Below are 128,592 nucleotides of genomic sequence, written 5' to 3'. Positions count from 1 at the left end.
GGGGCTGACCCAGTGGCACAGCCATAAATTTCATGTGCTCCACTTCGGTGGCCCAGGATCTTGCTGGTTTGGATCTTGTGTGCGGTTGTACATACCACTTATCAAGCCGTGTTGTGGCAGGCATCCCACATATAAAATAGAGGAAGATGGGCACAGATGTTAGCTCAGGGCCAATCTTTCTCAGCAAAAAGAAAAAAGAAAAAAGATGAAGATTGGGGGTGAATGTAAGCTCAGAGCTAATCTTCCTCAAAAATAAAAAAAAGAAATCGAAGATCTTCTATATGTAAAATAAGCAGTTAAAATATGTAAGTGGGAAATCTCGTTCCTAATAACATTAATAAAGATAAGGAACTTAGAACTAAATGGAACAAAAAATGTTCAAAATCTATATAAAGGAATTTAAAAGCCTATGGAGGCACACAGAAGACCTGAATGAGTGGAAAGGAACCACCTGTACCTGAATAGAAAGGTAATGTTAACAACAAGTTAATAAAGATAGCATTAATAACACATGTACTGAACTCTCGTTATTTGTCCTGTTCTAAGCACTTTGCCTCCACTGACTCACTTAATCCTCACAGAACCCTGTGAGACAGGCAGAGGAAGAAACAGGCACAACGAGTTTAAGTGACAAGGTCATACTGTTAGTAAGTGCCAGAAACCCTATAATTTAACCTCTGTGCAATTTAACCTCTATTGCCTGAATGTTCTGTTAATTAACTTGAAAAAGTTGATGTAATTCACATACCATAAAATTAACCATATTAAAATTAACAACTTAATGGTTTAATGGTTTTTTAGTATATTCAGAAACTTGTGCAACCACTACCACTAATTCCAGAATATTTTTATCACCCGAAAAAGCAATCCTGTGCCAGATAACAATCATTCCCCATTCCCCCATCCCCCATTCCCTGGCAACCACTGATCTACTTTCTGTCTCCAAGGATTTGTCTCTTCTGGACATTTCATATAAGTGGAATTGTATATGTGGCCTTTTGTGACTGGCTTCTTTCATGTAAGATATTGTCTTTAAAGTTCATTCATGTTACAGCATATGTCACAGCTTCATTCCTTTTTTCGGTTTAATAATATACCATTGTATGAACAAACAATATTTTGTTTATCTATTCATCAGTTGATGGGCATTTGGGTTATTTCCATTATTTGGCTACTATGAATAATGCTGCTATGAACATTTGTGTACAAGTTTTTGTATGAACATATGTTTTCATTTCTGTTGGGTAGATGTCTAGGAGTGGATTTGCTGGGTCATATGACAATGTTATGTTTAACTTTCTGAGGAAGTGACAGACTATTTTTCAAAGTGGCCACACCATTTTACATTCCCACCAGCAATGTATGAGGGCTCCAGTTTCTCCATATCCTTAACAACACTTGTTCTTTTCTGGGTTTTTTCTTTTCTTTTTGTTATAGTCCTCCTAGGTCGTTTGAATTGGTGTATCATTGTGGTTTTGATTGACATTTCCTTAATCTCTAAGGTATCTTCTTATGTGCTTATTAGATATTCATTTATCTTTTTTAGGGTAATGTCTACTCAAGTCTGTGGCCCTTTGAATTGGGTTGTTTGTCTTTTTGTTGTTGAGTTGTAGGAGTTCTGTATGTGTTCTCTATATTGAACCATTATCAGATAGGATTTACAAATATTTTCTTTCATTCTGTAGATTGTCTGTTCACTTTCTTGGTAAAGCTCTTGGTTGCACAAAGTTTTTGATTTTGATGAAGTCCAATATATCTATTTTTTCTCTTCTTAACTTTTGAAAGATAAATTTGCCAGATTAAAAAAACATCATTGTTTGACAGGTTTTTTGGGGGGCGGCACACTGAATATATTCTATTGCCTTCTTGTCTCCTTGGTTTTGGATGAGAAATCAGCTGTTAATCTACTGAGGATAGCTTGTATGTGATGAGTTACTTCTCTCTTGCTGCTTTTAAGATTTTCTCTTTGTTTTTGGCTTCTATCAGTTTGATCATGATCTGTCTAGGTGTGGATCTCTAAGAGCCTATCCTACGTGGAGTTCATTGAGCTTCTTGAAGGTGTAGATTAATATTTTTAATCAATTTTTTTGTTTTTGTTTTTTAAAGATTTTATTTTTTCCTTTTTCACCCCAAAGCCCCCTGGTACTAGTTGTATATTCTTCATTGTGGGTCCTTCTAGCTGTGGCACGTGGGACGCTGCCTCAGCGTGGCTTGATGAGTAGTGCCATGTCCATGGCCAGGATTTGAACCAACAAAACACTGTGCCGCCTGCAGAGGAGAATGTGAACTTAACCACTCAGCCACAGGGCCAGCCCCTTTAATCAAATTTTTGACGTTTTTGGATATTATTTCTTGAAACATCCTTCCTGCCCCTTTATCTTTCTCTTCTCCTGTGTCCCACAGATCTCCGAAACTCTGCTCATTTTTCTTCATTCTTTTTTTTCTCTATTCCTCAGGCTGGATAATCTAAATCAACCTATCTTCAATTTTGTTAATTCTTTCTTTTGTCTGTTCAAGTCTACTACTGAATCACCCTAGTGAAATTTTCATTTCAGTTGCACTTTACAACTCCAGATTTCTATTTTGTGCCTTTTTACAATTTCTATCTCTTTAGTGATATTCTCTATTTGATGAGACATCATTCTTATACTTCCCTTTCGGTCTTTACTCATGGTTTCCTTTAGCTCTTTGAACATATTTAAAATAATTAAAGTTTTTGTCTAACAAGTCCAATGTCTGGGCTTCTCAGGAACAGTGCCTATTGGTTGTTTTTTTTGCTATGTATGGATTGCACTTTCATATTTCTTTGTGTGTCCCATAGTTTATTGTTGAAAACTAAGCATTTCAAGTAATACTATGTAGCAACTCTGGAAATCATATTTTTCCTGCCTCCCAGTGTTTATTGGTTGTTGGTACCTGTTGTAGTAGTCATTTCTTTGCTTAGTAACTTTTTTGAACTTGTTCTGTGAAGTCTTTATCTTTGTTGCTGTGGCCACTGAAGTCACTACATGGTTAGCTTGATGATCAGCTAATGATTGAAAAGACGTTTCCTTGAACACTTGGAGCCAGCCTGTCTCCTGGTCTTTGCCAAGGGCTTCTATGTGCATATTATGGAACTCTTTCAGCAGTCACCCATGTAGTTTACAACTCTGCGTTAACCTCACTTGCTACTTGTGCAGGCCTCAAGGTCAATCAGAGGTGAGAGCTCAGGATATTTCCAGGTCTTCTTTTGGGCATGTTTATGGCCTTATGCATGTGCATGGCTGTCTAGATTCCCAGAAATATATCTGAGATTTTCAAAGCCCCTGTGGGCATCTCATTCCTCATCTTTCTTTTTCAGCTTTTTGGTTAGTCTATTGTTTGTTCCACCTGTAATCTATTGCCTCAGGCCACTGAACTTTTAAAAGAGTAAAAAAGATCCTCCCTCTGCACAAACTTTTACCACTGGGTAAGTTTGAGTGAGGTGGAATAAAGACAAGCTTCATGAGTGAAGTCTTCCAAGGGAACCACCAAACAGGTAAAATAATGACTTCTCTTTGAGAAGAAGGCTTTTAAAGAGTTCCAGCCCTTTTTTTCTACCTCCAGTCCTGAATGTGGGCTGTAACCTTTCAAGGCCATGGAGCACTGGAAAGTGGCAGATGGGAGTAGGGTAAGTTAAAATGCCAAAAAGCTTGTTTCCCTTACTGAGGTTCAGCCATTTTCTTGCCTAAATGCTCCCCACATTATTGCAAGCCTTTGGTTATATCCAGAGTTCTGAAATACTTGATTCTGAAATGTTTTTTGCCTATTTTTTTCTTTGCTTTCATAGAGGGGTGAACTCTTGGAGGTCCTCCTTCTCCCATTTCACTCTCTTAATTAATTTTTAAATTTAAGAATATTTCTAAAATTTGGAAAGGAGTCTCTTATCAGTTTGTTTCAAAGTTCACATGAACAAATGAACAATCAAAAGCAATTTGAAAGTCCTCAAAACGTATAACAATATAAGTATAGTGCCACCAGTATTAAGACATATTTTTAAAATACAATTACTGAAACAGTGTAGTACTGGCAATAGATAGATCAATGGAAAGAGTCAAGAGTCCAGAAGAAGAAACTATATATATGATAATTTAATATATAATGCCAATGGCAATTCATGTCAGGGAGAAAGAGATATTTAGTAAATTTACCAACACCTGGAAAAAATTTAATTGGGTTCTTATCTAATAACTTAAAACAAAATAATCTATAGATGTATCAAATATTTAAACATAAAATAGAAAATCACTAAAATAATGGGAAAATAATCTCTGCGTGGGCAGAATACCCTGGAAGCAACCAAATATCCATCAAAGTAAAATAGGTAAACACATGTGGTATATGCTTACATGACAACAATATACAACACTGAACATAAATGAACCCTAGCTATACACCACAACATACTTCAGCCTCAGAAACCTAATGATAAGTGAAAGAAGCAAGACATTAAAGAATATCCTAAAAATCATAGATTATGACTCCTTTCATATGGAATTAAAGATGGGAAAAATAAACTATATTTTTAGGGATGCATACAAATCTGGTAAAACTGTAAAGAAACAAAAGGAAATGATTATTAAAACAATCAAGATGATGGTTACTTCAGGGGTGATGGTGGTACTCTGAACATGGGAGGCTTCTGGGTTCATGACAATGATCTATTTCTTGATTTGTATAGTGACTCTATGGGTGTTTATTTGATAGTTATTCATTAAACTATTCACAAGATTTATGAACTTTCCTTTATGACTGTTATATCACACCACAAAAGAAGAAAAATTATAAAGATGATATAGTTTGATGCCTAGTATTTAGCATTATATCTTGGGCAAAGTTTTATTTTGAAGCTATTTATATCTTTTAAGACTATCTTCCTAGATTCTTGTAGATTCATAGTTCCTAATATTTAGAGGAATCTCATTTTTCTCAAGGGATTCTGCAGTCCACTTTCTAGGCTTCACAGATAATTCTGAGCTACAGGTAGATAAAGAAGTACTGGGGAAAAGCTCTTGCCCTGTGCCTGGTGTGGCTGCTATTTTTAATTCTAAGCTTGATGCTAACAGTTCAGATAATCACAGAGCCATGGAAACACCAGAGTTATTTGTCTGGAATCTGTATAATACCAGAGTTTATTTTGTTACTCCCCTCCTTCTCCTATCCACACCTTCCATAAATCATAGCCAAGGTCATTGCTCCTGGGAAGGTAGGGTGAGCAATTACTCATGTGGTGAAATTTCAGGACTGTCCCATCACCTGGGGAGTGCCAGGAAGTGCAGGGGTTTAGGACCTTTCCTCTGAAGGTCTAGCCTAAAGCTGTCCCAACTCCCACCTCTCTCCCAATGACCCTACCTGGGATGGGAGTACGGAAGAGTTAACTAAAGTCTCACTGGAAGTAAAAGGGTAATATACCAATTTTTATCAAGCTTTAAATGAGAATTTCAGGCCCAGATCTCATCAAGAGGGCAGCAGAGGCAGACTCTGAACTTATCTCTTCCCACAAACTCAACCAGGTTACAACTATTTCTGGAAAAATTAACCTGGATAAAAAACTGAAAACTGTATAAAAAGAACCCCCACAACAAGGGACAGTCCTAAGGTGGAAGAGCCAGAAATTCCTTCTGGAGAGAAAAAAGCCACCTTCAGGAGCCGTGGAGTTTCACAGCCAGCCAGGCAGGAGCCAGCCTAAGGTACACAGCACTCCCTGTAGGAGTGAGATCCTCATCATGGGCTCGATGCTGCTATAAGCTTCCTTCAGACTCAGCACAACTGAGACGAGGGTCTTACTATCTGGCTTTGCTGGCTATTAACTGCAGTGGGGAATACCCCCAGAAAAGCTATCGAACAAAAGCCTAAAACACTGGGTCTTAAAGGGGTATGCACAAACTCACCCATCTTAAAGAGCAACTTAAAATCACCAGAAAGAAGGCTGACAGCCCTTTGGTGAAAAGAGACTCAACTGGGAGGGTCTGGGTGCATCTTGGTGAAAGGAGAGACCTCTCCAGAGTCTGAGACATGGATCGTGGCAATTGTTGTCATGTAGTCCAGGTGTGCTGACACAGGTCCTAGCAGACACCATTGAAGTTCTTTCCCTGGCCTATGAGCCCAGGGGTCTGCCACACCCACTAGAGTGCAGATTTAATATAGTTTAGCCAGGGCAGGCAGCCCACCCTAGGGGCCCGCCCCACCTAACAGCAAGCCCTCGGGCTACTTTCCAGTCTGCATTGACTGGGTGCCTTGATCCTCTACGGGCAGGTGCATGTGTCCACCTCTGTGGGGCAGGGCCTGAGTGAGAACCAGGTGAACTGTGGGGAGCACTGGTGGAGAGGTGGGGGCCTCTGCAGTGGGGAATCGGGGTATGCCCCAGGATGTTGGGAAGCATTCACAGACCAGGACTGTGTTGATGGTGTGTTTGGACTTCTGAGGGGTGGGGCTTATCAGCAGCAGAAGACCTGTGCTTCACAAATAGCCATAAAAAGGATCAAAAAGCCTGAAACAAATGAGTGCTCCCATGCCTAGGGCCAGCCCCACTCAGCTGCACTCCTAAGAGAACTGACAACAGCCTTGTAAGCCTGAGAGTGATAACAACTGTAAGTCCCTGAGTCTAGCAACAAGCTACACTGGATACCTACGAAATTAACAGGAAAACTGCAACCAAAGTGTGCTGTTAGACCTTGTAGCCAATGGTGCTGAGTCTCCCCAAATCAGATTTACAAACAGCTGGCCAGAGAAGGAAAGACTGGACTCCCTGGGTACCTGCATTAAGAGCAAGCAGGCCACAGCAGAAGGACACAAGTAGCCCACAAAGGGGTCACTCCTGGATCATTTGGACTGGTGATGAGAGGGAAGCACACTGCTTGGCCTCATAAGGCATCGCTTACATAAGGCCACTTCTCCAAGATCAGGAGACATAGCTGACACAGCTAATACATAGATATAAGCACAGAGAAAGAGGCGTAATGAGGAGACAAAGGAATACATTCCAAACAAGGAAACAGGACAAAACCCCAGTAAAGGACTAAAAGAAACAGAAATAAGCAACCTAATGACAAAGAGTTCAAACAAAAACTCATAAGGATGCTCACAGATATTGGGATAAGACTGGATGAACACAGTGAGCTCGTCAATAAAGACTTGGAAAATATGAAGAAGAACCAATCAGAAATGAAGAATACAATACTGGAAATGAAAAATTCGCTAGAGAGACTCAATAGCAGAGTAGATGATACAGAACAGATCAGTGAACTAGATGAAAGACTAGAGGAAATCACCCAAGCTGAACAGATAAAAGAAAAAAGAATTAGACAGAAAGAAAACACTCTAAGGGAACTCTGGGACAATATCAAGCCCATTAACATTCGTATTATAGGTGTCCCAGAAGGAGAAGAGACAGACAAAGGGTCAGAAAATTTATTGAAGAAATGATAGCTGAAAACTCTCCTAACCTAAAGAAGGAAACAGACATCCAAGTACAGGAAACACAGAGAGCTCCAGACAAGATAAGCCCAAAGAGGCCCACACCAAGACACGTTATAATTAAAAAGTCCAAAATTAAAGATAAACAGAGAACCCTAAAAGTGGCAAGAGAAAGGCAACAAGTGACATACAAAGGAAATCCCATAACGCTATCAGTGGACTTCTCAGCCAAAACTCTACAGGCGAGAAGAGAATGGCATGACATATTTAAAGTGCTGAAAGGGAAAAAACCTACAGCCAAGAATACTCTATCTATCAAGGTTGTCATTCAGAATGGAAGGAGAGATAATGATCTTCCCAGACAAGCAAAAATTAAAGGAGTTTATCACCAAGAAACCCATTCTACAAGAAATGCTGAAGGGACTTATTTAAGTGGGAGACTGATGACCACAAACACGGATAAAAACATTGTCAAAAAAAAAACCCAAAAACCAGGCAATAAAATCACTGGCAAAGGTAAAAATATAGTAAAGGTAGCAGATCAACTACCTATGAAGATAATATGAAGGTTAAAAGACAAAATACTAAAATTACCTATTTCGTTGATAAGAGGGTAATGGATAGACACACACAAAACAAGAGATTAGATATGTTTTCAAATAAAATGTGGGAGGAGGGGAGTGGAAAAGTAGAGCTTTTAGAAAGAGGTCAAGCTAAAGAGTTTATCAACTCAATATAGATGTCTATATACATAGAATATTATATAGGATCCTCATGGTAATCACAAACCAGAAACCTATAATAAATAAGCAAATAAGTAAGATGGAAGAAATCAAACGTATTACTAAAGAAAGTGATCAAACAAAGGAAGAGAGCAAGAAAAAAAGAAAGGAACAAAGAAGAACTACTAAAACACCTAGAAAAAAAGAGTAACAAAATGGCAATAAATACATATTTATCAAAAGCTACTTTAAATGTCAATAGACTAAATGCTCCAATCAAAAGGCATACGGTGGCCAATTGGATAAGAAAACAAGACCCATATATATGCTGCATACAAGAGACATGCTTCAGACCTAAAGACACTCACAAACTAAAAGTGAAAGGATGGAAAAAGATATTCCATGCAAATGGCAAAGAAAAGAAAGTGAGGCTATCAATACTTATATCAGACAAAATAGACTTTAAAACAAAAACTGTAACAAGAGACAAAGACAGGCACTACATAATGATAAAGGGAACAATCCAACAAGAGGATATAACACTTGTAAATACCTATGCACCCAATATAGGAGCACCTAAATATATAAAGCAATTATTAACAGACATTAAAGGAGAAATAGACAGTAACACAATAATAGTAGGGGACTTTAAAACTCCACTTACACCAATGGATAGATCATCCAAACAGAAGACCAATAAGGAAACACTGTCCTAAAATGACACATTTGACCAGATAGACTTAGAGATACATATATATATATATATATATATACACAAAACATTCCAACCAAAAACCACAGAATACACATTCTTTTCAAATGCACACAGAACATTCTCTAGGATTGATCACATATTAGGCCACAAAACAAGTCTCGATAAATTTAAGATCAAAATAATACCATGCATCTTTTCTGACCACAAAGGTATGAAACTAGAAATCAACTACAGGAAAAAATCAGAAAAGTCACAAAAATGTGGAGATTAAAAAAATGCTACTGAACAACAACTGGATCAATGAAGAAATCAAAGGAGAAATCAAAAAAATTCCTGGAGACAAATGAAAATTAAAATATGACATGCCAAAATCTATGGGATACAGCAAAACAGTTATAAGAGGGAAGTTTATAGCAATTCAGGCCTACCACAACAAAGAAGAAAAATTCCAAATAAACAATCTAACAGTGCATCTAAAGGAACTGGAAAAAGAAGAACAAACAAAGCCAAAATCAGCAGAAGGAAGGAAATAATAAAAATCAGAGCAGAAATAAACGAAATAGAGACAAAAAAATAATAGAAACATAATAGAAAAAATTAATGAAACCAAGAGCTGGTTCTTTGAAAACATAAACAAAATTGTCAAACCCTTAGCTAGACTCACCAAGAAAAAAAGAGAAGGCTCAAATAAATAAAATCAGAAATGAAAGAGGAGACATTACAACGGACACCTCAGAAATACAAAAGATAATAAGAGAATACTATGAAAAGCTATATGCCAACAAATTGGATAATCTAGAAGGAGTGGATAAATTCTTAGAAACATACAACCTTCCAAAACTGGATTAAGAAGACATAGAGAATTTGAATAGATCAATCACCAGTAAGGAGATCAAAACAGCAATCAAAAACCTCCCAAGAAATAAAAGTCCAGGACCAGATGGCTTCCCTGGTGAATTCTACCAAACATTCAAAGAAGGCTTAACACCTACCCTCCTCAAACTCTTCCAAAAAATTGAAGAGGAGGGGAGGCTTCCTAACTCATTCTAAGAAGCCAACATTATCCTGATACCAAAACCAGAAGAGAACACAAAAAAAGAAAATTACAGGGCAATATCACTGATGAACATCAGTGCAAAAATCCTCAACAAAATACTAGCAAATCGAATACAACAATACATTAAACAGATCATACACCATGATCAAGTGGGTTTCATCCCAGGGATGCAGGGCTGGTTCAACATCTGCAAATCTATCAACGTGATACACCACATTAACAAAATGAAGAATTAAATCACGTGATCATCTCAATAGATGCAGATAAAGCATTTGAGAAGATACAGCATCCATTTATGATAAAAACTCTAAATAAAATTGGTATGGAAGGAAAATACCTCAACATAATAAAGGCCATATATGACAAACCCACAGCAAATGTCATTCTCAATGGAGAAAAACTGAAAGCTATCCCTCTAAGAACATGAAACAGACAACGATGCCCACTTTCCCCACTCTTATTTAACATTGTATTCGAAGTCCTAGCCAGAGCAATGAGGCAAGAAAAAGAAATAAAAGGGATCGAAATTGGACAAAAGGAAGTGAAACTGTCACTCTTTGCAGATGACATGATTTTACACATAGGAAACCCTAAAGAATCCACTAAGAAACTTTTAGAAATAATAAATGAATACAGTCAAGTCGTGGGATACAAAATCAACATACAAAGATCGGTTGCATTTATATACACTAACAACAAAGTAGCAGAAAGAGAAGTTAAGAATACAATCCCATTTACAATTGAAACAAAAAGAATAAAATACCTCAGAATAAACTTAACCAAAGAGTGGAAAGATATGTACACCAAAAACTATAAAACATTGTTGAAAAAAATTGAAGAAGACACAAAGAAATGGGAAGATATTCCATGCTCTTGGATTGGGAGAATTAACATAGTTAAAATGTCCATACTTCCTAAAGCAACCTATAGATGCAATGCAATCCCTATCAAAGTTGCAACAACATTTTTCACAGAAATAGAACAAAGAATCCTAAAATTTATTTGGAATAGCAAAAGACCCCAAATAGCAAGAGGAATCCTGAGGAAAAAGAACAAAGCTGGAGGTATCACACTCCCTCACTTCAAAATATACTACAAAGTCATAGTAACCAAAACAGCATGGTACTGGCACAAAAGCAGACACACAGATCAATGAAACAGAATCAAGAGGCCAGAAATAAACCCACACATTTATGGACAGCTAATATTCACCAAGGGAGCCAAGAGCATACAATGGAGAAAGGAGAGTCTCTTCAATAAATGGTGTTGGGAAAACTGGTCAGCCACATGCAAAAGAATGAAAGTAGACCATTATCTTACACCATGCACAAAATCCAACTCAAAATGGATTAACGACTTGAATGTAAGACTGGAAACCGTGAAACTTCTAGAAGAAAATATAGACAGTACGCTCTTGACATGGGTCTTAGCAGCATATTTTCAAGTACCATGTCTGACCGGGCAAGAGAAACAAAAGAAAAAATGAACAAATGGGATTACATCAAACTAAAAATCTTCTCCATAGCAAAGGAAACCATCAATAAAGCAAAAAGACAACCTAACATACATCAGATAAGGGGTTAATATCCAAAATATACAGAGAACTCATACGTCTCAACAACAAAACAACCCAATTAAAAAAATGGGCGATAGATCTGAACAGAGATTTCTCCAAAGAAGATATACGGATGGCAAACAGGCACATGAAAGATGCTCAACATCATTAGCTATCAGGGAAATGCAAATCAAAACTACAATGAGATATCACCTCACTCTGGTCAGAATGGTTTTAATAAACAAGACAAGAACAACAAGTGTTGGAGAGGATGTGGAGAGATGGGAACCCTCATACACTGCTGGTGGGAGTGCAAACTGGTGCAGCCACTATGGGAAGCAGTATGGAGTATCCTCAGAAAATTAAGAATAGACCTGCCATATGATCCAGCTATTCCACTGCTGGGTATTTATCCAAATAACTTGAAAACATGAATGCATAAAGATACATGTAGCCCTATGTTCATTGCAGCATTATTCACAATAGCCAAGACTTGGAAGCAATCTAGATGCCCATCAAGGGACAAATGGATAAAGAAGATGTGGTATATATACATAGTGGAATACTGCTCAGCCACAAGAAATGATGAAATCTGGCCATTTGTGACAACATGGATGGACCTTGAGGGTATTATGCTAAGTGAAATAACTCAGAGGGAGAAAGTCAAATACCATATGATCTCACTCATAAGAAGAATATAAGAACAATGACAAACAAACACACAGTGACACAGATTGCATTGGTGGTTACCATAGGGAAAGGGGAGGAGGGCAAATGGTGGTATTAGGCATACATGTGTGCTGACAGACTATAATTAGGTTTTGGGTGATGAACATGATGTAATCTACACAGAATTCAAAATATATTACAACATACATCTGAAAGCCGTATAATTTTATAATCCAATGTTACTGCAATAAAAAAATAAAATAAATAAATGAGAATTTCAGATCCTTTCTCTAAAATGTCTTGTGTGGCTGGAGGAAAGAGAAAATCTGTGATTACTGGAGAAAAAGAGAAAGAGAGACTATCACAAAGGGGAATGGGTTTGGAACCAGGACTGAAAGGAGCCCCGTAAGCTCCTGCATATGGATTTTACTCTAGCTAATGATTAATTTCGTAGCTTTGAAGCTTAAACTAAGCATGAGTTCCTTTCCTCAGAGTGGATGGAATTTACACTGAGACCTGTCAGAAATGAAAGAAGCAACAGCTCTGCTCATGAGCTATTCCTGCTACCTCCTGGACTTGGAGGCAAACGGCAGCAGAGGGTCCCCAGCCTGTAGGAGAGTCAGCGTATGACATTTCTCCCCATGTCAGGCAGGGTCTGTTGCCCACCAGAGGCAGAGTGAGCATGGGGGAGGAGAGGGCATCAGACAGCAGTTGGAGGGGCACTGAGAAATGAGGACTCAATTGGGCTTGGTCAGGGGAGAGACAGAAATTCCACCAGAGCGTTCTAGCTGGAGCAACAACAAAATCCAAACTGAGGCCCTATCCTGTATGTCAGGCTGCTCCAGAGGGAGGGCCTGAGGGCGTCTTTCTCTAGGGCTACCTGGGCCTTGTGGGAGGCAGCTCAGCAGACCCCTCAAATCACAGCACAGAAATCACCAGCCACCTCTTGTAATATGTTATTACTATTTGTCCCCAGTTCAAATTAAGGTGCTTTAACAGAGTGTGTCATCTTGATTAGAACTGGAGAGCTACCAGCTTCAACGAGTTAAGAGGACAGCCTGGTCACTTAAGGAGAAAGCCTTTTACCAAGATGTATTAGTCTTCCAGAGCTGCTGAAACAGATGACCACAAGCTGAGTGGCTTAAAACAACACAAATTTACCCCCTTACAGTTCTGGGGCAGGAGTCTGAAACCAAGCTGTGGGCAGGGCCGTGCTCTCTCAAGGCTCCGGGGAAGACTCCTTCCTTGCCTCCTCCGAGCTTCTGGGGGTGGCTGGCAATCCTTCGTGTCCATGGCTTGTAGCTGCATCACTCCATCTCTGCGTCTGTCTTCACAGGTTCTTCTCCCCTACATGCCTCTTAGCAAATTATATCCACAGTGACCCTGTTTCCAAAATAAGGTCGCATTCTTAGGTACTGGGGTTATGACTTCAGCATCTATTTTGGGAGGACACAATTCAACCCCTAATACAAGGTGAAGTCTTCTTGGCATTCCCAGGCTCATAGGGGATATTTTCCTGGGAACATTGCCAGTTCTTTTGGGTTAACCTTGCCCATGGTCTTTGGGGTCTCTGGCTCAGTGTATTTCTCAACTGAATCCATTGAGTACTTCTTTCTGCATATTTTTTTATTATGGTAAAATACTCACTACACAAAATTTAGCATTTTAATCAGTTTACATAATTCAGTAGAATTAGGGTCATTCATACTGTTGTGTAACCAAGATCACTACCCTCTGACTATTACCTTTTATTTTCCAACGCAAGAAGCTTCAACATTGATACGAGACGGGATGCAGGAGGGGGAGAAGATGGACAGATGGCCGTCTGGAAGAGTCAGGCCCTGGAGAACTGCAGGTTGATTTGTAACAGGGATTTCAGACCCAGCAAACGTCAACTGTTGACCACTGCTTGATTATATTCATAACTATTCCTTTCTTGTCTTTTAGGTTCTACCTCAAGATGTTTGAGGACTACCCCAAATCTCAGAAAGCCCTCATTCCATTCATCTTTTAAATAAATTAAGTAAAAAAAGAACAGCTCTCACAATACTGTTGAAAACCATCAAGCTGCTGAACTTCTAACTTTTAAGAGTCTCTTGCTCTGCTGACTGAGCTAGCTCAGTGCCCTCGAACTTGTAACTTTTAAGGTTCCACTGTGTGTATAGAACAGTAGGCCTCTTGTGACCTGACAGCTGGCCTGGGGATTCTGAGTGGTGCCCACTTAGTGTTTACTCCCAGCCTCCCAGGGGTCTCCATCCTGATCTCCCATTGAAGCTACAACAAGACCTTTTCCTCAAAGGGACATTTGCTACTTACCTATTCCTCCTAGAAAGTGCAAAACTTCCCTACTACGTATTTTTCCTTTGGGAGATCTAAGTATATGTGGCTTTATACCTGCTGTATATCAATGTAAGACAGCTCCATAGTTTAGAAAACTTAGGATTTAGGGCAGCGCTTATAGAATTTATTAAATGTATACATTTTACATTTATACAAATGAGTAGAGATTTAAATTCTGAAGCTGCACAGACCCAGAGCAAATCCTTCCAAATGAAGCCCCAGTCACATCTTCCTTTTCCTTAGTTAATTATGAAGTATGTGAAATGATTAAGCAGACTTTTAGTAAAGGAGCCCTCTCCTCATATTGCTGAAAATGCAACAATGCACTGGGCCCATTTCAAATTCATGCATTGTCTTAGTGCCCCTAAAGATTTCAGAATCCATGCTAGAGAGATCAAATAAGGGAGACTGGTGAGTAAGAGCATGTGCCTCTTGCCTTAACGAGGCATCACTGACAGTGACAGTGAAGCACATCAGAAGCACCCAGCAGCTCTTCTCTTCCGGATTTCTTCATTACGGTCCTCAGGATCTGGTCAGGAAGGCATCTCCCAGGGTGACTGGAACCTCAGTCCTCAATGATCCCAAGGGCACAGGCCAAAACCTGAGACCAAAGGGATGCATTTGGCTCAGACAGTGTTTACTCATAGTTTGATCTTTTTATTTTACACTCAAAGTTTCCAAAATTTAAAAATTAGGAGGTTTCTACATTCCAGTGTCCTTTAGAAAGTTGGAGGATCTGGGCCCACAGAGCCTGCTAAGAATGGAGCCTGGTCAGCTAGTATGCATTAGTCTGCAGCCTCTGTGGAGGGGTCACCCTGGCATGGGTGCTGGGACGTCAAGCTCTCTAAAGATGGAGCGGAACACTCGTGATCAGAATGTGCGAAAATATTCGTCTCCTCAGGCCTCGGTTTGTGGCAAATGTTGGTAATACTTGGCAAGCCCTTTTGAGAAATGGGCGCCAGTTTCCTCAGATGAGATGCTCAGTACAGGAATTCACTACATAAGACACATAGGACACTCGAAAGATCTGAGGAGGATGTAGATCACTGACGAAGGCAACTTGTAATCATATAAAAAAGTGTTTTGCTGTTTATTAAATGCCTCTCAAATCATGTCTGTTAGGTAATTTTGTTTGAATTAAAAGATCCTTGGACTTATGAAAATTGTTATAAGGTGCTGGGCTGTATCTTTCCCTTTTCGTTTTTTTAATATTGCTTGCTTTTTTCTCTTCTTTCTTCATTTTGACAAATGGAAATTAGGGACTCTGAGCCGAAAATAAAAGAGAAATATGACATATAGAGCATTTCCACCACAGCTCAGGACTCCAAGAAGGAAGCATAAAGGTGCAGGAGAATGTGCTGAGGCTGGACGCCACCCCAGTGTCCAGGAAGACAGCGTGGAAACGCAGTCAGTGAAATAAATCTTAAGGTATAGCCTGGGCTCTTTGAAATAAAAGGCTACCAATTCTCTCCATGGCATTGAAAAGTGCCTTTATGAAGTCCTTTATCTTATTACCATATGAAACATCTGTGCCAGTCCTTGAAATGGAATAAGTGCTCAATAAATGGCAGCTACTCTTTGCCCAGTCTGTGCAATTACAGGACAAAATTGCTATTCAGCTATTGCCTTCTTTGCCGCTAGAGGGTGCTCTCTAGAATTTTACTTAGGCCAACTGTGATTTAACAAGGGAACTTATATATTTGGAAATTTTAAAAACCCTATTGTCATTTCAAGTTAACATGATCATGGACCTTCTTAATTTAAATATAGCGTAGAATAAACTTTGTGTAATCTTAAATCTTCTGTTGATAGCTGAGGTATTCTCAGTGCTCTGGGGCCTTTGTTTTCAACCTGTTTTCTCTGTGTAGGGTTAGATTGTGTATGCAGATTGAATAGGACAAAGGTCTGAAGGCCTGCTCATCGCTAAACATATTTCCCTTTTATTATAAAATTAGAAGGCAATATGTACATATATGGTTCATTTAGGTCTCCGTGGAGTGGTTTTTTAGATTTGGGGCTAAAATGCGACAGTGGCTTAGCTAACAAGATATTCTGTCTTGCTCTTGCTATGACTTTCACAGAGGGAATGTTTTCCCCCTGATCTTCTGGAAGATGTTGTAATGTTCTGTTTGTTTTCAGAATTTAAAAGCCGAAGCACATCTAAGACATCAGCCAGTCCTGCTCCTTCATGTTATAGTTGGAGACACTGAGACCCACAGTGTTAAAATGCCTCCCAAGGTCACATGGCTGGTCAGGCAGCCACCTTATCTTGTGCTTTAGTCTTTTCTTCTTTTTAAGGCACAGCAGGCTTTTATAAGAGAGATCCAGCTGAGCCTACACAGATGGGTGTGAATTTAAGGCCTGAACACACTCATTCACTCCATAATCATTTATTAAGTATTAATGATATGGAAAACAGTAAGGAGTAGGAAGACACTGTTAAATTAGTCGTGATTCTTACACTTTAGGGGCTGCCATTTAGCGATTTGAAAAACTCATGCAGGGAGAAAAATAGCCAGAGCTTAAGTGTTGAGCCACAATTCAGATGGCCACCGATTATCATGCCCGCTGCATGGAATCTGTTTCTCTCATTATTTGGGGAGGATCAGGTTGATGCCCTTATCATGAACCTATTTGATGAAATGAAGGAGTAGCAGAGAACTCTGCGTAGTAGAGAAAACATTTGTGTTCAATATGGAAAATCTTGCAAGTCACAAATTCCCCTTATCCCCAACACTTACCTTCACAAGGAGTGACAATGGCTCTGCTGCATCCTGAATGAGAAAAGATCTCCAACAAGAAGTTTGCAATTAAGCACTGATTTAGGTGTTTTAAACCCTTTCAGGAATGAATAAATAAACCTATGATTTTACTGCCCTGTAGTTTTGCAATAGCTGTTTTGATCATTTGTGGTAAACTCATGGCAATCTCAGCAAAAAGCAAGGGAGGAAGCTCTTGGCAGGTGAAGGAATGAACTCATGAAGACTCTTTTTGTGTCTTAGCTGGCCTTCGGATTCTCGAACAGGTTGTGGGCTGAGGTCCAGCCATGGCAGATAAGCAGGGTGACAATAAATGTAAAGCAAAACCTTCTAGAGAAGGCTGCTGATTGTTTTACGGAATCTACACTATCCCATGATAAAAAAGAGGTGTGGAAGGGGTCACCCGGTGGCATAGTGGTTAAGTTCATGCACTCCGCTTTGGTGGCCCAGGGTTCACAGGTTTGAATCCCAGGCACAAACTTACACACTGCTCATCAAGCCATGCTGTGGTGGCATCCCACATACAAAATAGAGGAAGGTTGGCACAGATGTTACCTCAGGGACAATCTTCCTCAGCAAAAAGAGGAAGATTGACAACAGATCTTAGTTCAGGGCCAATCTTCCTCAACAGCAAAATAAATAAGAGATCTGGCATGGTGCCAGACAGTAATGTGGATACTTGGAAGATTCAATAGCTATTGCCATTGAGTGGATTTAATTTCTAGGTAAGAGATTTGCTCGTTTTCTTGGTAAGTCCACTGAGCTGTGATCTTAAAGGTTCTTTGCTATTTGTATTGTATTGTGTCTCATTTCTTCCCACCAACCATAGCTTGCAATTTGAATGAATGAAATACATTGTTGATGAAGGTTAAATTATCTACTAAGCTGTATTAGTTCCTTTTGTTCTAACTTTTTTGGGTTCAGGGTTTGGCTTTGCTCTGTGTAGTCAGAGTCTTGGTGAAGCATATCCAATATCCTCTCCCACATAGCAGGCTGGCTGGGAAGAGGAGAAGAGAGAGAGAAGGTGGAGGAAAGTTGGGAGTTATGTGGGAGAAGCAGGGGTGGAGTCAGGGAGGGCTGACAATGAAGTGAGGCAAAGGACCTCTTCCTGGCAGAGAAGGCTCCTTCCCTTTTCCTTGTGTCCAGGTTGCATAGCCTGCTCCTTTCCTTATCCTCCCAGGGAGAGAAGTCCCTCTGAGAGAAGAGAATAAGCTCTTCCTAGAGCTCCTTTTTCATAAGGGATGAAGCTTAGTTTCTTTAAACATAAGCCATATGGCTGTGCCTCACAATAAATAACTTAATTGTATTTGTGTCCACTCACCCCATAAAGATGGTTTTAAGTCCGTGCAGCAATGACACTTGTGAGAAGGAGGTGGAGGAATTGTTCTGAGAAGCATGTGGCAGAATCCCAGTTCTGTGAGGCCCATGGGGAGACGAGAGCATCCAGAGGAATGAGCCAACATCAGGGTCATCCCTTTTCATGGGGTTTGTTATCCTTTAGGCAGAGGCCCCAAAGACAAGGATCTTTCTTTATAGAGATGCATTTTTTTCAGTATTGACTAGAAAGCAAATGTCATAAGATCAATTAAATTTTATTAATTCATTCATTAATGAATTAATTTATTTTGGTAATTAATTCATTAACCTATATGCCAAAGAAGAAATCACAAGATAATTTAGAAAATATTTTGGGTCAAATAAAAGTTAAAAATATGGCATATCAAAATTTGTGACATAGGACTTCCAAAACTGGTCATAACATAGTAATCAGGACTGTATTTACAGCTAAAATATCAGAAAAACATATGAAACAATGCTGAGATGTTGAACAACAGATAGTGCATGACAGTGGTTCCTGAGCAAAGGAAAACAACCAAGGTGAGCCCACGACTTCCTCAGCTAACTGACTAGAGAAAGTTTCCAAGTGCAGCACAGGGAAGGCTCACCTAAACAGAGGCTGATGGTCTCTCTGAGCTGATAAGCCAGAGCTGAGGATTTGGGAAAGCCAGGGTAGCCAGACTTCTGAGGGCAAAGGTGTCTGGAGGCGTCTGGAAAGAGTTCACAGAGGCAGTCACGTAAACTGGGCTCTTGTTCTGTCCATTATTAAACTACAGATGAATTTTAAAGATGAGCAAAACTCTCAATATATTTACAGCTCTTTCTTGACTTCAATGGAATTACATCCTGATAAACTCGTTAGTTGAAAATATCCTAAGTTGAAAATGCATTTAATACACCTAACATACTGAACATCGTAGCTTAGCCTAGCCTAGCTTAAACACGCTCAGAACACTTACACTACTCTACAGTTGGACAAAATCATCTAACGCAAAGCCTATCTTATAATAAAGTGTTGAATATCCCATGTAATTTATTGAATACTCTGCTGAAAGTGAATAACACGACAATCATGTGGGTACAGAATGAGTGTAAGCGTGTCCACTCACGATTGTGGCTGACTGGGAGCTGCAGCCCTTTGCTGCTGTCCAGAGTCATGGGAGAGTACTGTTCCTTGTATCACCAGCCCAGGAAAAGATCAAAATTCAAAATGTGAGGAGGATTTCTACTGAATACTCATTACTTTTGTACCAACATACAGTCGAAAATTGTAACTCAAACCATTGTAAGTTAGGGTAGAAAAATTTAAAAGTCAACAACAAGCCCTGTAGCCTCTATACAGTAGTCATTTGGACTGTGGGGGCTTTCTCTGGTCTTCTCAATACACCTGAAGCTTACTCTTCCCCCAAGAAGGAGACATTTCTCTCCCCAAATTTACAGGTGGTAGGAATACTCTAACTCTCCCTGTTCCCCCAGTTGGCTACTAGCAGAATTATTAGCAGAGCCTAATATGGCTGAAATGCCATCACGCTTTGTCAACAGTTCTAATGCACTCACTTTTCCTTTCTGTGTTAGGTAAAAGCAAATTTTCTCTGTCCTGTACCAGTTTAATAGATTCACTCTTTTGCTTTAGCCTATAAGAACTGTAGGAAAAACCTAGCTGCCTGGTGATCTCTGAAGACAGGTGATTGCAAACTTTTCATTCAATAAACAAAACTGTATTGAAACAATTGGATATCCACATACAAGAGAATGGATTTTTATCCCCCATCTCACAGAATAAACAAAAATTAACCGAAAGTGGATCATAAAGCTCAAATATAAGAGCTGAAACTATAAAACTAGTAAAAGCAAACAGAGGAATAAATCTTTGTGATGTTGGGTTAGGCAATCATTTCTTAGATATGACGCCAAAAGCACAGGCAATAAAATAGAAGATAGGTAAGCCGGAATTTATCATGTTTTAAAACATTTTTACTTCAAAGGGCACCAGCAAGAAAGTAAAATGGGAACCCACTGATTGGAAGAGAATTTTTGCAAATCATACATATGATAAAGGACTTACGTCCAGAATATATAAATAAGTCTTACAATTGAATAATAAAAAGACAAGTAACCAAACTAAAAATGAACAAAGGATTTGAATAGACATTTTTTCAAAGAAAATATGCAAATGTCCAATAAGGACCTAAGAAGATACTCAACATCCTTAATCATCAGGATAAACACAAATCAAAACCACAGTGAAGTACCACTTCACACCCACCAGAATGACTATAATCAAAAAAAGGGCAATAACAAGGATTGATGAGGATGTGAAGAAATCAGAACCCTCATACATTGCTGGTGGGAATATAAAATCGTGCAGCATCTTTGGGAAACAATTTGGCAGTTCCTGAAAATGTTAAATCTAGGGTTACCATATAACGCAGAAATTCTACTCCAGACAACTATCTGCTTTTAGTTGTTCTAAAGCACCAAGTGCTTTGAAATGACAATTAAATATCTCTTGGCAGGGATTAGGTTGTTTGGTTGACATCACAGGGCAGAGAGCAGGGCAAAGAAATAGAAAAGGATATGCCTACAGAGGGGCGACACTGTGCTTGGAGTGTCCTCTGGTGGAAACTGCCTAGATGTGAAGAAGGGGCTGTAGGCAATTAGGGTTTAAAATGAGAACTCTGGGTACCCCGTAGACTAGGGAGAGAAGCCAGAAAGGAGTAAACTTCAAGGATTGATCAACCATAAGGAAGACAATAACCTGGCTGTGAGTTCTCCATCATGGAGAGCTCAAGAAGGTGGAAGCTGACTTATTGGGGAAGGTCAGGTTGAATGGAAGCCAGGGTTTGGACCAGTCAGTGTTATTTAAGCCTCTTTCCAAGTTTGTGACTCTAATTGCCAGGCATTGGGGGCAAAATTCCTGGTTGACAAGTTTTCCTGGGCCATACCGGCCTATAGTTGCAGGTGGTTTATGGGAATCAGAACTACCTAGGATCTCCCAAGGAGTCAATAATCCAGTTGCATTGAGCTCTGAGCCTGAGCCTGAGCCTGAGCCTGGATATGAGTGAATGGAAAAATACAGAATTCAAAAAGTTTAGCTCAATTTAAGGGTAAACTGTATCTCCTCGAACACCAAATTCGGGGTACTACCTACAGCACTTCTGTCTGCAGAAGTGGGGCTAGTGCTCCAAAACGCTTATACTATATGCTTTCAAGGGAGCTGGTGAAGGAAAACAGATGGAAAAACTGTGATAAGTGAGAAGAGACTCTAGGAAGATGATATATTAGTGACTCGATTACGCAAATCATTTTATTAGACAAATTGTTTTTGTGTTATTCATTTTTAGGAGAAATAAGAACATCTTAATAAAGTAAAATGATGTTAGAGATGTCTTTTCCTTAACAACTTGATAAGAAATAATTTATTTACAATAAACTGCATCTGTTTCATGAGTTTGACAGTTATATACACTGGTGAAACTAACACTCCAAACATGATGCTGACTATTTCCTTATCCTCAAAAGATTCCTTAGGCCTCTTTGCTGTCCATTCTTCCCTCCACCCTTGGTCACAGCAGCCACTGATTTGCTTTTCTTCACTGCAGGTTAGTTTGTATTTTGTCTGGGTGGAATCATACAGTACGCGCTCTGCTGTGTATGGATTCCTTCACTCAGCATAACAGTCCTGGGAGTCATCTGGGTAATTTTGTGTATCAGTAGTCCTCTCCATATTACGGCCAAGAAATATTGCACTAAATTTGCCAAAGTTTATCACATTTTATTCAACTTTTCACATGTTGTTGGATATTTGGGCTGTTTCTGGTTTTCAAGAAATTATAAATAAAGCTTCTATCAACATTCGTGTACAATTTTTGTGTGAAGCTAGGTTTCCTTCTTCTTGGGTCAATACACAGGAGTGGGGTTGCTGGATTACGGTGTGCATACCTTTATAAAAAACTGCCAAACCGTTTTTCCAAAGTTTTCATAATTTTGTATTCCTTTCAACAACATATGAGAATTTCAGTTCTGCATCTTTACCAGCACTTGGTATTGTTAATTTTTAAAAAATAATCCTAATAGGTATATAGTAGTAATTATTTTAATGTTTTAAATTTGCATTTCCTTCAGGATTTATGATGGTGAGCATCCTCCCATATGCTTGCTTGCCATCCATATTTCCTTATTGGTAAAGTGTTTGAATCTTTTGCATTTTAAAAGAATTGGGTTGTTTTCTTATTGTTGATTTTTGAGAGTTAGTTATGTATTTTGAATACAAGTGCTTTGTCAAATATAGGTATTGAAAATCCCAGTCTGTGGCTTGTCTTTCATTCTCTTTAGACTGTCTTTAACAAATAAAAAAAGTTAATTTTGATGGAGTCTAGCTTACTTTTTTCTTTTATGGATCATACCTCTGGTATCATATCTAAGAATTCTTTCCTTAACCCAAGGTTACAAAGATTTTTTTTCATATGATTTTTTCTAGATGTTTTATAGCTTTATGCTTTCTGTTTAGGTTTATAACCCACTTTGAGTTAATTTTTTGTAAGATATGAGGTATGGATTGAGGTTAACTTTTTTGCATATTAATATCCAATTGTTCCAGCATGATTTGGTGAAAAGAGTATGTCTTCTCCATTGATTTGCTTTGGCACATTCACCAAAAACCCGTTTACTATATTTACAGGAATTTCTGCTCTCTCTATTGTTTCACTGCTCTGTGTGTCTTTCTTTTTATCAACGCCCCACTGTCTTGATGATTTTAGATTGATACATTTTTGTATCAAGTAATGTGGGTGCTTTTTTTGGCTATTGTAATTCCTTTGACTTTCCATATGAATTTTAGAATCATAAATTTATTATTTTCTACTAAAGAAACATTTTAAGATTTTGTGTTGTATTGCATTATAACTGCAGCTCAGTCTAGAGAAAACTATCTTAATAAGATTGAGTCATCCAATCCATATTTCATGTTTCTCCATTTACTTAGATCTTACTGGATTTCTTTTTTTTTCTTTTCTGAGGAAGATTCACCCTGAGCTATCATCTGTCCAATCTTCCTCTGTTTTGTATGTGGGTCACTGCCACAGAATGGCTGATGAGTGGTGCTGGTCTGCACCCAGGATCCAAACCCACAAACCTGGGCCACTGAAGCAGAGTGTGCCCAACTTAACCACTAGGCCGTGGGCCTCGCACCCCTTACAGGATTTCTGTGTCAGTGTATTGTAGTTTTCTGCATATAGATCCTGTACATATTTTGTAGGACATATTCCTAAGTAGTCCATTTTTGGATGTTATTTTAAATGGCACTGTTTTATAAATTTTTAACTCTGTTTATTTTAAACTCTATTTTACTTTTCTAATTTTTAAAAGTGGAACCTTTGATTACTTATATGAAACTTATCTCTTCTAAGTACTTAAGGCTATAAATTTCCCTTTAAGCAGTGTTTTAACTGCATCTCACAAATTTTTATATGTTGTATATTCATTATCATTCAGTTCACATATTTTATTTCCCTTCTGTTTTCTTCTTTGACCTCTGGACTATGTAGAAGTATTTTATATAGTTAGCCAATATTCAGAACATTTCCATATATCTTTCTGTTATTGATTTCTAATTTGTTTCCTTTGTGGTAAGAGAACATACTTTGTACGGATTGAATCCTTTTAAATTTATTAAGACTGTTGTTATGACCTAACATACGGTCTGTGCTTTTAAATGGTCCATGCGTACTTGAAAAAATCATGTATTCTGCCATCGCTCACTATAGTGTTTTAGAAGTAGAAATTAAATGAAGATGATTGATAACATACCCTCTATTTTTACTAAATATTTTTGGTCTAGTTGAGACTCTTAGGTATATACATAATTTTTACTGTTAGATCTTCTCAATTAATTGAGCTAAAAAGCCAATAGATGACATTAACATCATGAAATGACTCTCTTTGTCTTTGGCAATACTCTTCTTTATCTGAGAGTCTGTTTTATCTGATATTAATATAGCCATTACAGCCTTCTCGTGCTGACTATTTACATGGTTTGTCTTTTATCCTGTATTTACTTTGAATCCTTCTGTGTCTTTATATTTAAAATACGTCTGTGGTAAACAACAAGAGTTTAATCTTGTCATCTTAGAAAATCCATTCTGATAATCATAGGCATGGTTAGTCCATTAGCATTTAATTAGATTTAGGTCTACCAATTTTTATTTATTTGGTTTGTTCCATCTGTACACTGTTCCTCTATTATCTCCTTTAGTCTTTCTTTTGCCCTATTTATATACATTTTAGAATTCCATTTTAATATTACATATTGGATTTTTTGCTATACTTCTTTGTGCTATATTTTGAGTTAATGATATAGAAACTACAATATACAGCCTTAGCTTTTCATAGTCTTGGAGTTAATCTTAGAGTTAATAACTTTGAGTTAATCTTATACCACTTCACACGTGTATAATCCTTACAATTGTGTGGATCCCCCCTTTTGTGCCCCCACCATGCTGTATGTTGCAGGTATATGTATTACATCTACACGCATAGTAAACTTATAAGATGATGTTAAAAGTTCGTCTTTAAACAGCATTATAGAGAAATTGAAAGAAGAAACAGTCTTGTATGTATATCTCTATATTTACTCTTTCCTAAGTTTTCCTGTGGTATCATTTCCCTTCAGCCTAAAGAACTCACTGTAACATTTCTTTTAGTGCAAGTGTGGTGGCAATGAATACCCTTTTTCCATTGTTTGGAAATATTTATATTTCATCTTCATTCTTGAAAGATACATTGTGGGATACAAAATCCAAGTTAAAAGCATTGTTTTGTTTTGTTTGCTGTTGGTGCTTTAAATGTGTTGTTTCCCTGTATGCTGGCCTCCTTAGTTTCTGATAAGAAGTTGTGATCATTCAAATAGTTGTTGAATGTAATGTCTTTTTCTCAGAAATCATGATTTTTTGATTTTCTCTTCAGCTTTGGTTTCTGAGTGTTTGAGCGTGATGTGCCTAGGTCTGGTTCTCTTCAAGTCTGTGCTGTTTCAGGTTCATGGAACTAAGGAATTTGTAAAGTTAAGTCATTAGCCAAATTTGGGAAGTTTCTGGCCATTATTTCTTCAAATACTTTGCCTTCTTCCCATTCTCTTCTCTTTCTTTAACTACACTGACACGTGTTAGACCTTTTGAACTGTTCCATTAATCCATGAGGCTCTGTTGACTTTTTTCCTGTCGGATCTTTCTTTTGATCCATCTTCAAGTTATTGCTTTCTGAGGAAAGCCACAAAAATGAGAACTCTGTGTGTCTTCCACTGTGTTCCTTGGTGCAGATTTCAACTCTCCTCCAAAAATTGCCTGCTTTTTTTCTGTTTCCAGTGTCTTAGATAGTTGTTACTGTATTTTGTCCAGATTTTATATGTCTTATTTACAGCAATAACAGGTTTTTAGGTGTTCATTTCCTCATACAGTCAGCAGAAACTAAGAGTATTATTTTACCCCGATGTCAGCACAGATGTAACCCAATTCCTTACAATTTATACAATCATATTCACAGACAGTCCTTGGTGAATTAATAATCAAAATGACCTGAAATCTGTAAAAATAATGAAATAAAGGTTAAAAACTGTTTATTATATCCCCTTGTTAATGAAGAAAAGAGCTCAAACATTTACAACATTTTTCATCGATTTACTCTTAGTAAACTAGAAAGATCTTGCTGACTTTCAATGCCTTGGTTTCTTTATCAGTCAAAAAAAGCTAGACTATATTAGCTTCTCCTTAAGAATATTCTACAGTTACATGCGATATTGCTTGAGTAAAGCTTATGTGGTTGAATACATCTGGGATCTGTAGAATTAAATAAAGTTGAATAGGGATCTTTTCTGCAGTACTTTTCAAAGCCTTTAATATGCTACTATGTGTCAACAGTTTCCAAAAACAGGACAAGATTGATATTAATTATTTTTGCTTTTGTCTCAGGCTTTAATGTGGCTCAGCATGCCACTGTTACTACTGATCCTCGATATTTTGCTCACCATGAATTTTTCACATTAATTTGTCTTTCAGTTGTGGCATTAGAATATTGTTTATCTTGATTACTGAGATTTTAAGGTGCCTTCTTAAATTTTGCACTGGAGGCAATTGCCTCTGTAGCCTCACTTGCCTCTCTCTAGTCCCAGAGTGCCAGTGTCAGTGACAATGGTCAAACTGATAGATTTCCTTATAAAGCTAAAACATGAAATCAAACACGTCATCAGCTTATAAGACCCTCTCTGGCTTGGCTCTTATCTTACGAACCCCATCTCCACTCTTTCTCTACTTCCTTCTTGTCCCAAGAACGTGCTGACCTCAAATTCTCCTCCAAGCTTTTGTTCCTCTTCTGCTCAAACCAGGAATGTCTTCCTCTCCCCATTTCTTCTCCTCAGCTGATACAAATTCTTCTTCAGGATCCTGCTCAGGTCTCACTCCCTTCCTCCAAGCTCCCCTGACCTCTGCAGGAAGGCCACAGACTCACTCCTTTTGATGATTTGTTGTTCATGCATTTCCCAGTGGTCCCACACAACTTGGCCCCAAATTATGTGCAGCCTAGGATGTTTCTTGACCACCTTATGGCTGTGTGTCTTGGCCCCTTTGTGGTCCAGGCCCACATCTCACACTTCTGAATACTTTCAGCACAAAGCATTGTGTTAAGCACACAGGGCTCAGTAACTGCTGCTGATTTGATAGATTTCTCAGCATTCCCTCAACTTCCTCTTGTGCCCTGGACTCTATGCTCTTCTCTTTTTCTTAACAAATCTGTGAAGATCCATAATCTCAGGTTCAGTTGGATTCAGGCTAAAGCTATACCTATCAGCTTTGAACTCAATTCTAAATTCTAGGTGTCAACATGAGGCTCATTGTTGAAGGAGTTCCCTCTAAGAAGGTGCAAATTCATGAACACTTTCCTGCAAACACTCCTCAGGTCACCATGTGTAGATCTAATGCCTGTGATAAAGGGGTCTCAGTCTGCCTCCCACAGGTGTAAACTGCAGAACTTCTCTTTCCTGGAAATGTGGGTATCTAACAAAGGATATGTCTGATGGAGTAGTGGATAGGGTGGTGTGTGTTCTCTCAACACATTGTCTGTATTCTATAAGCTATCATTTGTTTCATCTCCTCCTTCACTGAGAACCTGAATCCATCCTGGCCTCCTGCTTCTCAAGATTCTTTCTTTACCGAGTAACCTGCCTGCCTCAACTGCTTAGAATGTTGCCACCAGGAGACAGTGGATGTTTAAGGGCCCTTCATGGCTTACTGAAAGCTTTCTCCTTCAGCAAACAAACATCTGAAGTTTAGATGGAAAGCAAAGGGCTCTTGAACCAAGGGCTCTAACAAAGGGAAATCCAGCATCATCTCTTTCAGTCTTCTTTATATTAAGGTGGTCTTCAATGCCAGTAACAGAGCCCATACTTTGTGCAAAGAAAATCATAAGCAATAGGGCAGCTAATCGATTCTCCAAGTCCTTTCTTTGACTCATCCATTTTATTAAAGGATATTTAATTTGACTTTAACCACTTTATTAATGAGTGCCTCATGCTGCTGCAGCCTGGAATAAAGGAGAATACTCTAATGCTGGTTTGCTAGTTGATCCTCTTCAGAAGAGTCAGTTTAGGGCCTTTTGAAAGGGCAGGAGGCTGCTTAGGCCGATGTCTCCTTGGAGGGACAAAAGAAAGAAAGATCTTCGGGAGGAAGAGGACTGCTGTCAGACGTTTGTCATGCCATTTTTGTCCTTATGGTGCCCGTATTGCTGTGAAAGTGAACAGGATTCCCGGAGAACGAGCATCAATTCCCATGCCAGCTGTTTGTTCAACTGAGATAACCTTTTGCTGGCTCCCAGGAAGGGTTTTCATGCTGACGTTAGGCTCAGAGGTCATCAAGTCAATTTGTATGTATGTGCTTTCTTACCTGGTGTCCAGACTTCCCAGCAGGTCAGGGGACAGGGTAGAGGCTTTCCAAATGAGAGGAAACTCCAGAATGACCTTACAAGCCAGCCAAAACTTAGGCTCACAAGATAATGAATACCACAACCCAGGAGAGATGGGTAGAAATAGACGGCTGGTATCCAAGGCTGCTGAACGTGTGACTAACTAGTGGAACCCTGCTAACACAGACGCACACAGGATACAGACATACCTACAGATTCATCCATGGTCTTGTCTGTATCAGTTATTCATTATTCTTTTAATGAGCAGTATTTCATTGTATAAATATACCACAATTTATTGATCTATCTCCTTTCACTTGTTGATGGACATTTGCATTGTTTCCATTTTTGGCTATTGTGAGAAAAGCTGCTATGGACATTTTTGGAAAAGATTTTTTTGTGAATATATTTGCACTTCTCTGAGGTATTTACATAGAAATAGAATTGCTAGGTAATAAGATAGGTGTATGTTTATCTTTATCAGAAACTGCCAAAGAGTTTTCCAAAGTGAATGTACCATTTTACATGCACACAACAGAGTATGAGAGTTCTAGCTGCTGCACATCCTCACAGCATTTGTATTGTCAGTCTTTTTAATATTAACCATTCCAGTGGGTTAGTAATGATATCTCTAGTATTTTTGAAAATAAGCTTATGAAGGTATAATTTACACTCAATAAAATATACCCATTTTTAACTGTACTGTTTGATGTTTTAAAAATTTATGCATCTATGTAACTACCACCACAACCCAGATGTAGAATATACAGCATGGTATATAGTATATTTCCATCACTCTTTAACCCTTTTCCAGTTCATAATAATGCCATTCTCATCTCAAATTCACACAACCACTGATGTATTTTTGTCACTGTTGATTAGTTTATCTTTTCTAAAATTTTACATGAATAGAACTCTTTTTTTTCACTCAAAATGATGCTTCTGTGTTATAGCCATGCTGCTGTGTATATTAATGAAATGTACTAATGCTGTATGTATTTCATGGAATGAATGTACCATGATACATGAAAATTGTTATTCATTCACTTATTAATAAACATTTGGATTATTTCCAGATTTTGGCTACTACAAATAAGGTCAATTTGTTAATATTTGTGTATACATCTTTGTGTGGACATAGAAGTAAGGAAATAATAAAGACAGAGTGTAGCAAATTATGAAAATAAACAAAAGTTAGACAGGCTCAGCACACTAAAAATCAGTTCTTTGAAGAGAAAAACTAAACAAACCTTAAGCAAGAGGGATTGTGGGGAAAAAAAGGCATATACAATTTTTTAATGAGAAAAAGAGACATAATTACAGTTAGAAAAAGGAATATGGCAAATAATAACAAAATGTATATATCAATAAATACAAAAATTTTGTCTCAAGAAGAAAGAAGACTGGATGGATTAATAATAATATTGACCCTATGGAGCTGGCCCCATGGTGCAGTGTTTAAGTTTGGTGCACTCTGCTTCAGCAGCCTGGGTTCTCAGATTCAGATCCCAGGTGTGCACATATACCACTCATCAGCCATGCTGTGGCAGCAACCCACATACAAAATAGAGGAGGATTGGCACAGATGTTAGCTCAAGGCTGGTCTTCCTCAGCAAAATTAAAAAAAAAAAAAATAACAGTAATAACATTGACCATAGAAGTAGATACAGATAATGAAAACTGAGACTTTAGATGAAAAAGCTTACATTGTTTGTAACGGTCAGAGTCTATAAACCAGTAATGACCATTATTAAAATGAATCACTAGGGGCCGGTCCTGTTGCCGAGTGGTTGAGTTTACGTGCTCCACTTCGTCTGCCTGGAGTGTCTCTGGTTCAGATCCTGGATGTGGACATGGCACCGCTCATCAAGCCATGCTGAGGTGGTATCCCTCATAGCACAACCAGAAGGACCTATAACTAGAATATACAACTATGTACTAGGGGGTTTTGGGGAGACGAAGAAGGAAAAAAAAAGAAGATTGAAAACAAATGTTAGCTCAGGTGCCAATCTTTAAAAAAAAATAAATGAATTACTGGTTAAAAATTGCCACACTCAAAAGATACCATACTCAGAAAGATTTACAGGCAGGTTTTACTGAACCTTTCAGGGACAGATGATTCTTATCTGATGCAAAGTTTTTCAAATGGAAAGCTACACAGCTCATATTCTGCAGCTGGATTAACCTTGATATTGAAATTGTAAATAGTCAACTTAAAAGTATAGGTACAAAAATCTCAAATAAAATGCATATCATATATTTGTATACAACATACATTACAACATGAGGGATTAGTTTAGAAATGCAAGGATGGTTCAGCATCCAAAAATCTATGTAGTTATTCACATTAACAGTCTAAAGGAAATGCTATATGATGATTGGAGTAGGTGTGTAAAATCATTTGAGAAATTTCAATACTCATTCATGATTAAAAACAAACTCTTTAACAAACTAAGAATAAAAGGAATAATTCTCTCAACTCAACAAATAATGTCCTTCAAATACTACAGCAAGCATCATAGTCAATTGCTAAAACTCAGGAATAAGAATAATATGTCTACCTTTATATTTCTATATTGTATTAGAGGTCATAGTCAATAAAATAAGATAAGGAAAAATGTAAGGTATATGAACTGAAATGGAAAACACAAAACCATCCTTATTTACAGATATAGTATTATTCACATAGAAAAAACGAAAGCATTTAAAAGCTAATGAGTAGAAATAAAAAGAGAATTAAGCAATTTGTTGGTTAAAAGATTTGCATATAGTAATTAATAGACTGCCTTTACCAGCAATAATCAGTATGTCTTTGAAAAATATGCCCTTCAAATTAGCAACAATCCTAAAAAGTATTTAGTGATAAATCTCATTTCAAATGAAAGATGTACAAGCCCTTTATACAGAACATTACAAAACATATTGAAGGCCAATCTATACCTGAATACACAGTGAGATATACTTTTTCTTAGATGAGAAGACTAAAAAGTACAAGTAACTGTCCATGTATCACTTCATAAATTCAGTGCATTGCTCATAAAATCTCAACAGGATATTCTATGGAACTTTACAAGGTGATTCCAAAATTCCTAGGAAACAAATGTAAAAAGGTCAATAAGAACAAAGACAAATTTGAACAATTTTAACAGCCTTTCCTAAGCAGAAGTAAAACTTATCACGAAGGTACAAATACCAAGGTAAGCATGCTACTGACTTGAGGAGAAAAGATTAGGCTACTAGAATAGAATGCAGACCAGGAAGAAATATCAAATTCATGAAAATGATAATAATGATGATGTGTATGTGACTGTCTATCTATTTTATATACATGTAAATATATATATATACACATATATGTATGTACATATGTATATATAGTAAATGGCAGTTCTTATAAATAGGGGAAACATGAATTCTTCACAATGCTTTTTGGGCACAATTAACTAGTTCTCTATTTGGGGAAAATATTAGATTCCTAACTTACTTCATAGAAAAAAATTACAGATAGATTAAAGGCACAAATGTGTGAAAGGTAATTTTTAGAAGAAATTATGGAAGAATATATTTATGTGTTTGAGATAGGAAAGAATTTCTTTAAAAAAATCACCAAAAAAAAGTGCATGAAAGAAAACAATTGATAACACTGGGTATCTTAACTTAAAAAAAGTGCTTCTGTAGGAAAAAAGATACCATAGAGAAGGTAAAAAGATAAGCCATATATTGAAAGAACATATTTTCAATAAATATATCCAATCTGGAACAGTAATCAAGAATTCATACAAAACTTCCACAAATCAATAATCTTCAGATGGCAAAGAATTTGAAATAGGCAATTCATGGAAGAGGAAACTTGAATGGACAATTAACATGTGGTGAGAGGCTCAACCTTACTCTTAATCAGGGAAAAAGAAAACAAAAATGAGATATTTCACATCCAAGAAATTTCCAAAAATTAAAGTATCTTCCAAGACTGAATTGTTGGCAAGGATGTGAATAAATGGAAACTTTCATACATTCCTATTGGGAATGAAACTGGGACAATCACCTTGAAGAGTAATTTTGCAATACTTGGTAAAGTCACTTTGCTACATTACAATTCAACAATTCTACTTTGGGGTATGTAGCCTACAGCTACACTGTCTGTTATGGTAACCTCTAGCTACATTTAGCTATTTGAGGACTTGGATTGTCAAGATGTAATGTAAGTGTAAAATGAGCATCAGATTTAAAAGACCTAGTACAAGAAAAAGAATGTACAATATATGATTCATAATTTTGTATTGATTACTTATGGAATGGTAATAGTTTGTGTATATTGGGTTAAGTAAAATATAGTATTATAATTAAATTTTTACCTATTTCTTTTCATTTTTTAATATGATACTAGAAAATTTTAAATTACTTATATAGCTAGTATATTTCTATTGAACAGTGTGCCAGTCTAGAGAAACTCACACATCTACTCAATAAGATGTGTACATAGAGCAAGCAGGCATGAAAAAGAAATTAAAGTTATCAGAATTGGAAGGGAAGAAATAAAACAGTCTCTACTTGCAGAGGGCATGATTTTATACACAGAAAACCCTAAATACTCAACCAAAAAACCGTTAAGTCTGATCAATGAATTCAGTGAAGTTTCAGGATATAAAATTAACAGACAAAAATCAGTAGTGTTTCTATACATTAACAACAAAATTTCTTAAAAAAGAATAAAGAAAGTGATCCCATTTACAATAGCATCAAAACCAATAAAATACTTAGTGATAAATTTAACTATGGAGGTGAAATATCTCTACGCTGAAAACGACAAGACATTGATGAAAGAAATCAAAGAAGACACAAATAAATGGAAAGGTATCCCATGTTCATGGATTGGCAGAATTAATGTTGTTAAAATGTCAATACTGCCAAAGCATCTAGACTTCCAATGCAATCCCTATCAAGATTCCAATGGCATGTTTTGCGGAAGTAGAAAAAACACTTCTAAAATTTAAATGGAACCACAAAAGACCCTGAATAGCCAAAGAAATCCTGAGAAAGAAGAACAAAGCAGGAGGTATCACGTTTCCTTATTTCAAGTTACATTATAAAGTGATAGTTATCAAAGCAGAATGGTACTGGCATAAAAACAGACAAATAGACCAATGGAACAGAATTGAGAGTACAGAAATAAACCCGAGCATATATGGTCAGTTAATATTTGACAAGGGAGCCAAGAATACTCAATGGTGAAAAGATAGTCTCTTCAATAAATGGTGCTGGGATAATTGTATATTCACATGTAAAAGAATGAAACTAGACCTCTATCTTACACCACTCACAAAAATTAACTTGAAATGGATTAAAGTTTCAACGTAAGACATGAAACCACGAAATTCATGCAAGAAAACAGGAACAAAGCTCTTTGACATGGGTCTTGGTAATGATTTTTTGGATATGACACCTAAAGCACAAGTAACAAAATCAAAAATAAAGAAATGGCACTACATCAAACTAAAAAGCTTCTGCACAGCAAAAGAAAACACCAACAAAGTGAAAAGACAACCTATGGAATGGGAAAGAATATTTGCAAACCATATATCTGATAGGGAGTTAATGTCTAAAACATATAAATAATTCAATAGCAAAATAACAACCCAATTTAAAAAATGGCCAAAAGACCTACAAAGACATTTCTACAAAGAAGATATATGAAGGGAGATATATGAAAAGATGCCTAGCATTGCTAGTTATTAGGGAAATGCAAATTAAAACCACAATGAGATATCACCTCTTGCCTGTTGGAATGGCCATCTTCAAAAAGACAAGAGATAACAAATGCTAGCCTGGATGCAGAGAAAAGGGGTCTCTTGTGCATTGCTGGTGGGCTTGTACAGCTACTATGGAAAAGATGGAATGTCCTCAAAAAATTAAAAATAGAACTACCATATGATCCAGCAATTCTATTTCTGGGTATCTATCCAAAGGAAACAAAAACACTAATTCAAAAAGATATATGCACACACACATTCACGGCAGCATTATTTACAATAGCCAAGTCATGGAAACAACCTACGAGTCCACTGATGGACGAATGGATGTATATCCACGCACAGTGGAATATTGTTCAGCCATAAAAATAAGGAAATCCTACGATTTGTGACAGCATGGATGGAGATTGAAGGCATTATGCTAAGTGCAGTAAATCAGACAGAAAGACAAATACCATAAGATCTCACTTATACGTGGAAGCTAAAAACAAAACAAAACAAAACAAGAAAACTCCAAACTCATAGAAAAAGAGATCAGACTTGTGGCTACCAGAGACAGGGGGTTGCAGGAGAGGGAGAATTGGAGGAAGGTGGTCAAAAGGTACAAACTTCCAGTTATAAGATACATGAGTACTGGGAATGTAATGTATAACGTATTGATTACAGTTAATACTGCTGTTTGATACGTAGGAAAGGTATTGTGAGAGTAAATCCTAAGAGTTCTCATCATAAGAAGAAAGTTTTTTATTTCTTTATTCTCTTCAAAAAAAAAAAGAAGAAGAAGACATGTACAAGAGTGCTTGTGGTAGCATTGTTTGCAGTCACAAAATTTAGAAACAACCTCTATGTTAATCAACAGGATAACTAATAACTTGTTTCTGTGCAAAGAAATTATACAGAGAGTTAAAATAAATAAATTATAGCTGCATATGCAAACAGGGAGAAATCTCACCTACATAGGCTGTGGAATATTGTGCAGGGCAGATTAAGCAAAAATATAGGTTGTAGAATATTATATAAAGTATGAGACCATTTAATCAAAAAACTCCACAGAAAATACCAAGTGTTGTTTATGAATATATATATGTATATGCATATATATACGCAATAAAAGAACAAAAACACAGGAATGATAGAAACCAATTTCAGAAAAATTATTGCCTCTTGGAATTGAAGGAGAAAAATGAAATTAGGAAGAGATATATTTGAGGTTTGAACTGTACTAATAATGGTTCATTTTTTTTAAATAAAACATTGGGGACAAAAATGGCAAATTGTCAGAACCTATTAAAACTGGGTACAGATATGTATCTTGGTTTATTATTCTCTGTAGTTTTCTCTACAGTAAAATTCATTCATTATAAAAAGTAAATGAGAAAACTACATTCTGTGAGACAGTTTTTTAGAAGACTAAATTCCAAAGACTTGGTGAGGATACAGCAATCTAGTAAAAGTACAGAGAAAGAGATTCTATTTACACTCATGAGCTGGAAAAACAGCTAAAGCTTTGGAAAAAGATGACCTGGGTCCAAACCCTGACTGGGTTTCTTTTTAGCTCTGGAACCTTGAACAACATCATTAAGTTTCTGTTTTCACTTCTATGAAGTAAGGTTCACAATATTTGCCTTACAGGATTGTTATGAGGGTCAACGGGACATAGGTGTCAAGCGTCTGGCACAGTTGGCCTTCCATAAACTGTAGGCCTATGTATGTTAGTGTGTACTTTCATTCCCTTTCTTTACACCTGAACTCTTCCATGTACCCCTGATTTTTCCCTCACTTCAAAGCCAAGAGAAGACGAGCTCTGCTCAAATAAGAATAAAACCACAAATACACGAGTCTGTGTCCCTGAGAAAAGTGAAAGGCTACTTACATAATCAACATACTTTATTTGGCAGAATTGAATTTAATCAGAGCTTTATCATATAATGGAATTAACATTTGCCCAACTCTCACAGAGTAGCTATGAAAACTAACCCTGTGATAAGAGAGTTCTTATCTTTTTGGAACTCTGATTCTTGCCTCTTCTGCAATAGTCGGTTTGTGGGAATTGTCCCCGTTTTGGCAGCTTTGAAGTGGAAAACACACAGCCACAGGGGTCTTTGAAACCAAGAACAGGAACTGCAGAGGTGTTGGATGTTTATTACCAGGATGACCTTAAACTAGTTCCCAATGAATGACACCTGGCTGTTAGACTTGAAAATGATCTTCAATGTGATTGCCTCAGTGTTCTCTACAGATATGCAAAATGGAAGTAAGATATTCCTAAGGTACACAGAATTCTGCTTTCTGGGGTGCTCCAAGGACAGACAAAGCGGTCAGAGTTCCTTCCTTTCTTGGTCAGTCCACACATCTATTTATCCACCCAGATAGTCATCCTTCCATCGAGTCCAAAGGGAAGGCAAACCATGACAGGGAATCTGCTATGTTTCAAGAACTGTTAGACGTGTTTTATACAGTCTCTTGTGTAACCAGATTATTATGTGCTAGTTGTTGTACTTAAGAACATTGAGGTGAATGTGCTATAGTCTCTGAATCAGAGGTGTTGAGGGAGTAACTGGGGTGACATTATCACAATACAAACAGCTAACATAAGGCACCGTACAAAAAATACAAGGCACAAAAAATGCTGTAGGAATCAGAGGAAGAGATGTCAAAACCAGGGGCCAGCAGTAGGAAAGAAAGTGTGAAGCCTTGAACTGGTTACAAGTGATCAGGCAGAGCCCGGGCACAGGGTGAGGTAAAGAGTGTACCAGGTGGAGCAAAACAGTGAACAAAGCGTGAAAGAGGGGAAGTTCAGGCTGGGAGAGAATTATTGTAAAATCTAAACTGGTGGGATTGGAATCATGGACCCATTGCTTTTATTGAATGACTTCATCATAGGCCAGCGAGGATCCTTCAATCTTCAGTATCAAACCACTCCAACCAGTGTGTCTCCTATACTCTTAGACACTGCTAGCTCTGATCATACCAAATAATATGCCTAGAGCAAAACTGAAATTCTTCGTATTGTGAATGTATTCCTTTCTTACAGTTTGCTATTCAGGGCCCCTAATTTTCTTCTTGGGAGGAGAGTTGTGAGCCCATACAAGTTCTTGGAACCTGACAGACTGGGCAGCTTAGAGACAGAACACTTAGAGCAGTGGCCTAGAACCAGCAACAGGTAGAGTCAAACATGCTGGAGCTGTAGGATGTGGCTTCTTCCCTCCCACTGCTTCAGTTATCTGCGCTACGTCCTCACTGTCCTCCTGTCACTGTGAGAGCATGTCCCCATTTCATCTGCGTCCACAAGGACCTTGATGCACCAGCATCCCCATGTGATCTTTATCATCATACTCTTGTTCTCTATTGGCTTTCTCTCTCAAAATTAAAACATGGAGAAGCCTCTCTCATTAAAGTATAAAAAAAATCAAATGCTTTCTTGATGTCAAATTCTTGCTATTTTTGTCAATCACCCATCAATTCCTTACAATCAAGTTCTTGAAAGTATTAATCTACATTTCCTTTTTCCATTTCCTCCTGTCTACATCACTATTTAGCCTAATGTGTTTTGTATTCCACTGATCACTCCACTGAAATGGGTCTCACAGTATTAGTTATCTATTGCTGTGTAACAAATTATTCCAATACGTAGCAGTTTATAACAAACATTTGCATTCTCACATATTTTCTGAGGATCAGGAATTTCAAAGTGGCTTAGTGGGATAGCTCTGGCTCAGGGTTAGTCACTAGCTTGCAGTAAAGCTGCCAGTCAAACTACACTCATCTCAAGGTTCAACTGAAGCTGGAGCAGACTTCTACATTCCCTCATGTGGTTGGTGGGAGGTCTCGGTTCTTGCTGACTGTTGTTCAGAACTTCCAGTTCTCTCCATGGGGGCCTTCTCCGTGGGGCTTCTTACAACATGGAAGCTTGCTTCTCCTAGACCAAGAGACTAGAGAGAGAAAAAGAGATAGAGAGACAAAAAGAGAGAGTGCCAAAGTCCTCTATTACCCAAAATTACAAGAGACACACTATCACCTCCCTCACATGCTATTGGTCACACAGACCAACCCTAGCATGATGTGAGAGGGACCACACAGGGTGTGAAAACCAGCAAGTGGGCTCAGTTGGGTCCATCTTTCAGTCCATCCACCATGTCTACTAAGGTCACCACTAAGGACCTCTTAATGGTCAAATCTAGCAGACACCTTCCTGTCCTCGCCAAGTGTTATGGACTGCATGTTTTGCCTCCCCTAAATTCATATGTTGAAGCCCTAATCCCCAGTGTGAGGACATTCAGAGGTAAGGCCTTTGTCAGGTGGTTAGATCATGAGGGTAGAGTTCTCATGATGAGATTAGTGCCCTTGTATGGAGAAACACAAAAGAGCTTGTTTCCTCTCTTTCTCTTAATCTCTACACCATGTGAGGACACAGGAAGAAGGTCCTCACTGGAACGGAATCAGCTGGCACCTTATTCTTGGACTTTCCAGTCTGCAGGACTGTAAGAAATAAATTTCTGTTGTTTAAGCTGCTCAGACTATGGTATTTATGTTATAGTAGCCCAAATTGACTAAAACATCAAGTAAGGGATTTTACCCACCTGTAGGATTTCACTCACCTGAACGCCCACTCCTTAACGCCATCTTCTCTCTTGGTGTTTGCGATTTTCCCCTCTCGGTTTTCTTTCTACTTCTATGGCTGTTAATTTTCAGTCTCCACACTTCCACATTTTTCCTCCTAAGTATTGGTGTACTCCTCAGGACAATGTCCTCAGGTCCCTGATTTCGTCTCCCAAACTTGGTGGCCCTAAACCGAACTCATAATCTTCTTTTCATACCTTGTCCTCCTGTGGTCACCATGTCAGTGACTAATCTGGGACCTCAACTGCACCCCAACATCAAGGGTCTCAGTAATGTCAGAGTGATTGGCTGAATCAGGGTTTGCAAACTATGGAGCTTCAGCAATATTTTGCTTGTTGAAACTAAATAGCATTTACAATAAATAAAAACCCATAGTTCCATCTGCTCTTAAAAACTGAATTTGTACATGACAACAGTAAGTAGGAGCCGAGTGGCAGCTACCCTCTTTATTCTAGGCATGTGCCAGCCAATCTACCGTGCAGTTTGCCATGGTCTCCACTACTGCATATTGATCTCCCATACGACACATGGCATGCTTTGCTATTTTTTTTTACCTGCATAAAATTTGTAGTAAAGTGTGTCATAGATTTGTCTGGAAACATGCTGGTGCTTTTTAAAAGATGTTTCAGAATTATTCATTGCACATGCAAAAAATACAAATACTATTGCAATTCTACAGGAAATGTGGGCTTTACATTGCTCCAGCACAACCTCTAAATAAAGGAAAATGAAGTCAAGTTCCCTAGGAGTGAAGACTGGCTCCTTGAGTATCTCTAGTAGCTGCTCTCTGCCCCTGCTGTGGTTAAATATAAACATGGAAGATAAGCTACCTGATTAGTTTATAGCTTATATATCTATATAACTACTATCATTTATAGTCATAGCTCGTCCAGCATTTAGAGACCATTTTGTCCAAGGACCATGATAAGACTCCACCTGAGTTCAATGATCAACTTGCCCTAATTTGCTCAGTGATTTCAGCTCTCTTGGTTGGACCCATTTATTTCAGCTGGTTGAGTTGTTGCTGAGTACGGTTCTTCAGGTCATCAGTTTTGATAGGAGCCATGTGTCACTTCTATACACCACAGACTTATTCCAGTGGGGTTGGAATCAGCCCCCATAAACTGGTCAGTCATTCACCTTTTTTGGAGATTCAGCTCTTTCCTAAGCTGTGTCTCCAGGTAAGAGATGGCGTTAGGCTTTGGAAACATCAGGTTATGGTTTGGTAGCCTCAGCTCCAAAGAGATACGAAGGGCCCCCCCGCAGCCTGAACAACTGCTTTATAAACAACACAGAAAATGATGTTTTTGAAAACACAAAACACAAATTTATTATATTATTAAATCAGGGATAAATAATATGTGAGAATAAGTTATAAATGAAGAAAACTACTAAGTGATAGATGGTCTATTTAATCCATTTCAGTTCCCTGATCACATTTTACATGTGTAACCAGGGTTCTGCTTTGCTAAAGCTGGGCCACAAGTCACCTTGTCTGCCAGCAGTTTGCTGGTTGTATTTATGATCATATTTTCCACATATAAAGAACTCCAGGAACCTATTTTTTCAGGAGTCTTCATTCCCTTACAAAAGTTTACATACTGCTCCCCACTTTCCTCTCATGAAACAGGAGCATATGTTAATAATAGGTTGCTTTTAAACGTCAGCATATAACATTTTTTTCTCTTTTTCTCTAGATTAAGCTATATTACATGAATAAAAATGTGGTACAAGCCAAATACATTCATATTTCAACAAAACGGAGTTTCTCTGCAGGCACTGAGATTTAAGTATACTATCAAGTGAGACAAGCTCCACACTGAATTCCCCTCTGTAAGCCACCAGGTTTATGAGATCTTATTACTTTTGGCAACAGAAGAAACCAGTAACTCTTACAGTAATTCTGGCTGGACGGGCAGGGGATGAATCCTGGTTTCCTCAACTCATGCACAGCCAGCGAACTGAGTTAGTCTCCAGTGGCCCAATTTGCTGCTTTAACCCGAGAGTCTTACTTCATGTTGTTAGAGTGGGGTTTGAGCGTCAGGACAACTTGGCCATCTGTATCCATTTCCATTTTATTTTGAAGGAATCTCCTTTGACTGAGTGGATACAAAATTGTTCTTTATTCAAGAAGAAAGGGAGATTAAAAACAGAAGAAAGGGAGAGTAAGTTGATATTGGGAGAAGAGAGTGGGCATGGAAACATTTACTGAGAACTGACTGGAGCCAGACATTTTGTATATTTTATCCCATTTAATGTCAAAAAATCTGATAAGTTGGTATTGTGTCCACACTATTGATGAATATATGAGGCTTTGAGAGACTGACTGGCTAACTCCCAGATCCATGATATTTCTATTACTCTGTACTACTTGGAGAATAAGGAAAAGTGAGAAGAAACAAGTTTGAAGTATTAAGACCCATTTGCTTCAGAGATTTGTTGAGAAATTGGTACAAAGGAAGAGCAGGGCTTGAGGGACTAAGGTGAGGATGGCAGGCTAAGAAGTATCATTTGAAAAGGCTGCCAGTCAAATTTGAGGCCCAAGGAGATCTTGCAAACCCCCTGAAGGCCTAGGCTAATGTTCTGATGGTTTTGGAGTGTTTGGAAGGCTTTTGTGGTTCTTAATTTAGTCTGATATTAATGGTGAGTGATGGAGAAGGCAGTATGCTCTCCCCATTAAGAATCAAGGAATGGAGTGGTGCCAGACATGATCTGATGTAAGTGTTAAAAGAATGACTCTGCTTACTTTGTGGAGAATAGACAATCAAGGCTTAAATATAGAACTAACCAAATCAGCCAATGGTTTAGGGCAGTGGTCTAGGCGGGCTAAGATGGTGTCAAGAACCAGAGTAGTCGTGATGAGAAGTGGTTGGATTTACACTGTATTTCGAGGGTGGAGCTAATGGCATGGCTGTTGGATTGGGTGTAAGGTGTGAGACAAAGAAAGCAGTCAAGGATAATGCCAAGATATTTCTGGCCTGAGCGATGGATTGAAACTATGATAGCGGAATATCAGAAGAGAAACATTTAGAAAAGTTAGAAGCAGAATTAAGACCAGTTTGGGATGTAATATCTTTGTTACATCTATTAGGTGTTTAAGTGAAATTTTTTGGAAGACAATTGGATATACAAGTCTGAAGATACTATATATGAGTTGGATATCAAGCCTGGGGGTATATGGCATTTAAATCCATGAGATTGAGTGAGATCACTCTGGGAGTGAGTATAGAGAAGAAGAGAAGAAGGCCATGGATCAAGGGCCACTCTGGCTTCTGTGTTGAGAATCACCACTGAGCCATCTTGGCGCCATCCACAATGTCCCTCTCTTACACCCCACATCCAATTCATTAACGAATCTTCTTCTAACCACTTCCATAACTATCACCCTGATCACAGCTCCCATTATCGTTCCCCTTGATGATTGCTGTAGCTTTCTAACCTTGTCATGGCAGCCAAAGCTGACTAATACAGATGGTAGTGACTTCTTGCAGTGCCTGATCTCTGGTCAACAGTACCTCTCACCACTCTCCCCACTTTGGTCCTCTAGTCCTTTTAACACTTTTAAACAATATCTCCTATATGAATTCCTTTTGTGCTGAAAACAGCTAAGATGATTTCCATTTTCTGACTAAATCTTGACTGACACAGTATTTCCTACCAAGACTGATGGCCCATCATGTTGGATCAAACTGCATTTAGATGTTGGTGCAATTGCGAGAAATTTCAAGTCTCAGTGTTATCTTGGAGCAGCTGGAGTGGCTACCATGAGTTTTCTTGTTTAATTGACTAAAACCTGAACTCACCAGTGGCCTAATTCAATGAAGTTGAGGTGCCATAGCTTCGTTGGTGAAATAGAAAGGAAGGAATCCAAAGGCTTAGGGAGAGGAAGGTTGGAATAAATTTTTCAGGTGTGACTCTGCCACATTCCACTACATCCCCGGTAAGGTACAAAGCTTCGAGAAATGCATTGATGAGGGAAACATCATCATTCCATAAAGCTCAGTGCTGTCTGTCTGCTGCTAGCTGGGCATGAAAGTGATAGATGTCACCATTACAGTCCAACCCAGAGTGGTTGAAACCAAGTGGCAGCATTTAACTGCCTGAGACAAAATGAACCCAGTTACTGAAATGGTCAGTAGGGGTGGAGCAGCAACCTGAATGTTGTGACCCATTGTGGCTATTGGATCAGTATCCTTAGGACTGATAGATGACCAGCCAACTAAAGTACTAATCAGAAATGTTTGAGATCTGGACAGTAGGCATTGAACTTGTGTCACCACAGTAGAATTGTGTCCTCTCACCCTGATCCCAGACTCAAGCCAGTTTAGTGACTTGGAGCCTCTTGAATGAAACAGAGACTGAGTCTCCTTGAGGAAGGGGCCTGTGATACTACCACAACTATATAGTGTAAATATTCCTCCAGGATTTCCCCAAAGGACCTGCATCCATATATCAGGATGACAGTGAATTGAGGAAAGAGAAATAACAATACCTTTAGGAAGTGTAGACAATAAATTGGAATTAATGTTAATTCCTGGGGACCTGTAATGCATCCATAGTCTGCCAGAGTGGGGGCTTATGGAGGTTGGGTGGTAGATGGAGTTTTAGTCTAAATCCATCTCACAGTGGGCCTAGAGAGTCTTCGCATTTACCTCAGGGTTATTTCCTAAGTTCCTGGATGCATGAATGGAGTTGAGCTGCTGGTAACTGGCAGAATCACCATGTTGGTTCCCTGACTTATGGACCAAGGGCTATTAAGGTAGGAAGATCCAATCAGAAGCTGCTGGGCCTTCCTCTCCCTACCAATGCCTGGGTGAATTGCAATAGTTGTGCCACCATCAAAGACTTGAAAGGTGCAGGGACGGTGATTCCTTCCATATCCCTCCCTAATTTGCCTGTCGGCCTGGCCAGAAGGCAGATGGGTCTAGGAGAATGTGCATTTTTGGAAACTTAATGAGAAGTGATTCCAATCACAGCAGCAATAGAGCTGGAGGAAGTGCCAAGGGAGACTGAGCCACTTATTCATGCTACTTGCTTATGTTTCAGGGCCTTTTCCACTCAGTTACGGCATGCTGCTGTGCAGGCCCAGTGTTGTAAACTGGGATTCAGATAACACCCAGCTCATATGAGCATCTGTGATTGAACTGTGCCTTGGGCTCCATGGTCAGGCGTTCAGTCTCAACTAGGGCTCAGTAGTGAGTCAGGAGCTGTTTCTCAAAGGAGAATAGTCATTCGAAAAGGAGGACACAGCTTTGCTCTAAAACCTTAAGAGTCTGTACTGATACTGGGGTTTGCCAGAGATGCCATACAGAATCCTTTTCTACCACAGACGCTGTGAGCATCACTGGACCTTCTGGGTTATAAGGCCCAAGTGGTTGTGCAGCTTTCACTAACTGGGCTAATTGCAGAGGCTTCTCTTGCTCTCAGCCTAATTCAAATCTGGAAACCTAATGGGTTTCTTGGTAAATGAGTCAGAGTAACTAATGCACTTTAACGTGGTATAAATGTAGCATGACCTTACATTCTGATTTGCCCAAGCCAGTCCCAACTGATTCTAAAAGGTAAAATCTCAATCAACACAGAGTCTTTAATGTTTTATTCCCCTGGACAAACACTTTCACTCTTACATAGATGTTTACCATTTTACTCTCCTGGAAAAATACTTTGTTTTGTGGAGCTTCAATATGTCCTCCCTTGGATGAATACTGTGAACCTTTATAGATCTTTAGTATGTACTGGGCAAATGTGTGTCCTCTCTTTTTTTTTTATTGAGGTCATAATGGTTTATAACATTGTGAGATTTCAGTTGTACCTTATTATTCGTCAGCCACATATAAATGCAGCCCTTCACCCCTTGTGCCCAACCCCCAACCACTGTCCCCCTGGTAACCACGAAACTGTTCTCTTTGTCCGTGTGTTTGTTTATCTTCCACATATGAGTGAAATCATACCGTGTTTGTCTTTCTTTGTCTGGCTTATTTTGCTTAACATAATACCCTCAAGGTCCATTCATGTTGTTGGGAATGGAATGACTTTGTCTTTTTATGGCTGAGTTCTATTCCATTATATATGTATATATATATATATATATATATATATATATATATACCACATCTTCTTTTATCCAATCATCAGTCAACAAGCACTTGGGTTGCTTCCAGCTCTCAGCTATTGTGAATAATGCTGCAGTGAACATAGGGGTACATAAGTCCCTTTAAATTGTTGATTTCAAGTTCTTTGAATAAATACCCAGTAGTGGGATAGCTGGGTTATATGGTATCTCTATTTTTAATTTTTTGAGAAATCTCCATACTGTTTTCCATAGTGGCTGCACCAGTTTGCATTCCCACCAGCAGTGTATGAGAGTTCCCTTTTCACCACAACCTCTCCAACATTTGTTATTTTTTGTCTTGGTGATTATAGCCATTAAAACAGGTGTAAGGAGATATGTAAGTGTAGTTTTGCTTTGCATTTCTCTGATGATTAGTTATGTTGAAGATCTTTTCATGTGCCTATTGCCTATCTGCATAGCTTCTGTCGAACAATGTCTGTTCATATCCTGTGCCCACTTTTTGATTGGGTTGTTTGTTTTTTTGTCGTTCAGTTGGGTGAGTTCTTTATATAGTATGGCGATTAACCCCTTGTGGGACATATGATTTGTAAATATTTTCCCCCAATTGGTGAGTTGTCTTTTCATTTTGATACTGGTTTCCTTTGCCTTGCAGAATGTCTTTAATCTGATGAAGTCCCACTTGTCTATTTTTTCTTTTATTTCCCTTGTCCGAGTAGACATGGTATTCGAAAATATCCTTTTAATATGGATGTCAAAGAGTATACTGCTTATATTCTCTTTTTTAAGTATTATGGTTTCTGGTCTTACCTTCAAGTCTTTCATCCATTTTGAGTTTATTTTTGTGTATGGAGAAAGATAGTGGTCTACTTTCATTCTTTTGCATGTGGCTGTATAGTTTTCCCAACACCATTTATTGAAGAGGCTTTCCTTTCTCTATTGTATGTTCTTGGCTTCTTTGTCAAAGATTAGGGTCCGTAGGTGTGTGGTTTTATTTCTGGGCTTTCAATTCTGTTACATTGATCTGTGTGCTTGTTTTTGTACCAGTACCATGTTGTTTGGATCACTATAGCTTTGTAGTATATTTTGAAATCAGGGATTGTGATGCCTCCAGCTTTGTTCTTATTTCTCAGGATTGCTTTGGCCCCATATGAATTTTAAGATTCTTTGTTCTACTTCCATGAGGAATGTCACTGGGATTCTGATTTGGATTGCATTGAATCTATAGATTGCTTTAGGTAGTATGCAGATTTTAAGTATGTTTATTCTTCCAGTGAATGGAATCTCTTTCCATTTCTTTATGTCATTATTGATTTCTTTCAGTAATATCTTATAGTTTTCATTGTATAGGTCTTTTACCTCCTTAGTTAAATTTATTCCTCGGTATTTTATTCTTTTTGTTGCAATTGTAAATGAGATTATATTCTTGAGTTCTCTTTCTGTTACTTCATTATTGGAGTATAGAAATGCCACTGATTTTTGTAAGTTGACTTTGTACCCTGCAGCTTTGCTGTAGTTGTTGATTATTTCTGATAGTTTCCAATGGATTCTTTAGGATTTTCTATATATAAAATCATGTCATCCACAAACAGCAAGAGTTTCACTTCTTCATTGCCTATTTGGATTCCTTTTCTTTCTTTTTCCTGCCTAATTTGATCTGGCCAAAACCTCCAGTATTATGTTGAATAAGAGTGGAGACAGTTGGCACCCTTGTCTTGTTTCTGTTCTGAGAGGGATGGCTTTCAGTTTTTCCCCATTGAGTATGATGTTGGCTGTGGGTTTGTCATATATGGCTTTTATTATGTTGAGGTACTTTCCTTCTATCCCCATTGTATTGAGAGTTTTTTTTTTTAACATGAATGAATGTAGGATCTTGTCAAATGCTTTCCCTGCATCTATTGAGCTTATTGTGTGGGTTTTGTCCCTCATTATGTTAATGTGGTGTGTCACCTTGATTGATTTCTGTATGTTGAGCCATCCCTATGTCTCTGATAGGAATCCCACTTGATCATGGTGTCTGATTTTCTAATGTGTTGCTGTATTTGTTTTGCCAGTATTTTGTTGAGTATGTTTGCATCTATGTTCATCAGTGATATTGGCCTGTAATTTTCCTTCTTTGTGTTGTCCTTTTCTGGTTTTGGTATCAGAGTGATGTTGGCCTCATAGAATGTGTTAGGAAGTATTCTGTCTACCCAAATTTTTTGGAATAGTTTGAGGATAGGTAATAAATCTTCTTTGCAAATTTGTTAGAATTCTCTAGAGAAGTTGTCTAGTCCTGGACCTTTATATTTTGGGAGGTTTTTTTTACTGCTGTTTCAATCTCTTTACTTGTGGTTGGTCTATTCAGATTCTGTTTCTTCTTGAATCTCTTTTGCCAGGTTGTAAGTGTCTAAGAATTTATCCACTTCTTCTAGATTGTCCAATTTGTTTGAATATAGTTTTTCATAGTATTCTCTTATAATCTTTTGTATTCCTGTGGTATCAATTGTAATTTCCCCTCTTTGATTTTGAGTTTTATTTATTTGAGGCTATCGTTTTTTTCCTAGTGAGTCTGGCTATGGGTTTGTCAATTTTGTTTATCTTCTCAAAGATTTGTTTATTTGATGCTTTCTACTGTCTTTTTTGTTCCCATTTCTTTTATTTCTGCTCTAATTTTTATTATTTCCATCCTTCTGCTGAGTTTGCTCTTGGTTTGTTCTTCTTTTTCTAATTCTGTTAGGTATGGTTTAAGACTGATTATTTGAGATTTTTCTTGTTTGTTAACTTGGGCCTGTATTGCCATAAATTTCCCTCTTAGGACAGTTTTTGCTGCATCCCATATGAGTTGGTATGGTGTGTTTTAATTTTCATTTGACTCCAGATACTTTTTGGTTTCTCCTTTATTTTTTTCAGTGATCCATTGTTTGTTTGGTAGCATGTTGTTTTATCTCCACATCTTTGCCCCTTTCCCAGCTTTTTTCTTGTAGTTGATTTCTAGTTTCATAGCATTATGGTTGGAAAACATGTTAGATATGATTTCAATCTTCTTAAATTTATTTAGGCTTGCCTTATTTCCCAATATAAGGTCTATTCTTGAGAATGTTAAATTGAGAAAAATGTGTTATTCTGTTGTTTTGGATGGCGCGTTCTATATATATATATCTAAAGTACATCTGCTCTAGTTTTTCATTTAATTCCACTATTTCTTTGTTTACTTTTTGTCTGTATGACAAATCCATTAATGTAAGTGGGGTGTTGAGGTCCCCAAATATTATTGTGGTGTTGTTAATATCTCCTTTTAGGTTGTTATCTTTATGTACTTTGGTGCTCCTGTGTTGGGTGCATAAATATTTATAAGTGTTATATCTTCTTGCTGCAGTGTTCCTTTTATCATTATATACTGCTCCTCTTTGTCTCTCTTTATCTGATTTATCTCAAAGTATACTTTGACTGATATAAGTACGGCAATACCTGCTTTTTTTTGTTTGCCATTTTCTTGGAGTATTATCTTCCATCCCTTCACTCTGAGCCTGTGTTTGTCTTTGTTGCTGAGATGTGTTTCCTGAAGGCAGCATATTGTTGGTTCTTATTCTCCAATCCATCTCAACAGTCTGTGTCTTTTAATTGGAGAATTCAATCCATTCACATTTAGAGTGATTATTGATATATGAAGGTTTAATGCTGCCATCTTATCACTTATTTTCTGGTTCTTCTGCATTTCCTTTATTTCTTGTCCTGTGTATTTCAGATTACCAATTCAGTTAAGTAGTTTTCCATGATGGTTTTCTTAGTTTTATCTTTGTTTATAATTGTCTCTCTTTTCTAATTATTTGTTTAGTGATTACCATTAGAGTTGTATAAAAAATGTATAGATGAGATAGTCCATTTTCTGATAGCCTTTTATTTCCTTAGACTAAGCCAATTCCATCCCTTCTTCTTCCCCTTCTAATGGATTATTGTCATATCTTATTCCATCTTGTGTCATGAGTTTGTGGTTAAAATGATGAGCTTATATTTATTTTGGTGTTTTCCTTCTCTTTATTTTTAATGTTATAGTTAAGTATTTACTAACCTGTTCTGATAGCTACAATTTCCTGATTATTACCTACCTATTTATCCCCTTACTCAGGGCTTTATAGCCCCTTTCCTATTTTATTTTTCAGGTATGAGAGTCTTCTTGAGCATTTCTTGTAGGGGGGATCTTGTGGTGATGAACTCTATTAGCCTTTGTTTATCTAAGAAAGTTTTCATTACTGCATCATATCTGAAAGATATTTTTGCTGGATAGAATATTCTTGGCTGAAAGTTTTTGTCTTTCAGAATTTTGAATATATCATTGTACTCTGTCCTAGCCTGAAAGGTTTCTCCTGAGAAATCTGCTGAAAGCCTGATATGTGTTCTAGGTGAGGTTTTTTCTTCTGCCTTGCAGCCCTTAATATTCTTTCTTCGTCATTGACTTTTACCAGCTTTACTACTCTATGCCTTGGAGAAGGTTGTTTTACATTCATATTGTTAGGAGATCTATTGGCTTCTTTCACTTGTATTTCCAACTTCTTCACCAGGTTTTGGAAGTTCTCTGCTATTATTTCTTTGAATAAGATTTCTGCTCCATTCTCCTTCTCTTCTCCCTCCGTAATGACTATAATCCTTATATTTCATTTCCTAATTGAGTCACAAGTTTCTCAGAGAATTTCCTCATTTCTTTTTAGTCTTAGTTCTCTCTCCTGCTCCATCTGAAGCATTTCTATATTTATGTCCTCTAAAATTGCTAATTAATTCCTCCATAATATCAGCTATATCATTTAGGGAATCTAGATTTTTCTTTATCTTATCTATTGTGTTTTTCATCTCCATCAGTTCTTATTGGTTCTTCTTTATAGTTTCAATCACTCTTGTAAAGAAGTTCCTGATTTCATTCAACAGTCTTTCTGAATTTTCTTGTAACTCTTTGAGTTTTTTTATGATAGCGATTCTGAATTCTCTGTCATTTAGGTTGTGAATTTCTGTGCCTTCAGGGTTGATTTCTAGTTACTTGTTGTTTTCCTTCTGGCCTGAAGATTTAGTATATTTTTTCATACTGCCCTACAGCATGGATTTTTGCCTCCACATAGTGATAGTATCAAGTCACAGCTTCCACTTGCTGTCACTGGGTGGGGGTCAGGTGCTGTGTATTCTGAGCTCGCCATGATCCACAGCTCCTTAGCTCCAGCCACTGACTCCTTTTCTGATTACACAGCACTCTGGCTGATCTCTGAGTAACAGCAAAGGGCAGGGGGTTGGGCACTTTCTTTCACCTGCTCAATCCCCCCTTCTTCTGGATGCTTTTCTCTGTGTATGGTACCCTGGCTGATCAAAGAGCTGGAACATGGGGCAGGGAGGGGGTGCTTTCTTTTGCCTGCATGATCCTGGGGGTGTTCTCCCTGGGCCCTCACTGTCTGCTTTCCTCGTGTGCTCCCTTGATGAAGACATCCCCACAATATCTTAGTCACCTCTATGTGTGGGGCTCTCCTACAGACTGTGAGGGAACTTAGAGAGCAATGATGTTCCCTCCCCTCTCCTCTTTCCTCTCAGAGTGGTGCACAGTTCCATGGTCACTGCTGTCCAGAAGAGAAAAATCTCCTTTACCACCTTCCACTTCCCCTGAGGGGTCGAGCACCATCATCTTCAGACATGTGGCTGTGTGGATCTCTCAGACATATTTTGTGTTGTGAGAATTAGTGTATAAATATCCTTTTGTTGTATGTTACAGGGGAGAGTTCAGTGGGAGAGCTCAGTCTGCTATGATGCTGATGTCACCTGCAAACTTCATTTTCTACTTTTTAAAAGGATAATTTTCTTGGACTTTTTGTCTTCTCTTGATAATGAGATTATAAAATACTTTTCTTTGCTTTTCAGTAAATCTACCTAAATGACAGAAATTGTATGTTTTGTCAAAGTAATTTCTTATGTTCTAAGGAGGTGAAACCTGTTGAAAAAACTAAGGATATGTTCTTTTTAAACTATCTACTTTTAACATCTGTTTTCACTTTGGTTAAATGGATAACTCAGCATGATTTCACAGTGACCATTGTTTCACAGCAATACAATATCACTAAGTACTTGATCTTGTTTAACCAAGTGTTTTGAAATCTTTTGATATTTTTGATAAGCTCCCCAAAATTCATATCCTAAATGAAGTCTTTGTCTTGACTTAACAAAAATTGCCTGAGAATTTTCAGAGGACCCCAGGAACTTCTCAAAGAATTTTATTCTCTCTTCCTATAAGTGATGATAAACCTTCTTAGGTGGAATTATGTGGATAAATGTTATTGATACAAATGTTTCAAAAATTATATAACATTCCTAAAATTCTGATCTGTCCTGGTTGTCAGCCATAACTCTCATTATTATCTTGAAGTGTTGTATATCACAGAAGCAGCCAAGTTTCTTTGTCAATTGCCTTTTTGAGTCTTTTGTCATTGGCAGATAGTTGCTGTTTTACACTTATGCTTTTGCAACATGTTTCTTTTCCAGAGATACTCATGGAAAAGACTCTAACACTTATTCTAGAACACAGGTTTCTGATAAACTTTCAGATCATAAAACTGAACTGAGTAAGAAATTACAGACTTGTAACAAAGAAACTGATGACTTAATGAAACGGCTATCAGAAGATTAAGATCAAGAATCAATTACATGAGACTGAATGAACTGATGAAGATGAATACAATTTATATGACTTATTTATGATTTTTTGATTTTTGTTTTGGGTTTTTAGTTCCAAATATAAGGAAATCTTTTTCTCTTTTCTCTCATGCTAATTATGACTTATAGCAATTTGGTAAATTATACCCTTGTAAGCAGAATTGAAACATTTATCTTTTTCTCCCAACCTTATCCCTCAACAGAATTTAGGAACTCTTAGTGAGTGAATATTGTTTTCATGGCAATATAGTTATTTTGCATAAGTTCAATAAGAATCTGTTCTCCTTATTACAAGATGCAATTGGAAACATAAGTTACAATATCAACGCTTTGACTGGAATGTCATATTTCAAAGAAACATACAAACTCAGATATGACAAGATAGCTTTTGAGGAATAAAGGCTGACTTTCTGGGTCAAACCCACTTGGAAATAATGGCCTGTTACATTGTTTACAGAGTTCCAAGCAACCTTACCAGGTGAGTAAAGAAAGTCACTCATCTGTCAGATGCAAGGAACCTCAAGATTCTGTAGGTATTGCAGGCAGAATCTGACAAGTCCTTGGCTTTGCTTGGCCTGGCCTCAAGAGGCCTTTAATGTTCAATCTGAGATTCTGCATAAAAGGTTCAGCAAAGCAGATTTGAAAGAGCCTATATAACCAATTGCTATTCTTGCCATACTTATGTAAATAATTGGGCCAGTTGATTGAAACTAGACTTATTTTGTAAACCAATGAGTCTTAATTGGCCATCTTTGGTAAAAGTGAGGGTGATTTTAATATCCAGGGTACATGTTCATGGATATTAGATTCTAGTTATGATAATTTTCCTCGAGGTTTTTCATTTCTATCTGTAAACTGAACCAGATCCTGAATTTTTCTAGTCACCTGAAACATCTGGTTACAAATCTCCAAAATAATGTTTTAATTTTTTACATTGTTTTCATTTGGAATCATAGAAAACTGAACCTGATCTTTTCCAGAAGCTCTGATGATTGAAGCTGGACAATTTGATATAAACTTGAGAGATTAATTTCTGTTGCTGTGTAATCCACTCAGAATGATACCTGAACACCTGATGACACCGTCAGAGACATTTCAAGCTAAAAAGGTGCTTCAACTCTGACATCTAGGCACAAGCACAACCCCACCACTAAGAGCCATTAAAAGGCACTCCTCCCAACATTCACCTAACAAAAGACCCACAATCCCATTCCCAACAGGGTGTTCACCTGCTCCTCTCTTTTCTACACCAGCTCCCTTGTGCGTCTCCTGTGCACAAGCTAATAAACTTTGAGTTTTCTACTCCCATTTATTGTCTCTTTTGATTTCTATCCTGGGGGACAACAAGAACTTGATGCACAAATAACAATCATACTAAGTGACTGTTTTTGTTCAATCTCAGTACAATAGAAAGAAACCAGTTATTACAAAAATAAAATCTCAATGACAACATAAGCCATTTTTGGAAATATATTTCACTTTCAGTAACAGAGAGGGGTTTCACCTCAAGATAGGAGAAGGAGGCAGAAGATTGGCTGAGTGGGGAGAGTAAATCAATAAATCTATATTGAGCATCAACTGTGACCAAAGCATCTAACCCAGGTCTCATTTAATTCTAACCAGAGTGGATTCTGACTAAGTTGGTATAGTCACCCCCATTTTTGTAGATAAGGATACTGAGGCCACGAGAGTGATTTTTGGCAAAGGTCACCCAGAAGTGGTGGAGCTAATATTCATGCCAGTCTACCTGAACCCAAACCCAGCTCTTTGCTCCCCCTTTACCTTGAGAGCTTCCTGGGACATTGGCTAGAGCCAGTGAAGAGGTAGTGGAGCACTAGCAAAGCAGGGTGGGTCAGTGAATAGAGGAAAACAGAGAAGTGAGCAGAGTCAGGGAGAATTGACCCATCATGAAACACCACCCAGGTGCCACCCCTCTCCCTCTTTCCACATCCTCCCTTCTTCTTGCTTTTTGGGCAGGGTTTCTCAATCTTGGCTCTATTAACATTTAAGACCAGATAATTCTTTGTTGGGGACAGGGGCTGTCCTGTGCATTGTAGGGTGTTTACTAGCTTCCCTGGCCTCTATCAACTAGATGTCAGCAGCAACCCTCCTCAGTCATAACTATAAAGCATATCCCCAGATATTGCCAAGTGCTTCCTGCACTTGAGAATTCCCCCCTCCCCAAGTTACAAACCATTGTCTTATGGGACCAACATCCCAGTTTGCCCTGGATTGAAGGATTTTTCAGGGATTCAGTGCTAAAATCAGGATAATCAGGACCAAACTGGGGTGACTGGTCACCTGGCAATTGAGAGTTAATCTCCTGCTGAAATAAAGGCTGTGGTGAGAGAGGGGCTTTGTGTTGACAACGCGGTTGTCCTGGCAATCTTGTTTCCCTAAGCTGTTGCTGTACCAAGAACAGCTGCCGAATCCTCCTTTCTTTTGTCCACTTAGTGAGCCAGGCCAGTAGGGGATGTGGCATGTGTGTGTGAGCTGGGAGGGGCAGCTGCGTGTTCGACTATAGAGAGCCCACAGGTGCTACCCATGAGGGCAATATGCATGTCTGTATACACCAGGAGTTAGTGGATTCTGGATGGGGGAGGGTTTTCGGTTCTGGGTTAACTTGGCCTATGCCTACGTGGTATGCGCATTTTAATTTATTTGGAATTTTGAAATATCTTCATGAGTTGCTTTGACAACTTATCAAGGGCATTTTCCTAAGAGAAACAAATGAAAGAAAAACTTCAAAAATGGTTTCTTATCAGAATTATTTTTGTTGTGTTGTTGAGAATACATTTACAACAGTGGTAACTATTTGGATTCTTTGCAAAATTACAAAGCACTTCCAAAATATATTATTTGTCCCTCAGCCTTCTGCTCTTGGTGTCATTTGTACTCCCACCTACAGGATGAAAAGCAACTGAGTTCTGAAGTTGATAAGTGATGTGCTGAGGTCAAATGCCATGTTTTGCATGTGGATCCCTGGGCTCTGCCTCTTGTGACCTCCATATTCCTCCAGGCTGCGGAAGAGTGAGTCCTGCATGTAAGTACTGAGTCTCACTTGCTGTAAGCCTGAATTGTAAAATCACAATTGTAGATGTGGAGAGTGCAAATCAGCCCTGTTGCCGTGACTGTGACAATAGCCCTTCCCCCTTCTCTGTATTCAGCAAATGGGAGGATGAAGCAGGTTCCATGAGGGCAAGGCCTAAGACCCAGGGTCACATGGCACCACGGCACCCCCCCCCCTTACTGATACCTGCAAGCCCCTCCCTCTGTGCTCTTTGACACAAGTGTGGGGATGTGATTTCCTGTGCATTATTGTTTGCCTTTTCCTTGGTTATGTAAACCAGCAACTTTTACCAGGAATATTCCACTCCCAGAAACTCTGAGCTGGTTCCCTCCCATCGGCTGACTTGGTTTCATTTTATTGGAGTTTTACAAGTTGCAGAGCAGGGATAACTGCCTGTGCCTCTTGGCAGTGAGATACCTGGAGTTTGTGACCACAACTGGTGACAATGACAGCAGATGAGTTGGTTTTCTTTGTCAATGGCAAAAAGGTAAGCAAGAGCTGGCCTTTGGCCTGGCTTCCCTGCTCCCTGGGAATGGATATGCATCCTCTGGAAGAGTCCCATTCTCATTCTTTCTATCTTTCATGTTCTTGTTTTATTTCTCTCTTTTTCTCTCTCTCTCTTCAAAGAAGTTGTTTCATTTAGGGTAACATTGGGGAAAGAAGACCTTCTCAGGGCTAGAACATTGTCAAAAATCTCAAGGGGCAAAGGAGTAAGGGGGAGGGAAGACAGAAGAGAGGTGTCTATGGGCTCCTCCAGCTCTGCCAACTCTCTGCAGTAGCAGAGACCCTGACACGAAGCTGAGAAAGGGGGACAGGGTTCTTAGGTGAGACTGGAGGTCACCCACCACGCCTCTACTTTTGTGTGTAATCATATATACCATAAGGCTTTTGTTGCTCTCTTTACTGAGAGAAGGAACAGGAACATGTTTTCTTGTTCATATCAGGATAGAAGATGTACACAGCCTTTGATTCTGATATTTCATGTATGTAAATATAATAGCTAACTTGTGTGAGAACATATACTGACATCTTGCGGCAAGTAATGATTTTATTTCATGAAGGGCATGCTTCTCCCCACCCTCTCACTTAGTTCTACATATAAATATTGCAATTCTTTTAATTTGAAAAAAATTGCCTGCTCGGATGAACTTCATTGGTACACAGGAACCTAGGGAAGGTGGAGGTAGGATGGGGCAGGGGGGAGTATGACATGGGTACCAGTCCTTGCATCACTGCAAGGGTCAGAATCTTTGCAAATTATAATGCAGGTACAGGAACAGAGGGTGCAAGCATGTTACATTGTCTCCATCCTCATCTTGCTCTCACTACACCGCTGCAGAGCTATGGAGGTGTCCCACCCACTGCAGATCCCCAGTTGACAAAGGAAAGGATAGTAAAAAGGTAGCCAGACTTGCACATTGTAAAGGGCCATGTGGACAGTGTGATTGATGAATGTGCCCAATGAGCCCCTAAAGAAGGGCAATTTTCTTTGTTTTGCTCTATTGGCACTTTTGAGTTGAGAAACTGGGTGACTTTTGAGGTAATTTTCAAGAACTGAAATGTGCTTCATAGGATGTCTAGTGCTCAAATTGTCAGACGTGTGTTTGAGTGACTAGCAAGGGAATGCCACAGCCATTGCAACATCAGTGCTCCCAAGACTGTTAGATTCAGTTTGAGTGGCGCTACCTGGAGGCCCCAAGGGATGGGGTCAGCCATGCCCTTTTGGGTTCAGAGTTGTCTCTCTGCCGATTTCATTTCAAGATTGGCATCTGGCAGCAAACCAAGAGGTAGAGCCAAGCTTTCGCATTGGTGGTTGTAAGATTTTGCATCCAACTTTTCCCACAACTTTGTTGTATGCAGCTATTACATCACAGAGATTTAAGGAACACTTGTTGAATTGGCTTTCTAGGGGTGTTACTTACACAAAGCCATCTTCTGTCGAATTTTTCAAAGCAAGCTTTACATCAGGTGAGCAACTGGATTCAATGACTTCCAAGGCCACATCTCACTCTAATGTTTGATTATTGATTAAGCCATCAATTCATGTGTGACAGGAAAAGGTTCTGACCTTCTTTAGGGATGGTTTGCTCTGATGCACTAGATCTGGAAAGGAGTAATTCAAGGTAAATTTGGCTTGGTGAATATTGTTTTTCTATGTATTTCATTTTGACTTTAGGAAAGCTTTTTAAAGTTTTTAGGTATTATCATCACATCAAACCCTCCTATCTCTGGAGGCTTCCACCGCTGCCAATTTCTGTGACCAATGCCCATGTTTGTAATTGATAAACATATAGCCTCTTGACAAACTGCTGGAAAAGTGGAGAGGCAATGCAAGGAGTAAGGACGTAAAGCCGTGCTATGAAAATAAGACCAAGCAAAGGAATTTTCCAGTCAGAGAACAGCAGCTGTGTTTGTTTCCCTTTCTATTCCCAAGATATTCTAGATCTTTGGTTACCGGATGTTGTGGAAAGATGTTACCAAATAATCTGTTGAAACTTGGCAACTCACTCCTAAATGTGAGCCTCCCCGTCTTCCTCTTTCAGACCACCGTCCAGGATTCTGTCTTCACCGGCTGGGGTCCTGGAGAGGGTGTAAGATGCCAATGATCAAATACCTCTTGGCCCTTCTGTGATGGTGATGGGCCTTGGTGACTACCGTTTTCACATATTCCTCAGATCTAGAGTCAGAATCAAAGGGAAAGAGCTGCCCAGCATTTTGGCATTTTGTAACAACAGCCCTTTTGAAGGGCAGGGTGCTTGCTTTTCTGAGCAGTCCCTCTGGTTAGTGGAGACTGTGGCGCCTGGAGGAGTCTGGGAAGATGCTGCAGGTAGAGTGCAGCTGAAGGTGCTCAGGAGTGACCCCACCACAAGCAGGTGTCAGCTACAGAGAGGCTCAGAGTGGCTTTCCCTCCCACCCTCCCTTCCTCATATTTAGCAATTTCCTCCTAGGCCTAAGCCTATGGGGTATGTATGCACTGGAGGAATATGATCTCTAGGACCAGGCGTTTGCCATTAGGGAGCCGATGAACTAGTTGGAGAGGCGGATTATGATGGGGCAAAGTAATGTGTCACAAAATGTATTTCACAGAAAGCTATCCCCATGAGATACTCTTCTTAGATATTCTTACACCACTCAGCACTGCGCTGGCACATATTAGGTACCCATTTAATATGGACAGAATGAACGAACTAATGTTAAAAGCTCTGAGAAATCCTCTACTAAAGAAATTTCTCTATTAATTTAAAATTAAAAGTTTTAAAAACTAAACATATAAATTATAAGATCTTTTTTTCTGAACAATTTGAAGTTAAATTTCTGACATGCCCCTTCACCCCTTAAACTAAGAAAAAGGATATTCTTCAGAACCACAGTCTATAAAATTCAGGAAGTTTGGGATTCATATGATAATCCTGATCTGTAGACCTTTTGCGGCATTATTCCAAGTTTTCCAGTAACGTCATGTGTCACTCTCTCCCCAAGCCAAGGGTCCAGGATCATGCGCTGCACTTAGCTGTCATGGCCCTTTAGTCTCCTTGATCTGGAACAGCTCCTTAGCTTTCCTTTTCTTTTGCGACACTGGTGTTCATGAGGAGAACAGGCTGGTTATTTTTCAGAAGGTCCCTCATTTTGAGTTTGAGCCACACTTTCTTAAAATTAGATTCAGAGTCTGCATTTTGCGCAGGAATACCAGAGAAGTGATACGTCTTTCTCAGTGTGTTACAGCGGGAGACACATGATAGCAGTTTTCCCCGTATTTGTGATGTGAACTTTGATCTCTTGGTTAAGGCGGTGTCCAGCAGGTTTCTCCACTTTAAAATTACTTTTTTCCCCTTTATAATTAATAAATAAACAGTGAGAAGATACTTTTAGACTATGTAGGTATTGTAATTATCAAACAGTCTCCTACTAGTTTTAGCATCCATTGATGAATCTTGACTGGATCAATTATTGTGCTGATTACAAGATGTCCAACCATATTTATCAGTTGGCATTCTTCTGTCAGAAAGGACTTTCCTGTCTCTCCCATTTGTTTGTTTATTTATTAATTATCAGTTTGGACTCAAGAGTTTTACATTTTTTGCTATGGAAGATTTTCCCTGAGCTAACATCTGTGCCAATTTTCCTCTATTTTGTATGTGGGTTGCCACCACAGCATGGCTGCTGACGAGTTGTGTATGTCTGCACCCTGGAACAGACCCTGGGCCACCAAAGCACAGCATGCTAACTTAAGCACGAGGCCACTGGGCCAGCCCCCTCATGAGTTTCAATTTTATTTAATAGAATATAACCATTTTGGCCATTATTTGTTTGGATGCTCAAGTTCTACCAGAGCAATTTGCTTAACCCAGCATTTCTGTACAAAGTGTTTTTCCTTTGGAATACCCATTGACATCCTGTTGAGAGAAGCTCCTGTGGAGTTTGCTGGGGGAAAACCCTGCAGCAATGCTATGAGCGTGGAATAGCCATTCTCTGCAGGAATTCATGGTAGGGTGGACCACTGGTGGTTGGAGTGATATGGAAAGCCCTTACTAGGGAAGTGTTTGGGGTCTTCTGATAAGTCAAGATGCAGGTGGCAGAGGGATGGAATGCTCAGAGGCATAGGAGTCAGAAGGTAGAAGTTATATTTTCACTGGTGTATGAAGACCAGCTTGGTAGGGAAGTAGGAGGGGGAAAGCCTGAATATAAAGGTTTGGGACATAGTGAAAAGGGGCTTGAAAGATGCCTGAGGAACTTGGATGTTACCATGAATTTGTGTGAGGTCACTAAGCAGGGAACCAATGTGATGAAAGCAGAGCTGCAGGACACAAGGAAGGGATAACTTGCAGAGAGGTGCTGAGCTAAGAGCTCTAGTTGCCTCTACAAGAAAAAGGATAAGGATTTTCACTTTGCACATGTATGATTTCTTCTCCAAGGGAAAAGAAATGGCTCCCTCTGTGAATTTTGTAATCAGGACTTTGAATGAGCTGGATTCATGGGATGTAATCATAAAGGACAATTCATTTTATCTTCTACTTTCCTTTAAAGTTTGTTCAAGAGGCAAATTCTGGCAGTTTAATGACCGTTTTGATTGCCCTTAGTTAATAAAAAATCCTATGGTTGTTTCTAAGTTGCCAAACAGAGTCTCAATTCAAGACAGAGAGGTGAGGGTGGCAATAAAGTTTTCATGTAATTGGTGCTGTTGTAAGATGGCTCCCCACCACTGGGAACACCCAGTTACACATCTCACGACTTGGTGATGCATTTTTCTCAGACCAGCTCCTCTCCCTCAGCCTTCAGCCTTGAGAGATCTACTCCACACACACTCTATGGGAGGTCCCAGCACCTCCTGTAGTCAGTCTTTTTGAGAATGATTTAAACACTTCCAAGCCAGCTCTCTCTGTCATGCATGGCCTTCTGGTGTCCATGGACAACACTTCACATCTTTCGCTCTCCCAAACTCTGGGAGCTCACCCCAATTCCAACACTGCCACTTCTTTTTCAGCTTGTCTGGTAAGAATCTCTCCAGCTGCTTAGATATGCCAGAACACCACATCCCTGCACCACAAAGGCCGCATGTTAGCTTCACATGTAGCATTATGGAAGCCCCCCGACAAAGTCTGAGGTGTGAGGCAGATTCCTCCTCCTCCTTCCTTAGGAAGACATGAGACTCATAGTACAATTCTCTCTGAAGAAATCATTATCACACATTCTCTCCCCTTAATCATCCTAATCACCTATTGACCCTTGGTTTGAGATTTCTCCTCCATTTCTGACTTGTTAATGTTGTTGGCTGTGATAGCCCAGTGCATAAAGTCTTCTGATCTGAGCTCCTACAGACTAGCTCTCTTCTGTCTGAGAGTATGCACTCCAAGAGACAAAGCCAGAGATCTGCGTGCTGTCGCTCTCTGCTGTCCCCAGTGTTCACAGGTGTGATCCAGCAGGTGGAAATTAGAGGACATATTTGATTGGAAGTGGGCTTTGCCTTGGTCAGCACAGCATGGGGGGTGCAACACCTAAGTGCTCTGTGGTGGGTCCTGAGCTGAGCACTAATGTAGAATTTTAGACAGAAGGATGTCAGCACATACATAGTTTGGCTTGTAGTTAACATGTTCATTCTTAATGGAATTGTCCAGAAATACATCTTAGTTTTCATAATATATTTAGCACATACTCATTAGCTTTACAAATTCTTGAGTAAAACAATGGCTAAGTAGATCCATTATATATTTTTCTTTTGTTTTTGTAGGTAGTGGAGAAAAATGCAGATCCAGAAACAACCCTTTTGGCCTACCTGAGAAGAAAGTGTATCCGGACTTGGAGTGGGGATGAGGGAGAGGGAGGCAGTGGGACTCACTCTCTGGGCCTTCCCTCATTTCGTAGTGACTGGTTGGGGAGCTGTGAAGGGCAGAAGAAGAGCACTGGATTAGGGCTCTGTACTCCAGTGTTCGAGTTGTAGCTCTGTCACCTAGCAGCTGTGTGACCCTGGGAAGACATTTGAGCTCTCTGAGTCTGAAATTCTCAGCTGTTGAATGAGAGGATTGTTCTTGATGTCCTTTAAGATCTCTTCTACCTAAGACTCTAGTAAGGCCAATGTGTGGTCCTGGGCCTTAACATGAACAGCTCTGAAAGGCCCTCATCAGCCCTGGTGAAATTCATAGTCACTCCCTCTCAGGTGGGGCAGGGGAGTCAAATTCCTGAGCACATCTTTGCCAATATCTTTGCTAATGAGTAAATGGGCTTCCTGGGGAATGTTTCTAGCTCTTCCAAGGAGGAGGGAAAGTGAGGAAAAGGGGTGTGTGATAAGAAGGGGATGCCTGAGGTGGGGAACTGTGGAGAGGTGCCATCCATTGTGGAAACAGTGGTGCCAGGAGACCTGGGGCAAGGGCTTCCTGAGGGTGACCTGGATGCCACTCTACTCTCAGGGTGGGAAGGACTTCTGTAAGATTCCCATACCTTTTGTTCTTTCAATGAGCCTAGAAGAAAACAACAGGGAAAATATAATAGGAGCTAACATTTAATGAGCATTTACTATATACAGGCGGAGTTCAAGGTGATTGTGTAGGTTATTTCACTGGTCCCCTTAGCAAGACATTTTGAAAGAGGAGGAAGCGAGGCCTGCATGGGTTAAAGGATCTGCCTCTCTATTGTGTATTCTGGAAAATGCTGGCAGAGCCTGGACTAAAGCCTAGAGCCACAATCTTAACCCCCCACACATACTGGAAAGTCTCCAGTGGTTTGTTGTCAGGCGATGATCATCCTGACCTCTCTCAACAAACCACTTATGCTCCTAGAGGCAGGCATGTCCGGTAGCTTATTCCAAGCACATATCTTAGGACAACAAAGGATTGTTTCAACACTCACAGAAGCGAGCCAGGAATCACGGCCTTACCTGCTAGTCACTCACCTCTTATCAGATGGTGGCTGGCACTGCTGTACTAAGTCCTGGAGTTTCGACCTGGAGGGAGCAGGTCTGGAGGTTCGCAGCACAGAAATCTGGTGGCTTTTTCTAGAGGTGACACCACTCTGTAGGTTCAGGGCACTCCATTGGAACTGCAATTCTAGCCCATGTGCTTGGGAGGTCTGGGGGAAAAAAGGCTCATTCTCAGAGATTGTTGACATCAATTTTAGTTTTCCAACATGTTTTGAAGGCCCCAAATCCTCAGATGTCCCTTATCAGAGCAATTGGCTGGCTTAAAGGTCACCTCTCAAATGAAATCTCAAACTGAAAATCGGTCCATAAATGTGAGTTCTTGTGGCTTGTTGCTGCCTGTGCTGAGAGTCACTCCTGGGAGTTCCGGGCAAGAGAGGAGAGTGCAGCCCTGACTTCTGCCTTGGCTTCCAGGAAGATCCTCAGGCTAGAAGAAGACTTTGCTAGACTTTGGGCTGCAGTCATTGGTCTTCACGTGCCCCTAGACTTGTCTGACTGCTGATAAGTGCATATAGCCTGACTGGTGAAGAGAATAACTGAAGACACAGCAAGCCTGCCCCAGATGTGTTCTGAAAGAGGCAGCAGCACGGTGAAGGAGGAGCCCCCATTCAGGAGTCAGATGACCATGTTTGGGTCCTAACACTCAAGGTAACACAAGTGACTGTGTTACCTTGCAGGGCTCACGTTACCTCTTGGGTCTCAGTTGTTTGTTTTTTTAAAATGTGTGGTGGAGTAGTAGTTCCTGCCCTACCTGCTAGCTAAATTATTGTGAAGATCAAATGGGTCCAGTGGGGTAAGTGCTTTTCAAGTATAAGATGCTATATCGTTGTTAGTTAACATTATTTTGAAAACGATGGAAGTGACCAGAAAATAACAACCTCAGTTCCCTGGTCCTTGGTAGGTAGCTGGATGGCTTGGAGACCTGCTGGCCTGAGGGAAAAGCAGCAACAGAGCCTGCACGTCTCAGGGAAAGTGGTCGCCACAGCCTCTAGAATAGCTTACTACTTAGGCACTTTTACAAACGCAAAGTATCAGATCATTTCCTCAAACATGTATAAGAGGTGGTTTCAGCTTTGGTCCCTGATCTCAAAATTATTTTCAATTTAATTTCTGTTCATATATCCTATGGGCTGGATTTTCAAAAACTCCTGGTCCAGCCCTAATTTTGGTTCCTGAGCTTCATCAGCCCAAAAGGTGTAGGATGAAAATACAGGATCCAGCAAGTCCCAGCACAAGTGGCTCCATTGCACATCCCGCTTGGGTGACATGAGGGCTGCTCCATATGCTCAGTGTTTGAGGTGCCTGATTTACCAGCCCACAGAGATCACTGTGTTGGGGGCCTAGAAGACCACAGAGGGAAGAACCTGACACCATGAAATATATTCAAGTCTCAAGTCCCAGTCAAGTTCAAGTCCTAGAAGTGCATTCCCAGGGGAGGATACTTGGGTGTTGTCTTATAGGACCCTGATGACTTTGCCCTTCTGAACAGTGGAGATGGCCCCATTCCCTGCCTTCCTGTCTGAATGGGGAGGCCATGTGGGTATGCTGCCTCATGGGGGTGAGGGCCCTGAGGTTGCGTGTGGCAGTGGACGGCTCTACATTGGCAGCTCTGCCCAGGCACTTCCCAGCAGCCCAGCTAAGACTCTCTTCTCTGAGTTCATGTTCCTTAACCCATGAACACCCAGTGGGGCTGAGCGGGACCAAGCTGGCCTGTGGTGAAGGGGGCTGCGGGGCTTGCACTGTGATGTTTTCCAAGTATGATCGTCTCCAGAACAAGATCGTGTATCCTTTGCCTGCTGGCTGGTTGCCCATGTGAGGACTGTGACGCAGGGGTCAGCTTCTGAGCGAGTGTGTGCATGTGCGTGTGTGCACACATGACCTTTCTAAAATCCAGACTCATTTCACATCCCATGAACTCCTTCAGTAGGGGTCTATTGCCCCCAGGACAAAGTCCAATCTCTTTGCTTAGCACAGGAAGGCCTTCCCAACATTTCCCACCTTTCCTCTCCAGTTTGCTTTCTCGTCATGAGCTCAGCCCTCCATTCATGCAGAGACAATTGTGAACTACTAATGCTCCATGCTCACTCATTTCTTGGTCTTGGTATAAGCTGTTTCTCAAGTCTTGAATGTCCTTTCTTCCAGGAGTTGTCTACTTGGTTAACTCTTACTAGCTCTTTAGGGCTGGGCGAAATATCACCTCCTCCAGGAAGTCTTCCTTGATCTCCCAAGATGGGTTAGGTGCCCTTTGTCTGTGCTAGTCCCATAGAGTGCCCTGTGCACAGCCCTCCTGAAGTACTTTCCACAAGATACTTAACTTGCATCTTCAAGCTGGCTTCTATTTTCCTGGGTTGATTGAAAGCTATTAAAGAACAGAGATTTCATCTTTCTCACCTTTATTTCTCAGCCCTCAGCAGGGTACCTAGCACATGGTTTGCACCCAAGACCTCATGTTGATTGTATAAGTGAATGAATGATGTATAAAGGAATGGAAGCAAGCAAGTTCTCTCTAAGCAGTTGGTGTCTCATGCTCCCTGGGGATTTTCCCTCCCTTCTCCCCAGGGAGGAATGGGAGAAATAGAGGTGGGTGAAAGCAGGGAAGCAAAAGTGACTGGAAGTTCTGAAATTGAAGAGGCTAAGGAAGGGCCCTGCAGAGAGCAGAGCATGTATTGGACCTGGAACCTGCCAGAAACTTCCTCTTGACTCAGCCTCCAGGGTCAGGCTGAGTAAGAGGTGGCTGAAAGTGACCCTAGCTCCTTGCTCCAGCTCAGAGGCCTAGGGTGCATGGATGCCTGACCCCACAGGACACTGGAGGGGTTCTGGCCTCACCTAGGGGACAGCTTCCTTTGTCCCTAGCCCAGAGTCTTGGGTGGAGAGGTGAGGACACCTAGACAAGAGACAAGAACACAATGTTGAGTGAAGAGAAATGACACAAAGCGTCACTAAGTCTCCCAGGCCCTTCCCTCAGATTCTCTTTGGTGACCTGAGTGGACAATGGAATGACCTTAATCTGGGGTTCCAGCCACTTTCCTGCCAATGCCTGCCTGGCCCCCATCTGCTCTTTGCACCACATTGCCGTGACGACTGTGGAAGGAATAGGAAGCACCAAGACAAGGCTGCATCCTGTGCAGGTAACCAGCGGAGAGGAGGCTCATGACAAGGCTGCAGATTTGCTTTGTGTTGTCGGGCTGAGCGTCACTGCCTGGGCAGAGGAGGCATCATGGCTGGCCCCTTCCCATCTCCCTAGTGGGCTGTGAGGCAGAGAGATGAGGCCCCCCAGTCCTGAAGCTCCCTCCTCTGGTGGGGGTGGATGTAACATTGCATGGCCCTGAGAGAACAAAGATGTCAGCTGGCTTGGTGGCCAGGGCAGGCCAGCTATGCCAAACCTGGAGGGAGGAGAGGCAGGGGGACTTCTTCACCTTGACCCTAGAGTGTTTAGGAAACCCCCAGCCTTCCTAAATTCAATATTCCAGATGCTCTGTGTCCCTTGATAAAAAGCACACACACTCTCTGCTCCCTGGAATGGTAAATTCCATTGCACCTTTTGCCTCCTACCCACAGGTAATAGAAATGTGAAAGCTAGGTCTCCACGATCACTAAAATGGAGGCCAACATGGCCTGAAGAAGGGAATTGAGACATGAGTATCTGACCAATGTGTTCTCCCAGGCCACCTGGGAATGGAGTGAAATTAGAGATGCTTCTGGGAAGAGGGGGCAGTAATCTGGGAAGTTTTGTGGAGAGAATCAGGATGCTCTTAGGCAAAGTGGAATAGAGCACAGTGGGAGCAGAGCACACTGGGAAGGAAAGGCCATTGTTCACAGTACTTGGAAAAGTGAGGCCAGGGGTCTTTGGGAGATTACAGTCACAGAAGGTGCCAAGGCTAGCCCAAGTCTTAATCCTCCCTTGACTATTTGTGGAGACCTGATGTTCAGATCACACCTTCCTTGGGCACCTTATGTGAATATATGAACCAGGGCCTCCAGTTCAACAAGATGAGTATAGTCTTTGGGAAGAGCATCTTAGACCACTGATTGGAGATCAGAGCAGGGTGGCGGTGGTATTGCTTTACCTCTACAGCTTCATTTCTTAGTTCAGAAAAAAGGAAATTACCAAACTTTCCCATCCTGCTGGAGATGTTAGAAGGTGAATTAGGGGAGAAGGGGTGGAGCAAAATGGCGGGGTGAGCTGACCCGGGATTCTCTCCCCTCCAAAATACAACAAGGGATTGGAAAAACTGAATTTCAGAGTATAAATCTAATGCCAACACGTTAGAGACCTACAATACCAAGAAGGTGGAGATCATATACCTTACTTACGGCCTTGGAGGTGCTGGAACTATAGGAGAGAACATCACTCCCTCCCCTAGAGTCTGCGATCTCTCCTGTGCAGGTGGGGAAGGAGTGGGGGAGGGGCTGCGTGACCAGGGGATCCTCCAGGATTCCTGCCGCTGGTTCAGTGGAAACCCGCTGACAGGGGGAAAGCTTCCGTCCGCAGGGACCCCATAAACCCAGGGCCTCAGGAGACCAGAGAACAGAACTGATCTGAATCCAGATCAGTGCGCAAGAATAGCAGCCCGTCCCTCCCGGCAAAGCCAGTGGGCGCAGCCATCTTGCCCGAAGGCGGAGAGCTCATAACACTCGGCTCTCGACCCCCATCTCGTGGTGACAGGCTGTAACTGCAACCGAATTCTACCACCATGTGAAAAAACCGCTCCTCTACCATCCAGCAATTTATAAAAGCCCCAGACCAGAAGGAAAACAATAAAAACACAGAATTAAGTCCTGAGGACTTGGAATTAGGTAAACTAAGTGATAATGAGTTCAGAGCAGCTATAATAAAAAAACTCAATGAGGTAGAGAGAAAGATAGAGAAATAAGCCGAGTTCTGGAGTTACTTCACAAAAGAGATTGAAATCATAAAGAAGAATCAGACAGAATTACTAGAGATGAAAAACACAATGGACCAGATAAAACAGAATACGGATTCCCTGAATGCCTGTGTAGACACCATAGAAGAGCAAATTAACATAATTGAAGATAGACAGGCTGAATGGTTCCAGACAGAGGAAGAAAGAGAACTAAGAATTAAAAAAACGAGGAAAATCTCCGAGAGATAGTGGATTCAATGAGGAGTAAGAACATAAGGATCATAGGAATTCCTGAAAATGTGGAAAAGGAAAATGGAGCAGAAAGTGTGCTTAACAAAATTATTGAAGAGAACTTCCCAAATCTAGGGATTGATGGAGAAATGTGTGTAGAGGAAGCTTTCAGATCTCCTAGATTTGTCAATGTAAAAAGACCTACTGCAAGGCACATAGTAGTAAAATTGGCAAGAAGGAAAGATAAGGAAAGAATACTCAGGGAAGTAAGAAAGACGACGAGAATAACCTACAAAGGAGCCCCTATCAGATTGTCAGCAGATTTCTCTACAGAAACCTTACAAGCTAGGAGAGAATGGAGTGACATATTCAAAGCTTTAAAAGATAAAAATCTTCAGCCAAGAATACTCTATCCAGCAAGAATTTCCTTCAGATATGAGGGAGAAATTAAATCTTTTCCAGACAAACAAAAGTTAAGGGAATTTGTAACTAAAAGCCCTCCTCTACAAGGAATCCTCAAGAAGGCTCTCATACCTGAAAAAAGAAAAAAGGGAGAAAGGGGTGACAATCCACAGACTAGGGAGACCAATGGATAGAACCAGAACAGGATAGCAAATATTCAACTATAACATTAGGGTAAAGGTAAGGAAACTACCAAAGCAAGGACGATCTTATCACTCTAACTACAAATTCATAACACGAGTTGGAATAAGAAATGAAAATAATTATTTAGGAGGGGAAGAGCAAAGGGTCTAAATCAGTATTGGTCGAGTAAGTAAGAGACCACCAGAGAATAGACTATATTATACACGAGATTCTAAATACAAACTTCAAGGTAGACACTAAAATAAAATACAGAACAGAGTCACAAATCATAAATAAGGAAAAATCTAAGAAACCCAGCATAAGAAATTGCAGTATTAAATGGGTAGTCTAAAGCACACAGGAAAAGCAATGCAGGAAAACAAGATAATGAGCGACAGATTGACAGCATTAAGTCCACATGCATCAATAATCACTCTCAATGTAAATGGATTGAACTCTCCAATAAAAAGACACAGAGTGGCAAAATGGATTAAAGAACAAGATCCAACAATTTGTTGCCTCCAGGAAACACACCTCAGCCCCAAGGACAAACACAGACTCAGGGTGAAGGGGTGGAGGACAATACTTCAAGCAAATAGCAAGGGAAAAAAGGCAGGTATTGCAATTCTTATATCAGACCAAGTGGATTTCAAAATAAGACAGGTAAAGAGACACACAGAGGAACAATATATAATGATCAAAGGGACACTTCACCAAGAAGAAATAACGCTTATAAATATCTGTGCACCCAACACAGGAGCACCAAGATTCATAAAGCAACTATTAACAGACCTAAAGAAAACGTTAAAAACAACACAATAATAGTAGGGGACCTCAACATCCCACTCACATCAATTGACTGATCATCCAGACAGAAAATCAACAAGGAAATAGTGGAGCTAAATGAAAAACTAAAACAATTGGACTTAATAGACATATATAGATCAATTCACCCTAAAAGAGCTTAATACACATTCTTCTCAAGTGCAAGTGGAACATTCTCAAGGATAGACCAGATGTTGGGAAACAAGGCAAGCCTCTACAAATTTAAAAAAATTGAAATAATAACAAGCATCTTCTCAGATCATAGTGCTATAAGGCTAGAAATTAATTACAAGAAAAAGTCTGAGCAAGGCACAAAGATGTGGAGACTAAACAACACACTACTGAACAAGCAATGGATCACTGAAGAAATTAAAGAAGAAATAAAAAAATACCTGGAAACAAATGAAAATGATAGCATGCCATACCAACTCATATGGGATACAGCAAAAGCTGTATTAAGAGGAAAATTCATCGCAATACAGGCACATCTCAACAAACAAGAAAAATCCCAAATAAGCAATCTTAAAGTACACCTAACTGAACTAGAGAAAAAAGAAGAAATAAAGCCCAAAGTCAGCAGAAGGAGAGAAATAATAAAAATCCGAGCAGAAATAAATACTATTGAAAGGAAAAAGGCAGTAGAAAGGATCAATGAAACAAAGAGCTGGTTTTTTGAGAAGATAAATAAAATTGACAAACCACTAGCCAGACTTACAAAGAAAAAAAGGGAGAAAGCTCAAATAAACAAAATCAGAAATGAAAGAGGAGAAATAACAACAGACTCTGCAGACATACAACGGATTATAAGAGAATACTACGAAAAACTATATGCCAACAGAATGGATAACCTAGAGGAAATGGATAAATTCTTGGACTCCTACAATCTCCCAAAGCTCACTCAAGAAGAGGCAGACACTTTGAACACACCAATCACAAGGAAAGAGATTGAAACAGCAATCAAAAGCATCCCAAAGAATAAAACCCCAGGACCAGATGGCTTTCCTGGGGAATTCTACCAAACTTTCAGAGAGGATTTAATACCTATCCTTTTCAAGCTATTCCAAAAAATTAGGGAAGATGGAACACTTCCTAACACATTCTATGAGGCCAACATCACACTGATACCAAAACCTGACAAGGACACCACGAAAAAAGAGAACTACAGGTCAATATCACTGATGAACATAGATGCAAAAATTCTAAACAAAATTTTGGCAACCAGAATTCAACAATTTATCGAAAGGATCATACATCATGATCAGGTGGGATTCATACCAGGGACACAGAGATGGTTCAACATCTGCAAATCAATCAACATGATACACCACATCAACAAACTGAGGAATAAAAACCACATGATCATCTCAATAGATGCAGAGAAGGCATTTGACAAGATCCAACAGCCATTTATGATAAAAACTCTGAACAAAATGGGCATAGAAGGAAACTACCTCAACACAATAAAGGCCATATATGACAAACCCATAGCCAACATCATACTCAATGGGCAAAGACAGAACGCCATCCCCCTGAAAACAGGAACGAGACAAGGATGCCCTCTATCACCACTCTTACTTAACATAGCACCGGAGGTCCTGGCCAGAGCAATCAGGCAAGAAAAAGGAATAAAAGGAATCCAAATAGGGAGGGAAGAAATGAAACTCTCACTGTTTGCAGACGACATGATCTTATATATAGAAAACCCCAAAGAATCCATTGGAAAACTCTTAGAAGTAATCAACAACTACAGCAAAGTTGCAGGGTACAAAATCAATTTGCATAAATCAGTAGCATTTCTATACTCCAAAAATGTACTAACAGAAAAAGAACTCAAGAACACAATACCATTCACAATTGCAACAAAAAGAATAAAATACCTTGGGGTAAATTTAACTAAGGAAGTGAAGGACCTATATAATGAAAATTACAAGGCCTTTCTGAGAGAATTGGATGACGACATAAGGAGATGGAAAGACATTCCATGTACATGGATTGGAAGAATAAACATACTTAAAATGTCCGTTCTACCTAAAGCAATCTATAGATTCAACGCCATCCCAATCAGAATCCCAATGACATTCTTACAGAATTAGAACAAAGAATCCTAAAATTCATATGGGGCAACAAAAGACCCCGAATTGCTAAAGCAATCCTGAGAAAAAAGAACAAAACGGGAGGCATCACAATCCCTGACTTCAAAACATACTACAAAGCTGCAGTAATCAAAACAGCATGGTACAGGTACAAAAACAGGTGCACAGATCAATGGAACAGAATTGAAAGCCCAGAAATAAAACCACACATCTATGGACAGCTTATCTTTGACAAAGGAGCTGAGGGCATACAATGGAGAAAAGAAAGTCTTTTCCACAAATGGTGCTGGGAAAACTGGAAAGCCACATGTAAAAGAATGAAAATTGACTATTCTTTTTCACCATTCACCAAAATAAACCCAAAATGGATCAAAGACCTAAAGGTGAGACCTGAAACCATAAGGCTTCTGGAAGAAAAGGTAGGCAGTACACTCTTTGACATCAGTATTAAAAGGATCTTTTAGGACACCGTGCCTCCTCAGAGAAGAGAAACAATAGAAAGAATAAACAAATGGGACTTCATCAGATTAAAGAGCTTCTTCAAGGCAAATGAAAACAGGATTGAAACAAAAAAACAACCCACTAACTGGGAAAAAATATTTGCAAGTCATACATCTGACAAAGGCTTAATATCCATAATATATAAAGAACTCTCACAACTCAACAACAAAAAATCAAACAACCCAATCAAAAAATGGGCTGGAGACATGAAAAGACATTTTTCCAAAGAAGATATACAGATGGCCAATAGGCACATGAAAAGATGCTCATCATCGCTGATCATCAGGGAAATGCAAATCAAAACTACACTAAAATGTCACCTTACACCCATTAGAATGACAAAAATATCAAAAACTAATAGTAACAAATGTTGGAGAGGTTGTGGAGAAAAAGGAACCCTCATACACTGCTGGTGAGAATGCAAACTGGTGCAGCCACTATGGAAAACAGTATGGAGATTCCTCAAAAAATTAAAAATAGAACTACCATACGATCCAGCCATCCCACTACTGGGTATTTATCCAAAGAGGTTGAAGTCAGCAATCCCAAAAGTCCTATGCACCCCAATGTTCATTGCAGCATCATTTACAATAGCCAAGACATGGAAGCAACCTAAGTGCCCATCAACAGACGAATGGATACAGAAGATGTGGTACATATATACAATGGAATACTACTCAGCTGCAAAACAGAACAAAATCATTCCATTTGCAATAACATGGATGGACCTTGAGGGAATTATGTTAAGTGAAATAAGCCAGCTAGAGAAGGATAATCTGTGTTTGACTCCACTCATATGAGGAATTTAAAATTATGGACTAAGAACAGTTTAGTGGATACCAGGGGAAAGGTAGGGTGGGGGTGGGCACAAAGGGTGAAGTGGTGCACCTACAACACGAATGACAAACATTAATGTACAACTGAAATTTCACAAGATTGTAACCTATCATTAACTCAATAAAAATTAAAAAAAATAAACTCAAAAAGAAAAAACGAAGGTGAATTAGGGCTTGTAATTTTCCTTTCTTAAATTCTTTTATCGTGGTAAGATTGATTTCTAACACTATATGAATTTTGGGTGGACATCATTATATTTTGATTTCTCTGTAGATTACATCATGTTCAACGCCCAAAGTCTAATTACAGTCCATCAGCATACACATGTGTCTAACCACTCCTTTCACACTCCCCCTTCCCCCTCTTGTAACCACCAACCCAGTCTCTATCTGTATGTGTACGTTTGTTACTGTTTTTATCTTCTATTTATCAGTTAGATCATACAGTATTTGACTTTCTCCATCTGACTTATTTCACCTAGCATAACACCCTGAAGGTCCATCTATGTTGTCACAAATGGTCACATTTCATCTTTTTTTATGGCTGAGTAATATTCCATTGTGTATATATACCACATCTTCCTCCACTGAGCCTTTGGTGGGTACCTAGTTTGCTTCCAGTTCTCAGGTCTTGTGAATAATGCTGCAACAAACACGGGGAGGGGGTGAGAATATATCATTACACATTCGTGATTTCACATTTTTGGATAAATACCTGGAGGTGGAATAGCTGGATTCTATGGTAGTTCTTTTCCTAATTTTTTGAGGACTCTCCACACTGTTTTCCATAGTGGCTGCAACAGTTTGCACTCCCACTGGGAGTGTATGACAGTTCCCTTTACTCCACATCCTCTCCAACACTGATCATTTCCTGTTTTGTTAATTACAGCCATCCTGACAGGCATGAGGTGATATCTCATTGTAATTTTGATTTGCATTTCCCTGATAATTAGAAATGTTGAACATCTTTTGATGTGCCTTTTGACAATCTGTATATCTCTTTGGAGAAATATCTGTTCAGATCTTTTGCCCATTTTAATTGAGTTGTTAGTATTTTTGTTGTTGTGTTGTACAAGTTCTTTATATATGTTGTATATTAACCACTTATCAATATATGGTTTGCAAATATCTTCTCTCAGTTGTTAGGTTGTCTTTTTGTTTTGTTGATGGTTTCCTTTGCTGTGCAGAAGCTTTTTAGTTTGATGTAGTCCCATTTGTTTATTTTTTCTATTGTTTCCCTTGCCTAGTCAGACATGGTATTTGAAAACATGTTGCTAAGACTGAGTCAAAGAGAATATTGCCTATGTTTTCTTCTAAAAGTTTCATGGTTTCACTTCTTATGTTCAAGTCTTAATCCATCTTGAGTTAATTTTTGTGTATGGTGTAAGATAATGGTCTACTTTCATTCTTTCGCATGTGGCTGTCCAGTTTTCCCAACATCATTTATTGAAGAGACTTTCTTTTCTCCATTGTAAGTTCTTGGCTCCTTTGTCAAAAATGAGCTGTTTGTAGACATGAGGGTTTATTTCTGGGCTTTCAGTTCTGTTCTGTTGATCTGTCTGTTTTTGTGCCACTACCATGCTGTTTTGATTACTATATCTTTGTTGTATGTTTTGAAGTCAGGGAGTGTGATACATCCAGCTTTGTTCTTTTTTTCAGTATTCCTTTGGCTATTCAGGGTCTTTTGTCGTTCCCCATAAATTTTAGGATTCTTTGTTCTATTTCTGTGAAAAATGTCCTTGGAGCTTTGATAGGGATTAAACTGAATCTGTATATTGCTTTAGGAAGTATGGACATTTTAACTAAGTTAATGCTTCCATACCACAAACACAGAATATCTTCCCATTTCTTCATATCTTCTATTTCTTTCAACAATGTTTTGTAGTTTTCAGTGTATAGGTCTTTCACCACTTTGGTTAAGTTTATTTGTAAGTATTTTATTCTTTTTGTTGCGATTGTAAATGGAATTGTATTTTGTGTGTGTGTGTGTGAGCTAACATCTGCTGCCAATCTTCCTCTTCTTGCTTGAGGTCCATTGTCCCTGAGGTAACATCTGGGCCAATCTTTCCCTACTTTGCATATGTGACACGACTATGGCATGGCTTGATGAGTGGTGTGTAGGTCCACACCTGGGATCTGAAACTGCCAACCCTGGGCTGCTGACATGGAGAGCACAAACTTACCCACTATGCCACTGGGCCAGCCCCTGGGATTGTATTCTTAATTTCTCTTTCTGCTAGTTCTTTGTTAGTGAATAGAAATGCAACTGATTTTTGAATGTTGATTTTCTATCCTGCAACTTTACCATATTCATTTATTATTTCTGTAAGTTTTATAGTGGATTCTTTAGGATTTTCTATATAGAAAATCATGTCATCTTTAAAGAGTGACAGTTTCACTTCTTCCTTTCCAATGTTCATCCCTTTTATTTCTTTTCCTTCCCTGATTCCTCTGGCTAGGAGTTCCACTTCTATTTTAAATAAGAGTGGTGAAAGTGGGCATCCTTGTCTGGGTCCTCTCTCTAGAGAAATAGCTTTCAGTTTTTCTCCAATTAGAAGGATATTGGCTGTGGGGTAGTCATATATGACCTTTATCATGTTGAGGTAGTTTCCTTCTATACCCATTTTATTCACAGTTTTATCATAAATGGATGCAGTATCTTGTCAAGTGATTTCTCTGCATCTATTGAGATGATCATGTGATTTTTATTCTTCATTTTGTTCACGTGGTGTATCACATTGATTGACTTTCAGATAATGAACCATTCCTGCATGTCTGGAATGAATCTCACTTGATCCTGGTGTATGATCTTTTAATGTATTGCTGTATTTACTTTTCTGGTATTTTTTGAGGATTTTTGCATTCATTTCAACACTGCTATTGGCTTGCAATTTTCTTTTCTTGTGTTCCCATTGTCTGGTTTGGGTATCAGGGTAATATTGGCTTTATAGAATGAGTTTGGAAGCTTCCCCTCCTCTTCAATTTTTTGGAAGAGTGTGAGAAGGATAGGTATTATGTCTTCTTTGAATGTTTAGTTGAATTCACCAGGGATGCCGTCTGGTCCTCCCTTATTTTTGGGGAGGTTTTTGATTACTGTTTTGATAATCTTACTGATGATTGGTCTAGTTAAATTGTCTATTTCATCTTGATTCAGTTTTGGAAGGTTATATAATCTAAGAATTTATCTGTTTCTTCTAGATTATTCCATTTTTTGGCATATAGCTTTTCATAGTATTCTTTTAGAATCTTTTGTATTTCTGATGTGTTCACTGTAATTTCTCGTCTTTCATTTCTGATTATATTTATTTGAGCCTTCTCTGTTTTTTCCTTGGTGAGTCTAGCTAAAGATTTGTCAATTTTGTTTATCTTTTCAGAAAATCAGCCCTGGGTTTCACTGATTTTTTCCTATTACTCTTTTAGTCTCTATTTCATTTATTTCTGCTCTGATTTTTATGATTTCCTCCCTTCTACTGATTTTGGGCTTTGTTTGCTTGGTTTGTTCTTTTTCCAGTTCCTTTATGTGCACTGTTAGATTATTTATTTGAGATTTTTCTTCTTTGTTGAGGCAGGTTTATATTTCTATAAATTTCCTCCTCAGAATTGCTTTAGCTCTATCCCATAAATTTTGGCAAGTTGTGTTTTCATTCCATTTGCCTTTAGGCCTGTTTTTTTAAATTTTACCTTTGATTTCTTCATTGACCTAATTGTTGTCCAGTAGCATTTCATTTAATCTCCACATATTTGGGGCTTTTCTGATTTTCTTCCTGTAGTTGATTTTTAGTTTCATACCATTGGGTCAGAAAAGATGTTTGGTATTATTTCAATCCTCTTAAATTCATTGAGAATTATTTTGTGGCCTAATATGTGATCTATCCTGGAGAATGTTCCATGTGCATTTGAAAAAATGTGTCTTTTGCGGTTTGGGGATGGAATGTACTCTATACATCTACTAAGTCCAACTGGTCTATTTTGTCATTTAAGGCTAATGCTTCCTTATTGATCTCCTGTTTGGATGATCTATCTATTGGTGTAAGCAGAGTGTTAAAGCCCCCTACTATTATTATGTTGCTCTCTATTTCTCCTTATATGTATGTTAATGATTGCTTTATATTTTTAGGTATTCCTATGTTTGGTGCATATATACTTACAAGTGTTATATCCTCTTGTTGGATTCTTCCCTTTATCATTATGTAATGCCCTCTTTGCTTCTTGTTACAGATTTGTTTTAAAATCTATATGTCTGAGATAAGTCTTGCGACCCCAGCTTTCTTCTCATTACCATTTTCATGAAGTATCTTCTCCCATCCCTTCACTTTTGGTTTGTGAGTGTCTTTAGGTCTAAAGTGTGTCTCTTGTATGCTCATATATATGGGTCTTATTTTGTTTTTAATCTGATAGGCCACCCTATGCCTTTTGCTTGGAGCATTTAGCCCATTGACATTTAATATTGATATTAATTGCTGTTAATAAGAATGTACTTATTGCCAGCTCATTACTTATTTTCTGGGTATTTTAGTAGTTCTTCTCTCTTCTTTTCTTCTCTTGTTCTATTCCCTTGTGGTTGATGGCTTTTTTTAGTATTATGTCTGGGTTCCTTTTTCTTAAATTTGTGTATTTATTACAGGTTCCTGGTTTGTGATTACCATGAGCTTCATGTATAATAACCTACATATACAGCAACCTATATTAAGGTGATGGTCTCTTTAGTTTGACCTCTGGCTAAAAACTCTACTCTTATTCCACTCCTCTCATATGTTGTTTTGATATCATATCTAATCCCTCTTTTGTGCATGTGTATGGGTTACCCTCTTATCATAGAAGTAGATAATTTTTGTATTTTTGTCTTTTCACCTACATATCAACTTCATAGGTGGTTTATCTGCTACATTTACTGTATATTTGCTTTTACCAGTAATATTATTGCTTTTTTAAATTTCTTATTCCTATTTATGGTCTTCTCTTTTCCACTTAAGTATGTCCCATTAGCATTTATTATGCTGGTTTCTTGGTGATACACTCCTTTAGTTTTTGCTTGTCTGGGAAACTCTTTATCTCTTCTTCCATTCTGAATGATAACCTTGCTGGGTAGAGTATTCTTGGCTATCATTTTTTTCCTTTCAGCACTTTAAAAATGTCATGAAACTCCCTTCTAGCCTGTAAGGTTTCTGCTGATAGCCTTATGGGGTTTCCTTTCCATGTAACTTGTTGCCTTTCTCTTCCAGCTTTTCAGATTCTCTCTTTATCTTTAATTGTGGGCCTAATTGGGTTTATCTTGTTTGGTGCTGTCTGTGCTTCCTGTACCTAGATGTCTTTTTCCTTCCTTAGGTTAGGAAAGTTTTCAGCTATGATTTCTTCAAATAGATTCTCTGCCCCTTTGTATCTCTCTTCTCCTTCTGAGACACCTATAACACAGGTGTTAGTGCCCTGGATGTTGCCCCAGAGGTCCTTTAGACTGTCCTCATTCTTTTTAATTATTTTTCTTTTATCTGTTCAGCTTGGGTGATTTCCTCTGGTCTTTTGTCCAGCTCGTTGATCATTATTCTGTGTCATCTACTCTGCTATTGAGTCCCTCTAGTGAATTTTTCATTTCCAGTATTGTATTCTTCATTTATGATTGGTTCTTTTTTTCATATTTTCCAATGTTTGGTTGAAGTTCTCACTGAGTTCATCCATTCTTCTCCAAAGATCACTGAGCATACTATGACTCTTTGTTTGAACTCTTTGTTAGGTAGACAGTTTATTTCTGTTTTGTTTAGCTCTTCTTCTGGAGTGTTGTCTTGTTCCATTACTTGGAATGTGTTCCTTTGTCTCCTCAGGTTGGTTCTTTCTCTGTGCTTGTATCCAACTGAGCTGGATTAAATCTGTGCTCTAGTGGGTGGGGCAGACCCCTGAGGTAACAGGCCAGGAGAAGAACTCCAATGGCATCAGCCAGCATCTGTGCCAACGCACCTGTACTAGGTCACAATAATGGCTGCGGCCAATGTTTCAGTCCCTTGAGAGGTCTCGTTTCTCACCAAGATGCACCCAGAGCTTATAAGATAATTCTCTTTTCACCAAAGGACTGTGCATCTTTCTTTCCGGTGTTTAGGTTTCTTTCTGAAATCAGTGAATTTGTACATGGACCCTTTAAGAGCAGGCTTTTGTCCCCCTTATGTCTGATAACTTTTCTGGGGATATTATCCACTATTGTTAATAGCCATCAAAGCCAGACATTGTGACACATGTCAGTTGTGCTGAGTCCAAAAGCAGCTTATTGTGGTAATGCTCCCCTGCTCACATCCCACATTCCTCCAGGGAAGGCTTCATATCTTAAGGTTGCTCCCAGCCAGCTGTGAAGCTTTGCAGCTGGAAGGTGGCTTTTTCTCTCCAGAAAGGGATTTCTGCCACTTCCTCCTCAATCAGCAACATCCCTTGTTGGGGGGGGGGGGGGGGGGCGCGTTCTTTTTATCCAGTGTTCAGTTCTCTCTTAGGGGTCATTGTCTCAAGAGTAGTTGTAAATCCTTATGTCTGTGGGAGGAGGTGAGTTCAGAGTCTGCCTATGCCTCTATCTTGACACCATGCAGGGTTTGTAATTTTCTTTGAGGCAAAAAGATGAAAGAAAGAACGAACAGTTTAAACACTGGGATCATATCCATATTATCAGGCTAAAAGCCTCCCTTTCCAATGGAACAGATCATTATTCCAGATGCTCTTATTTTGGCTCCAGATAAGCTAGAGAGCCAGATTCCACTTGTCTTTGTCCATTTATTTTTTCTCTCGGTTTCTACTACACAACACTTTCCTTGTTTCCCTCCTACCTCCATGTTCACAGCATATGCTAGTTTATCCTCTGCTCAGCCCCTAATTGCTGCAGCACCCTCTGGCCTGGGCCCCTGCCCTTCTCCATCTTCAAACTCCTCCTAGTTGAGTCTAATACCATCTACACGCAAATGGCACTCACATTTATATCTTCAGCTTTAACCTCTCCTCAGAGGTTAGATTCATTATTTCCAGCTGCTTACTTGACATCACTATACAGATGTCTAATATTAAACTCAAAAAACTATATTTTCCCCTAATCTCTTTCTTCCCTAGTCTTCCTCCATCTGAGTCAATGGCAAAAGCGTCCACCCAATTGCTCGTGACAAGAATCTAGGAGCTACTTATGATTCTTTCCTTCATGCACTACACCCAATTCATCCAGTAGTGTCTTCTGTACCTCCAAAATCTGCAATGAAACCTTCTTTTTCTCTTCATTTCCACTATCACTGCTTGGTCTGAACCACCAGCCCTTCCTGCCTGGGCCACTATAGTGTCCTGGTCTCCTGTTTCTACTCTGGCCCCCCACAACCCTAGTCCCACCCAACAGCTAGAGCAAATCTTTAAAATCGTAAATTGGATCATATCACATCCTGCTAAAACAGCCCTAATGGCTTCCCATCACACTCAGAATAAAGTTCCAGATCCCTCCCCTGGCTTATGGAGAGCCGCATGATCTGGCTGGCGCCTGTTACCCCAGCCAAATTCTCTGTCCCACTAGGTTCCACCCACACTGCCCTTTCAACAGCTCCAGCACAAGGCTGTTGTACTTGCTGGACTCACAGCGTTTGCCCTTCCTGTTCCTTCTGCCAAGAATACTCTCTTTCCTATTCCTAATCATGTTATTAAATTTAACTTAAAGGTCACTTTCCCAGAGCAACCATTTCTAACCACTCCGAGCAGCCACTAGTCACTCTGGGTCATGTCACCTGGTACTAATTCTCTGTATAGCACTGACCTCCACTAGGTGTTTTCTTGTTTGTTTTTGTCACTATCTCCCCTACTAGGACATGAGCTTCATGAGACCAGGGACCTCATCTGTCTTCACTACTCAGTGCCCAGGGCCTTTGCCATGCCTGGCAAATAACAAGATCTCCCTAAATATTTATAAAATTAATGACTACATATTCTAGGCCATGGGGATATAATTGTCTAGCAATTTGCCTTAACATAAGTGCCAAGAGAGACTCCCAGGTACAAAAGAAAACTGAACGTGGAGAATCTCCTTGTACTAAAAATCCTCAGATTTCAATGAAAATTCAGTGACAGTCGATGTATATAGAAAATTCTATATGACACATTTCCCAATTCTTATGTACCCAATGGACAGCAAGAGCTTCTTTCACTTAAGAATACAATGGTATTCTGTTTGGAATAAAATGTATTCAGTTGGTTGTTAACAAATACTGGTTGGGTTGGATTGTTAGATATTGTAGTTATAAAAAGGACACAGTTGGACAAATCTCTGGGCCTCTTCCTCCTCCTCTGCTCAAAGAAGGCTGAGAAGCTCCTTATGGCTCCAATAATTGCTATTCCTTGAAGGGGCTTTTCTATTAAAAGTTGACACTGGTTGACCGTCTACTGTATTCCAGGTATAATGTTAGGAGTTTTATGGGAATTATCTCATTGAATCCTCACCACAGCTCTGGAGGTAAATAGTAGGATGTTCCTCATGATACAGATGAGAAATCTACGGCTCAGAGAGGCTTGGCAACCTGGCTAAGGTCACAGTTGGTGAGGGGTGGCACTAGGATTTGACTTTGTGAAGTGACTGCTACTCCACATTGTCTGTCAACATGGGCTGACATCAGTTCAGTCGTGTAGGGAGCCTGGGAGAGGTTTTGTCAACACAGGTGTTTATGTCTTCTGCCCCTTTTAGGAGAGGATTGCCAAAAGCCACGGGTCCCAGTGTGGGTTCTGCACCCCTGGCATTGTCATGAGCATGTACACGCTGCTCCGGAACCAGCCCGAACCCACCATGGAGGAGATCGAGGATGCCTTGCAAGGTACGGGCCTTGAGGCACAGCCAGAGAGGTGGGATAGCAAAGGGGGCTCTGCAGAGGTCGGGGCCGGACCAGAGTGGAAGCCAGGAGTGGACTAGGAGTTCAAGGTGCTGATCTTTGGAGGAAAGGCTCAGAATACCCCAACGTGGCACCTATGATCTACCGGAAGGTTGGCCCTCTCTTAGAACACTGGGTGGTTTGGAGACCTCCTGGGGTCTCCTGCTTTAGTGTTTGTCTTCCTGAGGTGTCCTCCTGCCCTCCCCCACCCTGGGACCAGGTAGCAGTAGGTGGCTGGCATGGGCGGAGATGGTTTGGAGAACTCCACAGAAGCTAGTGACATAGCTTCCTTCCATCTCAGCTTTCACCACAACAGGACTCTGTAGGACAAAGGCCACATATGAGGAAGGTGACCATGATTCTGAGCCTTGGGCAGAGACTGGCTTCCCAGTTTTCCTTCTGTGAATGGGCCCAGGAGTCTGGACCAGGTCTCTGTTCCTCTGAATTGAGTAGAGAAGGATGCTCCTCCATTCATCATACAATCCATCACTTATTCAATCCATTATATTGAGTCCTATCATATGTCAGGCACCATACAGGGTACAAGGGAAACAGGGATGAAAGGCGCAATCCCCACTCTCAAAGATTTCACATGCTGAGGAGGAAGATGATGTAGTTTGATAAGCTCTCTGATAAAGCTATGAGTGGTCACCATGGGAGCATGTAGGAGGGACACCTGATTCAACCTGGACATTCTAGGAAGGCTTCCTGGAAGACATGTTAGATGTTTTGAAGTCAGGAAGACAAGGAGAAAGAGGGGCACTACAGGCAGAGGAAACAGAGCGTGCAAAGAGGGCATCTAACTGAACCGGGAGCAAAACCACAAACCCACCCAACTTGCCTGGGGCCTGTGCTGACACTGCAACTTTTTCTTTGTACCATAGGGAACCTGTGCCGTTGCACAGGCTACAGACCCATCCTCCAGGGCTTCCGGACCTTCGCCAGGGTAAGTCTGGGCCCCAGCACAGTGTGGCCCTGCTCCCAAAGCAGAGACACTCAGGAATTGCTATTGGAGGGATGGCAAGGGCCTCTAGATTACAGAGAAGAAAGATAAGATGGCCAACTGGCAGGCCCTCTGGCCACGGGTACCTGGCATGGGCAGTGGTACCTGGCATGGCCATTCTTATTCAGGGAGGGGTTCTCATCACCAGCATGGGGACTTCTCTTCCTGGGTAGGCCTGGAGAGCTGGTTCCTGGAAGAGGAATGCTGCCCACGAGCTGAATTCCTCCAGGGCATTTGGGCTCGGCAGCTTCCCTTGGAGACTGGCATACTCAGCCCGTGGCAGAGGTGCTGAATGTGGCATTTAATAACAATGCAGCCTGAGTCAGGACCCGCACCCCTCCTCCTTTCCTCCTCAGCTGCTTTCTGCAGTTGGCAGTCTGCCGAGCTTATGAAGCTGCTAATGAGGTCTCCAGACAGTTTGTGAACTCTTGTATTGTTCATGTAACGCTGAGTGAGAAAGCACAGGCGGGGTGTGTGAACATGAGATTATAGACACAGACACACACCTGCCATCTGCCAACAGTTCAGAGGGCTGGCCTCTCCTTTCTTGGCTTAATCTCCCCAGATTTCACCTGATTCTCCAACTAGGCCAAATTGATCCTCAATCCAGTCAATCAGTCTCCTCTCAATTTGATTCAGGGTTGAGGGGATAGTCCCAGCCTCCCATGCTTTTCACTGACTGTTAGTGTTGGCACATTACAAAAAGGAGTGTTTCATCCAAATAGCTCCAAACAGGTGGACATAGAGATGGGCCTATGAGGATGGAAAACACCCCACCCTGGGGAGTGCTGTTGATGGTGAGGAATCAGCAAATGTGGATTTAAATAAGAATGATTGAAAACTCATGTCAGCAGACCCGGGTTCAAATCCCATTCCATCACTTAATCGATGCATGACTTTGGGCAAATTTCCCTGTTTCTAAAATGGAGATTATAATAATACCTTTTTATAGTGTGTGTGGAAAGCACTTCTTGTAAATCTCTTAGAACAACGCCTGGCACATCTTTAGTATTCAGTAAAGGGAAATTATAAATTAGGATCCTGAGACATCTTTTATTACTCAATATTGGATCTTCATAAATTGCTCAGGCTTCCCTGAGAACCAGGGATTGTTCATCTTGCCCGTGTGTTTATTTCCTAGGAGTCTTCTCAAAGAGCTACAGTCTAACCAGACCTTCTAGTTTCTCTAAAGAGAAGGGCTTTTGAGAGTAGCTGACAACCATGCTCCTTCTCAGGGTTGGAGTTTTCTTGTTGTTGAGAGGGTTCCTGATTCCACTGTAAGGAGCAGCCCCCCAATCCAGCTGGCAGAGCAGAGCAGAGCAGAGCTGAGGGCTCTGAGCAGCCAAACTGACCAGCACGTAGAGTGTGCTCAGAAGCTCGTGCACGTTGTTCATTGGAGGTCCCCAAGGCCTTTATCCAGAGCCTTTTAACTCTTATTCTACACACAGTTCCAACTAACTTGATTCTCCAGTTTTCATGGCCATTGAACACTCTAGAAAAGGGTGATGAAGTTCTGCTAGAGCAAGGCACACTATTCCCAAGAATGACAATGTCCATCTAGCAACAAGGAAGGAAAGGGAGGAACCACAAAAATAAGCACAAACTCAGCAGTCTTTGAGAAAAGTGGAAATCTCTCTGGGGAAGCAGAATAGCCTTATTCAGCCTCAGTAGACCTTGAGGGCAGTGACTCTTTATTGTAAATCCCAATAGTTTATGTCCTGAACACATCAATGAATTATTAATTTAAAAAATCTAAGTAAGAATATGCTGGCATTTTAATTATTTGGAAAATGCACTTCTGTGAAATACGTCCTTCCCCACAAGAACCAGGTGAGTGCGGCTGATGGCTCCCTGTGGACGGGCTCCCCTCACTTCACTTAGGGCCCCTGCAACACTCCTACTGCAAAGAGAAAGATGAAAAGAAGCACTATAGCAACCCCTCTTTCTTTACTCCTTTTTATCTAAATATGGAGGAGAAGAGCAAGGTGATGATGGAACGTCTAGAATAGAGCTGCTCTGAGATCCAATATGAAAGCTGGGAATGCAGGAGGGGTCTGCACACAGGGCAGTGTGTGCAGGCAGTTCAGGCAAGGGAGGGTTTCTTTCCTGATGCCAAGTCTGACGGTGCTTTTAGGTTGTCAAAGGCTCTGCCTTTGGCTTCCATGGCTCTCTGGCAGCATTCTTGGAAACGCTAATTGGTTGTGCCTCATGCTTCAGGAAATGTTGGCATGGCATGGTGTTTCCTGTATTCATGTCAGAAGGGCTGACTCAGCCCCCAATTCCAGAACCTGGTTACCCCAGAAATATGCTTGGGGATGTGCCTTAGAGCTGTCCCGCTTTTGCCTCTCAGCAGAGCTCTATAATTCTGGAGTGTCTCCTGAGGCCCTGAGCTGAGACTCCTGCCTGCTTGGAGCAGATCAGTCGGATGAACACACCCCTTCCCCACGCTCAATACCTCAGTTCTGGGAGGCAACAACCTGGACTCTACATTGTGCTCTGCTGTTGGCTCCCCAAGAGGTCCTGAGCACGTCCTTTCCCCATGGGTGATGGGTCATCAGATCTGTACACTTCCTCCAGAACAGGCCCACAGTGAGGAATGAAGAGTGTTCAGCTTTCTGGCAAGAGGTGCCTATGGAAGTAGTGGTGAGGCATCAGGCACACTGGCTGGACACATCTCAGGACCCAGCACTGGTCTTGGACATTCTTGGTGGGAGCCCCACAATGACCCCAGCCTGAGAAGCATCCAACCAAGCCCCATAGAACTTGCCTGATCTAGAAGTAGAGCTCCGGAGTGCTGAGAGAACCAATGGGAATTCCTCTCCTAGGGGCTTCCTAAGGGAGCAGCACTGAAGAGAGAAAATGAGTGTAAACATGTCTTTTGATAAAGTAAGATCTAGGTTTTATGGAGAAATTTCCTTAAAATTAAATTTCACTGCTGCTTCCAGGAGAGATCCTATTTGCTTGTAACAAGTTATTTAGTCTACATTAACCAAGCAACAGAAAGTGCTTAAAGCAGAGGCAAGCGGGATGGGGTTGGGGTATCTGCTATTCCTGTTGACACTGGCATAGTTATCAGAGCCAGATTTCATTGGAGATTAATAATCTAGGTCCTTTATCTTCTGTGAAAGCTCTTCAGAATATTTTTGTGTGAGTGTTGGTCATCTCTCTAGGATGGTGGATGCTGTGGAGGAAAGGGGGACAACCCAAACTGCTGCATGAACCAGAAGAAAGACCAGACGGTAAGTGGGTCCTTCTCTCCCTGGAAGCCTGGGGGTCAATCTCAGATCAAAGGAGCCTGTGGGCTCTCTCCACACTCTTGGTGGTGGTGGCTGGAAGAGGAAATGGTTATGCCCAGATTATGAGGGCAGTACATGTGCATGATAGCCTTGGGTCCTATCGTAAGACTTCCTTGTTCCTGCCTTCCAGGGGCTGCCTATTGCTCCAACACCCTGCTGGAGGTTGCAAATGAGCTCTCTTGGACAAAGGGCTGGGCAAGTCCTACAGGGCACTTTAAAGGAGGGGATACTGTACCATCTATCTGTTCCCTTTTCCAACAGGTCACTCTCTCTCCATCTTTATTCAACCCAGAGGAGTTCATGCCCCTGGACCCCACCCAGGAGCCCATCTTCCCCCCAGAGTTGCTGGTAGGTGATGCCCCAGGGAGAGGCCCAAAGAAGTCTCTGTGCCATGAGCCTTTTTATTTCAGACCCCTAGGACCTCTGTGCCCTGCTTGTCCTTTAGTTTTCAGCCTGCATTTCCCTTCCTTTCTCTGACACCCAGAGGTCAAGCCTCTCTGCCACACACTCCCACAGGGACCTCCACATCCCTCCTTTTCCCACGTGTCACTCTGAGGACAGGGAGTCCAGGTGTCTGGCACATCAAGTACAGTAATAGATGTTCTAGAAGTATCTGCTGACTTCCTGGCTAAATCTAATGTATAAGCCCCCAAACAACCCAGTCTGCTCTCTGTGAGCAGTCCATCTATTTAAAAAGTGAACAAACAGAAAAAGAATGCTGTATCCAAAGGACACGATCCATGGCTTGCAGCTCTGTTTTCAGGACACCTCTCACACCCACTTTCTCACCTCAATGATTCTGCTCCTTCACCTCAACATTCATGGCAAGGAAATAATCCAGCCATTCTCAGAGTTTCACAAATGCAGATTTCTTGGGGGGTGTTGATCACATGAAGACTGCCTTATGAGTTCAGTGGGCCAGAGAGAAGGGCTTTTCAGCAGGCAGAAGGAATATCTTTCTCTGGATTATGAAACCTCAAAAAAACTTTCCGATTTGGGATTTTCTCTCCAAGCCTTGCATCACCCCACACACACTAGAACCAGGCCCCCATTGTCTTCACTTCTGATGCCCCTTCCCTCACGACATTTGTCCCTTCCTATACCTTGTCCACTGTACCTCCTGGAGACAGTGAGGGCAGTGCAAGGAACCTGGGCTTTTGGTCATGACAGTTCAGGTCACTGTGTGTCACAGGTCCCATAACCTTGATCCTCACATTCTGCCTTCACCTGTAGAAGATGGGGCTGACAATGCCTCCTTCACCAGGGTCTCCTAAAGATCAAGAGAGAGAATGTATGTAAGAGCTGCAATGCAATTCCTGCCTCAATACATACTAGTTCTCCTCACTTCTACCCTGACATGTATTTTCATTCTGAAGTCAGTATGAAACAAACCCACAGAAGAGTTGACCCGTCTGTGGACTTAAGGCAATTTATCATGGGAATGGCAATGGGAAGGAGGAGACAGTGGGGTGAGAAAACTACGTCTTGCAGAGACTGAAAGACGCTCCTCAGAAGCAGCTGCGTTTTGAAGGGGAGCGTGTGACCTGGATCCAGGCATCAACCCTGAAGGAGCTGCTGGACCTCAAAGCACAGCATCCCGAGGCCACGCTGGTGGTGGGGAACATGGAGATTGGTAAGGGCCCAGAGCCAGCTCTGAGGACCACCTGAGGGCCTGGGGACCCACCGAGGAATCTGGGCAGTTGAATTCCTGCCATGACCCCTTTGTAGTCACACAGACCTAGTTCAACCCCTTGCTGGCTGAGTGAAGTGAGAAAAGTTACTTCTTCTCTGCCCTCATTTTCCCATTTCACATATGGGAGCAATAATACCTCCTTAAAGGGTTGTTCTGAGTATTAACTGAGATCCTTGCTGACTGTTCTCCATAAATGTTTTCAGAGAGCCAGCTACATGCCAGGTGTTCTGGGAGGGGCTGGGGGTGCCAAGATCAATTGGACATAATTCCTTCCCTGGAGTGTCTCCAAGTTGGAAGAAGGAGGGAGCAATGGAGGTAAAGTGTAGGTCAATGCCTGATGGATGCCAGGGGTCCCATCAAGGTCACTCTCTTGCCCCCCACTTTTCCTGGGGGTGATGAGGTAAGGCAAAAGAGAGGAGATGTCCAAGTGTGACTGTGTTTGTGTTGCCTATGACTGTGGCCACCTGCTCTGTTCAGACAGGAGGCCCACAATATGAGAACAGGCCAAGGAGACTTGAGATGTACAGCTGTTGGTCCCAGTGCTTGCAGAGACAGGAGGAGATGTGCCCAGGTCCCTGCTAATCTCCATCCATTTCTAAACCTCGCTTGGCCCATTTCCACTGTGCTGGGTCCCAAGTGCACCGAGGACCCAAGGAGAGGATTGTGGCACAGCGGAGGTCTGCCTTAAAGGACCTCTGGTTTGGCGGGACTAGACATGCTTTTAAGCAGCCAGTTCAGCTTGTAGGAGACTCTTGGCTCTGGTTCTGGAAAGAGCCCCTGAGCCCTGGGCTCTGTTGGATCTGCAGAGCTGGCCATGCCCCATGAGCACAGGTGCGGTAGAGTCTTTAGCTGCAGGAATGTGACGCACAGGTTGGCAGGGTGGGCTGTGAGATGGGCTCAGGTGAGGTCATCATGATGGCCCGAGTAGCCACAGCCCAAAGTAGCAAGAGGGAAGGTGAAGGACTGGCTGGAAGAATCTGAGGTCCTTTGACCTATGGCGTGTTCCGGGTCACACACTGTCCTGGACCCAGTTAGATTCCAACAGAAAGAAATTCACGAAAACTTTATAAGCTCCAAGTTAGAAATAATTTCTTAAGCCCACTCCATCTGCTCCACCCGCTCCTCCCTTGTACACACACCCCACCAGTGTAACCCCACAGCCAGCACAGGTTCTTGGGGGCAGCCGGGCAGAGAGAGAACCTTACCCAGATAGGCCACTTTCTGCCTCCATCTGCGTTCTTTGTCCTGGGAGCTGATATTCAAACTGGCCAGACTCCTGGAACCCTCAGGAATTCCCAGCAGCACATGGGAGGGTGGGGGATACACAGACATTTCTTTTTAACCTTTCCCACCTATGGCCCTGTGGGCGGGGCTGGGGGAGGTGTTGTGCTAAATAGGTCTGGGGAACAGAGACACGTCTGTCTGTCCACAGAACTTTCTAACTTCAGTGGCCGGAAGGGCAGAACCCCAGCCTGGGCATGTGGTCCCACAAAGCCGTGTACCTTGAGGAACCCAGACACACGTGGGGACCAGGTGGCAGATTTGAAGTTTTCCCTCATTCACTTTTCCCTCTTGTCCGAATGTCGGACTTTCATGTTACCATTACTATCACACCCCACTCTAACAGTAGGTCCAGTAGTGCAATGTGCCCGTTCTTAGCTGTGTAATTTGGGCAAGAAACTCAACCTCCCTGTGCTTCAGTTTCCTCATCTCTAAACAGAAGAAATCACTGTCTCGTAGGGCTGCTGTGAGGATTAAATGAGTCAAAATGTGTAAAGTGCTTAGAAGGGTTCCGGACCTATTTTAATACTCTGCGTTTTCTAATACTGTTACTAAACACCTGCAAACACAACACACACACACACACACACACACGAGAATATTCAACTTCATCTCATCTGAATTCGGACAGTTTTTTTGAGGGAGGGAAAGACACAGCTTTGGGGCTGACAGTGTGGAACCGTGCTTACCCCATCTCATCCACGGCCTCCTCATCCCGAGATGCCCATGGGGCAGTCACACTGTGAGTATGGCATCCATCCAGTGCAGTGGTGGAAAGAATGCCGGGGGCTGCCCTGGGGATAAAGGACCGGCCTGCAACCTCAGGCTTCCATTTCTTTCCAGGCATCGAGATGAAGTTTAAGAACAAGCTGTTTCCTCTGATCGTGTGCCCAGCCTGGATCCCCGAGCTGAACTCAGTGGAGCACGGAGAGGAAGGTAAGGAGGTTCACCTGAGCCCACAGAGGGGTTGGGACACTGGGAATCAATCACCCGGAGGGGATGGCGGGTCCCCAGAAAGCCTCCCCTTTGGCTTTCGCTGCCACCTGCTTCTCCGGGAGCCACCCTGCGCAGGGGAAGCAGCTCAACCCTTCACGGCCTGCCTCTGCTGAGCATCCATGGTAGGGTGCCAGTGGCAAGGGCTGTGGGTTTTTTGGTAGTTGTTCTCTAACCTGGCTGCACGTTACAACCGCTCATGGGGGTAAGGGTAGGTGGGGGGAGTTGTTATGTGCTTTTTAAAAAACGCCAGGACTTAGCTCTTAGAGATCTGATTTTACTGAGTTGAGAACTACTACTTTAGGGAAAAGAGCACTCTGGTTGTAGGATCAAGAGTCCTAGGGTTGAGTCCTGGCTCTTTTATTAGCTGTGTGGCATTGAACAAATCACTTAACCTCTCTGGGACTTAATGTTTTTACCCATATAAGGATGTGAGTCCTGGTTCAGCCTCACTCCAATAGCTTTAAAGGGTGATAGGAACTGTGTGTGAAAGGGTTTTCTGAGCTGCGAAGGGAATCGCTGTTATTCTGAGCGTGTGTTCCCAGGTATCTCCTTTGGAGCCTCCTGCCCCCTGAGCTGTGTGGAAAAGACCCTGCTGGATGCAGTTGCCCAGCTTCCTACCCACAAAACAGAGGTGTTCAGAGGCGTCCTGGAACAGCTGCGCTGGTTTTCTGGGAAGCAGCTCAAGTCTGTGGCGGTGAGTCTCTGTTCATGGGCCCGTAATGCCCAGGGGGTCGGCCTTTCTCACAAGTCCCGGGGGCTAGTCTGGCCTCTGCTGCAGACCCAGCGGGCCTCAATCCTTCATGCTTAGAACTGCCTGGGGTGCTTGTTAAAATGCATATTCCTGGGCCCGACCCTCAGAGGTTCTGACTCTAGGGCCAGGATGGTGCCTTGCGGGTGCTTCTGATGACAGCGGTCTGCGGGCCGCTCTGGGAAACACTTGTTGTGGCTCAGTCTTTACCCCTGAGGTTGGAGAGATGGAGCCTCCTGCCCCTCTCTTCCTGTACTTGGCTGAGGCCCTAGGCAGGTAGATGAGAGATGAGTTAGGCAGAAGCCAAATAGGGAGGGGACTTCCTTCTAGTGTTGGGGGAGAGCCAGAGGTGGACCCCCTGAGAGGAGGGAGGGGTCCACCTGGTGACTGTTCACAATCAGCCTGCAGACTAACCCCCACATTCCCAGTCTGCAGATGGTGCTCACACAGCCGGTGCCATTTGAGGCTCACGACAGTTGATGGCATTGGGAGGAAAGCCACCCCTTCCGTTTTATTTTTCACCGTCTTTGAAATTAAAATCAAAAACCAAATGAAGCAAAACAGCCTACTGCCCTTCCCTGCACCCCTCCCCAAGCACCTGCCACTTCCAGCTGTAGACGAGGAGACAGACTCAGAAAGCTCCCCTGAGCTCCCCAGCTCGGCTGCAACCCACTTCCGGGAAGGGTTCGTTTTCACTGTGCAACTGGTCTTCTTCCTCTTTTCTGATAGCGAGAACCCTGTGCTGATTCTCCTCCGTTCTTTGCCAAGTTGCCAGGAAGCTCAGGTCCAATTGGAGCAAATTGTTCATCCTCAAGTCTTCCTCCTCTTTTTCCTTGATCCTTATCTTCTATTTCTATTTTACTAACTCTCTATGGCCTCAGTGATAAACCACCTCAACCTTCTCAGAAAAAGGGTGAATGAGTTCAAACAAACAAACCAACAAATTTTAAAAGGGTTTGCCCTGCTTTACCGAGAGGGGAGTTTCAGAGCTGGGACCCATGCCCAAGCATTCAGCTCTCGAGTTTTGCATGTTGTTCTGAATTCCCGAGTTCTCACGGTGCCAGTTTTGTGTCTACAGGGGCTGGAGGTCCACAGGTGTCACCCTCCTGCCCTGTGTTTGGGAGCCAGCTGGGTGAACCAGGCTTTCCTGGCTGAGCTCTCACACCTTCTCTCTGCTTGTCCTAGTCCATTGGAGGGAACATCATAACTGCCAGCCCCATCTCCGACCTCAACCCTGTGTTCATGGCCAGCGGGGCCAAGCTGACCATGGTGTCTAGAGGTGAGCTGCCTCATGCAGAGGTCAGGAAAGAGGGTCGCGGGGGAGAAAAGTCTCTCAAGATAGGTCACTTTCTAGAGAAACAGAGCCCTAAGTTCAACGACCCAGCTGTCCTGAGGGTCCCTGGAGGCTGCAAGGGAGATGGACGCAGGTTGGGGGCCAGGAGAGCTGGGCCATTGTTTATTAAGAATTCCCAACAGGCTCTGTCACCAGATGCCTTAGTCAGTGTTGTGCTGGACCCAGAATGCACCAGCTCACCACAGCTGATGGCTGGCTTTTCAGGGAGTCTGTGTGTGTTTGTTAAAGGTGGCCATTATTAAAAATTAAATTATACAAACTTACAACAAGATAAATTACCTTTAAAACAAAGATAATAAATACTCCTGATTATTCTACTTCACTTTGCTATGTCTATGCTCTTGAGGTTACTTCCCTCTATTGTATCTGTAGAGTGGAAATGCGAGGCAATGGCAAGCTTCGGTGCCCCTTTCCTTGTCGGAGGGTCCCCAAGACCTCCCCCAGGTTTGATGGTTTGTCAGGAGGACTCGCAGGATTCAGCAGAGAGTTGTACTCATGGCTACATCTTTTTAGAGCAGGAGGATACACAGCAAACTCAGCAAAGGGAAAAGGTGACGGGGCAAGGGGAAATCAGGCACCAGCTTCTCCAGAGGGGTCAGACAGGACACGCTTATTTCCCCCAGCAACAAGCTGAGTTGTGACAACATATGTGAGATGCTGTCTACTGGGGAAGCCTGTTAGAGTCCAGTACCCAGGGCTTTATTGAGGGCTGGTCACACAGCTCTGCCTGGCACATAGCAAAAATCCAGACTCCCAGAAGGAAAGCAGGGGTTCAGTGTAAACCATCTTGTTCGTACAAGCAGCAGAGGCCGAGTGAGTCATTCTTATTGGGCAATGGTGGGAACTCTCGTGAGATCCAAGTTCCCGGAGGACAGCAAACGCCAACCTGGTAAGCAGGCCTTCAGAGGATAGCAGACCTGCTGTGTCAACTCTTTGCTACCCTCTTTCTAAATTCACAGTCAGAGATGTCATTCAGGTAGCTGGAAATTACTATGGTGGGAGTATTTATACCACAAAAACTAGCAAATACTAAGAATTAGAGCTTCTTTCCCCCGAAAGAATTTGTTGTTAAACATATGCCAGACACCATTGCTCAAGGATGTCAGTTGGAGGACCTTGGCCCCGAGTGTGCCAGCCATCCCCTCTGACTGCGGGCATCAGAGACCAGGATGGAGAATCCACTGGCGGGCTGTCCTGTGCCCTCTCACACTGATCCCTCTTCCTCTTGCCTCTGTACAGGCACCAGAAGAACCATTCGCATGGACCACACCTTCTTCCCTGGCTACAGAAAGACCCTGCTGGGTCCGGAGGAGATTCTGCTTGCTATCGAGATCCCCTACAGCAGGGAGGTGAGGTGCTGTGCCGAGTCACTCCTCCTGCCAGGCTCCAGACAAGGAGACCAGAGTCTGCTCGAGACCACCCTCAGCAGCTCTCAACTTTAAGTTGGTGTTCTCGTCTCTGAACTTTGCCTTCAACCGACCATATGTCTCCTCGGACAGTGAGAAGGGTCAGGGTAGGGGTGCACAGGGTGTGGACTATGAAACCAGACAGCTCGATGTGTGATCCTCAGTGGGTCATTTTACTCTTCTGGGCCCTGATTTCCTCATCTGTAAAATGGGCACAATGTTACCTACTGGGCAGGTGGTTGTGAGGACTGTAAAGAAATAATTCGTAAGGTTCCTGGCAGATGTCTGGGAGGCAGTGGAGGTCACCAGCTGGTTTTACTACAAATTCCACGAGCACATTGGTTGTCAAATATCCCTGCCCCAGGCCAGAGGAGACTGGGTTTCACACCGTGAAGCGTGGGGTTTGTGTGCTGAGTGGAGAAACTGCCTGTCAGTCAAATCCGCACGTGCTGACTTTGAGCTCGATGAGTTCAGTCACTGACCTTGCTCTGGGTTGTCTTGGGCGGATTTCTGCTCCACGAGCGGGTTTTCTGGCCTGTTTGGGCAGGTCTGGGCTCCTCTGGCTACTCGCTCTTCTTCCTTGGGGCCTGTGGTGGCTCTCCTGCTGAGTTTGTCTGTCTCCCTGCAGATCTTGATCGCACAGCTCGAGGCGCATTCCATGATGGGCCCTTTAGAAAGGTGACGTGTGAGAGGCCGGCAACCAGCTGTAAAGGGGCTGTTAAGGCTTCATCACAGCCAGTGCTTCAGCGCGGGTACAAGGCGTGTTTAATGAGAATGCTAATTCAATTAGAGCAGTGATGCCCCAGAGGTGGTTTCTAGCTTGTCCTTACAGACAGTTTTGAGCAGTGGTGGCCAGAGTTTTGTACTTCACAGATCTGAAAAAATGTTAAAGGCACTGTGTGGGGGAAGGAGGAGGAAACAGGTACAGCCCTCCCCAGTTTTGATTTTGCCAGGCAGGGACATTAACAACACAAAAATCATTTCATAAAGGAAGATTTTATGCCCAGAATTAGGAAGGCTTTCTCAAGAAGGAACAGTTGACGACTGACACCAACCTTTCACCGCACCCCAGTGGACATGTCACCCTGGCTTCCTACGGTCCTGGAAGTGAGGAGCTGGAACCTCTGTTCCAGAACCAAGTTCAAACTCTGGGCTCATGGCCCCAGGGCCTTGTTTGACACCCAGGAATCTGGACCAGCTTTGTCATCAGGAGGGGCCTCCATGGCTTCTTCAGAGAAAACCCTGTGGCCATTTTGGGCCTTGACAATGGGCCTCATTGTGCTTTCTCCACTTCACCTTTCCTTAAACCTCCAGCCTTCGATGTTAATCAGAATTTGTGGTGCCAGGGTGAGTTCAAACCTCAAGAGGAACTTGACACGGAAAGGGCTTCACATCAGATGGTTCTTACCTGGAAAACCACTCATGCGCTCCTCCTGTCCCCAAGGACAGAGCCTGGCTTGGACCCAGGGGGAAAATCATGTTCAGATCACAGAGGCAGCTGTTGTTTCATAGTGTGATTCCTTCTTTCAGGAAGATTTCTAACTGCAGCCAATAGACTGGTGGGAGAGACAAGTTAGAGAGAGTGTCTGCAGAAGCTACAAGCTGACGGTGTGTTTCAAACACCCTTTGGCATCCTGTTGTATCTGCTTGAGAGGCAGTCAGGCCAACAGAGGTTTCACCTCAGCCCCGGGAAGCCGGGTGGGCTCTGATGCTGGCCCCAGGATGGGGAGACAAGGGGGCTGAGGCATCTCTGAGGAGACCTTGTGAAAGTGCCTTGCCTCCTCCCAGCTGTTTGTCTGGTTGAGAGCACCCAGTTCTCCTTTGTCCCTGCCCTTCAGCTTTCCTGACTAACAGGGAGAAATCCTGACCCTTTCCCAGCTCCTGGGAATGTGATCTGGAATTTCTCCCAAGAATGTGATTGTCAGTCATGTCTCGATCTTTGATTCCTGCCACCAGCTCCTTGCTGGTTTGCAATGGTATTATCACCTCACCTCACCGCGTATCCCTGGGTTTTAGGCTCAAAATCTGCATTCCTTGCAAACCAAGGTGGGACACAGGTTCTGTTCTGTTATTTTTTAGGGTGAGTTTTTCTCAGCATTCAAGCAGTCCGCTGGGAGAGAAGATTACATACCCAAGGTGACCAGTGGCATGAGGGTCCTGTTCCAGCCAGGAACTGCCCAGATAAAGGAGCTGGCCCTTTGCTATGGTGGAATGGCCGACAGAACCATCTCAGGCCTCAAGACCACTCAGAAGCAGCTGTCAAAGTAAGAGCCAACAGTAAAATGATACTGCTGCTACAACTGCGTCTTATTGCTGCTGTTACTACTAATGTTACCCCTGCTGCTGCTGCTACCACTACTATGACTGCTAGTAGTAGTACTATTGCTGCTACTACTATTACTACTTCTATTGCCATGGGTAATTTTGCTGCTGATTACTGCTGCTACTAGTGGTATTACCTCTGATTGCACTACTAATAGTATTACTACTGCAACACTACTATTGCCATTGCTATGCTGCACTACTCTTAATACTATTACTACGTATATTGCATCTACAAGTATTATTACTATTGCTGCTATTGGTGTTGTTTCTTCTATTATAATTACTACCAGTAATAAAACTAGTATTATTACTACTACTATTATTGCTACTGTTCCTACTACCATCACTACTGGTATTATCACTGCTGCTATTCCTACTATTATCACTACTATAACTAGTATTACTACTGTGGCTACTGCTACTATTACTATTGCTACTACTATCGCTGTCTCTTCTATTACTAATACTATTATTATTGCTACTACTATTACTGCTGCTACTCTGGATATTACTAGTAATAGTGTTACTGCTCCTACTCTTAATGCTATTACTACTGCCATTACTACTACTGTTATTGATGCTACCACTATTACTATTGCAACTAGCACTGTGGCTGCTACTGTTTCCACCACTACTAATAGTATTACTAGTGCTGTTGCTGTTACTACCACTGCTTTCTCTACTGCTACTATTACCTCTGTTTCTACTAAACAATATTACTATTGCTTCCACTACTACTAATATTACTGCACATGCCACTGCTACTGTTACTTCTATTAGTATTGCTAATGCTACTACTACTATTGCTATTGCTGCTACTACTATTACTATTGCTACACTATTAGTATGACTACCACTATTCCTATGGCTGTTACATAGTAGCAATTGTACCAAGCACTTCACTGGCACTACCCTATGTAATCCTTAATATAACCACATGTATAGATAAAGCTTAGCTTTGGAGTTTGGCCCCTTGGTTCCAATTCCTGGCTCCAACATTCACCAGATTGTTAGTATAAGTCAAGTTCTTTAAACTTCCTATGCCTCAGTATTCTCATCGGTAAAATGAATATACAAACTTTGACTACAACAATTTTTAATTTCAATTGAAAGTAATGTTTCATATAAATGAACTAAATTTATACAACATTTATTACTTTTTCAGTAATGTTTCAATGCCAAATGCATTGAAAAGTCTTAGCAGATTTAACGATTATTTTTGTGGTCTTTTTTATTGTATCTATTTTTAAAGACGAGGAAACTGAGTCACAAGGAGGTCAAGTATCTTGCCTAAAGTCATGTAACTATAAGTGTCTGAGCCAGATTTTGAACCGAGGTTCGTATGCCTTTGAGGCCCTGTGCGTACCACTCCACACAAGTGATTCTGAGGGCTGGATAGGAGCGCCGTCTCATGACCTGTTCTCTGGTAGGTTCTGGAATGAGGAGCTGCTGCAGGACGTGTGTGCAGGCCTGGCGGAGGAGCTGCAACTGGCCCCTGACGCCCCTGGTGGCATGATAGAGTTCCGGCGCACCCTCACCCTCAGCTTCTTCTTCAAGTTCTACCTGACGGTGCTTCAGAAGCTGGGCAAAGTGGACTCGGAAGATGTGAGTGAGGGGCCTGGGCAAGGAGCAGACTCTCTGCAGCACTTTCGTCTGGGGATTTGGGAAGCTGGTCTGGGCAAGAGAGTGCTGTGGACCAGGTGGTAAACTTGCTCCTCTCCTCTGGACATCTAAGGGCAGAGGAGCGGCGACCAGAGGAGCGGCGACCAGGTAGCCACACAGAGATGGGAGCCAACTGGGTGGCTGAGAATCAGAGCGCTGGACTTGGAGTCAGGGACATGGATTTTTGTCCTGGCTGTGTCATTACTTCATGTGAAAACTTGAACAGGCCACAGCTCTCTTTAACTCTCACTGTAAAATCTGCAAAAGGACCAGCCACCTGGTAGACCAGATGATCCTTCCAGTAGTATAGCTGATACAACTGCGGCTTTGTAGTTAGGATTGGAATGTAGAGTGTGGAGTGAGAATGCTACAGCCAGGGGGAATGTGGTCACTGCAAGGATGTGTGTTCATGAGAGGGTGCTGGCTGAGATAGAACCCAGCTCCTGAGATTGGTTCATTTATTTTGCACCTTTTATATGGTAGGATTACACTAGGCACTAGGGGGCAGGCTAAAGTAGGTGAGAACACAGTGGATAAAGGCCAGCCAAGTGTGACCACTGAGGAGATGGAACTGGGGGGAGCACAAAGGAAAGAAGGCTTCACAGATATGAAGGATAGCAGAGTGAAATCCCTCTTTTAAAAACGTTGTTAGTACCTATATTTTCTGATTATAAAAGAAATAAACTTGTGGAAAACAAAAAATACAGAAATGTATAAAAAATTAAAATATTGTGAACATGTCCCATGTCATTAAATATTTCCCACAGAATTGAGGAGGAGAAGGAAGACATTTCCAGGAAGGCTGGGGGAGAAAGTTATTCCCAACAGAGAGAGCAGCATGCATAAATGCGGGAAGAAGGGAATTGTTGGGTGTTGGGGAGAAGAACAAACCATTAATTATGCAGGGTGCAGGGGTGGTGGGAGAGAAGAGGCTGTTATGAAATACTGAGCTCTCAGAGCCCACTCTCGGATGTTGAGAGAGATCCAGCCGGTACTATGAGTGTAAAATGAGAAGATGAGGAGGACAATTGTTACAATTACTACCTGGGGACAGCCAAGGATGGGATCAATGATAGAAATAGTCATGATCACTTCTGTTTTCTTGCCTCCACAGAAGTGTGGTAAACTGGATCCCACCTTTGCCAGTGCCACCTTACTCTTTCAGAAAGACCCTCCCACCAACGTCCAGCTCTTCCAAGTGAGTACAGTGGGTGTTCAGCTAATATCAGGGGCCCTTGCAGGCCACATCAGATGATGCTGACCATTGGCGAATGACCTACTTGTTGTATGTAGGTGCTTAAAGCTCCTTGCTGTTGTGCGTAATTATCCAGTGAAGAAAATGGGAATCGTATTAATGTCAATGAAGCTATTTCCCCTCTCGCTCACCTACATTTCTCTCTTGGGATTACTCTCATCTTCACCAGCTCCTTAAAGAATTTTTTTTCCATTTTGCCTTTTCTGGTGCCTCTGTGGGGCTAATCTGCAAAGCCAGGAGTTCTCTGGAGCACGTATGCAAAACAAAAAAAGCCTTTCTATCAACAGCAACTTTTTGAGAGACACTAGATAAAAGATCAGCTTTTCCTGTAAACATTTTGGGTTTTGTTGGCCATACAGTGTCTGTTGCAACTCCTCAACTCTGTCATGGTAGCACAAAAGCAGCCAGAGGCAATACATAAATGAATGTGTGGCTATGTATCAATAAAACTTTATTTATATAAACAGGCAGTGGGCCAGATTTGGCCCATGGGCCACAATTTGTGGACCCCTGCACTAGAGTGTAATGGTCCAAATGGTGAACTCTGGGCCTGACTGCCAGGACTTGAATCCAAACTCTGTCATTTCATAATCGTATAATCTTAGACAAGTGACTTCCTCTCTGTGTCTCTCGGGTGAGTTAATTACACCCACCTGCAAATGTGGATGATGATGGGCCCTGTTTCATAGGATGGCTTTAAATGTGGTAGTAAAACTAAATAGCTTAGACAGTTCCTGGCATATAGCAAACATTCAATAAATATTAGCCATTTTTATTATTGCTTTGAAGAACACGTAAAACAGAATTTTATTATGAAATGAGTAAATTTTAGACTATTTTGGAAAATACAGAAAAGAATAAAGAAGAAAATAAAAATCACCCAAAATCCCACCTCCAAGAGAAAATCATTATTATATTCTTTTTACTTCTTTCCATTTTTTCCTATGCGTATATGGACATATATGGACATATATGGACATGTACATGCTATATTTATATATATATTTATTCTACAGAATTTGAATCATTATATGTACACTCAAACAAAGTTTTATGTCCTGTTTTTACACTTAATGTGATCATTCTTTCCTTCTAATTAAAATTCTTCAAAAGTATTTTCACAGTTGCATGCTATTTCACTGTATGAGCATACCATAATTTTTTTCCCAAATGATGGGTGGATGCTGAAACTTCTCTTCTTTTTGTTGTTCCTCTATATAGTGAGACTGTGACCACCTTCTCAATGGCTTCTCATCTGCCTTTCTGTTTCCTTCGCCCTGTGCCCCTCCTGCCTCCTCCAGTCCCACTCCTCAGGTCTGCTTTGGCCTGAAGCTCTCCATGGTTTCCCTGGGCCTGTCGAGGAACTGTGTCCTCTGCAGCTCAGCCTGACTGGTGACCGTGTTGTTCCAGGAGGTGCCCAAGGGTCAGACTGAGGACGACATGGTGGGCCGGCCCCTGCCCCACCTGGGCGCATCCATGCAGGCCTGTGGGGAGGCCGTGTATTGTGACGACATCCCTCGCTATCAGAATGAGCTGTCCCTCCGACTGGTCACCAGCACCCGGGCCCACGCCAAGATCAAGTGAGTAAAGTAAATACACCCAGGAGGAGGGTGCTGGGAGCACCCTGCCGTGCACTGGAGGTGCCGACATAACGAGGCCCCTCCAGGGTCTCTGGGTCTAGAGAGGAACAGGGGGATCTTAAAGCCAGTCTGGAGAGGAGCAGGAGAGGTTCGGGGCTCAGGGGTGCCTGGGATGGGGGAGGGGATGACATCAGGGAGGTAGGCAGGGGCCGGCTGGGAAAGTGCTGAGCAGGGAGACTACACTTGGCCCTGGGCAAGCAATGGGAGCTGCTGAAGACCTTCAACAGGACCAGGTTAGATCTGCGCTTTGGATACTGGGCTAAACTTCAAGGCAAAATTTCAGGAGAACTTGAATCAGCGCTAAAAGCAAGAACATGGCCTTAGAGTCTGAAAAACCTCGGATTGAATCCCTGTCCCAGGGCTTAGCAGCTGTGACCTTGATCTGTGCGCTTCAGCTCTCAGTTTCCCCATATGTAATAGGATGTTTTTGTAAGGATCAGACAGAGTTTCCACAAAGGACCTAGCAGAGGACAGTCGCTTGTACCTATTTGTTGCACTTTGAGAGCCTAAATGGCAAGAATTGCCACCTCTATAATAGTGATGATACCTAACACTCACATGGAGCTTATGTTTGCTGCAGCCTGGTTTAAAGCATTTTACACATATTGGCTCATTTATTCCTCACAGCAACCCTATAGACTGGTCCTATTATTATCTCCATGTTCCAGAGGAGGAAACTGAGGCACGAGCAGGGTCAGTTACTTGCCCCAGGCCACACAGTTCATAGGCGGAGCTGGAGTTTGAAGCCAGGCAGCATTAGCACCTGGCTGTGCTGCCCCCGGATGCTCAGGCCTGAGGCTGAGCTTGATTTCCTGGTGGGCGTTAGACGCCTGCCCCGCTGAGCAAAGCAGCTGGGGAAACCTTCCCTTTCCTACCACTGCGTGGATACGGATGGGATCTCCTTACCATTGGCCTTCCCTCTGCTGCTGCTCCTAGCCTGGAGACAGGCTCCAGGAATGGTGGCCTGGACCCAGATAAAACCTAACAGATAAATCAACTCTTCCAGGTGCGCCCCCATAAAAAGTGTTTGTTTCAGATGCTATGGTGTCCAGCCATGGGCTAAATTCATTTGCCTTTGTCCTGGTCTTGAGCCCATGTGGACAGTACCATGACCTGCACTGTCTACACTCAGACAGCTTTGCTCGGTCTGAGTGATGTCTGAAGGGATGCGGAAGATGGAGTGGGGGTGAAGGTACTCTGTAGTGACTGCACTGATCAGGGCTTTCCTGGCTGCATACTCTTGGAAGGGAGTGTGGTAGAGCACAAGCCCACCTGACTTTGGCGGTCTTCGTAGCTTAAACTTGGTCCTAATCCCAGCTGTGCTGCTCTCTGGCTGGGTGGCTTTGGAGAAGCTACTTAACTTCCCTGACCTTGTTTTTCCCTCAGATGTAGAATGGGGATAATGACAATGACTTTCAGGGGCTCTGGTGAGGGTTACCTCTTTGGAAGTTGGCTGGTAGTTCAGAGGGGTTTCCATGTTTCTCTAGGGGCCTCTGCCCTATTTCCCCATGGGGGCATTGGCCAGACTGCGTAGTACGTAGTTTAGACTATTAGAATTGAAACAGTCTCCAGGCAATCTCTCTTTGGGGTTTGGATTGCCTAATTCTGGCCGGAGTGCCTCACCATGCTGGGACAGCTCCAGGAATGTGGGCAGAGAAACTCAGTAGCGTGACAGTGTTCAGCGCCATTGGATTGGTGGTACAGCAAAGGCTCTAATGTGCTGATTCTGGATGGGTATTAGCTGTGATGTGTTTTTTTTTTCCTGGAGCTCTCCAAGTAAATGCTACTCACTATGATTTGGTTCCCTCGTACTTGGAGACCAGAAGAGGACCTTGTATAAGATCCATGGGGGCAGGCCTGTCCTGTTCATCTCATATCCCCCATAGCACTCAGCACAGTGGCCTCACATGGTAAGCATTTGATCAACAGTTGCAGAACAGAATAGGATAGAATAGAATCGAATCGAATAGGACAGGATAGGATAGAAGGTGGAGACGGGAGGAATTAGAGTGGAGAAAAAACCATCGAAATGAAGACAGAGGTGTCCAATCTGGGACAGGTCTTCCTCTTCGGTTTTCCTGCCTGGCCCTTCATGTGGCTCATTCTTGCAGGTCCATCGATACTTCAGAAGCTCAGAAGGTGCAAGGGTTTGTTTGCTTTCTCTCCGTTGATGATATTCTGGGGAGTAACAAAACTGGATATTTTAATGATGAAACAGTCTTTGCGAAGGATGAGGTACGTCTTGGATTTTTTTTTTCTATGAAGTTAGCGGAGTGAGTATTTAAGTTTCAATTTATGCTCATTTCTTCAATTCCCTAATCTTGATCAGAGGGTGCATTTGCACATGTTGTGGCCGTCATGCCATTGGCCAGTATTCAGGGAAAGCACTAAGAGGATAGAACGTGCCTGGAAGCACTTTTAATTTTAACTTAATGTTTACGTGTTTATTTAAGTGCTGGCTGCTATTTGTACATAGTAGGATGATTCCACGCCAAAGTGGCATTAAAACAAGGTTATTGAATGTATTTGAACCAGTAATCAGATTCTTAAGGGTAAAATATGAAGTTGCCTTATTAAAATTAAAATAAAAATACATTAAACAAACTAGCCAGAATAGAAATCATGATACCACCACTGTGTGTATTGATAATTCACTTATATGAAAATTCATTTATTGATTTCAACTACATAGGGAGTTCTGACAAAAAAAAAAGAAAAACTTTCCAAACTTTCAAGATAGCTGCTACTAGAATCCATATCCTTCTAGGATAGCTCTCAGACAGTCACTTTATAATTCCAATACAGATCAATTGTTGCAAACTGGAGGAGGGTAGGTGTGGCTGGAGAGCAAATTCACCTTATTGTTGACATAAAAGTGAAGCAGAGAATGAACATCTACAACCACAAGACACAAAGACTCCAAAAGGAGAGCCTTTAACGAAGAACAAACTGCTTTACAGACTTCCAGAGCCTCTAAGACCCTTGCTGGCATTGCGGTCAGTGAGAATCAGCCAGGTTCAACAACCGCTGTGCTAGTGAATTAAGTTAATAACTTAGTTGGGTCCTGGAGAGATAAATACCAGAGACAGGCATGCTAAGTACTGGTTCCTATTGTCAGAAACCTCGTATTCCAAAGTGAGGAGTTGGAGAATTTTTCTGTTGTTTATTTTTGGGGGGATGTTGGGAGAAAATTATCTCTGAAGGAGATCCATTAAGCTTTTATTGGGACTAAATTATTAAATGAAAAGAAAGCAATAATCACCATTCTAAAAATCTAACAAAAAAATTGGTTTATGGGTCATTAAGTCTAAGAACCCCCAGTCAGGAACTATGGCTTCTGGGCATCTAGATGAGGTATAAGACATAATTACTGCCTTTGAGAAGCTTCTGGTACAAATCTGGGGAATGGAAGGTAGAAGAAAGTGGGGATGGTGGAAAGACAAGGAAACTGGGAGGCAGGGTCTAAGATTTAGTCATGTTCTAGTCATGAGCCAATTGTGATCTTGCCTTCTGGCTCTCTGTCTCTTCTCATGAAGAACAAGGGTGTTGGAGTAGATCCGAGCGGACAAATGCACTTTGTGCTGCCACACCTCCCATTTGGCTGCTCATGACAGACATCACTAATCAATCACCACATTCTATCCTGGGCAGCTTCTCAACAGGCTGCCAGTACTAAATCATCAGAATTGGCCCATGAAATGAAGTGAGCTTGCCATCCTGATATGAGTGACTTGCAACTCCTATCTCAGTTCTACTGATTCTAAACACTTATGAAGAAGCACATAACTCCAAATAGGATAAGGAAATAAAGAGCCCCAGGGAATTCCTAAAATGGGCCTTAGCAGGAAACTGGGGGAGCAGGGATTTCCTTGGCCTTTTTGGACAACCCAAAATAATTTGCTTCATGAGGAGCTCAGTTATGTTCTTCAGCACTCTGGCTCTGCTCCTAGGTGACTTGTGTTGGGCACATCATTGGTGCTGTGGTCACCGACACCCCAGAACATGCACAGAGAGCTGCTCAGGCAGTGAAAATCACCTATGAAGACCTTCCAGCCATTATCACAATCGAGGTAACAGAGAACGGGCTTCCTATGGAGAGGGGTGAGCTCCCTGGAGGCACCTTTATTAGGATCCTCTAGAGGAGATTCGAGCAGAGGGGGGTTGACTAGATAGGTTTTTTAAAAATAATTCTACTGAGGTCATATTGCCTTACAGCATTGTGTAAATTTCAGGTGTGCATCACTATATTTCAGTTTCTGTACAGACTGCATCATGTTTGTCACCAACAGTCAAGTTTTTATGTCACCATACATAAGTGTCCCCCTACCCCTTTCACCCTCCCCCTCCCCCCTTTTCCTCTGGTAACCACTAATCTGTTCTCCTTATCTATGTGTCTGTTTGTTTGTCTAATTGCCTTTCTCTTTCTGATTTATTTTGCTCACCATAATACCCTCGAGCTCCATCCATATTGTCATAAATGGCATGATTTTGTCTTTTTTGTGGCTGAGTAGTATTCTGTTGTATATATGTATATATACACCACGTCTTCTTTTAGATAGGTTTTAAAATCTCTTCCAGTCCTGGGATTGTGTGGTCCTATGAAACCTTCCCCATCGTGATCCTAGACTCAGTCTACTAATGGCCGACTGAGCTCCTCCTTCCCAGTTTCAGCTCCACTTGGTTCCTTGAGGGATTCTTTGCTTTTCCTCAAGATCCGAGCTTGTCCATGTATATATGAGGAAATGGAGGAATGCGACCCTGCGGGCTGCGTGTGAGCTCACTTTAAGTCTGTATAAGAAGCTTGTCGAGATGCCTATGTGAGAAGAGAAGGGCAGCCGTTCCAACAGCTTCTCTTCCCCCATTGGAATCCACCTTTCTCTCCTGAAAGCCAAGTCACTGACACTTCTTTATGACCCTCAGGATGCCATAAAACACAACTCCTTTTATGGATCTGAGCTCAAGATTGAGAAAGGAGACCTCCAGAAGGGCTTTGCAGAAGCAGATAACATTGTTTCAGGTACAGCTGCACCAGGCAGCAGTGGGGATGGGGTGGCCCTGGTTTGGGAATGAAATTCAAGAGCTGTCCCTTGAGTCCTGGGGCAGGGAAGTGCTTTCCTATCATTTCCTAACAGAAGAGGTCCTCTGATCTTTATAACAAAGTAGGAGACAGTTGGCTGGGGAAGAATTTCAGTCATCTTAATCTCCGCTCCCCTGACTCGAGGCTGGATATATCTCAGTGATTCTAGAGAGATGAGAGTGTGTGGGATCTGGAAGACTGTCTGGGGAAGATAATGGCCATAGATGCCTGGCCGCCCTTGGGTCTGCCAGGCCTCTAACCACACAGACTCCTGGCCCTCCCCATGGGCCTGAAGGCTGGTGCTCCCCCTCCCCTCCTCCCTGACCCTCCTCAGTGTGAAATTGGGTCCATTGCTCTCACCCCAGGACAAGGCTGCGGATCAGACTCCTTGTGGAATTGTTTTCTACATTGGCTGTTGTGCATCACTAAGTCACTAGTAACTCAATTCTCCATCAGGCCTGATAGCTTCAGTTCTGGAAGATATTTTCAGTCGTATCTATTAATTCTTTTTTTTACCTTTTCCAACATTTTATGAGTATAGTTTTGAAATCTTTGATTTCCACTAGCTGCAGTGAGAAGATAGCTTCATGCCTGATGCATTTCAATATCTTTCTAGTTTCTCCGTCGGGGTCGGGGATTCAGCTCCCAGGTGGGTAAGACTTTGAGACCCTTTTCCACTGCAACTGGGGAACCTAGAAGTTACCTGTGAGCCATTGGTTCCTGCATAGGGCACTTGGCAAGTACACTCTCTCCTTAAGCAAACTCACCTCCTGTGCAACCAGGACTCACTTGGGAGTCATATTGCTTCCCCAGGTGAGTTTTACATTGGCGGCCAAGAGCACTTCTACCTGGAGACTCACTGCACCATCGCTGTCCCGAAAGGCGAGGCAGGGGAGATGGAGCTCTTTGTGTCTACACAGAACACCATGAAGACCCAAGTAGGTGACCCATGGGTCTGCTCAAGGGCCTGGGGAGGGCTCCAGGGAGCTCCTGGCAGATCAGGAGCGGCAGTGTGGGAATGTGAAGAGGCAGGCCTAGGCTGGTCCAGAATGGGATTTGGGTTAGTGGTCCTGGAGCCAGACCCTGTCACCAACAAGCTGGTGTCACTGAGCTTGTTACATAAACCTTCTCATCCATAACATGGGGCTTGGAAGGTTGTTGTAATGATTAGATGAGGTTTAATATTTGTATGGAGACTAGTAAGTGTTAGCTGCTATCATTCCAGTGCTACATGGCCTTGCTCAAATCCTATGTGGCCTCAGTCTCCTCCTCTGTAAATGAAGGGGTTGGGCTAAGTAGTAGCCACAGGGACCACTAAATTATCTGCAGCAGCTCAAACAAATTTCTGCAGAGGAAACACTCCCCATTTCTCTACTGCCTGTGATGTGACAGTGGTTGCCAGCATTCTTGGCAACTGGTCCTACTCTCATGACCCACCAGTTCCTGGCCAATTGGAATGAGTTTTGGCTCTGAAAGTGTGCTGTGACCAGCTGCTCACCCCTCTGGTTAGCACAAGTGTCTGAATTCAGACTACAGTGACTGATGAGTGCCAGACCCCAGCACCACTCCCAAGGACTGCACTGGGAGGGGAGGGGATCCCCCAATCAGGGAATTTCAGACTTCACAGCAGTAGTCAGGCCTGTGCATGTGAGGCAGCCTCTGGGTCAGGCCTGCAGTAGGGCAAGATGATGCATTCAGTGTGAGGGCTTTTTCTTTTGTCCCCAGGCCTTCGTTGCAAACGTATTGGGGGTTCCAGCAAATCGAATTTTGGTCCGAGTGAAGCGACTGGGAGGAGGCTTTGGAGGGAAGGAGACCCGGAGCACCCTGGTGTCCACGGCAGTGGCCCTGGCTGCATACAAGTGAGTTCTCCCAGTGGACTCTGGGAAAAAGAAGAAGGCCGCCTCTGCCAGGAATGCTTTTGGGTTTCCCCCTTTGGGAAGTCGATTCCCCTTGCTTTTGCATTTTCACAGCTCTTTGTTTTTAGAATTCTTGGGTATAGGGGTGAGGGAAACATCGCCTGGTTCTTTATGTTCTGATGCACGTGTCCATGTCTTATCTTCCCAACCTGGCTGTGAGAGCCCCAAGGGCAAGGACACACCTCCCATCCTCACATTCCTCACCTTGTACAACATTATGTCTAGCCAGTAGAGCAGCCCAGTGCAGGTCTATTCTGTGCACCAGGCAGCAACAGTTTTCCTTGCTGTTTTCATCCCTGAGACTCCCAGAGCTGGGCTGGTGTAGAGACTCCCAGGTTTCTCACCCTCTGATGCCTCCCTCAGGACCGGCTGCCCTGTGCGCTGCATGCTGGATCGTGACGAGGACATGCTGATAACCGGCGGCAGACATCCTTTCTTGGCCAGATACAAGGTTCTAGATGTCGGGGGCTGTGCCAGGGTGGGCAATGCCATCTCATTAGGAAACTGGGGATGAAGACCCAGGGATTCTGGGATGTACTCTGAGTTTCTTCATGACTATCTGTACAAGTTCAAAGAAGAAATAGCGACGAGAGAAATGCAAACCGGCCAACAGCAGCTTCCAGGGGTGATGCTGGGGGAAGCTGGCTCCAAAGCAACATCACAGGGTGGTGTTCATGACTTTTATGAATTTGTTGTGGTCCAAATCTGGTCTTATTCCTCTCAGGCTCAGAAACCTGATTTTTCTGCAGACCTGGGGCAAATCCATCCTGCAGGATGACATAATGTTAGTGTGTTGACAGTCTGATGTAAAAATCAGAATGACCACTTGGTAATTTACAATGAGGAGTAATACTTCCCAGGGGCCTGGACAGGCACACATTGTTGGGATGGGCACCTGCCCTGCCAGACCGTGTGTGGCTGGGCACTGCCCAATTTCCCTGTGCGACAGTCCCTTTTCTGGGCTTTTGTGGATGATCAGTTCCTGTTCTGACCATGTGCTCCTTCTCTGTTCACACCAGTATAACCTTACAGGTCCCGTGCAGCTCTATAAACCTGGGAGCCCTCTCTCTCAAGGAGCTGGCTTTGAAAATCTCCCCTTTGACCTACTCTGACTTTGTTTCATGATTTAACTCCCCAAAATGGATTGTATTTCTCCCATTCCCCTGTTTTAGTGGGCTTGAAGAAAGTAACTTGGTCTTTTGGGGTCCATTTCCTCACTTATGAAGTGGCCTGTAGGGTTTGTCTTGATGGTTACATAAGGTCAGGGGTGTGAAAGCACATTCGTGCTCGTGCAAAGTGTTACTTTTATTGTTTGCTGGCCAAAATCTGTGGCAAAGCTCTCCAGCATCTTTCCTCATTTCTCTTCCCAACCCTTTCATGACCGACACCCTCTTTTCTACCTTCTCACTCCCTCTGGTAGAACCAGAAGCCAGGAGTAGGTAGAAAGGAGGAGGCTGGGGAGAAGGTGTCCAGAGGTGAGGATCCAGGGGTATGTCACTGGGGAGATGTCAGGTCCTCTCTTCTACACCCGTTAAGTTCACCTTGTTTTCGTGGTGCCATGTCCTGTTCTTTCCATTTCCTCCAGGTAGCGTAGGTGGGAGGAAATGATTAGAGATAGGCAGAGGAAGGGGACTGTGGAGAAATCCCTCGCCTTTTTGACAGGTTGGCTTCATGAAGACTGGGAGGATTGTGGCTCTGGAGGTGAATCACTACAGCAATGCTGGGAACACCCTTGATTTCTCTGAGGCTGTAAGTAGGACCCGCCCCTGCATCCCGGGGGTGACCGGGAGGTCAAAGCCATGTCCCACAACCTGTTTGCGCATATGACTACAGTCCTCCTCATTTCTTGCCTGTTATTGTTGCAGTTGTCTCCTAAATGGTCCCCACTTTGGGCTCTCCATCCTTGATTAATCTCTACAGTACAGACATGATCCTATTACTTCTCTGATTAGAAACTCGTCCTTCCTATTCTTGCCAAGCATGCAAAGTTACTTACAAAACTTTATGTACAGCATGGTGATCTTGTATGTGTATGAATGTAATATTAGCAATATGTATACATAATGATATGCAGGGAAAATGTGTGAAAGAACATACACCAAATAGTGATTGGATGAGATTAAGGTGGGCACACACGACCATTTTCTACATTATACATTATTTAAAATTTGAGTTGATGAGTCGAATTACTCTTTTTAACTATTTCATCGAAGTATAGTTTTCATACTATAAAGCTCACTCATTTGAAGTATATAATTTAATGGTTTTTCGTAAATTTAGAGTCATGCAACCATTATCATAATCCAGTTTATGAACATTTCCATAAGCCAAAATGGTCTCTTGTGCCCGTTTGCAGTCACTCCTGTTCCCAGCCCCTAGGTGGTGAAGAATATCCCCTTGTAGGGATAAACCATATTTTACTTCCCATTCACTACTCCGTGGACATTTGGATTATTTCCAGTTTTTAGCTTTTATGGATAATCTGCTTTGAATGTTCTTATACAAGACTTGCATAAGCATGTATTTTTGTCAATTTTGAAAATTAACAGAGTTACCTTAGTGGTACTACTTTTTCAAGTTATTTAACTTTTAATTTTATAACCATGCTAGTTATATATGCATAGATTCCTGTTGAAAAATCAAACATTTCAGGACATGCAGAGTTCCCATTGTCTCCACTTGGGTGTGGCTCCTCTCTGCAAGGGGCTCTCTGATCAGCTCGCTTGGGCACTGAAGGCCAGGAGCACAGTAAGGAGGCTGTTGCAATATCCCAGGGAAGAAATAATTTGGGCCTGGGCAATAGCAGTTCACGTGGTGCTGGGAAAGGCAGGGATGGATGCAGCCCGTGAAATACCTTTTTGGAGAAGCCAATGAAATCAATGCACAGCTCTCTGCCATTTCTTTCCTCGGTTTCAGGTAATGCAAGCAGCTCTATTCCACATGGACAGCTGCTACAAAATCCCCAACATCCGGGGCACTGGGCGGGTGTGCAAGACCAACCTGCCATCTAACACGGCCTTCCGGGGCTTTGGGGCGCCCCAGGCAATGCTCATTGCCGAACAGTGGATGAGCGAAATTGCGGTGACCTGTGGGCTGCCTGCAGAGGAAGTAAGCTGGGAATGTGGTGGCACAAGTCAGGGCGGGTTAGCCTACTTTTAGGGGACAGTGTGTCTTGGTCATCTCCCATGGGGGAAGAGGATGAGCAGGGGCTGTTGAGGGGTCTGGAAGGTTGACTTTAGGATTTGCCCCCCTCATCTCTTGCCACTCACTGGGCCTCAGTGTCTCTCTCCTTGGGAAGGTGCGGAGGAAGAACATGTACAAGGAAGGGGACCTGACACACTTCAACCAGAAGCTCGAGGGGTTCACCTTGACCAGGTGCTGGGATGAATGCCTGGCAAGCTCCCAGTATCACGCCCGGAAGAGTGAGATTGACAAGTTCAACAAGTACGTGCTGAGCGGGGAGGAGTCTGACGTTCTGGTGCTCTTTGGGATTTCATGTTCTATAGCCTTTTTCTTGAACTCAAAATGTGAAGCTAGTAGTTTAATGGATAACTTACAAAGCTGCTGAGTTTACCAACTTGTTCACAGCCATCTCTTTAAGATCTCGAAATGACCTTCAGCCTGGGGGCAGGTGGGCCCACACCACTCAGTGTCATAGCCCAGCAGTGTGGCTCATCTTTACACGTTTGTCTGCCTTCCGGGTACACCGTGTTCTAGTGAACACCAGCCCAGGTCTGAGAACATCACAGTTATGCGCCAGCTCTGACACTACTCTGTGAATGTGACCATGGCAGCCACTCCATCTCCCTGGACCCCCATCTGCACAGTGGGGATGATTATGCTGGCTCTGTCTTCCTCACTGAGTTGCTCAGAAAACCAAATACAAAGCACAGTGAAAGTGTTGTCATTCTCATCAGCGAACCACAGTTCCTCCCTGGGACAATCACCGTCCAAGGTCACTGGGGCACTCTGACCGGAGCCGAATTCCACTCAGGAAAGAAGAGTGATGATACTTTAAAGCCGGTTCTCTCAAGTGTGGGCCCCACTCCAGCTGCACTGAAGGACTCAGAACCCCTGCTCATTTTGTCCCCATAATTGGGCCACAACTCATTGATAACAAGGGCTATATGAGCAGCTCCAAGGATGCCTTGTTCCAATTTTACAAAGGTGTTGACTGAAAATATGTCCAATCAAACATAAATATGGTCAAGAACATTCTATGAGAATGTTCCTTTTTCTCCAGGGAGAATTGTTGGAAAAAGAGAGGATTGTGCATAGTTCCTACCAAGTTTGGAATAAACTTCGCGATTAGTTTTCTGAATCAGGTAATTGCTTTATATGATTTTGTCCATCTCCACTGAACTGGGGCTCCATTTCCCCCTCTGTTTGCAGTAGTGCAGGGAAAGTCCATTGTCACTGGTAACAGAGCTACCTAGAGGAGCTCTTTGCTGTTAAAACAGAAGTTGAACTCGCATCCCTGTTTGTCCCATGTGTCGTGGGACAGTGAGAGCAGCATGGGACTCGGAGATCAGGGGTCAACTTCTAGTTCTTACTCCTCCTGACTGTAGGACTAAGGGCAGTTACAATGCCTTTCTGATCCCATTTCTTCATCTATAGAGTGAGGACAAAGATATTTGACCTACCTCCCTATGACGATGAGAGACAGACAGAAAGAAAGAGATGAAAAAAATATTGGAAACTAAAGGGCTATGTAATTTAATCACAAAATTTATACTGCTCTAATCTCCGTCTGGGGTTTATATCTAAAATGTTGCTGGTGTTTTTCTTTCTCTGTTCCTGGGCTCCAGCACCTCAGGTTCTAAGACCCAAGCTGAGTTAGCATGTACCGAATTTTGTGTCTGGCATCCTTCTCTTCCCTTAGGCAGGAGCCCTGATTCATGTGTACACAGATGGCTCTGTGCTGCTGACCCATGGGGGCACTGAGATGGGCCAAGGCCTTCACACCAAGATGGTCCAGGTGAGCAGCCTGGGGCTGTGGGAGTCGTCTCTGACTCCATGGTGTCTGTGTGAGGGGAGATGTGCGAAACTGAGCAGCAGGACATAGCAGAAGCAGAGGCAGGCCTAGGCTCTAACCCTGGTGCTGCTGCTCATTTATGTTTGGACTTTGGCAAGTCTTCTACCTTTCATGGCCTCAGTTTGCTCATCTGTGCAAAGGGGTTGGCCAGGTGATCTGGAAGATCACTTCTGAAACCAACACTCTAGGGTTCTGTGACTGTGTGTAAGGTGGGTGTGTTGTGTGCATAAAGGTAGCTAGTTCTGCAACACGTGAGACTCTTTACAGTGGAGCTGGGAGGATGGAGCTGGGTCAGAGTCGGCACACCTGCTTGGCCCATGGGACTGGCCAAACTGGATTTTGTAAAAAGCCAGTGTTAGCTTAAAAAGGCACTGTTAGTCACCATTGGGTTTTTGACCTTTTTATCCACTGGAATGACTCTGTTAATTGATGCTTTGAATTGAGACAGATGTGAGAACATCCAGTCTCAGTAGAATTCTAGTTTACAAAATTATTTTCTTGCTTGTAACTGTGAACTTGAATCCCATCTTGGGGAGAAAGTAGCCAAGCCCCATGCTAACCCCTTCCCCAGAGGGTGATGTCGTCTCTCTTGGCAGGTGGCCAGCAGAGCTCTGAAAATCCCCACCTCTAAGATTTACATCAGCGAGACAAGCACTAATACCGTGCCCAACACCTCTCCCACGGCCGCCTCCATCAGCACTGACCTCAACGGACAGGCCGTCTACGTAAGGAGCCTTGGGAGCTGACAGAACTGAGGACCAGCCAAGGGCTTTGGGCCTGGAGGGTCCCCCGGGTGGGAGCTGGAATTGCCCTTGTAGGCTCTTTGGCTGTGGCCATGCCTGTGGCTCTCTTATCCAGGAGAATGCTGTTCCTCCAAATACCAAGCTAAAAGAGAGGCTGAAGAACCATAATCACTTCCATCAAAGTCAGGAAGGATGAGGGTAGGATGAGGAGGAGAGTTGGAAGGAATGCAGGGGGTTCTGGGAAGACATACTTCCTGCTATAGAACAGTCCACAAGACAATGCACTGAAATTGGAATTCAACTGTGGGTTGGCCAGTTAAGACCCACCTGCTAGGGGCCTGCCCAGTGGCGCAGGGGTTAAGTTTGCACGTTCCACTTGGGCGACTGGGGTTTCACAGGTTCAGATCCCCGGTGCGGACATGGCACCACTGACAAGCCATGCTGTGGTAGGTGTCCCACATATAAAGTAGAGGAAGATGGGCATGGATGTTAGCTCAGGGCCAGTCTTCCTCAGCAAAAAGAGGAGGATTGGCAGCAGTTGGCTCAGGGCTAATCTTCCTAAAAAAAAATTTTAAAGAAAAAAAAGACCCACCTGCTTCTCCTCCCATGTGGGGGATGTAATCAAAGGAAAGAGTTTGATGGTAGAAGTATCTCCTTGGGATCCCTCGAACATTTCACCCTCTGTCAGCCTTAGAACTAAATCAGGACGTGCTCTCCAACCTAGCGCCAGTGTTAGTCCCTTTGGCAGGGTCTTGTGGCTTTCACTCTGGGCCCCAGTCATTGTTGAGAGGGTGCCAAGGCTGTTTGAGTGGCACCTTGGGCACAGCATTAAGGAGGTGGCCGTGCCGAGGCCCCCAGGATACCTGGGCCGGGGAATGCAGAGGATTGATGTGTCTGGTGTGTGGTGGCTGTGTTCTTTAGGAAGCGTGCCAGACCATCCTGAAAAGGCTGGAACCCTTCAAGAGAAAGAATCCTAGTGGCTCCTGGGAAGACTGGGTAAGTCTTAGTTGATCCAACACACTTTTTTGCAGATCAGATGGGGATTAAGAGCAGAGCCTCTGTCCCGACCCCAGCAGGAATAGGAGGTCGTGATCTAGTCACTCAGGCAAAGAGAAGTTGAGGTGGTCTGTATGATTTCACAGGGCAAGTAAATGCTCGACCTTGCTGGGCTCCTTTCTCTATGGTTTTCATAGTTGAAGGAAGTCACTTGAGGAAAATTTTTGATCCAGGATCTTGGTAACCTGGTGGGAATTGGGGGTTTGGCTATCCTGAACCTAAGAAGATGGAGATGACTGCTGAATATGCCTCACTGAGAAGTCTTGGCTCACTCGGCCTCATCCCACAATCCACTCATCCAGTCTAGATGAGCCTGGTTTTCTTCAAACTTACTTCTCTCACAGGGCTGCCCCTATCCATCTCTGGAGTCTGGGTCCACTGAGATCTGTGAGGGAGCAGGGAAAAGTCATCGCCCAAGAGGTTATATCATACCCGTGATTTTAGGAGTGACAGAACAAGCACCATGCGTAGTAAGAACAAGCCCAGTTCTCTGATTTCTCCTTTGGGGGCCTGCATGTCAGGAATCCTCACAGGGATGCTCTCTGAGGTGGGAGGCTTCAGCTACTCCAACAAGCAGAAATATCCATGACAGCCCTACTTCACTGTCCCCCTCCAGCTGGAATGGCAGAACTGGGCACAATAGTAACGCACAAAATGTGCCTGCATACAGTCCAGCTCAGACAGTACAAGTCTCCCTCAATAGATTCAAAGAAAATAAGATATTTCTCTCAGACCCACCCATCTTACTATGCCTCTCATGACCTCTACTTCTTCCAACACTCATAGATACCACCCACATAAATACCACATCAGTGCCAGCACATAGATAACACCCACATAAATACCACATCAATGTCTTTTGGTTTTGGTAGTTTGATTTTAGCATGGATTTGTCGGCCATTGATAATGTTTTCAACAACATTACAATCTGTTGACCTTAACAGATCGAGACTTTACAATCTGTTGACCTGAGCTTTGTCCTCAATGACTGACCATGTAGTCCAACATTCCTTGTAAGCAGGAAACCCCAACAGAGGCCATTATCAAAAAGATGTGATCAGGAGATGATAGGCATCAAATCTCTTAAGTGTCTGTACCACATTGAAAAACATGCCATTATCACCACCACCACTATATATGTATATATTTTGTACCATATATATATATATGGTAAGGATCCTAGAGAATTTCGTTCTCTAAGCCTGAGTTTTCTCATCTGTAAAATGGAGATAATATTAGTACTAACCTTGTAGGGTTGTATTGAATATTAAGTAAGATAATGCATGCAAAGTACTCAATAGCAACCGGTACGTGGTAAAGAGGTTGGCAGTTGACAATGATCATGATGAAAATTATATTAACTACATATTAAATTGTAGTGTTGTGCTAGTGCTGGAGATACTAAAAAAACTTATTAACGTATTTAAAGAGGATGGATGGATAGATAGATGGATAGCTTTATTAATAGGAAGGTATAACTGAAAACAGAAGGTAACAGGCTAAGTATCAAATGAGCAATGTAGAGAGTTGCTGTATAAAGCCAGAGCAGGGAGTCATCACTGAGAAGAGGCAGTTGGAATGGCAAGTGTGAGCTGGTTGTTGAGGGAAGAAAAGGATTTGGACAGATATAGCAGAGGAGCCACATGAATGAAGGCACAAAGGTCTGGGGACATGGAAGTGTTGGCAGAGAGTTAACAATCGAGTTTGGCTGGAGTAGCAATGGTGTGTCTGCTACATAAAGCCAGAGAGAAGACTGAGGTCCTTAATGTCAGGCATTTGCTCCATAGGTGATGGAGAGTCATGGAAAGCCACGGAGCAGGGGAGTGACATGGGCTGTGTGGTATGTTGAGATAATCACTCTGGCTGCACTGGGCTACGTGGCAGAGTGGGGAGGTGACTTGAGGCAGGAAGACTAGTTAAGAGGCTACCGTAGTCCTCCAGGCTTCAGATGATGAGGACCTAGTGCAGAGGTGGCAGTGAGGATGCGAGGTAAGGTGTGAAAGTGAGTCACTAGTAAAAGGAGTTGATGAGCTTCCAGAGGAGGAGGATGAGCTCATGAGAGCGTAGTGCTGGGTTTCTGGAAACCGTGCCTATCCCTTCCTGATGGCCATTTCCTCTCCTTAGGTCATAGCTGCTTACCAGGATGCAGTGAGCTTGTCTGCTACTGGGTTTTATAAGTAAGTATGGTGCTGGTCTCGCCCATCTCACAGTGTGTGGTCATCCTAACCTCAAAGGTCCCCTCCAGCACTGAACTCTGTCAGCCTTAGGTCAGCAGAGAGCAGTTCCTCTGAAGTTCTTCTCTCTTCAATGGACTTCCACTAATTTCAATTTAAAGATGCTCTAAAACACACGGATTACCAAATGATGTGTCAAGGAGGCAAAAGCAGCTGCGGCCATATCAGAAGATCTGTGTTCTAGCTCTGATCTTAAAGTGTGCTGTTCCACCTGGGGAATCAGTGATTCTCTGAACCTGTTTCCTCATTTATGACATAGCAGGACAATTACCAACCATTCCTCCCTCAGCATTCTCCTTCAAGAACCCGAGTGTCTGGTGTTCTGAGTTACCCACATGTGTTAGTTTGTACTACGCATTTATGGAGGCTTTCCTTCAGAAGAATGGAAGGAGGATTTAGAGCATGTGAGCTTGTCACAAAATGCAGAATTCAGTGGAACTTAAAGTGAGCGTTAGAAAAGAGCACACGTCTTCTGCAACTTTAAAATTCAGCAGCAGCAGGAAGAGCTAGAGACGCTGCCCATCTGATTTAGAAGCTGTAAACAGATATGATCATATTTACTGTCAGCCGTAACGTTCTAGCTTTCTCTGGGAAGTTTAACTAGGACCTTTTCTCTCACAGATCAATGCATTTGGAAAATACTGCAATGTTTGCTTTAAAAGGTCTTGCATGAATGTGTGACCATATATATTATATACATTTCATATATATTATATATGTGTTATACATATACACACACACGTATTACATATATATTTGGCAAAGTAATGTTTTCCCAGTACTCCCTGGGTTATGCAACATTTGACAAACACAAACTACTGCAGGTTTTTTCTTAAGTTCTTATTTCATTTTTGGAGTTAATAAAACTGGGGCTATGTAAGGAAACCCAGATGAAGATGATGAAGTCAGAGGTCAAAGAAGGCAATGATTTCTCCTGGGATAAGCCTTTCCCTCAGCCCTGTATTGATTTTGTTTTCATACAGATTCTGATCACATCAGCTCACATTATTTCTGGGTAATATGTAGAACAACATAGATACAGAGTACTATAAACTCTGGGTGTGAGAATATACACACACAGACACAAACACACACACATACGTATACACACATATATATGACTCGTGAAAAATTGGAATTGTATAACATACTCAGGATTGAAAAAGAAAAAATGTATACGAGGACATCTGCTTTTATTAATAACATTTCCTCAAATCGCTTGTTGACGTTTAGAAGGGGCCAGTGGATGAGGAGTAACACAGGCAAGTGGCTGCTTAAAGATGCACCCAGGCTGCATGAGATACTGATCTTCTTAGCTTTCACCTTGAGAAAGGTGAGCAGCCCTGTGAGCAGGTGAACTTGTGTGAACAGCCTAGGAGCCAGCGGAGGCAGAACCTTTTGTTCTGAAGACCTTGAATTCTAATTCAGTAGATCCTTTGGAGTGTGACATTCATGTCCTTCATGAGCTCAGGAAAATCTGTCACCTGGTTCTACCATGTAGACGCCAGCACGCTGATACTAAACACTGCTCGGCTGTACAGGATGATTCCTATAAGGGACATTGGTACAAGAGGGCAGAGACAAGAGAGAGAATTCTCTGGACTATCTGGGTTTCAGTAATGAATCCAAAATATTCAAAACATATGGCCTTTTTTGAAGAACAGCTGAATGAAAAAATAAAACCTTTGGGGTCTTGAGATTTTGTAGGACAAGCTGTGTGACTGTATATGGGTGGGGGGCATGTTCCTCTTAACACACATACAATATTTTCTGTTTTCTCCCCCAGAGCACCCGAGGTTACCTACAGCTTTGAAACAAACTCAGGGTATCTCTTCAACTACTTCTCGTATGGGGTGGCTTGCTCTGAAGTGGAAATTGACTGCTTAACAGGGGATCATAAGGTAAGGAGTTTGCAAAACATTAGTACTATGCCGGAAAAGAGAAACAACTCAATTACAATACCAAGAGTTGCTAGAGACAAACTTCCTGGTTGGAAAAATACTGCCTTACACCACAGCTTGGCAAGCTTTCTATAAAGTACCAAAGAGTAAATATTTTAGGCTTTCTGGGCCACAAAGTCTGTGCCAACTACTCAACTCTATCATTGTAGCATGAAAACAGCCATAGACGTACGTAAACAAATGAGCGTGGCAGTGTTCCAATAAAAGGTTATTTATGCACGCTGAATGTGAATTTCATGTAGTTTTCAGGTGTCACAACATATTCTTATTTTTGTCAGTCATTTAAAAAGGTAAAAACTGTTACTAACTCTCAGGCCCTACAGAAACAGGGGATGGGCTGGATTCAGCCATGGAACGTAGTTTGTTGCCTCCTTCTTGCATGATCCAAACAGACTCAGGTGCGAAGCCCCAGGAACCTGGGAACCTGCTGTTTCTACTCACGTATGGGTGTGTGCACACTTATTTCCAATTACTGAGAGAGCCTCTCCACTCCCATACCCTCCCCAGCTGCTAAGAACTCCAACTTCGGCAATGACGATGGCAGTGGAGACTGGCGGGGCCATGAACACCCCTGCCTGAGCGAGCCCAGGGCACTCTGCTTGTGAAAATACTGTTTGGGTTGGCATTACTAATCTAAGGGTCTCCAAGACCCATCTATCATTTCTCACATCCCCTTCTGCTCAAACTGCTTTTATTTTGCTTCCGCTTTAGAACCTCCGCACAGACATCGTCATGGATGTTGGCTCCAGTCTGAACCCTGCCATCGATATTGGACAGGTAAGCTCGTGGGGAACTAGGGTGGTGATAGACTTGGCCACTGATGTGCCCCATCCCTCCTAGGGCCACCAACACAGCATCTTGTGCAATGTCGTTTTTAAGCAGGTCTGAACATGGTACCAAGTGAATCTCCCTGAGAATGGAATTGAGATAGATGAGAGCCCACTCTCAAGGGAGAAGACAAATCATTGTGGATTAACTTGGAAAGGGCTCTCACACCTCAGAGAACAAGATGATGAATGGTGAAAACATTGGGTGTAAACACACACAGACGCACAGTTTGAGAGGGAGCACAAGGTAGACTGGAGATTGCGTTTGGGATCAATGAGCAGGCAGTGAGGTCAGAGGAGTTTTCTCCCTCGTCATTCCTCTTCCACCCAGGACAGCTTTTTGTTCTGCAGGAAGTAAATGCTACCAAGCGTGGGTAGGGGCCACTGGGGGCGAAAGACATGAGTTTGAAGAAGAAGATTAAAGAGATGAATGTCCTGAAGAAAACCACTTTTGGAAAATTTGACAGTATTGGCCAGAGCAGGTGGAACAGGAGGATTCAGAGGGAGGAAGCCAGAACTGAAGTACTGAGCATCTGGTAGAAAATGTAAATTGTATTTCTCAAAACTGGACAATTACTGAGTACACAGAAACTTTGTCATTAGTCAATCTGTTCACTGATTCACTGAACAACCATCAGGGGAGCCCCTACTATGGCAGGCACTGAGCAAGGCCCTGCAGACACGAGATGATAGCACCTGGTCTTCCCCCAGAACACACTTGTTTAACTGTGGTGATGAGGCCGGAAGAATGGACATGTGGGCCAGCAGAGCATGGCAGGTGCCCTAAAAGAGATCTGTAAACCATAGCAGGGGCATGCTTTCTTCCAGAAGTTAGGCACGGCTGGGAGCTAAAAAAGCATAAAATCTACTATCCAAGGAATTCCTCATCTCTTGTGGGGCTGCTCAAAAGCGCGTGGTCCCACTCTGCACACAGGAGGAGTGTGGGCCCCTGAGGGACTCTCAGCAACCGTTAGCCCGTGAGCTGGCTTCTCAGCTTAGGGTTGCCATTTCTCCAGTAGCAACTAGAAGGAACATCTCCACCTGCCTTGCGGCAAGTTTTAATGGGAAATTATGCCTACCATTGCGTGACCCTCTTGTAATCGCTGACAAGTTCTGAAACTGGCCTTCACTGTTAATGCCTTTACTTTGCCCATGCCAATGCCTGGCGAAGGCCCAGATGGGTTATCCTGGGCTGGGAATGGAGCCAGGTAAGCAATGGAGGGCTCTTTTCAGCTTCTTTCCAGGCCCCACTCCAGAGAGGGCTTGGTGCCCATTGTGGGAAGCAGTGCCTGTCCTTGGAGGGGGAGTGGGGCAAGGTAGCAACAGTCTCTGTCTGCCCTGCAGGTGGAAGGGGCATTTGTCCAGGGCCTTGGCCTCTTCACCCTGGAGGAGCTGCAGTATTCCCCCGAGGGAAGCCTGTACACCCGCGGCCCCAGCACCTACAAGATCCCTACATTTGGCAGCATTCCCATTGAGTTCAGAGTGTCCCTGCTCCGTGACTCCCCCAACAAGAAGGCCATCTATGCATCCAAGGTAGGGCCATCTATGCATCCAGGGCATCCAATTGCCCTGGGTCTGTGCTGCCTTCTGGTCTGCACCATGGGAGGCAGCAGAGGGTGATGAGGGGCCCCAGCCACTTGCCATGTGGGTCTGCAGGGGGCTTATCTGGAAGGGAGAAGAGGGCTTGATGCTAGCTTTGGTGAGGGTGGTGGAGGGGTGGGAAGTCCTTCCTGAGAAGCAGAGAACTGGGTGGAGGGTGACCCCCACCTCCATGTCGTCAAAGCCAGCTCCTTTGTGTGCACTCAGAGGGATTCCTTAATCCAATCCTGTAGGTCAAATCCTGACCTACACCCGTGTCTCAGGTGTGCATGCCTCGTGCTTGGTCCTAGAGATGACCTCACAGATACAGCACCCCTGTGGTCCAGTGAGAAGCAGCATGTTCCCTGCAGATGGGGCAACACCTCCATGAACATGCCTTCACCTCCTTCAGTGGCCGCACCTGACATTAAGCCTTGATCGGCATGCCTGAAGACTTAACCATCCTCTACTTCCTCCCTGTCCCCAATAAGTATAAAAAAATGGAAGAAAATCAATTAAGCTGATTGATATAGTCCTAGGTCTAAGAAGAAAGACAGAAAATCACTTGTAACCAATGAAACACACCCCTTTGCTCATCTCCTGGTTTACTTTTCTGTGGGTGGGTCTGGGCCACTTTGTGGTCCTTGCCATTGGCTCTCCCACTTTGGCATGCATCAGAACCATTGGGACTTCGTGGTAAGAACGCCAGTTCTGTAGGGCCCACCTCTAAAAATCTTGATCCCATAGGCCTGGTATAGCGCCCTGGAACATGCTTTTTTAGCAAATGGTCCTAGCAATTCTGATACAGGTAGTCTCTGATCTATACGTTGGAGGACAAAACAACCTTTGCTAGAAATCATTTTAATTCCTGTTTGTCATAAGGCCTATATTCCAGCAGATGCTGTAAGTATAATATGGCACCTGTAAATGTTGGTGTCAGAGTTGTGGGTAGATTGTTCCCATAGCCTGATAACTGAAGAAATGGTTAAAATTCATGTCAGGCTTTTTTTGTCTATAAAATGTAATTATTTAATGTAACTTTTAATGATACATTATATTTGCATGGTGTCATCAGAGAAAATCACATAGCAAGAGTTAACAGAAATATGCCAACAATACTGAGTCATTTACTAGATGGATTGTTCTCAGCCCCTGATTGATTTTAACTGCCCTTCCTGCCTTGCTTGGTGGGGTCCCATGGTGCTGGCTGGGGTTCCAAGGCAATACCAGCCCTCCTGGTGTGGAGCCTGGGGCCACTTCACCTGATTTTCTGTCCTATGCTCTGTCCACTCAGGCTGTCGGGGAGCCGCCCCTCTTCCTGGCTGCCTCCATCTTCTTTGCTATCAAGGATGCCATCCACGCAGCTCGAGCTCAGCACAAGGACTATAATAGGAAGGAACTTTTCCGATTAGATAGTCCTGCCACCCAGGAGAAGATCCGCAATGCCTGTGTGGACAAGTTCGCCACCATGGTATGATACCTCTCGAGCTCCCACTCAGTCCTGGGGAGGCCGGAGCGGAGGTCTGTGTATTGCAGGGGGCGCCCTGCAGAGAAGAGGGGGAGATGTCAGGCTCTCTCTCAATTGGGAAGCCCTGGGTCAATGCTGCCCTTCACCATGTGGTTGAGGCACATCCTTGAACTTTCAGGAAAAGAATAAGAAACCTCCTAAAGCTGTAGCTTGTAGCTGGGCCTCCTTAAAGGAAGGAGGGCTGTTTGATGCACAGCCATGACCCACAGATTCCATTATTTTCCATGAAGATGAGGGTAATGGGTAAAACTCCAGAAGAGCCTAAACTTTAGTGTCCATCACAAACATTTTTGAGATCCTTCTTTCTTAAAGACACTGTGTGAGGCTCTATGGAGAGGAAGAGAAAAAGAGGAATTTATTGATTCATTAGATGGACCCCATTTGTTCTGTGATTACCATGTGCCATGCTGATACTGGGGACACGTAGTTGCCCCTGAAGACTTCACGGCCTTTTAAGAAACCAGATGATCGCATTGTATTGATTGGTTACTAGCTTGAAGGTGTGTGTAGCAGAATGTAACAGGAGTTCCGTGGTTGTTGGAATCATTCTGGGAACTCCTGTGGGATACCTGTAGTGGACAATGCCTGGTAAAAGAAGACCATGCTAGGAGAGTTTCTTCCATCGCTGGAACCTCAGAACCAGCCCAGCTTCTGAGTTGTGCTGAAGTGGGCACTGCACAGATAGGACTCTCCAATTGCCTTTGCATGGCAGGCTTTTTTCAGTTAGCAGAACTGGGTTCTTCCTGATACCCAAGCTGGATATCCTCCTAGGTATTTGATAGAAAATTTCATAGGCCTTTCGGGTTTAGAGGTGAAGTGAGTAGTCATGGAACCAAAGTGTTCCAGGAATGGGGAGGGTACAGGATATCTCTCAAGGCCGTGAAGTCTGCCATCACAGACCTCAGCACTCAGGAGGAGGAGACAGATGGGTCTCCAGTCAGGCCAGCCTGCAGATCTGCCAAGAGCTTTAGCTGTAGAGTGAGAATCACACAGACCATGTGTAGAGCTCCCAGGTATGTGCAGCAACCTCCTCACAGCCCTGAACCTTCCCACATGGCCCCGATGCTGACAGTTCCCCAAACCCCATTCCCCAAGAGGAGAAGTTCTGCTTGGCTCCAGTAAGCTTGCACAGGTTGCAAAGTTAGCTCCTTGCAGACAATCTGATACAGAACTCAATGATCTGATGAGCTGCTCTGAGGCCCCAGACCTAAAGCAAAGATTCTAGTCCAAGCCCCTCTGCTGTGTTTCAACACACCAGCAATTTAAAATCCCTGCAATGGATTTGCATGAGCAGCTGAGTCTATGAACCAATCACACTTTTGAAGGACTGTGAATGCCACATAAGAAGGGACCACTTCTGTATTTGTCCAACCCTGTATCTCCAGAGCCTAATACAGTGCCTGCCACGTGGAAAGTGCTCCATAAAAATAAATAATTGACTAGCAAATTAAGGGGCCCTACTCTGGGGGCATTCCCAACAGTTGGGATGCCAGAGGGGTCTTTGGTCTTGGAATGGTGGTTGGCAGCAGTGGGAGGTGGCAAGTGGGCCAGAGGGCAGGAGGGGACACTGTGTTCCGTGCTGTGGAAAGAAAGACCTTGGCAGTGAGTTTTCTATTGTTCTTTCCTAGTGTGTCACTGGCGTACCATAAAACTGTAAACCCTGGTCTCTGAGGGTCTGAAGAAAAAGCCCACAGCAGAGTCTGCTTATGCTACACTGGGGCTCCCATGGAGCACGGAACATAACGCTGCAGAACACGAATCTATAAAACTCATAGGATGGCAGTGCTGTGATTCATCAGGATGGTGTTTGGAAGAACACCAAATGCATTGGAAGATTTTGATCAAAAATATTATTTGCAAACATAATAGTAAGCCAAATCAAAACTGTTAGCCCAAGCAGTTAATATGCAATTAGGGTCATTCCATGTCTGCTTTAATCATGTATTTGAAGTAGGTTTAGGAAGTATTTGTGCTATATCTTAACTCACCAGAAACCCTATATAAACTCAAGTGCTGACAGTATCTGTCCTTCAAAGAGGATTCCACAAACCTCCAGCAGCTTAAACCAAAGTTACTCTAAATCTGTGTGCTTTTCCTCAAAAGGCTTTCCTTCAAACCAATGTACACTGTATTATAACCTCAGATGCATACATAAGTTGCACTGGGACAGTGGGGTGAGTTTCAAATCCCTACTCACTGAACACTCACATGCACTCACATTGGTATACACACACACACACACACACACACTCACACACCCCTCTCTACCTTCTCATTCCCCTCTATCCCAGTCTCTGAATCCATGGGAAAGGGGGAGACCTGGCTTATTGCCAGATGGAAAGTACCTACCACAGAAAGAAGACTCCCTTCATCTCTTTCCAGACATAGTACAGCCACGTGGATCCAGAGGTATGTCTCAATGGTCTCAGTAGGGAAGAGGAAAGCACCATTGACAATCGCCCTAGGAATTCCTGCACATTCACTGGGAGGCCTTGATTGTCACTGAATGGTAGGAAGGAGGCCCCATTAGGTTGGCCACCGGTGCAGGATGCATGTATAACACAATGCATGTGTGGGGTCTTGCCCCATTTCCCATCCTCTTGGAGAGCCATGAGTCCCAGGAAAAATCAAGTAGAAGTCTTCTTTGTCCTCTTGGAGATGGGCCAAGGGATTCTTGCAAGGACATTATGCACTTCATAGGCCCTTTGGGATTGGTGGGATTGGTCCCATGGTAGCTGGTGGCTCTAGTGGGTCTAGGCTATCCTGTGAGCTACTTTAATCTGGCCATGGCCTCCCTCCTCCATCTCCCTCCCCCTTCTCAGGGAGGTCCCTGGGGGCCAGGACTGCCACATCTCTGGGAGAGGTGGCTGTGGTAGGGTTGCTGGTAATTCGCAGACCTCAGCTGATGAGAACACTGGCTTCCGAGGAGCTCAGTTCTCATATCTTTAAGGCCCACAGTCAGGTTCTCTCCTTCCTCAACTACAAATGCCACGTACTTCTTCAGGGCCAGGCGCTGGCTAAGCTCGTGGTCTCAGTGGAAAGAGCATGGGCTGGAAGTGAATCCTCGCCTCTGTTCTGGCAGCACGTGAGCTCTTTTCCCTCCAGCCAATTGCTCATCCTCTGAGCCTCAGTTTCCTCATTCATAAAAGGAGGATAGTAAGAACTACTGTCAGGGTTGTAGTGTTAAATGAGATACCCTACGATAAACACCCAGCACAGAATCTGGCCCCTGTTGAGTGCCCCACAAATGTCAATCCTTTGCTGTTCCAAGATTTTCCCAGCCTCTGTAAAAAACGTTTGTAAGTTTACTAGCCAAACATGTTTATACTGTGTACTTGTAGTAGAGACAGTTCGAAATCCTTTTACAGAGCTGTGAGTTCCCAGTTTCTCTAAGTGTTGGCTGTTAATGGCTCATAGCTGCTGCATGTCATCTGGAGAATTGCCCTCAGCTAAAAGAGACGCCACATGACCTGCGAGGGTATACAGCCCTGCACCCCTCACCTGTTGGGGCAGCCCACAGACAGTGATTGACTGTTGCCAGCTTTAGAAGAATGGACCCTTGCCTTAAGGTGTGACCACCTCTGGCGGTTGTGCAATTCTTGTTTCAGACTGCCTGAGGGATAAGGCTGGAACTAGACTCTCACTCAGCCCAGATCCTTGCTCAGCATCTTCCCCTGCCCTACCCTGCTTCCCTCATGCTCTCTGTCCTGAGCGCACTCCCCCAGTAAATCACTGCATTCAATCCCTTCTAAATCTTTGCTTCTTGGGAACCCATCCTATGGCAGATTGTATGCCATTTTCCACTTGCATAATTTAAAAACACATTATATTCTTGTATCCCTACCCTCTGGGTATTGTATGGATGGAAATCCCCATCCTCTTGTAACATAATATTTGGCTAGGAATTCCCAATTTATTGGGAGTTGAGACTCAGTCTAATGAGGTCAAGTGTGTGCACTTGATTGATCTCAACAATGCTTCGAATTTCTCCTGAGTCTCGGTCATTTTCCATGGCCACTTGCTCCATTCTCACAATAATTTCCCCTAGTCAAAGCATCATCGGTTTCCTCTGCTTTTCCTTTGAATGCACCTCTTTTCCTAAGACAGCAGTCGAGTGCCCACATAAAAGTGACCAGAGCTGTCGGCCTGGCCATTCCTGGTTTCTCATATGTTAATGTTTACCTGGGCTCTTGAGAATATTATATCTGTTGCTCAAATGGTATACTGCAGTGTAACATTTTAGAGTCAGAAGGGACAGCCCCAAGGGGCCTAGCCCAGTGGTCCTCAACTGGGGGTGATTTTGTCCCTTAGGAGACATTTGGCAATGTGTGGAGACCTCTTCGGTTGCCACACTGGGTAAGGGGTGGTCACTTCTGGCATCTGGTGGCTGGATTCCAAGGATGCTACTAAACATCCTACAATGCACAGGGCAGCCCCATGAAATGAAGAATTATTCAGCCAAAAGTGCCAACAGTGCTGAGGTTGAGAAACCCTGCTTCATTCTACCACCTTGGTATCAGGGAGGTGACAGGACTCTGGAGGTGGCAGTGGCATAATTAAAACCTGACTAGTTCTTACTACTCATCTTGCCATCTCTTTATGTTTTCGTGGGATCATAAGCATATGTAGCAAGTGTGTGATAACAAGCTCTCTATAGAATAGAAATCTCCTAGTGCAAGAACATGTCAAGAAATTCTTATTTCTCTGCGTGGACACTCATGAGGTATCCACAGCAGTGTTGTGAATTACTCTCCCTGCGAAAAAAAATATAAATGATGAAACTCAACTTTGATATTTGCTTCTAGTCCTTTATCAGACCCACATAATTATCTATTTTGTACTATGTTTTCTTAAAACGTTTCTGTGTGTTGAGACAATCATACCCAGAAGTGGAATGTCTGGTCTATTAGGCATGTTTCAAGTGTTGTGTTTATAACAAGATACACTGTGAATTTGTTTGCTTCTCTGTGGAGGGTCTACATTTTCCTGTAAGAAGTTTTTTCTTATATAAAAAAAATTAAATACAGTGTGTATCAAACATATGGAAAAGAAGACAAAACACATATATGTTCCCTCCCAAATTATAAAAATGTTTGTTTGCCCATATTTGTTCCCCATGTTTACAAATTAACATTATAAGTACAGTTGAAGCCTTCCATTTTATCTCCCAACTGTCAGATGTTCCCAATCATTATCCTAAGGTTGGTCTATATTCTCCTCATTCATGTCTTTATATTTTTACTCTGTGTGTGTGTATATATATATAGATAGATAGAGATATAGATAAATCCATAGGCAATGTACAGTACTTATATAAGAGTGTGTTTTGAAATTCACACCCATGAACCCTCAGAATAACTAAAATTAAAAAGACTAAAAAATCAAGTGTGAGTAAGATGCAGAGTAATTGAAACTCTCACACACTGCTAGGGAAGTAATTTGGTAAATTCAATTTGGGGAACTATTTGAGAGTCTGTACTAAAGCTGCAAGTATGTATGCCCCTGACCCAGAAATTGCTGAGCACATAACCGAGAGAAATGCGGGTACGCGTGCACCAAAAGGAAAGTCCAAGATTGATCATAGAAGCACTACTCATAGTAGCCCCAAAGTAAAAAAATCCCACATGTAGATCACCAATAGCGTTCATAAGTTAATCACGGCATATTCATACAATGGAATCCCAGCACAGCAAAGAGAATGAATAAAGCAGAGCTGCACGCTTCAATAAGGATGCTTCTCACAAACATAATATGGAATTAAAGAGGCCAGGCACAAACAAGTACACACTTTCTGTGTGTATGATCTCGTGTATATAAATTTCAAAACTAGGCAAAACCTATCTGTAGGGTTAGAGGTTACGATAGTAGTTCCCTTGGGAGGGGTGTAGCACCTGGACGAGAGCTAGGGGGGTCTTCTGGGATGTTTGGTAATATTGTATTTCTTAATCTGGCTGCTGGTTACAAGGGTGTGTCATTCTGTGAAACTTCATTGAACTATTCATTATGCTTTGCAGATTTTTATGTATGTACGTTATTCTTCAATAAAGTTTCCTTTAAAAGAACTACATCGGTGATATGATATGGTGATCTCCTTCAGCAACTCATTTTTCCCTCCAACATTATGCTTTTAATATATGTCCATCTTGGCCCATTTTATCTAGTTCAGTAATTTTTCTGTTATATAGTGTTTTATTATATGTATGTGCTAAAATTTATTTTTTCATCCCTATACCAATGGATGCTTACGCTGTTTCCAGTCTTTCATTACTACAAACAATACTCTGATAAACAGCCTCGAACATCCCTCCTGCAATGTGTGAGAATTGTCATCTAAGGCCCATACCCCAAAATGGCATCTCTGGGCATGTCTTCTCTGTTCCTTTAGTTTCAACTGTTCATGTCATGTTCTAGTTGGGTCCCTTATAAATAGTGTATATAATTGGGGTGTGTGTCCGTTTAAATGCAATTTGAGAATCTTCCTCTTTTAACTGGCAAAATAATGTGTTTACAGCAATTGCAATTAATAGTATATTTTTATTTATTTCTATCATCTCATTTGGTGTTTCTCTGCTGACCATGTTCTTTATTTCTCTTTTTCTCAATGTCTTCCATTGGTTTAATCAATCTTTTTCTTTCTTCTCATTCCCTCTACCCATTCTCTCTACCCTTTTGGCAGTTCTACATTCAAATTCTACTCTTTTACAGATAATTTTTAAACTTTTAACATGCACACTATATTTATCAACACCTATATTTAATGAACATTTACATGCAGTCACGAGTGTAAGAGCCTCAGAAGGCAGTAACTCTGATCTCCACTCCCTTCGTCCATGTCACTGTAATGAAGTATTTTCACTACTTAGCGAGTTGTTTCAATAGTCCCACTAGTCATTGTCATTGTTATTCTATACAGTTGAATATTTAGTTTTCCTCAAATGTTTACCTTTGTTTTTCTCACAGTTGCTTTTATATCCCACTCCTTCCTTCCTGTTTCAATATCTGTCATTTTGAAATTTTTAAAAATTTTTTATTGTGGTAACATCGGTTTACAACATTATATAAGTTTCAG

At 42.2% G+C, this 128,592-nt stretch overlaps 1 protein-coding gene across 4 annotated transcripts; it reads left to right on the top strand.

Annotated features, from left to right (window-relative positions):
* The first annotated feature begins 55,046 nt into the window (after positions 1-55,046).
* Positions 55,047-127,341, top strand: LOC100054641 (xanthine dehydrogenase/oxidase). 4 transcript variants are annotated; one of them, XM_070236547.1, is made up of 36 exons: positions 55,047-55,194; positions 60,934-60,991; positions 63,801-63,897; positions 65,135-65,243; positions 80,729-80,855; positions 81,794-81,855; positions 85,083-85,151; positions 85,470-85,556; positions 86,700-86,841; positions 89,026-89,118; positions 89,721-89,872; positions 91,112-91,205; positions 92,520-92,629; positions 94,766-94,950; positions 96,442-96,616; positions 97,791-97,871; positions 99,339-99,508; positions 101,680-101,803; positions 103,519-103,638; positions 104,489-104,585; positions 105,459-105,583; positions 106,371-106,504; positions 106,925-107,012; positions 108,224-108,310; positions 109,478-109,669; positions 109,860-110,005; positions 110,805-110,886; positions 111,444-111,539; positions 112,193-112,321; positions 113,261-113,335; positions 115,520-115,572; positions 117,416-117,530; positions 118,302-118,367; positions 119,762-119,950; positions 121,290-121,466; positions 123,152-127,341. In XM_070236547.1, the coding sequence occupies exons 1-36, from the start codon at positions 55,153-55,155 to the stop codon at positions 123,170-123,172; spliced, it is 3,969 nt and encodes a 1,322-aa protein (XP_070092648.1). In that variant the 5' UTR covers positions 55,047-55,152; the 3' UTR covers positions 123,173-127,341. The 4 variants fall into 4 exon arrangements, 3 of the variants coding, with proteins under 3 accessions (XP_070092648.1, XP_023475059.2, XP_070092649.1); XM_023619291.2 differs by having other exon boundaries at positions 97,788-97,871; XM_070236548.1 differs by lacking the exons at positions 115,520-115,572; positions 117,416-117,530; positions 118,302-118,367; ... (1 more) ...; positions 121,290-121,466; positions 123,152-127,341 and adding an exon at positions 115,183-115,428 and having other exon boundaries at positions 97,788-97,871.
* Positions 127,342-128,592: the final 1,251 nt, after the last annotated feature.

Source organism: Equus caballus, chromosome 15 (assembly GCF_041296265.1).
Source record: "Equus caballus isolate H_3958 breed thoroughbred chromosome 15, TB-T2T, whole genome shotgun sequence".
NCBI lineage: Eukaryota > Metazoa > Chordata > Mammalia > Perissodactyla > Equidae > Equus > Equus caballus.
This window is presented reverse-complemented; position numbering and strand designations above follow the sequence as displayed.

What these genes read in the sequence shown, in the direction of transcription:
- LOC100054641 (XM_023619291.2), top strand. Translation starts at nt 55,153, where the DNA reads ATGACAGCAGATGAGTTGGTTTTCTTTGTCAATGGCAAAAAG. An exon ending in AGTGGAGCACGGAGAGGAAG is followed by an intron (nt 89,119 to 89,720) that starts GTAAGGAGGTTC and finishes GTGTGTTCCCAG; the next exon opens with GTATCTCCTTTGGAGCCTCC. An exon ending in CTTTCTTGGCCAGATACAAG is followed by an intron (nt 107,013 to 108,223) that starts GTTCTAGATGTC and finishes CCTTTTTGACAG; the next exon opens with GTTGGCTTCATGAAGACTGG.